This window comes from Anomalospiza imberbis, chromosome 1, assembly GCF_031753505.1.
Source record: "Anomalospiza imberbis isolate Cuckoo-Finch-1a 21T00152 chromosome 1, ASM3175350v1, whole genome shotgun sequence".
NCBI classification, from domain to species: domain Eukaryota; kingdom Metazoa; phylum Chordata; class Aves; order Passeriformes; family Viduidae; genus Anomalospiza; species Anomalospiza imberbis.
In genome coordinates this window covers 50630521-50774699 of record NC_089681.1, presented here as the reverse complement: position 1 = coordinate 50774699, position 144179 = coordinate 50630521, and the positions used below count along the sequence as shown (strand labels likewise).

The 144179-nt window shown below is 38.5% G+C and overlaps 2 protein-coding genes across 2 annotated transcripts; one reads left to right on the top strand and one right to left on the bottom strand.

Annotated features, from left to right (window-relative positions):
• Positions 1 to 12567: 12567 nt before the first annotated feature.
• LRRC30 (leucine rich repeat containing 30) lies at positions 12568 to 16850 on the bottom strand. Its single transcript, XM_068192013.1, has one exon. The coding sequence runs from the start codon at positions 16505 to 16507 to the stop codon at positions 15479 to 15481; it is 1029 nt and encodes a 342-aa protein (XP_068048114.1). The 5' UTR covers positions 16508 to 16850; the 3' UTR covers positions 12568 to 15478.
• Positions 16851 to 41127: 24277 nt separating this feature from the next.
• Positions 41128 to 139694, top strand: LAMA1 (laminin subunit alpha 1). The gene is made up of 63 exons (XM_068192012.1): positions 41128 to 41236; positions 61947 to 62117; positions 62468 to 62580; positions 69624 to 69866; positions 74131 to 74310; positions 77119 to 77208; positions 77647 to 77764; positions 78811 to 78989; positions 80479 to 80584; positions 81112 to 81272; positions 84117 to 84257; positions 85222 to 85395; positions 86974 to 87075; positions 87859 to 88070; positions 89209 to 89320; positions 90229 to 90339; positions 91094 to 91221; positions 91824 to 91910; positions 92159 to 92370; positions 92885 to 92991; positions 93925 to 94105; positions 95372 to 95508; positions 98151 to 98387; positions 99461 to 99604; positions 99951 to 100130; positions 100725 to 100910; positions 101035 to 101162; positions 102202 to 102322; positions 102500 to 102637; positions 103940 to 104061; positions 104897 to 104983; positions 105228 to 105421; positions 106509 to 106651; positions 109568 to 109666; positions 110615 to 110726; positions 110914 to 111076; positions 113389 to 113599; positions 113831 to 113947; positions 114046 to 114209; positions 114828 to 114966; positions 116155 to 116248; positions 117424 to 117540; positions 118962 to 119144; positions 119423 to 119577; positions 121399 to 121542; positions 122779 to 122912; positions 123090 to 123240; positions 123772 to 123896; positions 125163 to 125313; positions 126424 to 126568; positions 127184 to 127325; positions 128455 to 128569; positions 128759 to 128929; positions 129360 to 129511; positions 130000 to 130185; positions 130644 to 130810; positions 131917 to 132025; positions 133088 to 133277; positions 135235 to 135393; positions 136497 to 136650; positions 137245 to 137378; positions 138447 to 138669; positions 139128 to 139694. Exons 1-63 carry the CDS (start codon positions 41146 to 41148, stop codon positions 139286 to 139288), a joined length of 9303 nt encoding a protein of 3100 aa, XP_068048113.1. The 5' UTR covers positions 41128 to 41145; the 3' UTR covers positions 139289 to 139694.
• Positions 139695 to 144179: the final 4485 nt, after the last annotated feature.

Here is a 144179-nt window from a genome sequence, read left to right as displayed (position 1 = left end):
AGCTACAAGCAAAGGTGATGAGGAATCTAGTACTTGCAGTAATCCTTGTGCCCAACAGATCTAGGCTGGGATATGCAGAATTTCACTGTGTCACCCTGCAAGACACTCAGGGCACAAAGGAACCCCTCAACAGGATAATGGACAGCATATTTGTCTCACAATGACAGCAGAGCATGATTATGGTTTACCTCAACAGGAGGTGGGAAGAGCTCCTGCCTTCCACGTTATATCTATAACTTTGGTTATTGAAACAGGATTTAGTGTCTAATTTCAAACCTATGATGTGACCTTGGCACTCAGCAGCCAGTCAATCCTGCTGGCATTTTGCCACCTTCTTTTTGACATAAAGTACTGGGAAGCTGAGGTGCAAAGAAGAGCAATGCCTCAACCACCTGAGGGGATGCTGACATCCAGGATCTCAAGCTAGGCTTGCTTTGATATTGTATCTTCCATAAAGGTCACTTTTATTTCTTTGCTACTCCTACACTCCACAGCAAGAGATAAAAATACGGTATGGGAAATCTCAGCTTGGTGGGAAGGTTTCCTATTACTCAGACAAATATAAACTATGTGCCAGTACCCACACCTCCCACATTCCTCCCATGCTCCAGAGTAGAACAGTACTCTATGCCCAGCTCAAGCACAGAAGCTGTGTGGGTCTCTACCCTCAGACAAGAGTTCTACTTGTTGGATTCAGGGGCACAGCAGTTCTTGCTGGCATCTTTGGTTCAGGACACAGGATCTGAGCTGTGGGGAATGATTCAGACACCCCTCTGTGCCCAGGGCTTCCTAATACCCCTTACAGGACTCTTACCTTCCTGATCTGAAACACCAAACTTTTTTTTTAAGTGGCACCAAATAGAGGGTTTCAGTTTCCATGCAGGTGACCAGGCACCTCAGGATTATACATGTTGGCACCAAGCCTGTGATTTTTAAAAGGGCAGAGTTAAGCATTTTCCAGGACAGACTTAAAGCAGTTGCGATTCCTCTATTTTTTTTTTTTTTTTTTCTTTTAAGAGTTTATCTTCAATAACATTCCAATTGCCTTGATTCTGGTTGATTTTAGTGGACACTTTCAGCAGCTTTCAGGATAGGACTGCATAAAAAAGCCAGCTCATGCATATGCAGTTAGTGGTAAATAAACAAGTATCTCACTAATTAAAACACATCTAGGAAAGTCTAAACTAATTTAACATCTAAATGACAGGTTATAAGGAAGTAAGGAAAACACAGAAGTATTAGCCTTTTAAAAAATTGCTTGGCATAAAAATTTTTAAATGAATGGAGATAAACCTCAAGGCATCTTGCCTGAAAAATCAAACAAACAAAAAAAAATCACTGAGACAAAGTTATGGAAAGAGATAAAAGTCCATGTGTGCTCCAAGTGAAAAGACATGGCAGAAACGTGCTCAGCTTCCCCAAGATACTGTTAATGTCTGAGAAAAAACACTACTGAAATGTAACAAACTAATTAAATTTGGCATACATGGGAACCAATTGGAATAAATTATTATGCAAAAGCAAGGTTTTCCCTACATAAAGCAAATGCTAGGAGTTGTTGTGGTGGCAAATAAGGAGTGGAGTGAAATCAGGGCTGCCTAGGTGATGCTCACACTGAGGGACCCTGGCACAGAAGCATCACACTTGAGTGTGGATAGAACCGATCACAAAAATAATGGGATAAAATCCCATAGAAAGAGAGAGGGTTGGAAGGAAAATTGTACCTGTGACTTCCTACAAAGGGAAAAAGAAACGGATGCAGGACTGCTAAAGCAACAGTGCCATCTGCTGCATACTCCCCTCTGAAAGCCAAATTATTTCAGCTACCTCCTGCTCTGCTGCAGAGATGGCAGCAAATCTGAGAGCCCCCATGTAGCACTGAGCTGAGGAGGGCAAGATGAAATGCAGTCTTCCCTCCGGCCCAGCCTATGTACCTAACTGTGTCTACGGGCCTCCTGAAAAAACATTTCTGGACTATTGTTGCTAGAGACATTCCCTGTTTAATAAATAAATAAATAAATAAATGGTTTTCTTTTTCTCAGTGTAGCAGGACCCTGTGCTCAGGCACTCTTGAAAGATCAGTCCACTCTAAAGCTGTCCATCAGTGAGACAGGCACTGTGCATGTGTAAGCGATCAAACAGCTGCAGTCCAGTCCCTTTCCTATGATGTATTTATGTCACCTTGTAAAAGGGCTTTCTGTTACTTGTGCAAATCTGGTGTCAGTTTCAATCCATGTTTGTATACACAGTCCTTTTCACAGTGTTCATTACATCTCTGAATGCCTTTATACATTATCTTATCTGAAGCAATTAAAACAGAAAAGTCTAATCAATATTATGATTTTTTAATAACGCTTTCCATCATAGCTCTCAAAACTCATTTCTAAATATTGAACCTGACAGAACTCATAAAATACAGGTGTAGCCACTCAATGCACAGTTGTGGTGGATTTAATTCTATAACCCACATATTCATGTTTATGCATCTATTAATTTTAGTCTCTATTCAACACTCTTATTTTTTAAAAGGCTTCTCCAAAAGCATATCTAGGACAGATCAGGAATGTTTTTTTGATTAAATAATTCCCTTACATATGACCTCCTTCTGGATGTTTAACCTATTTCTTAAGGATGTTTTGCAGGAGGGATAGTCTAACATCATTAGCCTAGGAGGTGCTGATTTAACAGGCCCCATTTTAAAAAAATCCCCCATACTAGGATATTTGGCTTCAAAAGTATTTGTAGGCAAAAGGCTGTTCTTGGCATATTCCGGCATCTACTAATTTTCGTCATTAGACCACTCCTCAGGCACCGACTCTTTTTGTACCTTGCTACTAGGTCTGGGCAGTTTATCTGCTGGGGATGTTCAACTTTGGTTTCCTGTTGATTTGCGGACTTTCAAGCTGTCTTCCATGTGTTCTGCTACTGTTCCTAGACTCATTAATGATGCACGGAGGCAAGACTCCTGGAATTAGCCAGTGTGGGATTCTGGGGCAACAGATGCTGTGTGGTAACCCAGAGATGCTTCATATTGCAGACCTGATCTTCACAATTAAGGGTCCAAATTTGAATTTCAGAAAGAGAAAAGTTTGTTATGGACTGTTAGCTATGATGAGACATAAATTCTAGGGACCAAAGTCAGCTCCTACATGGGTTCAAAATGTGAATCCCAGTCTCTAGTGGTAATGAATGAACACATTCCATCACTAAAGTACCTGAATCTCTGCCTTAGCACACATGGGCTGAATCAGGGATGCATTTCTTCTGACTTGGACTCTTTTTTGGCTTCTTGAAAGTTTATATGATTACTTTAGATTGGAATAGATGCAAGATCTGGAGACTTCACATTAATTATTAACCTCGGTATCCGACTCCTATATTTTAAGATCTACAGCTCTGAAAAAGCTAGCAGTAGCTACCTTGGGAGGGTTGAAATTTATTAGAAATCAAACTAATCTATACTGTCTCCTACTCAGGAAATTGAATTCTAGGAGTTTGTGAGAGTCAACTCAGAGTTTACTGAGACTCCTAATTCACATGGATGGGGAACATTTGCATTGAGATAAGAAAAATCTGTTGATCTGTTTCTTGTTGCAAATCAAATTTAGTCATACCGGAATCTAATCTACCATATTTAAACTGGTTAGCTGGACCCTCAAAAAATGGACAGCAGAGACTTTGTTCTTTAAAAATAGATGCAAGATTACCTATTAAAAATAAGAGACACTCATTTTGTGCATAATTAGCCAACAGACAGTTATAATCAAAGAGTAATAACAACTTTTCATTATCTGGTTATAGACCTCTGCTGGCTAAGGTCCAACAGTGGCAATTTTTGAAAGAGATTTTTGTACTCATGAGCTTAATCAAAAACAAGACTCAGCTCTGTATTTGCCTCCACAAAGTCAATGGACTAAACTCATCAAAGTCATAGGGTTAAAATTAGCTCTGTGTGTCTTTGTTAAATTGTTTATAATGCAAATGGTGGCTATTCACAAAAGAAGTAACAGGGAGTCTGTAGATGGGTTTGTTTCTTTGTTACCTCACTGAGCAGCTGGAAGGTGTCTCCATGAAGAAATATAATACATGACTTCTTGTGAGCCTGAAAGGAACTCTATCCTCCTATTGTGTAAACTCTTGGCTGTCCTTTTCCAAGAAGGTGATGGACATCTTTGTGCCAATGCTTATTAACTACAGTTTAAAACATTATTAAAAGCTCACAGATGTAATTTATTCCAGGTAGTACAATAAATCCTAAATAAATAAAATTGTGGTTATTCTATCTGAAGTCAGAAATTTCAGCATTTGCACTGCCTAACACCTGCTGGAAGAAAGAAGAACAGAACTTCAGTGAGGGGTGGCTGTGACAGCTGTGTCTGAGAAGTGAGGAATGGCTGTAACCCCTGCAAGCTGTGGATGACCAGGCCCAGTCTCAGGTGCCTTTGTCACAGCAAATGCCTGCAGGGATCCAGTTTGCCTAGGAACAGCTTTCCTCGGCCGGCAGCCCTCTGCGTGGGATGAAGACATCTGACACTGATGTTAAGTGAACAAAGCCTTTTGAAGCAACTGAATCCCAGTGCCACAGGCATGTTCTGGGGTAAAAGCACATGGAGGGGGAACTCAGACAAGGTTTGAGGAAGGTGTATTAAGCTGTTAGCAATATCTCTATGCCCTGGCTAAACCTGTGTGAGTGCTGCTCCAGCTGCTGCTGTGTTCTGTCAGCAAAATTCTTAGCACAGACAAGGCTGAAGAGGTGATCATTCCTTGATTTTCAGCTTTGCAAACACCTTTGACCAACATCTCAAAGTGTGACAGCCTGAGAGCATATTAATGAGCAGCTTCTTCCCAACGGGAGCTGTAATACCAGCATTTCTTCTCCCCGTGTTGTTTCCTGCTGCTATCATGAGCAGTAACACGGAGGTGCATGAGCAGCTAAAAGGTGACTTCAGCAATGTAGGTACCTAAAACAGCCAGGAGGGCTTGGGCTATGGAAGCGGATATCCTAACCTTGGAATGACAGCTCTCTTTCATCTGAAGATGGGGTTATGAATCCAGCATTTATTTTTGTACCATCAAAAAGAAATGATAACACAATGGACCAGCACTTCTGCTGTTATTCTGCAAGTACAGAAGTACATAAACTGAAAGGCCAGAGGAATTATTTTTTTGCAGTTATCCTTAATTCCTCTGTAGATGCAGAGGTATAATGGGAAGCCAGAAATGGACCGCTACAGTGCCCTATTTAACCTATGGGAATCTTTCAATAGAAGAAGATGTGGGCACACTGTGTCAGAAATTATATACAGTGATAATAATATATTAGACAGGAGATAATGAGCCTTTCAGGGATTCCTAAATGTATTACTTGTTAATTTAGGAGGTACCCTGAGTGCAGCTTATGAGGTGGTACTAATTTAGAAGGTATCATGAGTAACTCTGCTTGCTGGAGGGCTGAAATGTAAATCCCACTGTGCAACAGGGAAAATGAAAATGCTCCTTCCATTAAGTCTGTGATCTGTCCTGCACTTGCCACAGGGAATAGCATAATTTAGAAAGCTGCCTTCTAGGATGTTGAACAATCATGCCTCATCAGTAAGATCTCTAGATTAAAAATGTGAACATTTTTACATTACTAGAGGGATTATTATATTTTGCTTAATATTTAATATATTTGACATCAAACTACCATGTAATGAGTATAATGTATTAATGTCCTTCTAGTCACATTATTTCCCTGCTTTTATGTAATAGAACTCTATCTGCATTTGTTCAATGATACTGTACAGTGGTTTGATTTATATTTTGTAGTGTCAGGCTGAGAAGAGACTTTAAAACTGATTGTCATAGTCAGTTCAGGTCTACCCCCAGGTTTCTATGGATCCTGAAACAGGAGGTTCTCCTTGGAGGCAGAAGAGTTTTTGTGTCCAAGCTTCAAATGTAAAACTGATGTGGCACCGCCTTCCATGGAGCCGATGCACCTTCAGGTACCCAGCAGTAAGCAACAACACTATTTTCTGCCCTGATTGATTCCTTCCAGAACTAGTGAATAGATTTTACTATTGTGCAGTTACTGCACCTTATGCCATAACACACTGTGTACCGTGGTCCATCCCTCTTCGCTGCTACACGCCTACAGCCCACACTGTTCTCAGCAGTGCAGTGGAGCTGACAGGAGCTGTTTCCTTGGTCCTGCTTTGCTGGGGTGGATACCTCATGCAAGGAGACCTCCTCCCAAAAAAAAAAAAAAAAAAAAAAAAAAAAAAAGCACCTAACAGTCATGGCAGGGCAGTTCTGAGCTTCACACCCCACACACACAGAAGCAAGGTCAGTTCAAACCATGCATGCAAATTTGTGCCTCCTTACTGAATCCTGTTGTCTTTCATTTCTTTATTCTACTTTTTTTCCTCCTGTCCTGAATTTTAGGTGAGTACATCTTTCTGAACAGGATAATTGTTACTGCTCTCTGTAATTGTGGCTATGCATTGTTGCTCCAGCTTCAGACTGCAGCTTCCCTTTTATAGGAGTGACACAAAAGAGAGAGATGCAGGCATATTTTTACAGCAGAGAGGGAGAACTAGACATAAATCTCACTGTCTACAGCACATGGTAAAATCTGGGGCTAGGCAACAGAATCTGTTCTTGTTTTATGTGTTTCTAAATCATTCTGTATCAATTTGACAACAGGGGTCCAAAATTCCTTACTTCCGAAGTAACAGGGACAGTGAATTTATGGGAGGCTTCACAGGAAACAGAAGGGGATCTCTGGAGAATGTCAAGAGAGGACAGAACTTTTTGTTTCTTCATGGTGGTGCATAGACTCTTTCCTATGCTTTTAATATTGCAATAGCCCTTCAGGAGCTGGTTAAGATAAATGTCCATCTAGAGTCATATTAGAAACTGAGGATTTAGGAGGTACAGGGACACAGAAAGATGCCACTAAGTGCAAACTACACTCTGCTCTTCAGACTGGTTGCTGGTCCTTGAAGTTTATTCTCCATTTTTTCACTTATTATTTTTGTTTGTCTTTTTCTTTTTTTTTTTTTTTTTTTTTGTTATCCCTCTGTGTGGTTAATGAAGAGAGGCCTCTACTAATGATTAACTTGCTTTGGATGACAAATCCAGAAAAGGAGGGTTGAATTGGCATCAGTCAAGCAGTCAACTTTAATTAAAAATGTTGAAACTCATTAATAAGAAACAAAGATAGAAAACAAACCAAAAAAAAAAAAAGGAGAGTGGGGAGCAATAAGAAAGTCAAAAAAGAATGGACAAATGAAAGGGAAAAGCAACAGAATTAATGGGAAAATGCAGCTAGCTAGTACAGAAGAAGCTGTACATCAGTTCTCCTGACTTCTTACTGCAGTGACGATATGTCTGGCAACATCCTCTAAAGCTGTAATCCTTTTCCCTTTGTTCTCCTTGCATTTATTAATGATCTGATATTTTAAAATATTTCGTTGCTTATATCAAACTGTGGCAAGGCAACGGTGGGGCTTTTCTGCAGTGCATTTGCTGTTGAATATGCACACAAGCCTAAGTCCTCCTCAGAATAGCCAGCTGCTGGTTTGGGGAGTGTACAAGAGAGGAAGGACTGTTGGGACAGTTTGGTGATCATTACCCTGGCAACACTGGCAAGAGAAAAGCGATGCTTGTCTTTATCCAAATCTAAACTGTGCTAAATTGAAGTAAATGTGAAAATTACTTACTGAGAAAAGCTATTAGCTTTATGGAGAAGTCTTGAAATGTCACTGCTTTGCAATGTATTAGATTTGCTAAAGAATATTAAATAGCCTCTGTAATGGACACCTGAAACATCAGGAAGAATTCTGAGTGAATTTCCACATTCTCCCCTAAGGTTGGTGCCTATAACAATTTGGACATGCTGGATGAATTTTCTCACCCATACAGTCCAATATCTGCATGCTAGTCCAAGAAAGATGAAACATCTTAACTGCTGTAAATTCATAACTTTGAGCCAAATGATAGATAAATTAAATCTATGTCTGGCATGAGCTTTGTGAAACTGAAAATTCACCAGTTCTAAGGGCATTCATTTCCCTTCTGTTTTCTAGTCTCTGGGCCATCATTTAGACCAGGGCAATCTATGTTCCTCTGAGTGGTACTAGAAAATGCAGTACCTGAAATCTGTGAGATACTGGCTTTATGATTTTACACAGTATAAGAGGAGGCTCATAGTAAAGACTGTTATATTTGCTTATCCAAATAAAATATGGATATTGACTGGCAGGATTAAAAGACATAGATCTGCTTTTTACAAACAATCACCTACTAAAGTTCTTCTAAGTTAAATAAAGTTTTGAATCAACTATCTCTAGGAGCCGCCCAGAGAATTTAGTGTGAAGATTCCACTCGAGCCTCCTACAAATATTCAAGCCAAAATGGACTCCAGAAGCATCCAGATATATGCATTTTTCTTATGCAAGCAGGCTGTGTAGAATTTAACTTATTTTATGGGATAAAAAACACATTTCAAATTGTTTACTGTGAGAGCTACCAAACTTTTAGTGACAGAAAATGAATGTGTCTTCTTGTATGATTATTGATCAATTAAAAATAGACCAAATGTGAATTCTTCTATATTTTAAATCCCCACAAAGATTGATAAAAATGCCACTGAATTTTGTGATAGCTAATGGTAAAAAACACAGAGGAAAACTGATGTGTAAGTAATTCAAAAGCAACATAGTTAACCATCAAATGTTTTAAGTCCCATTTAGATGCTAAATTATCAGCATTTTATTTGCTGCAGAATATGTTACTTCTCAGTTGGCTCATACCTATTCTTCATATACTACATTGCAAAGCATGGTAACAACCTCCCAAATACCTCCAAACATACACACACACAAAGGCACACACACATGTGCTCAGAGAGATTTCATTTAATAAATTGAACTCAAAGTTAGTCTTTTTATGGCTTCATTTCATGCATTTCATTTATGGCTTCATGTAGGTAGACAGAACACACAAATGCCATTCTTCACAGTGTTGTTTTCAAACTGGAAAGAGAACATAATTGTGCTGAAAGATATAGAGGACCCTTGTGCATAGCAATAGCTGTGGAAAGGCATTATCTTAACCAAGTCACACTTGGTTGAATGAATTTCCCAATTGAAGGTTTTATTCTTCTGTATTCTTCAGCTCTCCTATCAGTGCCATTCACAGGGCACTAGATTACTCTACACCAGAAAGACTTCTCTGTTTACACAAACAATTTAGGAACCAATAATAGCCTGTGTTGTTTCCTGTAGTGAAAGTATGTATACATGCATGGGCCAGTACAGAAACCTATATATACATACAGACACTTTCATTATGTAAAAAAAAAAAAAAAAAAAAAAAGGGCAGAGAACAAGCAAGGAAAGTGAAATGATAATAACCAAGTTTTCTAGGTGGGAGTAATTCTTTACTGTAACAGTTTTGCTGTTACTCACTTGGTAGTTTCTTGTAGCTGATTTTGGAATGCTGTTTCTAAAAAATACAAGAATTCTTTTAAACATGTCCTGCTTACACCTGTTTTGAGGCAGAACATTTTGATAGCTAAGGAGAAAGGATTTTCTGACATCAAAAGCATTTGTCACAGGGCAATGTAGGTGTGTTGCTGTTTCTCTGACACATCTGAGCAAATCTGAATGTTTTACTATGCTGAGAGATGGTGCTTTGTGCCTTCTGCACACATGCTGCAGAGGCAAGGAAGGCCAGGCAAAGGAAGGCATTTGGTACCCTACAGCTTCACTGACCTTACTTCACATGCTTAGATTAGTCTGCAGATGACCTAGAGCTCTCTGTAGCCATCTCTCTGTATCAACCACAGAAACATGTCTGGAGAATAACCACTGCCTTGCCTGATACCTTGAAGGCAAGTGCATATAGCTGGTGTTGTGGGCATGACGCCAGTTTTTGGTATGTTACTCATCCTGTCACCAGTGGTTGTGGAGCCTTTCAGGCTCCTCTGTCCTGCAACCCTTGAACAGAGGGTGAGAGATAAAACCCTCTGTACATTTTGATGCCCACCCACACCTGGCAACGCTACCTTTGCAGGAGGAGAAAAGCAATTCATTGCTTCTGTGAACATGCCAATGATGCAAAGGCTGGAGAGCAGAACGAAAATGAAGCAATACATATTTCCCTCAGAGAGTTGTATGAAAAGATTAATTTTTGGTTTTTAATATCTGGGCAGTATAAATTAAAAGCAGGCTATCCATCAATGAATTTATGGTATCTGAAACTCCTCTGAGCCCTAGGAAAACATATAGCTCTGCCCTTTGGTCTTCTTTTCACTCTGCCTGGGTAAGCTCACTTTATGAGGCAGCATAATTTGCAGTGGCCTTTTCTGAAGCTGTTGATACACTTCCTGCTTTGCTGGAAACAACCTTTTTAGCCATGCATGATGTGACTCCACATACATTGGCATATAGATTTCATGCTTTGTCATTTAAGCCTGCAAAATAATCCCGTGCTGTAGGCGGCTGTACCAGTGCAGGATGCTATTGGTTCTGCTGGGCAGTGCTGAGGGGTGGTTTTTGAAGGCTGGTTGGCTCTTGTTGCACCACAGATAAATGCATGGAATCAGTGAGGGAGGATCATCTTTTATAATTATTATTCTGCCTCTTAGTTGTACAGAGGAATGATCATGCAATTTTATAAAAGGCTTTTCAGACTTACTCCACGTGTATGTATTAAAGCCTACCTCTGCACCAATATATCTAAAGCCTTATTCCAATTTAAACATTTACTGAGTTCTTAAATATGGGTTTTGCCACATATAAAATGGGAAAAGTATATATTCTCATTAATTATAAGCCTTTCTAGAGCCAGAATTTTCCTTCATCTGTAACTATTTCAAGATTTCAACTCCCAAATGTGAGAATGGCAGAAGAACATATGACACAATAATATACATGTTTTCTTAATATTTTATGAATTATTATATATTTTTATTTTAACATAATTATTTTCATGCATGCTAATTAGAACTTTGCCAGGCAGTTCAAAACACTCCTTGAATTACTCAAGAACTGCTGTCTGAAGGCTGTGCAGCAAATGTACCCTTGAAAATTGGTGAGATCAGTTTTCTCTTCCTTCCCTTTCCCGCCTTCCCTCCTTCCTTCTCTCCTTCCTTCCTCCCTCCCTCCTTCTTTCTTTCCATCTCTCATGTGATGAAGACCTTTGAAGCTTTTTTTTTTTATTGTTTAAGGAAATAAGCTGAAGTATCAATGATTTTTCTACTTGAAGAACTTATATGCTGTGTTATGCTTTTTCAAGTAATGTGCTGGCCTAGTGAAGTAAATAACAAGTCCAAATCCCACCAGAGTCAATGTAATATTTTTTAGATTTCTCCTCCTTCACTGATTTAAATTATTAATTGAAAGATCTGGTTTCCTGAAGGTACCTGTAGCATAATAAGAAATTATTTCATTTATGTCCCAAAAAGTTTAAACTGCAGAATGCATATTCTTAGAGTAAAATGACTAGAAACTGTTCTTTGTGTTGACAAAAAACTCCAGGATTTTTATGGAAATGAGAAAAAAGTATGGAGAAAATGTTGTCAAGTTGGCCAAAATAAAAAGTTGGCATATTTTTTATCCAGATAAATAATCACAAACTTTTAAATCTAAATTTCAAGATATTTCAGTTGGACTCTGTTGGAAAACTGTTTTGAAATGCCACTTCAGCCCACATCTTGGAAACTTTCCACATCTTGGAAATTGGTCTTTGTAGGTTCTTGCTGCTTTGCTCATGTAACAGACTGGTGTTTCTGGCCAGCTGACATGCCCCAAGTGGCTGCAGGGACAAGGCAATTTATTTGGGAATTTACCAGTCACAAGTGGCATTAAGAATCTGGCCCATGTGCCAGAGCTGAGTAGCCTTAGACCAGTAGGTACAAGATATTTCAGCCTTAACTTCCAGTCAGGTGTTAGTGCAATACTTCAGAAGAATTTTTTTTTTCCTTTCAGTCAAAGGCTGAATCACTAACTTTGGTTAGGCCAAAAGCTTGAAGCCTTCCAGTTTTCAAAGGCTTTGCTTGTTGACTAGACTTTAAATTTTACACAGAATGCAGCTTTCTTTTCAATTTAAAATAAGAAGAGGTGGAGCCTTTCCACCAGATCTGAACAAATGTACAACCAGTGTGATTGATGACAGCTGAGAAGAAAATTCTATAGCCCTATTGTATATTACATTTATCCCAACCAACTTGACCCCTGACTATATTCTTTCTACTTTGTGCTTGTTTTTTGCCCTTTCTTTTGTCCACCTCGAGTTTTTCTAAGCACCTTGAGAGCTTCTTTGAGTGACAGCCATAGAAAAGCCACTGTGCAAGAAAAGGATCCTCTCCACGAGGTGGATCCCTCATTTTCCAGTCCTTTAGAACACTACCACCACCAAAAATAATAGATGCATCAAAAGATATGCTGCTGTGAGGCTTAGGATGAGAAAACATCAGCACAAGAGTAATATTCTGCACACAGTTCTCTGAAAGGTTATAAAATTGTATCATTTGATCACTTGTATCATTTCACACACACAGAAGTGGTACTGTTGTCATATATGATGAGATATGACTAGAGGCCCTGCAGCCTTTCAGTTCCTTTTTTCCCTGTCATCTGCACAGCTAATATCAGATGACAACGCTGAGATCCACCAATTCTTTTCTAATGCCCTGCTCAAAACTAGAGCCAGCACGTGACATTATGCATTCTATTTCCCTCCTGTGCCCTTGCTTGCTTCTTCTATCATGCTCCCTCTCAGATGCAAATACATATGCCATTATTTGCCTTTCATGCATATTTCTATACAATAACAGTGGTATACAGTCTTTTCTTTTTACAGCAAGAATTCAGAACACTACCCTCATTTGTGAGAGATAATTTTCTGTGTCTCTGAGAAAGGTATTTGCAGGGCCCGTGACTGAGGAATGAAAAAAAAACCTAAAGCAGATCAGTAGAAATTATTTTCTTAATGGTAAAATCTGAATTATACATTAAAGCACCATTTATTCAATCAATTTTATTATTCTGTTTAAAAAGGCAGTCACTTTTATGTGTTTCATATGCTTGCAAAGGTTTATTAGCCTGAGTAAAACGTCATTATTATTCAATTGAATAATTTAATTTTAAATTATTGGTATTGCACTTCATATTATAACTGCTTTTGCAGATGCATTTGATTATGTCCAAATTTGCCTTTTAATCCTCTGTCTGGAGATCATTTTCCTGAATCGTTCAGTGTTTCTCACCCTTGTAGTGGTATCCTAATGAACACACAGAGTCCAGCCTCATATCTTCCATGTAAATTACTGTGCATGCCTCTTCTAGTCAGATCATATCAGAGGCTATCCGGTGTCATATAATCCTGGGTACTGACATGTGGAAAATCTTTTCAGGTGATTAATGCCATAGGCATCTAATTTTCCTGCAAAGCAATATTGCAGTGTTTACGTGCATGCCAGACTTAGGGATATGAAATGGGCATTTAGAAAAGTTAATAATCTGGCCCTAATCCCCTCCAAGAATTATCTGTTGGTATTTCTAAAAATAATTGCAGCTTTATTGCTTGTTGCTAATGGAATCACATATTAATTTATTACATGCATTGTTCATTAAAAACTTGGAATTTTGCGTGGGTGAAATAAATATATGTAAAGCTACACATAAAATACTTTTGCATTTGAAACATGTACTAAGTTATAAAAAAATCACAAAATATTTGTTTTATTGCTTTGTTTTCTTAATGCTTAAGCAAAAATCTCCTTCAAAATTGCTTCATGTTTGCTAGAAACATAAGATTTGTCCTTAACTGCACACTTGGAGACTTTGATTTCTGGGCCTAGCACTTAAATTCTCAATTAAGATAACAAATCATAACAAAACAATCCAACACAATAAAATATCAGGGCAGGCAGACCCAGGGTGGGTCTGTGAGCACCGATTCCTTATTGCTGGCCTTCAATATCACACCGATAATGTCAGTGTGACCAAAGGTGCTGCGTTTACTCACATGTACCTATGAATTACAAAATTGTCTGCTGTTATCAGGCTGCTTCTACCTCTGCTGAGGAGTTTTTCCCTCAGCCAGGCATTGTCCATTAACTTTACTAGAAGCAGGATCAGCCTTTCACAGCTTTTCATAATTTTGAAAAAGTTAAGTTTTAGAAAATAATCAATTCTTGAGATTTGACATAGGAAGCACTTTGAAAATGGCTTTGAATACTCATACTTAGCTCAAGAATTACAATTTCATTCCTCTCTTACACTGCCATTACAAGCATTTATCTCAACTGATTTCAGCAGAGCTGCTTCTGTTTTATACTGGTGTGAGGGAACAAAAAAACCCTGTTGCATAAATTGTTAACAGCTCTTTCATACTGCCTCTTTATTACCAGATAAAACTTTGATGAAGGACATTCACAGAAGATCAATATAAGAAACCACATAAGACCTGACTTTTATACTACTGGCTGATACTGAAAATCCCAGAAATAACTATTTGTTTTTGAAGCTCTTACTTAAGGTGATGCCTGGGTTGATCCTGCTTTTCCTGAAAGAAATATTTCACATTTAGGAGATGTGCTGCCTCCTGAGTAAACTCACTTCATAGCTTAGCTTGAGAGATACGGGAAAGGAGAGCAGTTATACATCTAGCAATGAGCAACTCCATCCTTTGTGTGAGGGAAGAAGCCACAGTCCTTTCTCTGCTTTGTGCAGATGCTGCTCCCAGCTGATGTGAAGCACTGCTGCCATCATCCTAGGAGGATCCATGTGAAGGGCTGCTTGTCTCACCAGGGGAAGTAGGAGCTCTGGGGACGTTTGGGATCTACTTCCAAAGAACTGGCAAATTGCCTCATCACTGGCAATCTCTACCTGTAATTTATACTGGCCAGAGCACAGCTGTGGGGTAAACAGCAAGTGGTAGTGAACTGACCAGTAATATATTGTCTGTGAGCTAATATAGCTCAGGATATATTCACTGCCAAAAGCAAACATTTTCCTTGAGATTCACTTGGACAGCAGTATTTGTTTATGTCGTGGTTTACCTGTGTATAAAGAAGTGAGCAGGAGTAGAAATGCAATTGCAATCACAGAGAGAAAATCTAACTTATATTACTATTTCTTCAGCCTAATAGCTGTCAAATATACATTTCTGCATTTCTGGCAGTCTGCTTTAATTGGTTTCTGTCAAATGAAGAGCAAATATTTTATCTCAACTGTGTTGTACTTTTTTTCTATAAAAACCCCCAAGTACCACAACAGTCAAGGTTAGAGTGGTGGCTATTTTTAGAAAGTTTGCTCTTCCCAAACTTAATCAAGACCATCATACTTTACTTGCTTTCCTCCAACTGTTACTAAAGCCACCCATAGCCTTCAAAATCCGAGCATTATGAAGTGGAAATGCCTGTGCAGGAAAGCTCTCGGATGCAATTGAGTCTTGATGACAGCTTAATGCCAAGCTCAGCGGAAGCTCAGTTGTGCTCCTTTTTGTCCCTGAGGTAGCTGAAGAGGACATCCAGCCCCCCCTCGACGACCTCGGGCAGGGGCCGGGACAAGGGGTTGTGGGCGATGTGGAGGCCTTTGTCCATGGGGTTCCAGGCAATGCGGCGCAGGCGGCGCAGCAGGTACAGGTCATCTGGGAGGGTCTGTATGGCGTTGTAATCAGCGTTCAGCAACTCCAGAGAGCTGATGTAGCACAGGGACCGCGGCAGACTGCGTATGTTGTTATTTTCCACAATAAAGATTTGCAGATTGACCAGATACTGGATACTCTCTGCGATGTTTTCCAGCTTGTTGGACCCTAGGTGCAAGAAGTCTAAGCTTCTCAGGGCAAAAATGCAGAGGGGAATTTGCACAAAGCGATTGTTACTGAGGTTCAGTTTCCTCAAACTTGTCAGGTCGGTGAAGCTCAAAGGCAGTTGTGAGAGGCAGTTGTGTGAAAGGCTCAGAACCTCCAGCTTCCTGCACAAGCTGAGCTCTGCTGGCACTTCTTTCAGGCAATTCATATTGACGAACAAGACCTTCAGGTTCCTCAGCAGCCCAATCTCCTTAGGTAGGCACTTGAGGCAGTTGCCACCCAAGTTCAGCACTACCAGCCTGTCCAACTTCCCCAGTGAAGGAGGAATCACCACCAGCTGGTTGCGTGAAAGGTTCAGCTTCTGCACCTCATGCAGTCCCCACAAGAAGTCAGGCGTGCTGGTCATCCCTTTCATTATGAGGCTTAAGCTGACATAACGCAATCCCCGTTTCAGCAGTGACTTGGGCTCTCTCCCTGCCAGAAGGGCATCCTCCCATGCGGGCAGCTTCGGGCCTTTCCTAAGGAAAACCATACTCCTTCGCTCCTTGTTCTTCGAGTGCTCAGTTCCCATAACACTCTGGTTCACTCCTGAGAGAACTGAGGTTTTATTCCCTTGCGATATGCAAATGCCAACAGAGGATGACAGCCTGCAGGAGGTGGGAAAGTCAAAGCAAGGAGACAGGGAGGAGCCTGTGAAGTGCATCTCAGTCCACCGGAACAGTTTCCATAGCTGCTGAGGGAAAGTTTAACTTTTGGGGGCTTATGCTGATCTTGGTGCACAGTCTGTAATGAAACACTTGCTCCTGACTTGTGAGCAAACCTGTTTAATTCAAACTGAATGCCACAAGACAGCTGTCACTGTCATTTGGCCTGGGCTTTATTGGACAGACATGTATCTTCACTGCAAAAAGGTCACAAGGATGCTGTATATAACTTCACCATGTCAGCTTTCTTGGCTATCTGGTACATACCATGACTGCAGGACAATTAGCAAGAGTGATTTCAAAAAAAAAAAAAAAAAAACAAACAAGCAAGCTAAAGAAGGAAACAAGCAAAGAAGCCATCATTTCAGCTCAGATTTAAAGGATGCTTTCCTAATCACTTTTATTTTGGTTCCTGATCTCTTTGAAGTAGTTACCAGTCTACCAGAAAATTTTGCATGCTGCAAAAACACTGATAAAAACTTTTTATGTCAGTCCTTGTTTTCTGCTAAGTTAAACATAAACAATGTTCACAAAAAGTTCTAGATTTTATATGTCATTTGTGGTGAGGACTGGCCTCTTTCTTTCCAGAAAGGGTGCCAAATTCACTGCAGCAGTGACATTTTGCCCAGTAGTATCTGTGCCCACTTTGATAATTTCTTGCTACTCCCAGCACCAAGTGTGAGCAGTCATACCACACAGTTCTAACCAAATTACTCTGTCCTAAATGTCCTGTGCTACTTTCACATCTATCAACCAGATTTTTGGAGTCTGATTCTTTTCTACTCTAGAAAATGGAGCTTCTTGATGTCCCTTTCCTTGTGAACTTTCAGGTCTTCCTGGGCTATTCTGGGGTACAGGGGGACTAGCAGTCAAATAGCTTGAACTGTAAGTGACATTTAGAGCCAATATAGAGGGGCTGGTGGAAGAGGAAAGGAGCAGCGAGGTATAATAATACCCAACAACAGCTGAAGTGAGCTCTGCTGGTGAAAGGAAATTTTATTGCTATAGGAATATGTATGCACTAAATTTAAACTCAAAGGGACTATAAAAAGGATCTGAAAAAACTTCAGGTATCATCCAGCCTAGGTGAAAATTGCAACAAATAGTGCAAGGCTTTCAGGGCTTTTTCTCTCTGTTGAATCCATAGTGATGAAGATGTGTTGCTGCCTTCTGAGAGATTTGGTGACAAATGTACCCTCCCTTACTATCTTATTTCAGAGATCCTCATCTTAAAACCATGTGTTAGCGCCAATGCTAAAGGATTATGCAGAAAACTGCAGCTGGAAGTTGAAGCGCTCTAGCAACTACTTTGGAGTCAATCCCCACAGCCCCTTCTTGCTGCCAAGCGCCACACAGTCTCCTTTGAGCTTTGGGTCCCTCCCAGAGCTGCATCTGCTTGGGAAGAGAGAGAAGAGAGGGGGCATTCCTGCAGCTGTGTCTGATGAGTGGGGTCCTGCACCAGTCAGGACCACAGCAGGCAGTGCAAGACAGTGGGAGATGAGTGAGCCATGCAATTAAAACCTGTGCTTCAGCAGGGCTGAGTGGCATAAAACCAGTTGGTGCTGAGGCTGAAATATTGCATTCTCTGGAGTGCCTGGGTGAGCCTGAAAAAGGCTGAGGCCAGTTGTATCTGGTTAGAGTGAGTTGGCAGCCTGTGAGTCACTGATCCCTGCCTCACAAGCATTTGCCAGTATTTGTCAGTTTACATACAGATGTTATACTAATTGCCATCGCAGCCGTACTGACTCAGTCTTGTTAACCATCATCCCTACATGCTGCCCAGAGTGCCAGAGATAACCTTGATGCTGCAGGCAGAGGAGATGCTCGGGGGAAGAGGAAACCCAGTGGCATGGGCAAGACTGGGTCTTGCATGATGGGGCCCTAAAATGTGGCACTTCATCCCAGATGGGTGGAGAAGTGAAAGCATGAGCCCCTCATGAGCTCTGCCTTTGGGTTGTCTGCCCAGATGCTGTTAAAAATGCACTTATTATCAGAGAGCATCCATGGATTTGAACATGGCATTTTGCTTCTGCAGTGGTAAATGCAAAGGGAGGAAAAAGGCTTTTTAGAGAGCATTGGTAAAATTAGTCATTTCCCTTCTTTTAGTCTCAGTTCTGAAGTGAGGAATCTGCTGCAGAGAATCTGCCAGAGATCAGCTTTGCTCCCTATGGCTGGGCTCTCACCTGTGACCATGGCCCCATGGTCACTTCAGAACTCTTTCTTCTGATGGTCACTTTTAGTGACAAGTGAAAACAAAACTAAAGGAAGCACAGTCTCCCTGTAGCTGTTGCCTCCCCCCACGGCTGGCCAGATATTTTTGGATGAGAACATTGTCCCCATCTCCAAAACATACTGGAGTTTACTGCCTGGGGACTTGGCAGTGCCAGCTGTGGCTTCTCACCACAGAAATCCTCGTTTCCTAACAGCATGACTCAGCCAAAATGCTCTGTATCCTTCCCTGGCTTTGCATCACACTGTCCATTTGAAACCAGTCCTGTGGTACAGCCCAGCAGTGCCTGGGCTGGGCTGTTTCTGGAAAGCTTCACCGGGGGATCTCTATCAAAGAAAAATGCTTGTTCTGCTTCAGCCTCACAGCATCTCCTGCTGTATCTCCACTGCCTGCCAGACATCAAGCAGCAGCAAAGGGGATTTAAAAAAGAAATTCCACATCTGCAGCTCTCATTGTCCAGTTCCCTTCCTGTCTCTGTGAGTATCATAACCACTGTGTGAAAAAAAAAAAAAAAAAGAAAAAAAAAAAAAAAGAAAAAAAAAAGTCAAACCATTTCCTAGTCTTTGTTCTCCAACAGAAAAACAGGCTATTGAGTATGCTTGCTGTTGTGGAGACGGGAAACTCTGAGGTAACCAAATTAAATTTTTCTTTAAATTGAGATAATAAAACCACAGTGGCCTCATCTGGACATCTCAGGAACTAAAATTCTGTACAAAAATAGTCCCTTGTCTTTTAGTGTCCTGGACTGGCTTTGTTAAAACACTTTTCAGTTTCCTTTCTTCTGTGCTGCCTGCTGTCCTGCCCTGGCCCTTGCTGCGCTGCACTGTGAGGATGGATCCATTCCTTTGGAATGTTCTTAGGCAGCACTGACCTGTGTCCACACAGCCTGGCAGAAAGCAGAAATTAATTTCATGCATGCAGGCTTGGAAGCCTGAATTGGTGGGCTTTATATGACGCAGTATACTTGATAATCACTTAGTAGATTATACAAAAATGTGCTCAAGGAAAAAAAAATAACCCAAAGCTTATTGAAGAACTTTGTAGTCTAACTAATATAATAAACTGCATTATTAACAATGATAAAAAAAATGGTAAGCTGACAAAAATGACAAGCTATATTTTCTGACATTCTTTGACAATGCAAATTATTAGATTCTTTTTTTCTTAAGGAATCAGGATTGTCAGCCCTAAAAAAATCTGAAGATGAGTTCACAAAAGACCTGGAATTTGAAAGTCTATTATCCATGGGATCTTTTATTTGTCTTCAGGTTTTGAGTCTGCAGAACACACTTGGGATACATTTTATAGCTTTTTTTTTCTGCATCCAGGCAGGACTTGCCAGAAAATCAGTTGCATTGGTTTTAAGTAAAACTTGAGATCATCACATAATTATTTTTCCATAGGATTTGAGCTTTTAATGAAATATCTGATAGTATCAGGCTTTTAATGAAACCATAGCTACTTTGACATAATGAGTTTAAATTTTGTTTTGCTCCAAAATTGATCCTGTTATCGTCTTTTAAATTGTTGAGCTTACAGTAGATACCTATAGTTTCATTATCATATATGTATATGTTTATAATTTATTTTGAAACAAGTTTTATGTTCTCTATGGAGTCAAAACCTTACATAGTTCCTCTGTCTCAGTATTTTTACAAATGTATTAATATAAGAAGAAATCCTTCAAAACTTTAAGCATAACAACTCCTAAAATGATGGGAAATTCAACCCACAACTCTTTTGGAAGAAATTTTCATTTCATTCATTATCTCATTCTTAATAAACACCTGTTTAAATGAGGATGCAGAAACTACCTAATACTTCCTGTGACAGGAAGGATGATTTGGCTAAACAGGGTTAACTCATATCAAGTCCAGCAGAAAACAAGCAATGCTGGAGAAATATTCATTGCAAATACAGCTGAAGCTACTGAACCATCTTCTCTTTTGCTATTTCTTTTCCCCAAAATATAGTAAATAAAGGATTTTAAAGGCATCAGTGCCATTCAGACTGTCAGGGAAATCCTCTGGTCTTAGTGCGAAGAAAGCAAATTTTGTAGGTTTTTAACTATGTTCTAGTGGCTTGTTGATCTTGCAGCTATTCTGAAATACTAAGTCAAATTTTAATGGTAATTTGAGATTTATGAGATGTGACACAAGACAGAAACAATTCTTAAGGCAATTTCAGATTTCCTGTTAATTTGTTTTTAATTATGGTGCTGTTAACAGCTTTTAATGACTATCAGTCCCTGGAGCTTTCTTGAAATGTTTCATTAAGGTCCCATGTGGAGTTGCTGGATTGCCTGACCCATGAAGAATTGGACCTGGAGGTGAATGACTGCCTGTGCAGGGGCTCATTTTTCCTTAGACCTCTTGACAGCAGACAAGTTTGAACTAAACCTAGTATGAAATAAAAAGAGAGAGATTAGGGGCTATGTGTGTATGTAGCCTAGAATTGACAGGCTCTTCCTCCTGGTAGTCAGGGACAGCAGCAATTCTTATATGACATGGAATTAGAGGAAGCTTTATTCCTTTTTGGCAAACTTGCCATAGTATTTTGAAATTCCAGCAAATACATGAATGACTGTTTTGGCACCTCCTACTTCTGCCACAATTTCCCTGTGTGTACATAAGCCAAACAGCTGGTCTGTCTTCTATATTACACAGAAGCAACCCATGTTGCTGCACTGTGCCATCATCCATGTTCTCTGGGGCACAGTTTCATCTGCTGCCCATAGCAGTTCTCCCTGGCACCGCCAAAACTTGCTTCCTTTAGGTCCTTGCCCACTCCTCTGCAGGAAAAGGGGTGTGTAGCACATAGATATGCCCTAGGGAACACCATCGCCCTGCAGGAGTACACAGAAGGCTCTGTCCTGCTTTATTTAGCCATCTGCACCCAGCCTCCATGACTCAGCCTTCTCCTTCTCTTCGGGCTGGAGTGATGACAGATTTGACACCAGTTACAAATGTATCTGAAGTCATTACACGGAGGATACCATTGCAATATAGAAAGCATAGGCTGTTCTGATTTTCATCACTACATTTATGAGCAGTCACATCTACATTCATAAATTTCTGTAAAATAGCCTGTACCTGTCTGGTAGCAATATGGATGTTTGCTAAATGCTACCCAAAATCCGTGGCTTTCTGAATAAATTTGGAAATAAAGTTGGAACAGATTGTCCAAACTGGATGAAGTACTCTTACTGTAAATGCTGCCACATGATTTCTGCCACAGGTACTCATTTTCACAGAGCTCTTGAAGACAATTTTCCTACATTTTGGATGCATGATAAGAAAACAACAATTCTTGGAAAGTAGAAGAGAAAGCCTCATGGCCTCCTTGGCTAAATCTAATCAGATATAATAAGAGATGTTTCTTGGCCTGTCTCACAGAAACAGATCATCTAAGTGTCCATCACATGCCTACATGGTTGGCCTTCAGGCAGAACACATTCCTTCCTTCCTTCCTTCCTGCCTTCCTGCCTTCCAGACTTCCTTCTTTCCTCCCTCTCCTCAAGTCCTTCCAGATTTATTTCAGCACCTGGAGCAGATTCTGTCCAGCTGCCTGTGGTGTACAACACCCAAATTTCTGAAGCATCTTGTGCCCAGGGATTATGTGTCACTCTGAAATGAGGGGAATATCCCCACCTCTTGTGAAGCTGTTGCTCAAGATTAGCAGGGTTTTCTTAAACATCTATGTGTGTTGAGAGTCCAAAAATAAGCATGACTCCTTGGGCTGCTGGCAAAACTCCCAGTCCCTCCTCCAAAGACTGTTTTAGTATTCTACATTTAATGGGTCGTTGCAGTTGCCTAGTTTTCAGGAATATAAAAATCCAACTTATGTTCTGGAAACAGAAGGCAGAGATAATTCTGAGGGTCCTGTGAGAAGAGAGGCATTTCCATGGGGTCCTACTTGTGGTACCTATAGTTCAGAGACAGATGGGACTTAAGCAAGACCATTAGTTCAGCATTATCTAGTAAGAGTCTTTAAGATTTTCCCCTGCTCAATCTGCCAACATGCTGATTTTAACAGAATTTTTAAAATCAGCAATTCCATGCAGGCATTATTAATGTCAATGTGCCTCTGTTCTGGCTCCATGAGATTTTGCATGCCACAGTAAAGACCAGGTGACTCAATGTTAGCTATTGTAAAGTTCATTGCTGCTGTACCAATACTCTCACTTTTATTCTAATCATTTAGGTGTATTTGAAAATGTTGGAAAAATCCAGAGGTAAGTTGAAAACTTATTTCAGAAATACAATAAAACACTAAGTGATCCAGGTCTTTGTGCCTGAGTTAGTGTATATACTAAATGCATGCTTCTCCAGCTGAAAGCACAAGCCCTTTTTATCTCGGTCCTCACGAAATGTGGTAAATCAGTACTGTAAATCAATGGGACCCAGTGTGAAGGGGTTTAGGTATTTCCATCCAGAGTCCATTACAATAATGATTGCAAAAAAGAACTTGAGAAATAATTCAATCAAAGCTGTTGTGGAGCCCTAAACCCCAGATCCATGACTCTTGCACAAATTTTACTGATATAAGAAGTAACTCTCCATTTACCTTCATATGCCTGATAAATGATAAAACAGAATCTAATTATAACTCCCTAAAACACATACCAGTGTCTCAGTTTGGGATTTTTCAGAGACATTATCAAAGGAAAGTGCAGACATCCCTCTAGACATTTGAAGACTCTATGCTGACAATTAATAGCCTGGCTTTTAAATTTCCAAGCTCTAACTTAAGGAAACATATCGAATGCTTGGCTCAAAGGGCTTTAGTGAACAAATAAAATTTCTCAAGCAATCAGTAAAGCAATGTTTCTAACTATTATTAGTATGACAGCAATACTTGAAATTCTGTGAAATAATACGGGTCACTCTATGGTCAAACAAAAGCTGGTGAGATCTGAGCCAAGTTGCAGGTAAGGGGAGCTGAGGACATCACACAGAGCACAGCCTGGAGGCAGAAGATATAACTTGGTAGGTGAAAAAAGCACATGAAAAGCAACTTGCATATAAAAACTATCATAAAAATAATAAAACAGAGCAAATCAAAGGGGAAAATATGATCTTCAAGCCCAAGTACAGGCAAAAGGAAAAAGGAAAAGAAAAGCCCACCCATAATAGTCATCTCTCTTATTTTACAACCTCTAATGAGCAACTTCCCAATAGAGAGAATCAAACATGAATCTCTACTGTACCTGAACATCAGAAGAGATTAATTGTGGTGTACAACCACAGGGTTTCAGCACTTATTGGACTGCGAGAAGAGAGGGTATTATAGTTAATGATTCCACCTGAGGTGAAATGACAGCACATTTGGCAGCCATGGAGGTAAGTGGAAGGGGAGCACTGATGCTCTGATGTGTGGCCAGGTCAGCTAACAACAAGGGAAGCATCTTCAAAACGGTGGAAAATGATGTGTGGATTGAAAGGAATGCAAATGTTTTTAAAAATGAAATTAAAATAGGAGGTTGGATTGGGGTGAACAGGGCAAGAAGTTGGAGTATTTTATTTTTAATTATATCTTCCTGGACCAGGGAAGATGACAAGAAATATTTGCAGAGGATTTGAAACAGCAGTCAGCTTGTGCATTGGTCATTAAAATTTTCTACATGCAGAACTCAATAAACTGATTAAAGTAATTCTATGATATGGTTGCCTGTGAAATTGGAGACTAAGCATGGTGACCCATATTGTCTCTTCCTGTATAATGGTCTTAAATCTGACCTCTTCTTCTGCTGTCTTCAACTCTCCTACATGTGCAAAATTCAGGAGCCTTGGTTCACAGGCCACTGCATTCATATTGTCTTTGGTGCTGATCTCCACATTTTCTTCCTCGCTGCATTTCACTTTTAGTTTATTGGGTTTGAACAAATGCAGGCAATTAGAGGAAAATGCAATTATAACAGAGTTGCAGACAGCTGTTTTCCAAGTGACAAGAAATCTTATCTGTAGCCAGAGCAGAATGCAGATATGACCTGGGCTGGTGGGCTCAGAGCAATGTGCTGGCAGATGCTAGCAGAAGGTTACAGGCTATTTCCTTCCCTCTTCCATGGAAATACATTCTTGTTTTCCAAGGCTAATGGTCTTTGCTAAGCCATTTCATAAGTCCAGGCTGAATATACAATGTGTTACAAATGTCTTGATTGAGTCAGTTTGGCAATCCAAAAATTATTGTTTTGAGATGTATTTAACTAGCAGTTTGGAAACCACCAGTGTTCTATGGGTTCAGACAAGTACCATTTCAGGAATATAGATTTTGGCAGCTTCGCTTTAAAAGCCACTAGTGGAATTCAGCAGCAAGGAAAGTGATTCTAATATGATGTTTTTACCTCCCCCTTAAATGATGGTATCATGGTACAGAGGTAATAAATGGTAATATATGGTGGCAAAGGATTGGCTCTAGTCCCCTAGTGATAAGGCAGAGTGAACATTTGTCTGCAGCCACCTGTTCTTGAATTTCTCTAACTGCACTTTTTCACTCTCTCACTCTGGAGCAAACTATGTGCAATCCAAGTGGGAAAGAGCTAAGTGCATTTCCTTGGGTGGAAAGCGATATGGAAATACCAAAATGGAAATACCAAACACTCTCTGCTACCTGACATAAATACTGATCTAAAAATACACCACCTTCCCCCTAAACCCTCACTTTATATCATAAATGAAGCATAAGCAGACCCTAGAAAGATTGAAGCAGAATGTCTACTGAATTTATGATTAATAAGCATGTCAAGTTTTATAACAGCATCCTTATGTGGACACAGCTAATGGCCTTAACATTGCTTCCAGAATCAAAATTGAATGGTTGAGCAGATTTAGCCTCAGGAAGGCCCACAGTGATAAGGGAACCATCAGAGAAAATAGGTGTATGCATTTTTCAACCTGTCAGGTGAAAAGAATCGCAGATGATGATAAGTCAAGGATATGCCCTCTCCTATATGAGTTGTATGAATGTTTGTGCTGAACAAGGCTGCTTCCTAAACAAAAAGGAAAAGGTGAATGTAAGCAGCAGCAAGCTGCAGGATTATCCCTTAAATTACACTCACACAAGAGCAATAATTACTCTGAATCAGCATTTAAACAGGGAGAGTTGGGGTTTGCTGCTCAAAGCTGTTGTAAATTGCTAACCCTGTGAGAAGCGCAGGAAGAAAGAAGCACACAGGTAGGTGTGGCAAAAAAGGGAGCACAGATTTGGATGGAGCAATATACAGATTTGAGAATTATGTAGATCTTTTGGGGGGAGGATTTCACCTTTTGGCTCATATCAAAGCTTCTAGGATACATCTCAGGCCCCCGGGACTGAGCCAGGCTGTGGGTGCTGAGGATTAGGAAACTGTAAGCTGGAGGATAACCTAAGGAGCTGACAATTTGATGTACATTTGACTTCCTTGGAGGCAGGAGGCACTTGTTGCTGAAGACAGGGCTAAAAGGTGTGTGCACCAGCCACGCCTCATACAGAAAGACTGAAATGCCAAAAGAACATTCTTCTGTTTCTAATTAGCAAAACAATGTGTACAAATATGGACACAGGTAAAATGGAAAGCACTGGACATGGTGTTTTGCCATGATATTGATAATTGCTGCTGGATCATCTCTCAATAGAGATGTTATTTGTGTCAACTCAGACTGTATCCTGTAAATCTCATTAACAAATCTTAGCTATTACTATAATGTTTACATGCTTTATTAGTTTTCAAATAAGTGCTTTGAAAGAAAAAAAAGATGCTGTAAAGGTAGAAGTCATAAATTACGGTGAATTCTCCATTAGCAGCAGTATACAGCCATAGCATCCTTGCAGAAGTGGTATCCAGATAACTTATTGAACTATCCAGGCAATCACAGAAAAGCATTTAAGGAGACTGTCATCTTGAGTTGACATGTGCAGCATATAACATCTGCTGCAAAAATGTTAGCTGATTTTGTAAGAGATTCTGTTTCTATGTAGTAAGCACAGTTCTGCACCACTGATTTGTGAGACCATCAGCTGTGATAAAGCAATAGACTCTTTTATTTCATAGCCTGGCACACTTTTTCCCCACTTTGCTCTTATTAGGACAGCCTAGCCAACACCTTCCATGTTTTTACCAGAGACTGGACCAGCAATGTCCAACAGTGCTACAGAAGCAGTTTTTTTCCTAACCACCTTCTGGAACAGCAGTTGTACTTCCTGGTGCCAACAGGTGTCTACATTTCTTACAATACTATATGTATAGCTTGTAGGAAGTATTAAGTTTTTCTATTGCAGCTTTAAAAAAGGAAAAAAAAAAAATAGAATTAGGCAAGACACTACAGCACTAATCCCCAGCCTCCTCTTATGTGCTCTATAATGAATCCTTCTCAAGACAACAGTGAGCACAGTTTCCACTACAGAGCTCAGCTGAGGTGTAAGCTTTGGCATCACCACATTTAAAACAGCTCAGCTCCAGCTCCTGCTCTGTGCTGACCTGAATGCAAGGGTGTCCCCTGATGAAAACTTACTTCCTGAAACATTTAGGCAATTTGGGGTCTTCTAACACAAATGCTGACAGATGAGCTTTGTTTCAGACATTAAAAACACACGTGATATATATCCTTCTATTCTTGGGAGATCCCCATTGACAGGAGATAAGCCCTTCTACAAGACAGGCTGGAAGGATGATCTGGAAAAGTACAAGCCTGTCAGTCTGACCTCGGTGCCAGGGAAAAACACGGAGCAGTACATTTGAGTGGCATCATGTGGCATACACAGGCCAACCAGGGATCAGGCCTATCCAGCATGAGTTTATGAAAGGCAGAACCTGCTTAACTAAACTTTCATCTCTGTATAGGTGGCCACTATTTTAATATGGTATAAAGATATATTATATATTTCCAACATAATTATTAAAATTATATTAACATTAATACTGTGTCCTATGTACGTTTTATATATGTAAAAATATCATTTTTATGCAATCAATTGCATTTAGATAATTGTGACTGTGTGAAGCTATTTTGTATTCTGGGGCATTAACCAGACAAAAATGTTTTCTAAACAACATGTCAAATTCAGAATCAATGTCAGTCAATGCTGTTTATTTTGAAAGTCACACCTGTTAGTTTTTAGATGGAACATGACCCTCTGGCTTTGCATCTTAAAGATTCACACTTATCTCAAAGTCAGAAATGGAGGGGCCTTCTTATAGACTCTTGCAATCACATCTCTGCATCCCTTCCTTATTTCTGAAGCTAGAAGGAGTTCTGTCTAGTGATTATTGGAAAACTGTGCCTGAATAGCTAATTTCCTTTAATATAAACTCTCTATTGGCATTTTAGCAGCAAATAACTGTACAAAATCCATTGGATTTGTTCAGTTATGGCAGGTAAGACATGTGACATAAGACACATCTGTGCAAGTCTCTACATCTTTGTAGATGAACAAAGATTTGCAAGCACTACTGAAGTTATTAAATGTACATCAAATAATTTATTAATGGAAAGCCCATTAGTTCCTGACAGTACCTAGGAAAACAAATAGCTGTATAAATATTTAAGGTATTAATTCAAAGATTTTTAAGGAACATGCAGGGGACAGTGGAGTACAGGAGCCAGGCTTTGTGTAAGGCTTGTGATTGCAAGATTTCTTTGTGAAATTTCTTCTCTCTAAACCACTGAGTATCCTAGTAAAGTGTAAAGGAGCATTGAAATATATCATCACTTATATAAGAACAGGTGCTTCAATATACCAAAATATATGTACAATTTAAGACTGATTGTCTCAACTGATCATGTGATTAAAATATGCCAATATTTTTTGTTTTCAGGAAATACTCAAATTGTGCTTGTATTCAGATTACAAAAAATAAGACTTGAAGCCTCTTATAATTTTGTCTTATTCAAAGAGATTTTGCAACTGAGACCTTTAATATTGCTAGGTGGATTACAGCATTGCCCACCACTGGCTCTGACTGTGTTTCTTGATCTTCTAGATGGATTGGGACTGCCTAAGAAGCATGGCCTCACAACTTTTCTGGAAAAGCTCAAAACCTGGCATCTGCTTACTTTGGTGTTTGTAAAATAGGAGATGCTGCAGAAATAAGATGTTCATCTCTCTGTGGATGAAAAGTGTTCAGCTCTGGCCAGAGGGGGGCACACTGATCAACAAGCAGCATCTGGCCTGCCTTTAAATTCACAGCCTGATTACAGATGCCTCTTTCTCCTCTGCCTCTGGAGGTGAAGATGGCAAAGCCTGGCCAGAGAGAGAGAAGGAAGCACAGACATGCTCTGCCCAGGGCACAGACATGGTCGGGAAGCTGGAAGCTGAGTCAGAGCCATCGGGTCCTGGTTGTGACCTGGAGCTTTTATTTCTGAGGTATTAGTCTTGTTTTAACCATGTAATTCCAGTTTATGTGCCCTTTATGCAGGTCACACTGCCTTTGGTATCAAAGTGGGTGCATTCCCGCATCTGCAGCATTTCTGCAAGAGGAGTTCAGGTGGGGTATCACTACCACTATCCTGTACCTCTATCTCTTCATGGAGTCACTGGCCATTTTGTAACTCTGTGCTGCGAAATCTCATCTATAAAGCAGAAATTTGGTACATTGGCTCTTCAGAGAACAGGGGGAATCATGATAGCAGAAATATTAGTGCTCCAAACCCATTTCCTCACAGTGCCTCAGTCCTGATTCAGAAAGATCGCTTTTAGAGATAGAAGGATAATTCAATCATCATTTAGCTTCTCTTCCTCTGAGACTCCCAGACAGGAATGATTTATTGAAAATTGTCATGATGGCTGTTATGTTTCAGATATTCTTGGAAAGGCTTTGTTACAATGTGTAGCTAATTCACATGGTCACAAAAATTAACTTAATTTTAAAGACAAGTATTTTAAAATACTTATTAGAGGGGAAAAAAGAATTTAAAATGAACAGCTGTTAGCTTCCCTAAATAATATTTTTTTTAGTAACAATTGCCTATGAATTATTTACTGCTAGCAAAATATTTATCTCCAGCAACTTTGGATTTTGTTAGCTTTGCTGCTGCAAAGTTTGGCATGTGGTAATTTTGAATTCCAGGCTCAGTTACTCAAGCTTTTTTTTTTTTTTTTTTTTTTCTTTTTCTTTTTTTTTTTTTTTGTGGTAAAGTTCAAACTGACTTTAATGAGAAATTTACTTCAGGATGGGATGTGGAATTTATTATTTTGTCAGTATTACACCATATTACACAAAATATGTAAATGTTAAACCCATTACCTTGGCAAAGCAAATAAACCCATGAACTTTGAAGGTGTCCTACTTTTCAAATGCAAATAAGCTAGTTCAGTATGGTACCAGGAGGAGCCCAATATTAGAAAATATTAAGGAATAAAAAGCTCCATGAAAGTTCTTTTTCAAAGGTACGAGGGTAATTTAACATTTAGATGAAGCAAAAGATATATACAATGTACTAGAATGTAGTAAAATTCTACAGCCAATAAGCTTCCATTGTACTCACAATAATTTTCAACATTGCACATTAGCTCCAGTATGTACACCCCTCTCCCATCCACACTTTTGCAACTTACTCTGGACTTTACTTCTTGCAGAAATACTATCAGGGGAACAGTGTGCGAAATAAGCCTGCTAGTGTCAATCTTTGGGCACTATATGCACGATGAGGACAATCACACAGCTAATAAGTTACATCAGGCCCTTGAAAAATAAATGCATAAAACTCATGCTTTATGAAATAAGCGAATGTTAAACTGTTTAGGAATATAAAAACTCCCCTACTGACAGCCTGTCTCATAATTTCTTCCATCAGACTGGCTGTTCTGCTTGCCTGAAGCATCCAGAGCAGTCCAGCCTCTTGTTAGGTACCAGCAGCACCAGGATTCTGCCTGCAGCGACAGCAGCAGGGTCTGTGAGACCCTGAACCTGAGGGTGCTGAATTGCTTCGGGAAAGGTGCTGGAAATTAAAAAAAAAAATGCCATTAAAGAGTAAGCTGGTGGGACCGGCTTTGTGCCGACTGATTGCATTGATTTCAATTAGCACATTAAGGTGGGTTTTAGCAGGAACGGAGTTCGAAGTTTTGACTTGCAGTTTTACAGTGCCATCCTGTGGCTGCCTTAAATGTTGCAGAATAACATCAGAAACTTGGAGCTTACTGAAGCTTTCTCTATGTAGCAAGATTTTCACAGGTCTTGACAGTGAAACTACATTAAATTGATTAAGAGTAGTTTCTATTTCTCCTTTTAAATAATTATGTTTTATTACAAGCATTTGCTCCCTCTGTAGTGGGACCGTCCACTACAAGAAAAACATCAAGGCTCTGGAGCAAGTCCAGAGAAGAAAGGGCAACAGAGCTTGTAAAGGGCACAAGCCCAAGCCCAAGTCCTGTGAGGAGCAGCTGAGGGAGCTGGGGTTCTTTAGCCTGGAAGAAAAGGGGGCCTGGGGGAACCTTATCACTCTTTACACCTTCCTGAAAGGAGGCTGTAGTGAGGTAGAGGTCACCCTCATTTCCCAGGTGATGGGACAAGAAGAAACAGGCTGAAGTTGTGCCAAGGGAGGTTTAGTCATCAAGATTTTTTTTTTTTTTTAACATTGAAAGGGTTGTAAAGCATTGGAACAAACTGCCCAGGGAAGTTGTGGAGTCACCATCCCTGAAAGTTTTCAAAAAACATATGGGTATGGCACTTGAGACATGGCTCAATGGTGAACATGGTGCTAGGTTGATGGTTGGACTTGATGATCTTAAAGGTCTTTTCCAACCTTAACAATTACAGGATTCTATGATTCTGAAAAAAAAAAAATATATATATATATATATATATAAATAAATATCCACCCAAACCCATCTTCATTGGGAAGCTCTTAGCCTACATGTTAGTCAGCTGGTTTGGGATTTAAAGTTTGGGGATTTTTTCCTGTAAGGTCTTGCATTTGTGGCTTCAATGCCATGGCAATTAATTCAATCTTACATGTTTGTGTCATCAGCTTACAGAGATCAGAGTACTACTGTGAAGTACTATAATATAAAGTATTCCCCCAAAATCACAGGATAAACTCCATATGCTGACCTATATAACCTATGTTTATTTTATAGTTGGCTTGCATTCAGTCACTCGTTGTCAGAACAGCTTCTAATCTGCTGTAGTTCTTGATAATTTATCAAAAATCCTACAGCAGTAATGTCTAGATTTTCCCATGTTCCTTTGTAACATTTACAAAAGACTCTAATGGAAAAAAAAAGAAAATTAAAAAAAAAAGAAAGAAAAAGAAAATTTGCTTGGTTTCACTGTGCATGAGACTGAGACACCAGTCAGGTTTTTTTTATTTTTTTTTTCTTGCTTTTACACAGGAGGAAAGCTGGGAAAAAAAAAAAAAAGAAAGAGAAAATGGTGGTTTTGTGGGCAGCTCAAGATGAGATAACAAACGTTATCTTCAGGTTGATGGAGCCTCATACCAGAGATTTGAGCATTCCTGGGAGTACCTTTGCTGGAGTCACCTTTGGCTGCAGAGCAGTGGAAGGGAAAGGGCAAAAAGAAGAAAGTTTTTGCAGATGGAATTGCAAAAGAATTTTAATTACCTCTCACAGGACAGTACCTTTGCCTGCTCCCTACAGACCACCAGAAATGTGCAGGGAGGTGTGGCTGCAGCTCTCTGGCTACAGAGAGCAGCACACAACTTTCCCAGGCATTGTCCTGGGGAAGGCTGTGAGAAGATCAGAGAAAAGAATGAGAAACTATTCTTCTCTTCACTTGCTGCGCCTGTTGTTGTGAACATGTGGAATGTGTCATGGAGATTTGTTTACCAAAGGGTGATTTCTTAATTGGCCAATGGTGATGGTGTTTTGGAATCAAGGACCAGCTGGGTCTGTCTGTATTGGACTGTCTGTAGGGGTGATGAGTTTCTTAATAAGTATAGTATAGTATAGTATAGTATAGTATAGTATAGTATAGTATAGTATAGTATAGTATAGTATAGTATAATAAAGCGATTGATCAGCCTTCTGGAATCATAGAGTCAGTGCTAGTCATTACCGCATCGGGGACGCCGTGCTACGATAGGGAGGAATCCAGGAACAGTAAATCCAGCACTGCAGTGTCACTGAAAATCATTGACTAAAGTTTGATAATGTTTTCATTTGTTTAAACACAAGCATTTCTTGATTGAAGTCAAAGACAGCTAGTCAGCTCAGCTTCTAATCTCTTAGCTCATCAAACTGATTGGCTTTGTGTCTTGTTCTCCAAAACAAACTTCTAATTAGCACTGGAATTTACACAGAAAGAGTCACCTTAGTAAATACAGCCTGACGATCCATCCATCATGTGTATAACATTTGCGTAGTCACAGAGACATCCTCTTTTCACTATGCAATTCAGATTCTAAACATTTCCAATACCTCATAAATTTTTAATTATAATTCTTTTTAAAGTGGAGCTGATACCTCACTAGATATTAGAAACTGTTAGACTGCTTCTTCACTGATGAGCCTTTGTTTACCCAGCACAAAAGAGACAGCAAGCACTACTGACAGCCTTGGTAGCATTTAATACAGACTTTGCATTGTGGATAGCTATGTAGGTAGAAAGGGAATCTGAAAATAAGTTCTACTCAGTACAATTTCACTTGACAGGAATTAACCCAAGATTGCCCCATAAACTTTGTCCTTTGCTGTATGTATTTATTTATGAATGATAAGGCATCTGATTTCCCCTGTTTTCGGACAGGGCTATTCTTTCAACACAAAGGCTGATCCCATAACTACCTGTAGTTAGTTAAATATAAGAGTATTTAATTCAAAAATCATGCACTTCAAATAATGCAGAATGGATTTTAAAGACAGAATGTAGGTGTTAACTCTGTTTCCATTCTATATATTAATGGTAATGCTTGAATAGTAGAGGATGACTCTAAATAGCATTATAAAGGTGAAGTACAGAGATTTCCATGTCACAATTTCCCACTTTTATCCACCTGTGAAAATTCAGTTGAAACACATGTAAGGGTGCCCATAAGGTAGCAGCAAAGCATGGTCACCTGCTTTTATAGACAGGAAAAGTTGGTTCTGGCTTTAAAATAATGCTTTCTGAATCGCACATTAGGACACTCCTACTGTTCCTCAAATTAGGAATATGACATAAGTTTTAGAATTATTATTTTTTAAATGGCTTCTGGTTTTAGTCTTAGGAAGGGCTAATTTCTTGTAAATTGGAAGTGATAAATTATTCAGTTTGCTAATAATGGCTTTCCAGATAGGTGTAAGGCACTTTCTTGCAATAGCAGGAATGGCAGTTAAGGTTAAAAAATAGCTCACATTATGCTCACATTTCCTCCCACATTAATAAAGTTAAATTGCCTCTTGAATTGGATTCTAAGGCAAATTTCTATAACAGAAGCTTAAAGCTGACATCAAATTCATGTTTAAGTGTATAAATAAATTACTTAATTTTAAAAGTTGCAGAAGACAAGTGGAGATGTTCATTGTTCCACAAGTTGGACTAAGGTCACATATTTAAGCTCTTGGCCTTCATCCTATGCCTTCTTGAAGTTTTGTTTCTTACATTATCTCCATATAATCTACAAAAAAAGTAATGAATCCTTAACTAATCTCACACCAAGATCTTTTAACACAGATTTTTTTGCATAGGCAGGTGTATTCTTTGAGCAGGAAAAACTCACTACTTCCTAGTAAAAGATCAACCACCAAAACAACACTGGTGTCCTACAGATCTTTTCCCAGCTGCATACCCAACTATGCTTGAAAAGAAATGCAAATTCACTGAAGAAAAGATCAGAGGGTATTATTAACTCCTATTTAATAACTTTTGCAAAATAATAAGGAAGCAAAAATTATCCACAAAATACAACTGCTCTCACAAATTAATTGTGGTTTAAAAGGATGAGCTAAATTATATTTTTTCTATCCACTCAGAACTATCTGAGATGTTAGGAGCATAAATTAAATGCCATTTTTCTTGCATATCTCTGTGAAGGCCAAGCCATATTCTCATTGCTTCCTAATACAAATTTGGAGGTGATGGATTTGGATCCTTCAAGTTCCACAAGTTTTTCCCACAAGATCAGTTGTGAGATGAACAGTAAAATTTTTCATGATGTTAGCTTTCGTTCTTCATGTTAAAGATGTCACTTGTGAAATTTACTGTGGCTGTTCCTTAACCTAAATTGGCTACTGGAGCCTTCAAGTTCTTGCAAAGTTTAATCAAAACCTAAGGAAAAGTCTAATGCCCAGACTGGGAAGAGCATTATGGAAGGTTGTTGCTGATTACCTTTAGTGACAATATTTCGCTCTTGCCTATGGGTTCCATTTTTTCAACAAAAGAAAAATTAACATGAATTCACTGTGACCTTTTGGGGAGGATTGTATTTGCCATAATTCAGCATACCATCCAATCAGTCCTGCTGAGTAATAACCATTTTCCAGCTTGTGACCTGTATTACAGAAAATATGCTGAGTCTTGCCTTCAGCATCATTGATGCCAATGAGTCTATTCAAGCAGGAAAACAGCAGAAACCAATCAACAGAAAACCATCACCACTTACTTTGCAATGTGGAATCAGTGCAGCTCTATTAACCTGTTTCCAAACCATGCCACCCTTTGGAGGTACAGCTTTGGGCTACCTTGTGTCTCTTGCTGCCTTCATCTCATGCTTTGGTAGCCATGAAGAGCCCAGAGTTAAAAGCAGTGTCTCTGTAGTCAAGCATGTGTAATCAGGCATGTATGCCTAGGCGTTTACATCAAATACAGGCATTTGATGTATTTACTGCAATATAATAAAATAGGTCTGTATTTAATTTCAAAACAGAGAGTCTGAGAACTGCGCTGCTTTCATTGGGTCTATCCAATGCTCCATCAAAGCAGGGTTCCCAAGATGAAGATATCTAGGAGTTACAGTCTATATTCCTCTTCGTATTAGTATCTTATTATTAAAGCACTTTTATTATGCTATTGGCTGTTGTGCCTTTTTTATTTAAATTGGGGAAGGACCCTGCACAACCAGGCTGTGATGATGCTTCTGTGCTCTTCTAATTCCTGCCCACATCCCCTTCTTGGCAGGGCCCTTGGGTACCTTCTTCTGGGCAGCCTGACAGGATGTGTCTGGACCCTTTGCCTTTAGCTCCTGGGATAGATTACAGCTGGTAATAGGAGGGCGTGACGGACTGTTCACAGCCCCTGGAAAGCTGGATGGAAGGGTACCACTAATCCTAAGTGCTGTCAGTGTGAGGGATGGGGAGGTGCATGAATGTGGAGCCATATACCAGGCATAGGCGATAGCTCAAGTTTTAAAAAACCTCTGTGTTATGGCAGTTATGGTTCTAAGAAAAGTATGAATTTACAGAATTTTCTGTTTTGTTCTGCTCCCCCTTTGTGGCATCCAGACAGTCCTGGAGCTCCTGCTTTTCTCCAAAGCCAGCCCTGCTATCTGGTGAGCACTTCAGTTCAGGCAACTCCTGAGGTCAGTGAAGCTTGGTACCATGAAGTAGGCACGCCCTTGTGGGACCTTGCTCGTGGGGGCAGCTGATGTGGTGTCTTTTCTGGCTAGGCAGGAGGCACTCAATTTGCTTGTCCATTTTCCACTGGCCTGTGACAGCTTTGTGCAGGCTCCTGGAGGAGCTGTTTCCCAGATTCCTCTGAAACAGCAGTTTTTCTTGAATCCTCATGGAAGTCTTTGTTTTCTCAGAGCCAAGTAACGTGGATTTCAAATTACAGCTTGAAACCACTTTCAGGAATAAAAAGGGCAAAGACTTTTCCTGCTGAAGCAGAGTGTCAGGCTACCAGTTATGGAATACCAGGAGGAACCTGAGAGATGTCTTGGCCTACATCTCTTTACTGGGTTACACTTCCAACCTGTCAAGTTGCTGATGTAGTGTCTCTTTTGAGAGGAAGTTGTGGGCAGGGTGTGCTGTGAAGAGCTTTTTGCTTTGAATTTGCTCCTCTCTTTAGTCTGTCACAGCTCAGATTTATTAACCTCTGGACATCCTTTTCTGAGGGAGGGAGAAAAATACTTGAAGAGTTCTAGGGAACAGCTGAAAAGTTATCTAAGCCAGCTTTTAGTAGTGACTGAACGTTTATATTAGCAGCAGACAAGCAGTTTATTGTATTGTTTTTACCTCCAATTACAAGTGATAATAATTTCCAAAATGCTTTTCCAGAACATTCGGGAGGTGCTTATGAGATAATGAGGCTGAGAGGCAGAAAGGATTGCAAGTGTGTGCAAAAAGCCTGACAAAAATAAGAAACCCTTTGTTGTACAGTACAGCTACAGATAAAAATCTTATTTAGCCATTTGATGTAGCTTCATGTGTGCTTATCTACTGGTTATAACAGTATACCTCCTTCTGGAAACTATGCCAAATTCCCTACCCCAATTCAAACAGCTGTTGCATCAGTGGCTGCTCACAAGTGTAGAAATGTCCCTAAATGCATTGGGAGTGGGATGAATGGTAAGGTGGGATGGTGGGATATGCAAGCTATTAAATGCTATGGATGAGGAAAAGCACAGCACTGCTGACAGCTATGAGTGCCCCCGCTGCCCTCTGGGGTCAGGAGGTGACCTCATGCTCCTGAGGGGCCTGAAGGGAACCTGCCATTAACACAATAGCTCTGCCTTTAGCACAGCAATACAGACAAAAGCTGAAAAAACATAGTTGGTGTTCTCTTGGAGTTTACTTAAGTGCAGGATAGCAGAGTGGTTCTATTCAGACTAGGTATTTGGGTTTTCTCTGTTTTCAACTCTCCCAAACCTCTGCTTTTGCCAACGGCAATGATTTTGTCCATAGTTTATTATCTGTGGACAGTCGGATTAACATATCCACTTTGTGCTACATCATCCTAAATATCAGGATTTTCTATTCCTTTGCAGCTGAAACACTCAGTCTTTAAGACAAATGTAATTAATGAAAATAGGTGAGAGAAAAAACAAGATTTTAAGAAATTCCCTATAACCACATCTATGAGTATTTTTCTGGGTATTTACAGATTTTGTCTTACCTTTCAAATCTGTTTGCTTGGTTTATTTTGTTGTACATTTTAATTAGCAAGACCAGTAAGTGTGAGGCATTTGGATATTACGGTTCCTAAAGTTTGTGCAATCTCTGTCTTTCTTTCAAGTGAAGCTGGAGCAGCAGCAATTTAATTTTTTTAAATATAGATGCTTCCTGTACTATTTGAATGTGTAGTTCTACTAGCAGTATTATGCATATGTGATACAGTAGCATTCAGAGTTTCAGTTTGTATAGATGGTTTTTGGGGAATGTATAAACATGCACAAAAGTTCTCTAAAATGCTCTCATTCTTGCGCACATTTCTTCACTCATTCGTGGTCTTACCTGTACCACGGCATTCCATTTTCTCATTGGGTTGGTTTGTCAAAGACTAAGAAATTTCTAATTTTTTCCTTGCACTCACTCAGGGTACACTTGCTTAAGAAGCTGAGATTCTCATCTATCCTCATAATCGTTCAAAGCTCAGTAGAAACTGATGTTAGGAAAAAATTATATTAATGGTGCCGTACCTTGCAATGAGGACCATTCTGATTGCCTGGTACTTTGTAATACCAGCAATGAACTGGGGGAAAGGAACAATAGAAGACACTGTAATCCTCTTCTCCAAGAACATACATACTGAAGTGAAATTTCAGAAGAAACTTCACTGTTTTCCTAGGATATTATTATAAAGGGCACTGAACAACGGTGATATCCTCCTGCAAACTAAATCGATGGTTATTTTTTTATTTGTATACACATGTTTAGTTAAACTGTAATAATCAAGTCAGATGATAAAGTCCAGAGAGGGATCTCAATTTACATTTCACAGCTCTTGTGTAATATTCTGATGAGGATAAATGCATGTAATAATACACTGGCATTTATCATTGCATGGTTGCAACACAGTACTCTTCAGCTTGCTGTTACTTGAAGAAATGGTTAAACTGATCATAAAGCTGTAAACTGGCATATTTTATGTTGCACAGATGCACCCCCTTTCCGTTTTCTTTGTACTTGGCTTCCAACTGGTACTTATGATCCTGCACAAAGGATTCCTTAACCTGACCTCTATGATTTTAGACCAAACGACATTTTGGCTCTTGAAATTTGTTGACTTTTCTCTTCACAGATGTTTTGCTTTGCTCCTCCTTGCCTGTCCTGAAATTTAAGAAGTTCCTGGTGTGAGCAAAGAAAGGATCTGTTGGAAGGGACAGATGTGGAGTGTTATTTATTTGCAGGATTGAAGGCCTTTGATAAAGTTTTATGGCAGAAATTTTTCATTTTATATCTCCTTGACCCCCAGATATTTCTCTTTGTCTATGTTTGGAATATAAACATTGCTATACTTCCTCAAGTATAACTCTGAGTTACATTATAAGAAATTGCTTTTATGTAAAATATGTAACTCGCTATTATTTTCCTGAGTTTCCTGACTTCCCTGACTTCCTTGATCAATCAAAAAATTGATCCAGCCAACCAAGTTGAAGTCCAAACTCTGCAAAGAGCTGCCCACAATTTGAAGAATTGCTTCTTAACTCGGCCCATGCAATTCACAAATATTTTTGTATTTTGAAATATGGTTTTTAATCCAATACCATGGAGAGGAGCACAAGGTTTTCCTAAAAAATAAACAGCATTTTTTAAACAAGATTACTTTTTTTTCCTTAAAAAAGAGGGAATTCGCATTTGAGAGATGGTGTCTGTTGACTCAAATTCCTCTACCTTAACCAATTTTTGGCAAAGAGGTCTCTTCCTGGGAAAGTGTTCCCTGCTGCACCTTCCTTGAAATATTCATTAAGGAGTATTGTAGATATAAGCTCTGTGAACTGACAAACTTTAAAGCAGTAAAGCCTAATGGAGATGAACTTTCCTGAAGCACTGAATAAATGTGTCTATTTTGAGAAATCTCTACAACCTTTTGCTATGTTTTATGCTAGTTTCATAAGGTAGCTGATTATCAAAAAGCTGCAAAGATTTCCTATGGGACAAAAAGTAATCAGCCTCACCGTTTACTAGCAGCTGAGAACTCATTTAATTTACAAACATGGCTGATTTGTTGTGGTTATGTGGAAAAGGAGCTGGAAAACTATCAGCATGGGAACAAAGTTTCAAAGGTGGGGATGACAAATTTATAAGGAAAGACTTAACATATATTTATTTATTTATTTATTTATTTGCACGTGAAAAATATCAGCCATATGGAAATGTTCTATGTTGAATTAGCTTCGCGGTGCTCTCTCCCTTCCAACATTTTTACCTTTCTATTTCGCACACTCACCTTTCCCTTCCTCCTCTTCTTGCAGAAATTCCTCAGCTGGATAACTACGGCTTTCCAGAACTTTTTTTGGCACGGGGCTCGGGCTCGTCGCACCCTGCGCATCACCGCAAGATGCGGTCGGGACCGCAAGTGCTTCGGGGCCGGATTTGCGGGGCCGGACACGCGCGGTGCGGGGCGCGAGATCCTCGAGCGTGTGAGCGTGTGAGGAGGGGACGGTGTGTGTGCGAGGAGGGGACAGTGTGCGTGCGAGGAGGGGACGGTGTGTGTGCGAGGAGGGGACAGTGTGTGTGCGAGGAGGGGACAGTGTGTGTGCGAGGAGGGGACGGTGTGTGTGCGAGGAGGGGACAGTGTGTGTGCGAGGAGGGGACGGTGTGTGTGCGAGGAGCGGGGACGGTGTGTGTGCGAGGAGGGGACGGTGTGTGTGCGAGGAGGGGACGGTGTGTGTGCGAGGAGCGGGGACAGTGTGTGTGCGAGGAGGGGACGGTGTGGGTGCGAGGAGGGGACAGTGTGTGTGCGAGGAGGGGACGGTGTGTGTGCGAGGAGGGGACAGTGTGTGTGCGAGGAGGGGACGGTGTGTGTGCGAGGAGCGGGGACTGTGTGTGTGCGAGGAGCGGGGACAGTGTGTGTGCGAGGAGGGGACGGTGTGTGTGCGAGGAGGGGACGGTGTGTGTGCGAGGAGGGGACGGTGTGTGTGCGAGGAGCGGGGACTGTGTGTGTGCGAGGAGGGGACAGTGTGTGTGCGAGGAGGGGACGGTGTGTGTGCGAGGAGCGGGGACTGTGTGTGTGCGAGGAGGGGACGGTGTGTGTGCGAGGAGCGGGGACTGTGTGTGTGCGAGGAGGGGACGGTGTGTGTGCGAGGAGGGGACGGTGTGGGTGCGAGGAGCGGGGACAGTGTGTGTGCGAGGAGGGGACGGTGTGTGTGCGAGGAGGGGACGGTGTGTGTGCGAGGAGCGGGGACAGTGTGTGTGCGAGGAGCGGGGACTGTGTGTGTGCGAGGAGCGGGGACTGTGTGTGTGAAAAGCGCGTGTGTGAGGAGGGGTGTGTGTGAAGGGGGGCTGTGTGAGCGAGTCCCCGGTGGTGCGGGGCGGGGCGGGCCGGGGGCGGCGGGGGAGCACATATAAGGCGGGCTCTGCGGGGCGAGCAGCGTCCCTCCAGCGGCGGCATCAGCGATGGGCAGCGGCGGGCGGCGGCTGCTGCTGCTGCTGGCACTGCTGGCGGCGACTTCGCTGCTGTGGGTGCCGGGGCAGGGCCAGCCCCGAGGTGAGCGCAGAAGGGGGGTGCGCGGGTGAGCAGCACAATGCAACGCAGGGCAGTGCCTGCGAGGCTGGTCTGCAGCCGCCCGCCGCGTCCCGTGGCAGCCTTTGGCCCCCGCGGGGCTGGGGCAGCCTCGGCAGTGTCCCCGTCCCCGCCGGGCACGGCCGCTGCGGAGGCCGTGTAGGGCTGCGAAGGCAGCCCGCTGTGGGAGGCGGGCTGGGGTCCGGCGGTGCCGACCGCAAGCTTCCCAACAGCCTCCCCCATCTCTTTTATCTCTGTTCTCTTCCCCCATCTCCACGTTTTGCAGCCGCCCTCCCCCACTTTCCTGAAGTCCTTTCTCCTCCCTCGGCGGCGGGGGCCAGTCCGCCCGGCAGCCTCCGGGGCCGCCCACTCCCTTTGTGGGAGACGCTGTGGAGCGGCAGAGACCCGGGGGAGGAGGGGGCGACCCCGCTGCTCCCCGCTCCTGGGCCGGGGGAAGGGCTGCGGCGGCCCAGAGAGCCCCCGGCGGAGCCTCTGCCCCGGCGGGAGATGGGGTCAGAGCTGGGCACGGGCTGCAGTCCTGGGGTTCCCTCTCTGGGGAAGGGAGAGGAGGAGCCCCGAGGGATGCTGCACGCCGACGGTAATATAAATCAGATTAAGCTCTGTTTTAAGGAGCGAGTCCCAAACCACTTTCCGGGCACGAGGCAGAGGTAGCATGAAGAAGTAATGGAGATGATTTACGAAAGTTTTCTCTATTTTTTTGCACGTGGGCTGGCCGGCGCGTTGTGGCCGGGACACGGGAACGCTCCTCGCCGAGTTCTTACCCTGCGAATGAGTTCATCACACGCATCCTCTTTGTTCGAGGTGCTGTACCTTGGGTCGTCCTGTTGAGACCCAAGTTGCTGAGCACATCGGCTCACTCTGTTGCGAGGTTAACAGTGATTGACTCTGCGGTGTGCTGGGTCGTGATGGGAAGCGCTGGTAGACACCGAATGCTCTCACCTTGGGCTTGGGTCAGCTGCTGCTGGGATCCACCGCAGAATTTCTGCCAACCCCTACTCCCTGCACAAGAATCCCCAGTCCCACTAGGTCTCTATTAAAAAAAAAAAAAAAAAAATTGAATGGAAAATGGTTGGAAGGCATATGTTTTGCAGATGCATGACTTGATGGCGAAGTATGGTGTTTGAGATGGATATAGGGTAGGAGATTAACATCTGGATGTTTACAGGCTGCAGTAAAACCCAGTGTTTATTAATATAATTATGTGTACAAAATATATCCTCTAGGTAAAAAGCCCAAGTAAATTTCAGAGGCCATATGTCTCAGCTTGGAAATAATTATGCTTTACTTGGGTTCTGAAAATTCGGTTATAGAAATAAATGAAATGCCAGACAAAGTGATATAAATTTTGCTTTTTAGGTTTTTTTTTGAGGTACCATCTTACATCAAATAACCTTAATTCAATACTATTTCCTATTTGAATATATATGATAACATGCAGTATGAAGGGTAGGAATTTTCCTGCAGCTTGTCATGTATAGGTGACAAGAGTGAGTACCACTTTTGGTTTTTTCATTGACATTTGCAGTGATCTCACTGCAGTAATGTGTAGCTTTTATATAGCAGCCCACGGCTGCTAGAGGCATCTGGATAAAATACTTGCTTTTTATGTCAGTGATTGAATCTACAAATATATTTCATCGCTTCTAAGCCACCCCTCCTGGGAATATTAAGTTCATAATTACGTTTTTCTAGTTGAAAGATCAGGTCGAGTGACCATTCCTCCTATTAGATTAAGTTGATAGAATTTTTTTTCTCAGCGTGGGAGCACAGATCATCCGAGAAAGCTGTGCGTTTCAACCCCCCTGGTGGTGAACTGCCTTACAAAAGCCACAATTCAAGATAACTGATCCTAAAACAATGTGAAGAATGCGATGCAGATTAGAATAGCAATGCTGTTTTTACAGAAAGTAAACAACTTTAGCTCAGAATTGTAAGCATCTTGTTGAGGCAAAAATACATTTTGAAGTGAGGATGGAAAGGTTTCTCAGAGCAGTTGTCAAGAGAAGTTTGGGGAAAAGGCATCTTGGCATCGCGGTGGAGAGTGCTGTGGTAGAACTCAAAAGTATTTCTTGTTTTTCTGTTCAGTTTTGCTTTTGTCCTGTCAGCAAATGAAGAAACTGGGGGGTACCACAGCTGCGAGGGTCTGTCAGAAAGTGCTGAAGTCCATTCTAAGAAAAAGAAACACATGGTACTGAAGTCACTGCACTGAACAGCTTTGAGAGTTAATGATTGATTCTTACAGCCTAAAGATTAATATCTACATAGCTATAAAATTTAATTGGAATTTTAATTACAGGTGTTTTGTTAAAGTCTTCCTATCATGGTGAAAAGTTTGGTTTGCATTTTCTGTTGAGTCTTTTGTATTCACTAATGGAGTAACTCTTCATGAAACATGTAACTGTGTCTAGGTACAGAGGAATTATTTTACGTCAGAAGCAAAAAAGCATTTCAGAGGCTTGTTGTAGCAGCTTTGCTCTGTTGGTACACATTCTTTGTTAAACTGGAGTTAAGTGATACATGTCTTCAAAGGAAAGGAAAGGAAAATCAGTTAATGATTTTGAACACTATTTCTTGTATTTCATAAATTTGACTCTGCCACTGTCAGGTCATTTTTTCTGTAATAAAAAAAAAAAATCTTGCTACTGTAAACCTGTTGTGATGTTAACTTGGAAGGCTATAGTAGTAGACTAAGTATTTCCTCAACTGCATCTTGGTTTGTTTATGTAAGCTGGTGTGCTGAAGTAGCCTGCTCTGTTCCTGTCTGGGGTTTTGGATAAGTGCTGGTGCTCAGGGAACTGAATGGCCACAGGAAGGTGCTCCATCTGGGCAGAGATGAACACAGGTATTTCATATACCTGTCACCCATTGGGTTTCAGTCCAGCTTTGCTTCAAGGATCTGGTTTAGCAAGTTTTCTTAGGCTATGGCTAATATACAAATTATGACATTATGGTCAGCAACCACATTTTTTTTTGCTGAAACACAAGTGATATAAATTATATTGTTAGAGCACATTCCCAGGCAGTGGAAAATTTATGTTAATCTCCTTAGTTTGAGGTGGTTTGAACCCACATATCCAATCTCTTAATACAGTGCTGTATTACCAAGTTGCTGTGACAGGTAATGCAGAGGAGTGTGTGAAATCTCTCCAGACCTCTCTTTGAAATGGAGCTACTGTACAGCCAAGATGGCAAGTTTCCCTTTCAGAAGGAAAAAAAAGCTGATGCTTTCAGTATCATTACAGTGCTCAAAATGTAAAGAGAAGTAAGTGCAGGCTAGCCTCTCTTTTATTTATTTGCCACAAACAACAATTAGGTATTTGACTTAAGGAGAAACTCTTTTATTGTACCAGTGTCTGCTGGGGTTTGTTTGCTTGTTGTTTTAGTTTTTAGTTGTTTTTTACTGGGTTACTCAAGCCTGGCACCACTCATGGGGTGGTTGTGAATCCCACTTAGTGAAGAAGGGCTCTTTGGTGTTTGATTCAGGGCGATGAGTTCCACCTCAAGAAGTGATGTACTTTAATTGTAGGAGTTACAGCATTTGACAGAAGTCTGGGTTGTTGTAGGTTTGGCTGTTAATCTGTGAGCCTAGGTAGGTGGCTCTCACACTCTCAGCTGTCTCACCACAACCTCGTGCATTCAAAGCTGTTCTGTGCAGTGAAATAGTTTCCTCTAACGCTTTTAAAATAGAGAGACAGACTTCAAGAATGTAGTCAGAGGAAAATTTTCTGGAGTTTCAAGATGACTTGGATGTTGTATTCACAATTGCTTTCTGTATGAGATGAAATAAGTCTCTTAAGTGCTTCACCATACTGCATCTTGGGTTCATGTATGCTAGTGGCTTGAATAGGCCTCGTTGCCATCAGTCTTAAATAACAGTTTTTTCCCAACATCTGCAACAGATTTAAGTGTTATAGAAAATGTGAAGGTTTCTATCCCCTGCAAAGTTTGCCTTTACTTCTAAATATTTTCCTTTAACATTTCTGCTATGTTTCCACTGATGTGACTATTGTTTCCTGATAAGAGAACACTAAAAGAAACTTCAAGTTCCTTGAGGCTTGTGGAAGACTTAAAAGCAGTGCTGTTTGCAGCTTGCAGTGTAAGGCAGGAGACCAGTGAGCTAAAAATATTACAGGAGTTTGAGGCAGAATCACTTAACATTGTAGTAAGGTAAAAACATAATTTTTGGCAAGATTGGGTAGAGTGGTGTACTTGGCTTAAGTTTCCACTTTTTCCTCAGGGTTGGAAATCTCAGTTACAGTGAACCTGTACATCCCTTGTGTTTTCAGGTGGGCTAAGTAGCAGGGCCCCAAGATACTTATTAGCTGTCCACACTCAAATTTATTTAAGTTCTTAGATTGTGTGAGAAATTTCATGTCCACCCACAAATTAATACAAGATCAAGGTGGAGCAACATCAATAACGAACCCAGAGAAATGAGCCCCTGCCAGGGCTCTCCTCTGACAGCCACTGATGTGTCATGGGGCCAGCTCTTTAGAGCTTACAGGATGTTGGTGGTGACAGTCTACAAGGGTATGGGACTCATCCTGGCATATCAGGGAAGAACACCTTGGGATTGCACAGGACATATTTTTGGATGAATGGAGGAAGGGCCAAAGATGCAGGGATCAAAGTGGTTTAGCAAAGAGTGACTGTGTAGTGATCCATAGTGTGTGTGTGCAGGGCAGTTTGTGGCTCAGTGGCAGGGGTGGAGCTGTGAGCCTCAGGGGTTCACATGCCAGATAGCAGCAGTGGGGAGACCTTGGGTGTGGGGGAGCACAATTAACTGGATCCAGTGAGTCTCCAACTTTGAGTATTTAAGAAATCCACATTGTAGATAGGCATTGAAGAAATCCATCTCTGTTTATGAATCCATGTTTTCCCCTGGAGCAGGGAACAGGATGAAACCATTGGTGGTGGTTGCATTTGTGTGTTTCCGTCTTGGTGAATCTGTGTGGCTGGCCGTATGTATTTGCATATATCCATATATCCATTGCATTATGTGGGTAGCTCTGTATGTGCCTGTTGGGAATACTTGCTCAGCTTTACTAGTGGCTGGGCCTAGGAACATGGAGCTGCAGCAGCCACATCTCTCTTGGCCTTGGTACACCCCAGCAAAACTCTGTGGAAGAGCAGATGTAATGCCAGAGCTCTTGGATTTTATTTCCTCTGAATCCATTTGACTCTCAAAGCTTTAATGTAGTGGACTTTATTTGATATAGCACTCTAAAAAGGTCAATTTTAGATGACCTGTTGATGATGTTGCCTCAAACAGACACCACATTGCATGTCTTCAGGAGTGCTGATTTTGTGGATACAATTGTCTTAAAGTTACAAGGTTCCCTAAGTTCATGATAAGCAGCACAAATATATTTTGAAACTTTTATTAAATATAAATGAGGTTTGGTCTTATTAAAAGGTATATGTAGTGTAAAAAAGTAATTGATCTCAGCTAGGGACAAATTTTGCGGATTGAGACCTGACTTGTGGTTGGGGAGAAGAAGAAAGAACTGATAAGTGTCATTTTTTCTGGTAGTCTGCAAGGAACATCATGGACATTCTATGGGGAAAATGTGCTTGGTGTTGATTAAAGCCCTACATTTAAAATCTGCTTTGTTGTTTTTTGCCTGATTTAATTTGCAAGAAATCACCAACAAGCCACGGAGTACATAGGTATGTGACAGAGAAAAATCCCATGAAAGCATTCTAAGTTAGATTGAAGATTAAGATAAAAAAAGTATTTGTCTGTCGTAAATATTTTCTCCATTCCCTGAGGGCTTAGAAAATGCATCTCTAGAAGTTTAGAAGTTTAGGGCTATCAGTGTATGTTGATTACTTGTTGGTATTTGCATCAGTCTCACAAAAGATCATCAGGTGGGGTTTGTTGCCTTCCCCTACTTTTTTTTTTTTAATTTTTTTTTGTTTTTGTTTTTCCTGTCCTGCAGACATCCCTTCCTGACCAAATAGAGAAACCGTGTTGCAAAAGCTTTGCAAGACAAGATTGGTTAGGTCAGCTTGCAGGAATTGTGATATTTTTAGTTGGTGTAAACCTCAGGAGCACATCACTCAAACTTTTTTAGTTATGCTTTTAGGTACTCAAGTGATATCTTAGAGCCTATGAGCTTGCAGATATGGGTACAGCTCTCTGTCTTTGAGTCCAGTGCTTCACTTGCTTGTATGTCAGAGCAGAAATAAGGTTAGGTATATCTGTGCTTATTGTTTCTTAGTTACTTTTGCTATTTAAGGACTTCAGTGGTTTCTCAATCATTCAGTGCTTTTTTTAGAGGCTGGAAAAATGCTTTTTCCCTGAAAATAATTATTTTCTACATATTTTTGAGTATTAAAAGCTATGCACAACAATTTTACAGGAAAACTGGAAGACTTTTGTAATTACAGTAGATATAAATAACAGTTGGAAAATATGAAAACATAAAATTGTAAGACTAGAAACTAACTTTCAGTATTTTAATAGCAAATATTATAGGTGCACATAATTTAAATTTCTCTTTCTGATGTGAAACAGCAGTTACAATTCCTGAGAAGTGCCGGGCAAAACATAGAGATAGAATGCTTTGGTTTTACCTGAAAACCTGTTTGTTTTCTTTTTTCTTCTTTTAAGTATCTTTTGAAAATCGCGACTGTTCTAGTGGCCGTGTGAGCTCAGAGAGACCATTGGAAGGGGGGTGGATTCATGGCAGGCATTTTCACCCGCTGCCCTTTCTACAAGTTCAACTTGTGGCAGGCTTGGTAAAACAGCAGCTAATGTGGGTCGATGGGCTGACACAGTTGGGTTTTTTCTTGTAATTTCTGGACTTTTCCCACCAGGCCAAGGCCGAGAAGATCCCACTGCCGCTTTGTGTAGGCGGAGTAGATGTCAGCCTTCAGCAATAAATTCCTTCTGTTTTGTCATCTTCAACTTGTTAGCTTTTGCTTTTTATTCTTTTTTTTAACTGTCATTTGATACTGTAACAGCTCTGTCAGAGATATTCCCTAACCAATTCTTTTAGATTAAAGATCAGATTTGAAAGCTGTTTTGCAAGCATTATATAATTCCTTTCTGTGAGCTCATTTATTGCACTGCGGGACTCAGCCCCCATCTTGATTCCCGCATGAAAATAAAGCTTAAAAAGCTGATTAAGAAATGGTCTTCCCCAAGTGGAAACTTTGTTTTTCTCCTTGGCTCTGCCTGCATTTTTATTGCTGCTTGCTCAAAAATGACCTTGAAAATGGGCTGATGTCCACTACCTTCTTCACTGTATTTCCATAAATTTTTTTTGCTGAAAGTCTGAGATGACAGTGCAGAACCTGTGCAGGTAATTCAAAACAACTTCTCTAGTCTTGATTTGATTCTTTGATTTTTTTTTTTCTTGTGGGCCTGATGAAGCAAGAAGTTTTTAATAGAAAATCCTAACTCTGCGAATCAGTAGGGTAGGTCTCACTGAGTAGAAAAATGTTGGAATTCAGTCATTGAGCATAAATGCGAATTGGAGCTGTCATTGATAGCAACTTAGATTAGTATTGATTGTTTTTATCATATTTTTTGAAAGCAAGACTGGAATTTTGTCTTCTGTCACAAACCCCAAAGATGTGTATGAAGAAATGTTTATGTGGGAAGGAGAGGAAAAAAGCCTAGTAGCAACTGAGATGTCCAGTGCAATTTGATTGTGGCTGGGTGCAGCCTTGCCAGGGAGCACTAGAGAAGGGATCCAAGTTATCCCTCATTTTTTTTGTGGATGCTGGCAGAGTGAGCTTTGTAGGAAGCACACAAGGTGTTGGGCAGGCTGGGTGCCTGGGAGGGATGGCAGCCTGGGGAGCCTGACTGCGCCTCTGATGTTCCCTACCCAGGCAGAGCTGCTGCCAGGCTGGATGGTGCCCAGCCAGGCTTCACTGACTCCTGATCCATCTAGGAGTATCTAGACCGTGAGTAAATCAGGGAGAGTCTAGCACCAGCAGTAGGCTTGTACTTTAAAAACCAGTTAACTGTATTCCACCTTCCCTCTTTCTGGATGTTTCTTCAAAGCAGTGGGAAATTCAGTTCCTGAAAGTGCTTCACTTACTGATAAAACTATGGAAGAGAGTCCACTGCTTTTTCTTGTCTGGTTTTAATTCAAATACATGAATAGCTAATGTGTGTTAGTTATTCTGCATGCCACACCATTCATATATTTTGCTTTCCTTTCCTTTGCTGTGCTGTCTGTTGTGCATATCTTGCCACTGCTTAAGGACAGGAAGGCAGAAAAGGCTTGTAGCAGTGTGCCAATGCCTCTGATGATTAGGCTGTTCCTACTTTATTGGCTGAGAAGGGCTAGATAACAGAAGTTTGACGTGAAGGTTCTTTGAATTGTCAAGATCTGTGGATACCCTGTGGTTTAAATTAGGGTTGTGAAATATATGCTGTTGAAATTTCTAGGATTCCTTTTATTTACTTTAGCTTGTAGTCTCTGAAATGTGTGCTCAATGTCTTTTACTAGAAAATACCCTTCAAAATATGCTGAACAGATTAAAAATTTGATGGCAAAATGAAGGATTAAATCTATTTCACTAGCTTGGGGAGAGTTGCTGTGCTTTACATTACATCTACTCACAGTTCTTTATTCCTTCAGTAGCTGCTAACTAATGCATTAATTTTGTGTGTGTCTTTTAATTGCCAAAGTAGTTCAATTCACTCTTATGTGATATCTCTTGCAGCATAAAGAAAAAGGTTTGATAGAGAAAAAGCAAGTCTGCTACATGTCTTTCTTTTTTTTTTTACTATAACTAGGTTATTTAGATATTACCAATAAATCTCACTATGACTTGATTAGGATTTTAGGAACCAAGCATTTTTTTGCTAATGCAAAAATGTGAGCTTGATACTGAAATTGTCTTTAGACATAAACATGAATTTTAAACTGAAAGTTTCAGGAATTAAGTAATTAAGTCCTTTCCAGACCTATCCCAATTTATCTTCCTTGAAGTTGGTTTACAGTGTGTCTGCCAATGTTCTCCAGAGCAAGTCCATCAATGCTAAAGGCATGCAGCAAATGCAGAGTCTGTCCTTGGATGGCCACTCTTTACTTGGGAGTGGTCACATTGGGAACAGCTTAGTTTTGTGCATATTTGATAGTATTGCAATGGGGATATTTCTAATTGATGAAATGATTCTTCAAAGTACAGTGCAGGTTTTCAGTGGCACGGAGGAGGCAACCCTTGGCAGGCAATGAGAAAGAGATGTATGTGATGTGGTGGGGAACTTCCAGATGAATTGAGTATCTTTCCATAGTGATGAGCAGTAGGATGTGACCTAAAGGCAGTGGTGAAGGAATAAGTACAAAACACAGCTGCTGGTGGACAGCTGTGTTCAGTGGGTATCTTGGTGTGGGTCAGAGGTTGCCATGCTGATGTTTAGCTCCAGTGATGTGTCAGGTTGCTCAGAGACTACTGTGGGTACTTGGTGGAAAGATCTGCTTGTTGCTGTACTGCCATGGCTGATAGTGGTAATAGACACATCCAAGTTTGGGTGTTTCTGGTAGGCTGAGAATCCTGCAGGAGTAATAGGGAAAGAGGGTCAGAAGAGGATTATTGGTGGTACAGTGGCAGGGAAGAGACAGGACATCTGCTCCAAGGACGAAAACCCTTTTTGTATACCAAAGAATATCTACAGATGATACAATCTCTCTAAAATGTGAGCAGCCCTCCTTATCTTTTCTGTTCTTAAGGACAATGGGAAATTAGCTGCCCACTCTGCAGCTCTACCCATGTTGCTGCATTTCCCACAGTCATCAGCAAAAAATGTTTGGGGTGTTTCAGGCAGGATCCAACTGTGCCTCACTATTATTTTAGTATCACTGTAACATTGCTGAATTTTAAATTAAACTACTTGAACTATCAGTCTGTTAAAATTTTCCTTAAAAATTGTGCTTTGGGCTGAAATGCATCATTCTTGTTTTCAGGCCAAAGGCAAAATACTTTCAGAACACTTGATTAAAATTCCATGCGAGTGGCTGAGTTCTTGAGTATTAATGGCAGTACAGAAGACAACTTTTTAAAATATTATTTTCTTTTTCCCCCTTGTTTTTTGGGTACTTAAAATTACACTTTTTTGGGACTTTAACCTGTGTGACACAAATGTTTTTGAATTTCATGGAGGCATTTACTGTAAAATAATGAAATAAGAATTTGCACGTGGTGAGAGTTTGAAACATAAAAAATGTGCAACAATTGACTCCGTATTAATTTTTTTAAATAGTTGCTGTTTGTGCCCTGTAGATTTGTTAATTTGTGTGCGTGGAGACCAGCAGATGCAAGACCAAACAAAGCATGGTGATTTGCCGTTTTACTTTGTTGCCTAGAGTAAAATGCCTAGGGAAAAAAAAGTAGCAGGATATATTTTACTTTTTGCAAAGAGCAGAAAGCTACCTCTATATCATGTTGAGCAGTGGGTTACTACTGAAACAAACAAAAAACAAACAAACAAACCCCCCCCAAAAAAAACCAAAACAAAAAAACAACAACAAAAAAGAACCCAAAAAAACCCCAATAGGTTTTTTCCCAATTAACCTTGAAAATTAGAGATTGCTAAATCTTGTCAGTAGAGATCAGTGAATGACTAAGCTTTGCATGTCTTTGGGGTTACACAGTTGCAAATCCTTTCAGGTCCATTCAAGCTGGAGGAAATGTGCTTCCTTCTACCCAGGAAGATCTGGCAGTGATACAGGGCTGCATATGCCCTGATAATGGCTTTGTGCCTGATGGAATGAAAACATTTTTCTTCCTGTGTCTGAAAACAGGAGAGCTGGTAGTTCTGAGGTGCCTCTTAAACTTGAAATAGCTTTGATTAATTAATGAAAAAATTTGACTAAATTTAAATAGAAATTTAGTTTCATCTAACACAGCTGAAATTTCTAATTTTAGGGAAGTGACAAATCTTTTTTTAAATTAGGAAAATGAAATAAATTTTGGTTTTATGTACAGCTAGTTAATAACAAGCTTTCACTAAGTGAAAAATCCATTTCAGAGTTACTTTGTAATGGACCTACTTCATTTATGATCACAAGGTGATGCCAACTGACTCAAGGACATTTCTAACTGTTTTAACCTTCTTAATGTTTACACAGAGCAAAAAGTAGTAGCATTTTGTTTGGTTGTGATACTGAGTCACAGTACTGAAGTGAGTGGGACCTCTAAACCTTTAAAATTCTTCTCAAGCTCAGGTGTCCCAGAATTTGCAATTGATAAATGGAAATTTAGAATCAGAAGAAGGCTAATATATACTTGGGTCATAACTTCCTTTTTATTTTAATGAATGATTTGGTGTGCAAACTGAGGTTGCACATTTATGCATGCAAATTTAATTAGGATTAAACCCAAGAGGATTTTCATTTACAAGACAGTGGCTTCAGGTTGAAAACTGGTGATAGAAAAGAAGTTCAGGGGGAGATATTATTTGAGGAATCATATTAAGGGGGTGTGAGGGAAGTCTACTATGGGTCCTACATCAGTAAGAACAAAAATGTTTAGTTTTGTTGATATTGGGGCACATCATAAGTGACAAGTGACTGAGGTCCCTAGTCTTTGACATGCCAGTCACACTGCCAGTACTTCTGTTATGTTGCTCTAAGCTAATATTATGTTTTAGGCAGCATATAAGCAAAACTGACAAGACACTGAAGTCTTTAATAGCTGTGGCTTGTATTTACTTCAAGTTTGAGCAAAGGTTGTTCCCAACTGATGACTTCAGAAAAAAAGTTAGTGTACTGGTAGAAGAAAGAACAACCCCCAAACCAACAAGCACAATGATGCAGACTCCTTAACGTGTGGAAAAAGCTTTGGATGAACAAGAAAGAACTAATTTCATGGTCTGGCAGGTTTGTTGTTCCTTGGCAGCCTGCCCATTTGTCAGCTTGTAGCTCTTTTGCTTTGGTGTAAATGCTGTGACAATTTCTGGGCAGATTCTTTAACTGGCCAACAGCATAACAAAAATCAATACTTGCAAGACATGACTTGACAGAAGAAATATTGATTGTAATTTGGAAATGCATGATAGAATACTCAAAATTACTTACCTTTCATATCAAGTTGTACTGTCTGATGCTGAAGAGTAGCATGAAATCTAGTTTTCTTGTATTCCACTACCCCTTAGTTTGTTCTGATTGAAATAAGCAGTAAGTTACTGTCAAAATTGAAGGTATTAGAAATACCTGTGATGTAATTTTTTATTTTTCCCCAGGAAATTATTTTTTTCCTCAAATCTCTGAAATCTGTGAAAGGACCAAGCCATAATATCAGAAACCACATTCATGGCTGGGATGTAAGCTATGAAACCTATTGAATTTACCAGTATTTTTATGCTCACGCTGTCAAAGATGATGTGCATTCCTTTGGGAAACAAAGTAGCACATTTGTAGGAATGTCTGATTGGGGCTGAAAACTTGAGCTTCTTCAGTTTCAAGCATCTGCACCCTGACCATGTCTTTTCAGCCTTATCCTCTCCTTAGTTTTCCAATCATTTTGTATATAGCATACTTCATACACTTTGAAATTTAAAAATTTTTTAGAGCTTAGGATTTCTGCCCTCCTTTGGAAAAGAAAGCACTTTTTTTTTTTTTTTTTTACCTTGTTCAAATTCTGTTACATTGGGCCCATCAGCCTGGCTATATGCTGGTATTTGGGAATTTTAAGGAAGACATGCAAGTTATGCCAGACACTTGCTCCTTAACCTTCACAAACTATATTGAGGAAACTAGTTGTGGGAGAAAAATGCAGCTGGTGCTCATTCTTGAATGAGCAAACTTTTGCTTGCTTTGTTTCCAGTCTGAGTTTGATGGAATTTAATTAATTTGTGGTGTTATAACTTTATTAACTTTATTAATTTGCAGCGTTGTAATTATTTTCAATGCATCTCTGAGCACAGAATACTAATTAGCACATCATCTAGCCTAAGGGAGACCACAGTAGGTAAAATGCTTTTGCTGTGGTACCCTGTCTGCATTATGGCCCTCATTAATAATGCTGAGTGCACATAAGCAACTGCAGAAAAAAATATTTGGCAGAGAAGACTTTGCTATTTAGAAGAAGGGGCAAGATTTCATCCTCTGTAGCTTGTTTGTGCTCTAACAGCTTGGGGAGTTCAAACAAAATGTTTTTTGTTACATTGACTAGTGTAATGAACTTGTTTTGTTGTCCTTTTTTTCTGGCACACTAGATGAATTGCTTAGGTGTGATTTGTAAAAGCTTGAGTGGGTCAGAGCTGTAAAATAATCAGCAGACTGTTCTGAAAGCAAGTGGATGAGTGTTCAGCAAATGGCTGCAAAGTAATCTGTTTTACAGATAACCTGAACTCATCCCAGGGTCTGATGTGGAGTATATTTTTTTTTTGTAAGTGACCAGGCTCTGCGGTACAACAGACCAGGATCTTTTACTTACCTTGGTGTGCAATGCAAACAGAACACCAGTATCTAAAAAAAACAAAACTTATTCTCATGTGTGTTAACAAAACTATCAAGAATTTAAGACATTATTGTACTCCAGTTGGTGCTGATGAGGTCTGAGGATCCACACTGTTGGAAAAATGCAAACTGCCAAGAATTCAGAAGGATAAGAAGTTTAGAAAATGGACTGTAGAAAGATTGAGAGGGTTGTTTACATAGTCTGGAAAAGGGTGTGTGATAACAGCTCAGATAAACAAAAGCTGTAATCAAGATCATGAAGATGAATGCAGCAAAGAGACCTGAAAATTTGTAACTTTTAAAGTGATAAAACGTCAGAATAGACTTGTCAAGGATGTTGAGGAATATCCTCATTGGAAGCTCTTAAGAACAGACAAACTTACCATGTTCATACATTAAAAACTGATGCAATTAAGTAAATGCAATCTTCACTACCTAGTATTTCTGTGATTGATACACTAGTCAGCTTTGCTCTACAGTATGAGAAGAAATAGAGAATGGGTTTTAAGAAAAGATAATGTTCTTTCATGGTAGAAGTTTCTATAAATCTGAAGTAGTTTTATCTAAATATTACAAATTAAAGTTTGCAGATGTTCTAAAATACCCTCAACATACTGCATAGTTAAATCCTGTAAACTTGATGTTTTGCTAGCAGAAATTCTCCTCTATGGTGAGCTACAGAAAAAGGCGTGATCTGTTTTCACAATTTCTGACTAGTGGCTTGCTACCTAAGCTTATTGTGTAAGTTGTGGTGAAACTTTCAGCTTTTCAAGTGGATTAATGCTGCAGCTAACACATTTTGAGCAATGTCTCCACAAAGTGGATTATAAGGCAGGTTGAGTGTTAAACCCACATTTCTTGCTGGCTGTAAGAACAGAGATTTAGTACCTTAATTCCTGTAGTTAGAAGTTATCAATTTCAGCCCATTTATTTTAGGGAAACCAGCCTAGATATTTGATGTGATTACAGGGTAGGATTCTGCTGAAAGTGTAAAGAGAAGGTTAAACTAGAGTATCTTGTTGGTAAAATATAATGAGGGTAAGTCTATCGAGCAGGCTAGGAATCTGAACCCAAGCCTGATAGTTCCAGGAATTTTATTTAGTAAACTCATTTAATCCAAAACTTGAATAAGACAGAACAACTAAATTAAATCCATGCTTGAAAACAGTCTGAAAATGTTGTAAAGAATGTGACCTCAACTTCTGTATACAATGCTATTACATATTTTATACATTTTAATGCTGTGACATTTTATTAAATTTTGTCTATTCTGTTCTCCTGAAGTGCATCAAAATATTCTGAATAACTGTGTACTCTGTAAATGTTTTCAGTGAAGGGAGAATCCACTGCTTGTGAGCAAGCTTCAGCATTGCCATCTTGTTATGAGCTGCTGATTGCCTTGCCTCTACATTTTTAAAAAACGCTAACTTGCAAATGAAATTAGACTCCTTAAAGTATTTCTGTGTTCTGAAAAATGACACAATAAAAGCTCATTGTTAATGAACACATCAGCTCTTTATGTTTTTTAAGTCAGATCTACTTTGTTCACTTGCAAATTACTGCTTTATTACACTCAGCACAAAAGAAGGCAAAAAACTTAGAGGGAAATCAGGCTGTTGGCATCACTGAATGTCTCGATGTTGCTCACTGAAGTCTGGTTTAGAGTCTTCATTATATACACTGATGACCAATCCAGGAAACTTTCTGAACTCAGTCCTTGGCTTGCTTCATATAATCCTTTCTGTTCATTTCCCATCCCATTAGTTTGTCTTCAAAAAAAAAAAAAAAAAAAAAAAAAAACCAAAAAAAAAACCACACACAAAAAAACCACAAATACCTCCCTAATTTTCCCTAAGCTTTCTAGAAATATCAGACAGATCCGTGAATCTGGATTCAGGAAGAAGCTGTCTTAAACGTGACATTTCTGTAAGAGTTTTGCCATCCTTACAATGTTGATCTGGATACCAAAATATATTATCTTTATTGTGCTTGTGGAATATATTTGGTGGCGTAGTGAAGCTCATGTAGACTAGAACTCTCATGTGCATCCTTCTGTTTGTGCAACAGTTTATAAAAGAAATTATTTTAATCAGTTATGCCTCTGTGAGGAAGATTTTTATTCTTGGGGCTGTCAGAAATTATATTAATCAGTTATGCCTGTGTGAGGAAGATTTTTATTCTTGGGGCTGTCTCCCTTCACGTTCCATCTGTAAAAAGTAGTTTTACTCTGTCTGTCACATTGTGAGGATTCATACAGTTTAACATGGTCAAAAACACAGATCATGCATGTGTTTTGCCAAAACACACAAATCCACTTGTCTTCTACCCAAAAAACAGTGATTAAATACTATTAATTTTCTGATTGAACATAATAATTAATCAGAAAATGCAATTGGGGTTTTGTTCAGATCTAGCTGTACAAAATGCAGCCAAGGGTCCTACATTAAGAAAACTTAAAGAGAAGGGAAAAAAGTATGTCTAAAAAGCCTTTGATAGATGGCACACAAATGCATATGATTTTCATATTTGCATTTAGTGATGGATATGTGCTGTGGGCTGAGCATGGAGAGTAAGTCTAATGTTAGACTGCACTGATGCTGCTCTGTCCTCTGGACAGGATATCTGAGCTGGACAAAATGCTCAGTAAGTCCAGATATGTCAGACTCATTGCACAGCAATATGGAATGATTATAATTGCTGTGATCTGCCTGTGTGCAATAAATCAGGTGTATTCAGAATGAAGCAACAAATATGCATTGACTGCAGTTAGAGTTACCAGAATCCTGCAAATGTCCCAAATTCTTGAAATGCTTCTTGTTGAGAACTTCAGGGTACTTGGTAGTCTATATATGTAACTAAGTTAAAGCCTACAAACCCACAAAGAATTAACTTGAGTCCCCAGGAAAGATGATGATATTTACATCAGCAACAAGGAACTTGTGAGGACTTCTGTATAATCTGGTTTGAAGTCGAATAATTCCCAAAGAAATGTAGGCTGTATGCTCAACCACTAACTTTACAATAGAAGGATAGCTGTCCTGGCTGGAGATGTCTTTTAAGCAATCCATGATGACCTGCATGAATTATCAGTACTTTGAATCTGCCTCAATAAGCTGCATGCTCCACCTGTCCCTGGTAATTTGGAGAATCAGAGTCAATAGGTATATTGAAGCACATAAAATAAAAATTGCCTCATCCACCTTAAAGCTTTTTGCCTTTTTACGTGGCATACTCCATGCTGACCAGCTGTTCATCATTTGAAAATGTTACAACTGGCTTCATTATGAACAAGCCTTTTTCCTGAGTTTTGCTGGGACACTGATGCTATGTCCTTCACCATAAGGTCTGCTTGTTAAGCTGCACATAAAGCAAATCCATCTAACCTCGTAATTACTTCTTGTCATTTCCTGATGGATTGAACAATGTAGAGTGTGGATGTAACAAATTCTGCGCTATTCACATTGCAGGTCACCTTACTAGGAATGTAATTCCCTCCACTTCCTCTGAGCTTGGGGTGTTTTGTCTCTCTAGGAAAGCTCTGAATGACGTATTCTGAGAGTACCCACTCAGATTTTCAGTTCTGCCTTACTGAGTTTTAGTCACGCATGTGGCTAAAACCAAGTCCTTACAAATGAGAGCAACTTGTTTGAACTTTAATGAAAACATTGTGCTTAGCTTTTGTGCTGAGCTGTAGTGAACCAATTGTTATTCTTTCTCAAGGTCAAATTAACATCTATACACTTAATTTTCTGGCACTGGGGTGTGTGCAAATCTCTGGTTTGAGGCAAATGAGCATCTGGGTAGGGGGAAAATAATGAAAGAGTTCACCTTACCATGAAAAGGGCTGGCCAGCAGTTAGAAGTAAATGAGCTTAGTTTAAAAATTCTTCCAGCTTTTCTCAGGACCACCATAGTCTCTTGCAAAATGCTAAGCAGTAATTCCTATGGTTTTGCATGGAGCACTTGCCTTCTTTTCTAGTGGGAATAATATAATAAATCCAATTTAATCTATCATTTGTGCTGTACTTTAGATAGAAAACCATGGAAGTTAAATGGATGAAGAGTCTAGAGGGTAAGTCCTATGAGGAGGGACTTAGGGGCTGGGGTTGTTTAGCCTGGAGGAAAGAAGGCTCAGGAGAGGCTTTATCACTCCCTGAAACTACCTGAAAAGGAGGGTGTAGCCAGGCAAGAGTCAGCCTATTCTCCCAGGCAAGAAGTAACAGGATGAAAGGACACAGCCTTAAGCTGTGCCTGGGGAGATTCAGGTTTGACCTGAGGATAAGAATTTCTTCATGGGAATAGTTGTTAGACATTGGAAATGGACTGCTCAGGGAAGTGGTGGAGTCACCGTCCCTGGAGGTATTCAAGAAATGACTCAGTGTGGCACTTGGTGCCATGGTCTTGTTGACGATGTGGTAATCAGAGGTTGGACTTCATGATCTCAGAGGTCCTTTCCTAAGTGCTTAATGATGCTGTGATGGCCTTAAAAATGCAGATAGCATTCACTAAAGTTTCAGTTTAATGAAATATGTTATCTTCTGATGGAGTTTTATGTCAGTTATGGCCACTTGCATTTCACACAAAGATATGATGACAGTCACCTGTTTATGTGTAAATGGCTCATTTAAATGACTGATTCTGTGGTTGCTCATCTTTATCATACCTACTGCTTCCTACAAGGCATAAAAATATCTTAGCAGATGTTTGGTTTTCTGATTTTTTTTGGGGGGGAGGGGGGTGGAGAAGTAAGGGAGAAGGGAGGTTGGTAGAGCAGAATCTAAGAGCTTTTGAACTCATAACTCTGAGTACCTGGCTCTCCTTACTAAAATAATAAAGAGGAACAGTGTTCTTTGAAGATGTAACTCGTTTATTTGAAATTTGCCTTTTTTCAATTTAATTTGTTCCAAATGCTTATTTTTTCCTAATAAATCATCTCCAGCACTATCCTTGATCTTGCCTGAAATCAGTGGCTGCACCTCTGCAGTTTGCCTTAAAATTTAATTGTGGTAAAGAGATTCAGAGGTGAACATAGTCAACTAGGATTTGAAGAGATGCAGTACCTTGCAGGACAAAGCTAACAACCTCTTGCTTTTTATTTGGATCCTGGGGCAAAACTCCAGTGCAACTCACTTGGATTGAAGTGCTCTTTTTTTTTATGTCTGTGGGACCCAGAAAACTCATCATAAGATAGCATTGCTAGTCCTTTGCCACAAGTCTGTTGACTGAAGGTTGTTGGAGGCAAATTATTTCACTGTAGCAAATGGAAAGAAATGACAGGGCTACTGTGTGAGTGACGGTAATGGGTGACCTGGGAAGTAATGGATAGTTCATGAAGACAGGCTGGTAGATCCCTGCATGAACAGTAATTATTACTGAATAAGAAAGATTTTATATAATTGGAGAACAGTGTTAAAAATGGTACCCTCTTCCACTACTGAGTCTTCTTGTTGAGTAGGAAAACAGAGGCAGCATTTCTTCTTTGGCTCCAGCCTTACATCCGGAGATGTACACACATAGTGCACAAGGTGAGAGAAGCCTGTGCAGAAAATATATTACTGGCAGAAGAGCCTCACTGGAGTAGTCATTAGGATGTCTTCAGCATCCTCATCTGCATCAGATTTAGGTGTAATGAGAACAAGGCATCTAACCTAGTCTGGATTTACCATAAATGAAGTCAGGATTAAAAAAAAAAAAAAAAGCTCTATCTCCCTCCTATTATATTTCAAGTGTAGCACAATTGAAAACACACAGTTTGTTATTCATACGGTGGTGCAGAGGGTGAGGATTTAGCCAAATTTTCAATAGCTGAAGGCAAGTGTTAAATAACACTGAAACTTTTCTCCAGGATTTCTAGGGTAATACAATTACTGGCCAAAGATACTTGAAAGAGATATTGAATGTAGCCTTGTTAAATCACAGAATTGTTAGGGTTGGAAGGGACTTCTGGAGGTCATTTGGTCCAATGACACTGCCAAGGCGGGGTCACCCTGAACAGTACACAGGGACGTGTTCAGGTGGGCTTTGAATGTCTCCAGAGAGAGACTCCATAACCCCTCTGGGCAGCCACTCCACTGCACTGCCACCTTTGGTGTGAAGAAGTTCCTCCTTATGTTGAGGTGAAACTTCTTTCTTAGTTTGTGGCCATCACTCCTTGTCCTGTTGCTGAAGAGTGCTGAAAAGAGCCTGGAACCTTCCTCTTGGCACCCACATTTGAGATATTTATATGTATAAACAGCTAAGGAAAGCAAAACTTGAATATTGCAGTCTCTTTTGATGTAAATTGTGGATAATGAAGTAAAAGAATTCATACAGTTTTGCTAGTGGAATAGGAATATATTTCTACAAATATGGCTTGATTTTTATTTTTTTCAGATTTCCTTTTAACAGAAGACAAATGATTGTAATACTTTACTATTGCAACACAAGCAATTCTTGAGGCATTTTTAATGTGCCATACCTACCAATGTTCTAGCTTTGATTTTAGCCCACTGGGTTGAATCTCTAAAGACAGGACTTCTCTTTCCAAAATTGCTTCTTTTTCAGAGTTACTTATGAGTGGAAATGGAGTATCTCTGTTACACCATAACCATGCAAGAAATAAAAGCTTTTTAGCTCATGAAGGACAGCTAGAAGCTAATTGAGAAACTGTGCTTAACTTCTATCACATACAGTATTCTAGAAATTTTATCAGTAGCCTTCAAACCAAAGTAAAACTTTACTCCTTTTAGAAAAAGTGAAGGATTCCTGGTCAGGTAGCTGTAATCTTGAAACTTAGTCTGTTGCTACATTATTCCAGTGCACAAGAGCAAAACTGTTTGAAAGTACACTGAAGTGTTTGTATAAAGATTAATAAGTGGCAAGCAAAATATCCCTTAGACTTTACAAGGACTGCAGAAGAGGCCTGTAGCAAAGGTCTAAAGTTCAATCCTTAAATCTTTCAAGTCTGGAGTGTCCTGTTCAGGCCAGCGGTGTTGCTGCTGCAAAAATCTTGTGTAAAATGCCGATTTCCGCACCAGCTGAGTGTGTGCTCTATAATCCCTCTTTGATTCTGGCAGTGGGCCAGTTGTCCCCCAGGTTTTGATCAATTCACTATGCAAGGGAAGATTTAGTAACTGGGAGAGTTGGTTTGCAAACTCTTGTGTTCCTCAGCATAAAGCATCCAAATGTGGAGTGAAATAACAGGGATACTGCTGTCAGGGTGCCAACTTTGCATGCCTTATGATGTGGCTGATAAACATTATTTCTTTCAAGGCCTGTTTCCTGCCATTTTGAACCTGGCCAGCAATGCTCACATCTCCACCAATGCTACCTGCGGGGAGAAGGGACCGGAGATGTTCTGCAAATTGGTGGAGCACGTCCCCGGACGGCCCCTGCGCAACGCCCAGTGCCGCGTCTGTGACAGTCACAGTGCCAATCCCAAAGGCAAGCTTCACATGTTTTGGATTTTGTTTGTTTCATGACTTTGTGTCTTTTTTTAACCCTTCCCCTTAAATACAGAGTGTACTGCAGTCAAATATGTTTTGGTTTTAGTCTCTGTACTATGTGAGTGAAATTACCTTGGAGCAAAAGGCTGACAAAGCGTGAGCACCGTATATCACCACTGAGCACTGCAAGATCCAGTGACAACCATTTTGTCTGAGGGCAGATTTCAGCTTTTACTTCTTTATGACGGGGAGAGATTGTTCTTTGTGTGAAAGAACAAATGTGCTGGGTCAGAAAAGTTCAGTGAGATTTATATTCAAGAGATGTTTAATTTTTTTGCTTTGAAACAGAGCAGCACCCAATTTCCAGTGCAATCGATGGTACCAATAACTGGTGGCAGAGTCCTAGCATTCAGAATGGAAGGCAATACCACTGGGTCACCATCACTTTGGATTTAAGGCAGGTGAGTAACATTTATGTGAGTGTAATTCAATGGATGTAGGATACAAGCCAATATAAATTGATTGCAGCTCTTCTGTGTTTAGATAAAACAAAAAAGTTTTTAGTAAAAACTCTCATCCATGTTCTGTCTTGGTAACCAATTCCATCTGTACCAATTCCTTTGTCGTGGTAACTTCTAGACAAAGAAGATTTGTGTAACCTTCTGTCTTTTCCTCATGCTTCTGTTTTCCCCCCAGCAGTCCTATGATATTGTTTTCCTCCACCTTTTATTTTTTAAAAGTTACTTGAAGTCTGTGTTTTCAAGGACCTATTTTTAAACATGAGTGTTTTCGGGGTATTGGCCAAAGCACACATTTTATATGTGAGGATGCTTCTGGCTGATTCTGAACATCATCTTGTTGAAAGGAGCACTGGAAAAAAATGTTCTAAACTATATCTTCTAGGAACTTTTGCTGTCTGCTGTTCTGCAGAGCTGGGGTTTGAATTTCTGAAACAGTGATTTGTGACCCTGGGGCACCCAGAACTGTCTGGGCAAAAGTTGGTGGTCTCTGTTTTGGCCACTCGGCATGGCCAAACTTGGAGGGATTTGTCATTCTTAGACAGGAGCATGCTAAACTGTACAGGACATTTGCTAATTTGTAAGTTTGTCTGCTAGATATACAAGAATCAGAAGTCTCCTACCCTGCTCCAAGAATAGACAAAATAATTGGTGAAGAAATATATTTTTCTTGGTTTTTTTTGTTGTTTTGCTTTGAACATATCTATATGCTGGCCTACCTAAGTTGTTTGAAAAATCATAGCTCAACAATTCCTTATTAATATGGGGATGCCTCCAAACTCTGGAAGAAGCAGCTTTAAGAAATGCAGCTTAAGAAATGCATACTTGAGGTGTAGAATTGGTAAGAAGTTTTCGCAGGATCTCAACACCCTGCTTAAAAGTTATTTTCAAGATTAAAACAGAGGGTTTAACTTTGATGTTTGCAAACAAAGCATAGATTCAGCAGGTGCCTAGTTTACTCTTTAATTAGAAAGCAGAACTGTTAGGATAATGATCACAGGGTGCCTTTTGTCAGTGACAGAAGGTTGGATAGGCTGTTCATGTTGTTTGAAGAGTTAACTTTATGTTTGGTTTGTAAATGGACAAACAGGAAGGAAAAATGAAGGAGGGGATGCCTTAGTTTTTATCCTCCTGGAACAATTTCACTTTGGAAACAGACCAGCTGTGCTGCCCTCTGAATAATTTATTCTTCAGTCTTAGTGGTGTTGATGTTTTAACAAATACATATCTTTCCTTTTCTGACCCATGCTCAGTTTCACTAATTTGATTTGATAAGTTTCCCCTAAGGGGCCTTTCTTGTGTGTTTTCCCTAGAGAGTTTGAGGGAGAAGGCATCTAGGGCTATGCAAACTGAATGTAAATTACTGCTATGTGAGAAAGGATTTGGTTAATAGAGATTGCTTGAAGTCAGTGAGTTATTAGAGCTGACTTGGTGTGCTTACTTTAAACCAGTCAGCACAAGTAAAGAAAACACAAAAGATATGCATATGAAGGACCTTAGTGGTTTTAGTAATTGTTTACTTCATACATTTGTTTCAGAATTACTTAAAATAGGACCTGTAAAAATATTTCTGAAAGTCAGTACCGGTGTTCAGCACAACTTCATCATTGGTGTTTTTTTTTTTTTTTTTTTTTTTGTGGTTTTTTTTTTTTTGTGTGTTTTTGTTTTTTGGTTTTTTTTACATTTCAAGCGTTGTGCATTAAATCTGTCAAGTACCATACTAAAGTAAACAAGTCAGTCCTTCAACTTTCTTTGCTGGAGTATAGAATATATTCATACTTTTTGCTGATGTTAAAAATCTGGTCATTATGGGTGGTCTTTTTTAGCAATTATTAGAAGTTCTAGGACTAAGAGGAATTGACTGTTTCTTGGTATTATTATCAATGTACAGAGATATTAGAGATATAATCCAAGCAGTTGGTTTGGTAAGTGCTGAAACATACTCTTGGCTGGCAAATATGGGGAAGATTCCCATAGCTGGTGAACACTGACTCCACTCCAAATTTCCTAGGTGAACCTCTATGACTATTCATCTTTTGGCTTCAAGTTGAAGGGAATAGAGGATATTCTTTTGGCTAATATTCTACCTTGCTCTTAGTCTATTTAGTCTAAACCCAGCTGTACTACAGAGTAGTTTGATGGGCTGTCAGTAAGAAAAGAGGGCTAGCTAATAAAACCAGCACTGATATTGCTGTTTTTATCTTTCTCCTTTGCAGAATCTGTGCTATTTGTAGCTAATAACCAGTACTGATATTGCTGTTTTTATCTTTTTCCTTTGCAGAATCTGTGCTATTTGTAGCTAATAGAGTATTTTATAAGGATAGTGAGTGCTTATATAATGATTTTCTAGCTCATATACATCATAACTAGGTACATTTATTCTAGTGTGCATTTCAGTCTTCCCAGGATCCACATGTATGATAATCTTTCCTTACCACACCCTATACCACTGCCTCCTCCTCCCCCTTTCCATTAAATGTATGGGAATGATCCAGAACTGGGGAAAGAGCAGTGTAACAATGAGGTGTAGGATTGATGTACAAGACACTAAGATTTGATTTATGACCTTGTGCTTCCTACACTGGTAGTTCTACAGAAACAAAATACACAGCAGCGGTTTTTTATAAAAACAGCATTTTTTGTCTGAGTTTGACTCCTCTGGGCAGTTACACTGTGAAATTACAATTCTAATAAATCTTGGCTATAATATATTTTACTGGTGTGATTGAGCCAGCTGTAAAATATTACACTATGACACCATTAAACAAAGACTACTTACCTCAGTTTTATTGCCATGCTTTGGACTTCTAAAGGTATTTAAATGTACTCTGTGTCCTCGGTGTAGCAGAAAGGCAGATGTTTGTATATCAAAATGTTCTCAAATTGCAAAACAAGACTAGTTCTTCTTGGAAGACCCTTAATATTAAGTTGAGTTGAGAAAAAAACTCCATTTCTGATTAAGTCATAGCTTATGAATATTCTATGAGTACTGGATTACCGCTCAGAGGCTGATGTAGGAGTAATTTGTAGTTTCTGCTATTACAGAGTTAAAAAGAATGTAAATATTATAATATGATTTTTCCAGAGCTTTCATCTTGAAATCAATTGGCAAGAACAGGTTTCTGTAAAGATACATGATTTGCTGATGTCAAAAATGGTATACTGTTGATTTTACAGGACTAATGCTGATTTATTGTATGTGGCAAGCTTCCTTAAAAGCTTTTTTGGCTTTGTAAAACTGATTATTCAGGGTGTTCATCTGTACATTCTTACAATAAAATTTACCTTCAATTCCAAATACATGTTTGCATATAATTAAAATCTTGAGGAAAAGATAATTAATGAGACTAGAAGTTCTGCTGGATTTTGTGTATTTTGCACTTTTAACGTCACAGAATCATCAGAGAAAAATGTTGCAAACAATTGCTAGGCTTCATTGTCTAAGAGGATGAAGCTGTCTTTAGCTCTTAAAAAGATATTTCTGTAAAAAATATAAGCTGATACACATTCCTTCATCTAGTCTCCTATTCTGAGAGTATTCAAGAATGATGCATTTAGTGTTGCTGGATCAGCATTCCGGGAAACAAGGTTTTTAGAAAGTCTAATTAAAGCAGAAATTTCTTGTTTTGTTGGCATTGCAGCTACGAGAAAGGTTTTTTAGTAGAAGTTTATTTGGCCGATCTTAAAAATCAGAATTGAAATACCTGTAAAATGGCACTTTTAATATATGGCTTGGGAATTGCTAACTTGCTTTGACTTGCCCTTTTTACCCTTGTAGTTCAATAAGGAAATTAGTTCTGAGAAAGTTATACAGTCAAATAAAAGAATGCTAATCATTACCTCTTGCTCAGGTTTATCACGTGGCTGGTTGGTGGGCACTGAATGAATGTGGAAAGTGATAAAAAAACTGCCTTTGATCTTTAAACTTGAAGAACTTATAAAAGTCAAATTCTTTAAAAGAGTGCTCAAAGGAAAATCAGTTTTCATTACATGGACTTCTTGACCTATTATGGGTTGCAGAGTCTGTAGGATAGAAGGTCTGAAAAACCCCTACCTACATATATTCCTTAAAACGTCTTCATCTGTGAGCACTGTGGACACCTTGGTCCCTTCCTCCAGCTTCATTCCCTTGCTGGGAAACATAATCCCTTAGAATAAAGCTCCTCCTGGTAGGTTGTCTTGTGACTTCTCCAGTCTGAGAACATTTATGCAAAATCCTTTATTTATTTATTTAACCTATATTATTTCAGGGGCTTACAAATTTTCCTGAAGTTGTTGATATTCATTATCCTGTAAATTTACCTGTGAAGTAAAATGAGATACCCGTGAGCTATGTGTATAAATGGAAGAGTTGAGAGGAGATTTAATTAGTTGAATTGTGCATTGAATTTGTGCAGTTGCTGTGAAAATGTTAATATTTAACTGGCTTTTCCCTCCACTGCCCCCTCACCAAGGAACTTGATATTTAAAATAAGTTTAACTTGCATAATCTTGTGAATACCTTTTACTGCAGCAGTTACTTTGTGATGAAGGATAGCTCATTGTTACTAGTTGGAACTGGATTTAAAACTAGCCACATCAGCTGCAGACTATAATGGGTCTTGAAAAATCTCAAAGTAATCAAAAGTGGATCATTTGTTGTTCAGCCAACTGTGTAATAAGTAGGGAAGCAGTTTAGTTGATGACAGCAAGTAGAGTGGGAAAAAAAATAAATAAAGGACATATGAGAGTTTTTGAGGGAGATTTTTACCAGGGTATTTGAAAAAGGTTTGGGTTCCAGATTTGCATCTTTTATGCATTTGAGAAGGATTACTGACTTCAAAGGAACTTGGAAGTACATAGCTGTTTCTAAGCCCAGTCGATAAAACTTCTCTAGTTTTAATAGTTTTGTGATGTTCTCATTTGTGATGGAGAAAATACCCATACAAGCAACTCCTGTTACATACTGAAATGGAGCACATGAAATGGGTTACTGAAATGATGATACACCACATTCTGCTTGGTCATAACTGAGTGCAAAACTCAATACCACTAACTGAATCAATGAAATCCGGGTTATGTGTAGGGAATATAATTGTTTGGCTTGAAGTCTGCCCAAATGGTGTATGTTGTGCCTTTAAAGCCATGTATTTTTGCTTTTATTTTTCAGTTGGAGATTGTTGGCATGATGTAGGTTTTATTTAAAAGGCTCTCTTCTCTTCATTGAAGCTGGATTATAATTCTTGATTTTCATTTAACTTTGATCAAATTTTAAGACCATGTGAAACAACAAAAGATTCACAAAACCCAGAGGAATTTTATTTCTAAGACTGGTTGAAGAGTGACCTGACTTCTCCTTTTGCCTGCAACTGCTTGCATTGCTGAAAGGTCACAGTAAAATCCTCATTTTCTGTAAATTTTCATATTTATTGGAACAACTAGAAATGTCCTGTTTGTATCTGACTGGTGTTTAACAGGATAAAACTGGAGTGCCTGTAAAGAAAGTCAAACCAAATGAATATTGCAGTTTAAGTTATGTCTGACTTTAATAAAAAAATAAGATTGTTTTACTTTTTAAAAGATATATGTAATGAATCATTTGAAGACAAATATCACCATTTTTTTTCCTTCTTGTGTGTGCAAGATCTTCTAATCAAAGCTTTGTTCACTTAAATAATATTTTGTTTCAAAAGTAGTTTCCTGAATTGCATACACAATGCAGTTACTATTTATTTATGTGAGTTTATTTTCCCATTTGGCAAAATCAAAACCTGATTTCATGTGGCAAGTATTGTTCTTGCTCTGTCTTTAATCTGTATTGCAACAAAAAAAGTCCTAAAAATTTAAATTTATAATGTATGAAAAAACTGATTGCAGCCAGATTGGACCTCAACACAGTATTAATACCGCATATGCAGGCAGGAATTATGATGATAATAGCAGCCAACCAGGCTGTCTGCTCAAGTGGAAATACATTTCTCTGAGATGGCTGAATAATACAGAGCTTTTCTTTCATCTAGACCTGGCTTGTTACTCCAGTGTATATGAAACATTAAACTCCTACACAGAAGTCTTATGAGTTTGCAAACGCAGCCTTTTCGATTGAGGTGATGTAGCAGGTACTGGATAAGGGAGAACATGGTGGCTTTGCAGTAAGTGCTCTTTAGTGTTCATGTCTCTTGCTGCAGTGAGTTGGGGGCCAGCGCAGGTTATCTGGCTGTATGACAAAGTAATTTAAAAGGTAATATGAACTTAATTACTGCCCTGCCTACTCACAGCAGTGCTGAACAGTCCTGTTGTGTGCATGGGGATTTCACTTTGGGTTGTTAGAAAAATAGTCAAGATAGCTGCATAGTTCACATACATCTCAATGTTACTTAAGAATATTAGCTATGTTATCGTGCTTATTTTTGTCATGTTCAGCTTATTTGTTTTTGTGTATTTTTAGCAGTGTCTGCAAGTAGTCTTCTGCTGAAATAACTTCAACAAAGGATGAAATTGTAATGCAAAGAGGTTTTTAACATAGAGTGTAAAAAGTTTATCAGAAATGTTCTTACAGAGAAGATTACATTCCCTGCTATGTTGTAAACCAAAAAGGTTTTTTTGGCTACATTTATAAAAAAAATCTACAAAACCAAACAACCAAGCACAAAAAAAACAAACAAGAAAACCCAACCAAACCCCAGTTTTTTGAAGTCCTCAGTGGTTCAGAAAAGCTAAGCATTTCCCACAGATTGTTATACCCAACTAATCCTGAAATGTGCAGTATAGATATAGATTTCAGCTGTTACATCAGCATAAACTGATGCCCTGGACACAATTAGATAGACCTCTTGTCAAATATTTGTGAAAAAAATTTATCCATAGTTACTTTACCAAATTTTACCCTCTGCCCAGGCAAATTGTATACTGCTTTTAAAATTTAAATTTCCTACCCAGTTGGCTTCTGGTGGTGTTTCACAGTACAATGAAGTGTTAAAATTTTCTTCTTGTGTTTTTTTTTTCAGGTCTTTCAAGTTGCATATGTCATCATCAAAGCTGCTAATGCTCCACGACCTGGAAACTGGATTTTGGAACGCTCCATAGATGGCACGGAGTTCAGACCATGGCAGTACTATGCAATTAGTGATACCGAATGTTTAACTCGTTACAATATTACACCAAGAATTGGGCCGCCAACTTATAAGAGAGATGATGAAGTGATCTGCACCTCCTATTATTCCAGACTAGTTCCCCTGGAACACGGAGAGGTATCTTTGTTTTTGTAGTTGCAGTTTGTGATTAGGGACATGGAGTGATAGGAATTTGAAAACATTTGAATTGCAGTTACAGAGTTTATCACCCTCAGCACTACCAGGTCATCTGATATTCTTCTTAATTAGCATTATCTTTACATCGTGTAGTATAGCAAAATTCTAAATCTTGGGATGAAATGTGGTTTTTGTTCTATGTGTTCCCATTACTAAACTTTTTGTTCTCTCTTATTGTATAATTTGATGGTTGCAGTTAGCTGTGAATTATTAGTTCCTTTATTCTGAAAAACTATAACAGAGGCTCTGTGTTCTGCCAGTTTTTTTCATTTAGTAGAGAAAACTCCTGTGTTAGGAACACCTGGTTGTGTGAGATAAAGAAGCTAGCACTGTTGATGTGCTCGGCACAGCTGGAACTCCTAAACAAGCCTTGGCATTGTTTCAAGGATGTAGCATAATTAAAAGGGCTACGAGTTGTGCAGTCTTGCTGTTGATTGTTCTTTCTTTTAACAAACTCTATTCATGGTACTTGTGTAATTTATTACGGAGAGACAACCACACAATGAAATGATACATTAAAACCAGTGGTTATTCCATCATGAAGGCTATAATGTATGACTGTGATAATAAGAGTGGCGTTATCCCATGGAGAGTGCTAGTAACTCCTAGCTTCACAGAAATCAATATGTTTTTATTTCTTGGTTAAAAAATAGATATAACAGTATGTAGCCATTCATGTAAAATTAAAACTAACAGCAAAAAAAACCCCACTGAAATTCAGTAACGTAGTCTCACTTACCTTAATAAAATGTTTATTGCAATGTTGTGACCATGTGATCAATATATAGTCAACATAAAGCCAACAGACCAGATGGAACAAAGAAATCTAAGCCTGTCTCTCCACACAATTAACCAGAAAACCCTTACTGACTGTGTAGGAGGTTGACTGCATAGGAACAGTGCTGCTTGTAATGCACATTTAGTAGGCCAGACAACTCCAGCTCCAGGGATGCCAGAAATTCAATTTAGTGACATTTTTTTCTCATTCTTTTTTTTTTCTGATGGTACACATAATTAATTGGGCTACACTATCAAAACACTTTTTTTTTCTGAGTGTGGTGATGGAAAAACATAACACAAAAAAATGACAGAATGAAATTTCTGTCTATAATGGAGAATCTCAGAATCTTTTAGGTTGGAAAAGACTTTTAAGGTCATTGAGTCCAACTATTAGTCCTACTACTAAGGACTAAGGTCACTGAATCCATTGAGTCCTACTATATGAGTTCAGCACTGCCAACTTCACTCCTAGACCATGTTCTTAAAGTGGTAGATCTATATGTGTCTTTCCAGGGATGGTGAATCCATCATTTCCCTGGGCAGCCTTCTCCAATGCTTGACAATCCTTTCTATGCAAAAAACTTTCCTAGTTTCCCATCTAAAACTCCCTTGCACAATTTGATGCTGTTTCCTCTTGTTCTATCACATGATGCCTGGGAGAAGAAGTCGACCCCCATCTGGCTACAGCCTCCTGTCAAGTTAGGGAATTTTAAGATCACCCCTGAGCCTCCTTTGCTCCAGGCTAAACACCTCCAGATCCCTCAGCTGCTCCCCACAGAACTTGTGCTCCAGACCCTTCACCAACTCTGCTGTCCTTCTCTGGACATGCTCCAGCACCTCAATGTCCTTCCTGGATTGAGGGGCCCAGAAGTGAACACAGGATTTGAGGTGCAGCCTCAGTGGGGGAGTAGAGAGGGACAATTATTGCTCTGGTCCTGCTGGCCACACTGCTGCTGACACAGGCCAGGATACCATCGGCCTTCTTGGCTACCTTGGCACAGCTGCCACAGGTTCAGCTGCTGTCAACCAGCACCCCCAGGACCTTTTCTGCTGGGCAGCTTTCCAGCTGTGCCCCAGCCTGTAGCACTGCCTGGGGCTGTTGCGACCCAAGGGCAGGACTCAGCACTTGACCTTGTTGAACTTCATCCAACTGGCCTCAGCCCAGGAATCCAGCTAGTCCAGATCCCTCTGGGGAGCCTTCCTGACCTCCAGCAGGATCAACACACATGCATAAAATCTGTCATGCAAAGGACAGGCTGCTCCTCTGTAACTGGATTGTCTGTCAGACTGGAATATTGCCTGCACGGAATATCTCACAACCTGCATTAGTGAATCCTGGAATTCTATTGAAAATGTATGTATTTAGGGCTTTGGAATTTGTTCTGGCCAATCTGTTGCACTTAAGAATGTCCCAGCAAACCAGCTGATCTCTGTAAATGTCTGCCTTGTATCCAGCATTTACTAGCATCCCAGTTTTCTGCCATCAGCTTGGAGGGTCTTGATGTGAAATAACTGTTAGGGTAAAGAGACCACATATCTAAATATGGATGTCAGTGGTAACATTTTTTTGCCAAATCTGATATTTTACCAGTATAAGTATAAGCTTATGTAAGAAATATATTAGCCAAATTTAGCAGTGTGCAAGGAGAATCATAGTATTTCTTCTTTAGTATCTTAGTCAGTATCCTTTCTGTTTCTCCCTTTTTCTGCTTGTTAAGATTCCTCTACAGTCTCTATAAAGATTTAAGTGTATTGTTACAGAATTTCTACTCGTAGAATTTCTAGACAGTAGAATTTCTACTGTTTAAGCTTTTAACTTGAGAGTAAAAATGTCATAATTTACATTTCATCACTTGAAGGCACTACTTTTGATTAGCGAGAGTATATATTAGGCAGGAAAGACCATGTAAAATGAAGTGCCATATGACACATGGGAGGTAAGGCCAATTGATTGTGACAGGCATTTCTGGATCTTTAAATCTCTGGTGTCTAAGTGATGAAAAGCAAACATAGTGTTAGAAATTCCAGTGCTAAGGTTGGGTCCTGCTCTCTTTGCTGAGGAAATCAAAGGATTGCAGCAAGCCCAGCAAATTCTATGTTTGTACTGAAAGGTAGATGAGAGTAGGATGTGGTGCCCCATGCTGAAGTTGTGTTCATCTACAGTTGAGTATTTTTTTCAGTAAAAGGTGTGCAGTGATATTTGAATAACTGCAACAATTCTGCCTTGTAATTCCCAGCAGAAAACATGACTTCTGAATGAATATGTCACAACCAATTTGCCTAAAGATAACAAACTGAGATGTGGTGGGCATGTTCAGTCTTCAGTTGCATGAAACATAGGTATGAAGAGGAAAAATCTCTTCTGCATGTCTGTGACAGGATCCAAGAAGAGTTCTGAATTTGCAAAAAGGAAAAACATGGTTTAGATATTAGAAGCATTTCTAACATTAAAGCCAGAAAGGCCTGGAATACATTGCCTTGGAAGGTTTTAAAGTCAGCACAACACTGGTCTTTGAAAACGAGTTGGTCAAACATCTAAAAAAATTCGAATAAATCCTGGTTTAGCAGAATAATTCTCTGTATTTCTATAAGAGCTGAATAGATCAGGAGGTGCTAATTTGCAGGATGAGACCTGGGAAACATTTTGGTTTTCATAGTTGTTATTCTACAGTTGAAAAATTGATGTGCTAGAGAAAAGTAGAAATCTTTGAACACGCTATGTTAGAATATTAAGAAGGAATGGTGCTAATCAATAAATGTCAAAATTATAATTTTGGGAATGTGACCTCCATTACAAGTTTGTTTAGATGTTTTTTTAAATAACACAGTTATAGGTAAGAAAAGTGTAGGTTAAATAAGAGGTTTTGTGATGGCAGCCCCTTGCTTTCAGTTGTCATCTGTGTGGGCTTCCCACTGCATTCTCTTATCACTGAGTACTTGCTGATTGTGCAGCCCTGTCACTGCTAGGTGTAGGACCCCAGACTAAAAATATGGACCACACTGTGCTTTGTAATAAGATCTTTCTATTTGCAGAGGAGAAATCTGTAAGGACAAAATTGAGCTTATAGCCAGAGTTACATATTCTATCTCAGCAAGGGAGAGGAAGGAAGACTGCACGACCCAGGGACTCACCCTGATACTGTACCTTGGTTTTTCTCCTTATTTTATCTCTACAAAAGTCCTGGAGACTTGGGACTATGATGAGCTGATAATGGTGGTTTCAGAACAGTGTGACTCAGGCAGCAGTAATTTTACCTGCAGATAAACAATGGGGAAATAAAAAGAACTCCAGGTAGTTTAAAGCGTCACCATCCTAAGTTGTTGGGAAACAAGATAAATTCTGTGGTTTTGATTCTCAGACTAATGCTTGTTGTGGTAAATGAATTACAATTATGTTTGTGACTAAGTCAGCCTTTCTTTCCAGATTCACACGTCACTGATCAATGGTAGGCCTAGTGCTGATGATCCTTCACAGAAGCTGTTGGAATTTACTTCTGCACGATACATTCGCCTGCGACTGCAGCGTATCAGGACTCTGAATGCTGACCTCATGACTCTCAGCCATAATGATCCTAAGGAACTAGACCCCATTGTCACCAGAAGGGTAAGCTGATTATTCATAAATATATTCCATATAGCTTGATGGGCGAGTCTGTTCTGACCTATTTGAGAAGGAGCAGTACTTAATCCTTGTCATTCAGAGAGACTCTGATCGGTTGTTAAATAATTCTTGCCTTGCCTTTGACGCTATCAGCAACAATATCTTGTCAAAAACAGCTTTTAGAAAAAGCTTTTCAAGATGGTTTTTATTTGTTTTATTTTTATTTGTTTGTGTAGCTGATGTGTGCTAGGAGCAGTGTTTATAATGCTTTATCATCAAAATACAAAATATGGTTTGGCTGATGGAGATGTCCCTTGAGGTTGCTCTTGATGCCACTGCAATACTTTTTGTGGTGTATCATGGATTTCAGGACCCAGTGCTGTGGTTCATAAACATGATTATTCGAAAACGTTGCTATTGTGAATTTTCATGTCTTATAAGAGTTTTCTTCATTTTATAAAGGCTGTTATAATCAATTGCTTTAGAGCTCATAAATTAATGTAAAATGTTTGTATAGAATTCCAAGAGCATTAACTGATTTCCAGATTTGATACTGAAACTGTGGAAACTGAGCTCCAAGCACTTAGGCTGACTTCTTCAGGTTCTCAAATAAATTTAACTTTGTAAGTTTCAACAGTTTTTCTGCTGAAAAAGGATTTCTGCTTTGTATCTTGCCATTTTGGCCATCTTAATTTGCCCACGACTCATAGGTTAACACTTCAGAGGCTTCAAGTTTTTCTATGAAAGTAGGCTTTCTGATGAGGACAGGAGAACATGAGAAGTGTTTCCTCCACCCCTTCCTTTGTAGCTCTTTTTCCTGAAAAACCTTTGCAGGCAACTCCTCCTTGTGCAGCAACAGGATTCTTGCAGTTTGTGGCATCTCTGAGAGAGGCAATCCTTGTGCTGTCTGGATAGCTGAGTACAGAAGGGAGGAAGGAACTTGGATTTGGTCAGGGATTGGTGGGTGCTTTCAAGATGTCCATTCAACTGCAGCATTTTAAAGTGTAAAATCTGCATGGTTTGCATTTTCTGTCAATGGGAATTGCTACCATGGAGACTGCAAGAGCAGAGTATTGGACAACTGCTCCAGCTGTGCCTTACTGGCAATAGGGTAACGCACAGCCTGAGAGGTGAGATGTTCCCATAGAGCAGGCTGGTTGATATTTAAATCTATTGATAGTATTGGCATATCAAGACATACGCCCCAAAAAGAAAAGTTTGACATGGAAGAATACAAACATACAGCTGGGAAACAAGAATTTGGAGGACAAGCATTGCCACTGGTTTTGTAACATACACAGTTGTGCAATCAAGGCCTTAGTACTTCTCCACCTAGCACTGCTTAGTGCAGTTTTACATGAAGAACTACACGTGTTGTCCAGGTTTCCCAAATCCTGATGTCTCACCTTGAGTCTTACTTCACTGTGCAACCAGCTGCAACAAAACCACTTCCAGCTTTTTGGATGCTGTTTTTATTGGCTTTGAAGACTTTGTTATGGTTGTTGATACCAATTATCTTTCATTTCCTGTATGTAGTCTTGAAAAATGCCAATTCAGATTCTGAGTGTTCAACAGCACCTTTATTTCTGTGTTCTTTTTATTTATTTCTGTCTGTAGCATTTGATTATCACTGGTCTCTCATTCAACTCCAAGCTGCACACAGCTGCTTGAGCCATACACTGGCAGAAAATAAGACGAAGGAGATATAGCAGGGAATGCAGTGAGAAATTAAATTCTGTTTCTGTCCTCTCCCTTTCTCAGCCTGAACATCCTTCTTTGTAGTTTAGGACTGACTGCTTATGATAAGTCCCTGAGTGATTTTTGTAGTTCAAGCCCATAACATTAAAAATCCTCCCAAAATAGTGAGCATAAGAAATTTAAGACCATAAAAAAAAAAGTATGAAATCAGAGAACATAGTTTGCTCCAACTCCAAGAGCCTTCAAAGAAATAACAGTCCAGGAGTCAGCATGTCTGACCACCCAGGGCTACCTCTCTTCCTGAACCAGCTGACATTAGGGTTGCTAGGTCTGAGAGCATTGAACTCTTCCCTTAGAAGTATCCTCAAAAATTTTCTTTTTCATTCCCCTGTAGTACATACTTCCCAGGATATCAACAGGCCAACAATGTTGATACTGCAGCTGTAACTGAACCCAGATGGTCATTTCCTGCCTCCTCTTTGCCTTGAAAATTAAATCCTTTCCTTATGTATGTTGTTTCTGCTCACCACCTGGCAATATTAATGGATAGCATTCTGCTGTATCCACAATTTTTAAGCTAAGAGTTTGGATAGAATATTTCACTGGCCACACAGTAGTAGCAAAAGCTGGTCTGGAAATGAGTGTGCAAAGTGATTTTAAGGAAGTGAGAGTTCCCATTTTAAGGAAGCATACTCTTAGTCCCCAGACTGACTATAAAATATGGCAAATTTTTATGCTTTATGGCTTCTTGTAAAGAGAAAAAAAAAATTAATTTTTTTTTTTTTTTTTTTTTTTTTTTTTTTTTTTTTTTTTTGCAAGTACATTTCGGTTGAGGTCACATTTGCTGGTCTTTCTCAAAGCTGAGGAATTTTACATGCTTACTTAAAAGTTAAAAGTCAGTTAGTGTTTCATACCGATAGGGAAAAACATGGGGAAAATAAAAACCGCAAAAGTAGAAGGTTTCCCCAAATGGCAGATACTTTCAAGTATTTCTTTTATTTACACGGAGCAGTTGAATGCTGGTTATTTTGCAGAGTAGGGCAGGGAAATGTAAATACATGTAAATGTTTTTTATTCATACATTTCTCACGTTTGTTTTGGTTTTTTTTGTAGTACTACTATTCAATAAAGGACATCTCTGTTGGTGGCATGTGTATTTGTTATGGCCACGCTCGAAGTTGCCCATTGGATGAAATCACAAAGGTATTCTTTAATCTTATTATTTTTGTAAAACAACTTTTCCAATTAAAATAATAATTTAAAAAAAATCTTAAGGAGAATGAGAAAGAGGAAGATAAATCTTATGATGCATACAAATTATTTGCTATATGTTTTTTTTCAGAGCAAGCATATCTGGGTTTTGTAGTATAACTTTCTTGAAGTTAACTTTTCTTCTTTGGCATTGAATTTAAACAATTCAAGGGGCACAAGACATAGTCTGTCTTGCAGCACAGGATATTTGCCCCTCCTGTTCTGGAAAGGCTATTTCCTAGTAGTTGATGTACCATGGTAGAGCAGTTCAATGCCATTTGTGGGTCATGCCATTTTTTGGAGTAAGATTGATACTGAGCATACTTTTGGCAAAATTGATTAGATTTTCCATTAAAAAATATTTCAAGAAAGTGGATTTTTTATTCTTAGAAATTGCAGTGCCAGTGTGAACACAACACATGTGGAGAGAGCTGTAACAAGTGCTGTCCAGGCTACCACCAAAAACCATGGAGACCAGGAACCCTTTCTGCTGGGAACAAATGTGAGAGTAAGTATGCACAGGCATTTAGGTAGTTTCATGAAGTCTGACTATTCTCTTACTTGAGGTTGCTTTCATACAGATCTGTACTAATTCACCAGAAAAAGCCACAAACTATTAACTGTCTTCATGGGATTGTTCAGAGGTTGAGAACCTACTTCTAGTCATAAATGTTTAGATGATTTTCCATAATCTGTTCAGTGTGACTCCTTGGCTAGTGGAGTTGTCATGTAGTATAGCTTCCAGAATCTCTTTTTCAAAGGAACTTGGGATTTATTGTACTCCTGTAGAAACTAGCAGATTTGCATCAATCATTTTGTTAGCTACTTGAAATGCAAGTTTCATCAATTGATCATAAATTTTGTCAGATGAAGAACTTTGTTCTGATAGCAAATATTTTGAAAGAAACTCCTTATTGGCCAATTCCACTTCAGATTGTCTGATAGATTGACTTAGGCTGTGCCAGTGTGGCTGAATGTGTTGGTGCATTTTCTCACTTGGCATTACTAATGTATAGCACAAGCTGCAGACGGTTAAGAACCTATTGGATACAATTTAAAGTTCTGGATAGAGAAGAAGTATTTTTAGTTGAATTCTTTGCATAAGTCATAATATCACTCTTTAAACTAAATAAAATTTATACTTAAGTACTTTGTTGACTTCTCAGATTTTGTCTATAAAACAAATAAGACAAGAATTAGGCAAGTTTTCATCTGTAAGGCAGAGGACAGAAGAAGGAACAGTTATTGCTAATTGCACACATCACTGTCGACAACAGTCCTGACAAGATTGTCGTAGTAGGATATACAGAATACTTCTAAAAACAGTGCTGTTAAAATGATAATAGTGGTTTTGGAATTTGCTTACTTGATAAGAAATATAGTGTATTATATCTGGTGAAGCACATGGCATGGTTAAAGGGAAAAAGTACACTTTTGAGGTCAATTCATAGGCTCCTCTACTTACATTTTCAACTTTGAAAAATGTCAGTATTATAGGAAATGTTACACAGTGTGAATAAGAAAAAATTTGATTTCTTTTCCATTCCTTCTCAGAATGTAACTGTCATAACAAAGCAGAAGATTGTTATTACAACCAGACTATTGCAGATCAGAAAAGGAGCATGGATATTCATGGCCAGTTTATAGGAGGTGGTGTGTGTTTAAACTGTACTCAACATACTACTGGGATCAACTGTGAAACGTGTGCTGATGGATATTTTAGACCACACAAAGTAAGATTTGGAAAATACCATTCTAATGTTTTGGTGAATTATAACATGGTATCATGCCTATTTCAGCTGATTGTGATTAATCTATTGTTTTTTTTTTAGTTATAGAATAGCTAAGAACTATAGAGGGTTTTTTTTTCGTAAATGACTTAAAGCCAAAACTTTCAGAAAGAACCAAAATGGTTGTCCAGTTGTGTAGGAGGACAAGTCAAGATGCTGGAGAAGGAAATTATAAGTGAAGATGACACTTGATATCCTAGTGTGCAAATATACATGTTCTGATAGGAAATCATGTACGCAGGAAATCTTCTGTGGGTAAAGCTCTAAAAAGGTCCAAAGTACTAAAGTTTCACTGTCTTCAAAAGTGCAAAAATTGTGTAACATCCTGTTTCAGCCCATTTCAATCAGCATTAAAAAGGACCTGGCTCGAAGATCAGAATCTTTGGCTCCTGAGATGTTGCAACAAATGCTCTTCTTGATATGATTGTTGCAGAACTTGAGCTCTCTGAGTGTAGTTTCCAGTGTCACTCTTTGGAAAAAGGGGCACAAACTGTACAAGACATTTGTTAAGATGCGTCTGACAGAGTTAACCATATGAACTTACATAACTAACATTACGTGTAACTGCAGTGTTGGAGGTCTCCGTATAATGAGACATTCTGAACTAAGTTTCTACTCCACATGGTCTTGCTTTAGTAGGTTCGTGCATATTTTGAAAAACCTATACTTTAAAAATCTGGCATAAATTGGTGCAGAGGGCAAGGTTGCATCCATAGGAGTATGGATAGACAGCAGGTACAGCTCATCCAAAGAAATAAATTGGAGTCAGAGATTGTCTCAGAGCTGCTGTAAGAAGCATGAAGAAAGATCTTTGATCAACTCATAGCCATTAAATGTGAGGTCATTACTGATTTGCTTTACAGGTAAAGCATTCAAAGGACAATTTTCCCTGGGAAAAAAAAATAGAATCTTGCCATATGATATGCACTGCCTTATATTTCAAAGATTTAGAGATCATGAAGTCAGAATGAATCTTTATTAATAGATAAGCTGTCCTTCCATTGAACACAGAGCCAAGGATTTCTTTAATTTCCCTCCTCTTTGAACCAGAATGTCTTTGCAAAAAGCATCCACTCTTGTTTTAAACATTTCCATATCTTTTGGCAAACCTTCACAGTGGTTAATTGCTGTTACTTAAAAAAAAAATGTCTATTTATGCTGAATGTGTCAGACTTCAGCTTCCAGCCATTAACAGTTACTATATCTTTGTGCTATTGAAGATCAACTTCTGTTGCCACATTTAAGCTTTTTCTAGACTGTAATCCCCTGATCCTTCTGCTTGCTAAAGTTAGACTAGTCCCTTTATTGCCCCACATTATCTTTTTCCAGTTTTATTCATTTTAGCTTTGGTGATTGAAGACAGGAAACAGATGTAACTTTACCGTTCCCAGTTAATAATTTGAGAATTTGCCAGTAAACTTTTATTTTATAGGTTTCTCCCTATGAGGACCACCCCTGCTATCCCTGTGACTGCGACCCATTTGGGTCTCTGAGTTCTGTCTGTGTGAAAGATGAGCACCATTCTGACTCTCAGCGTGGTAAGGAAACAGCAAGTGCCTTTTCCCTAAAATTCAAGTCTGGCTGGAGGTCATTGGGGTTGAGGGAACACTAGCTACCTTTGAATGGCTGGCTTTTAGGTACCACTTTGGGAAGGTGAGGCTGAGGCATAATGTAATTTCATGATTTTAAGGTATGTCAGGTCCCTGAACGTGTTCTCCTGTGGGGATTGTGGGCTCCTACTGTGTAAAACAATGTGAGGTGTTGAGATCTAACACTGTTGTTTGTGAATGCTGTTACAGCTGAATTCATTTTGCTGCAATTCATTCATTTTGCTGCAATTCATTCATTTTGCTGCAATTCATTCATTTTGCTGCAATTTCTGGACATTTGATTCTTTAAATGTGAAAAATAGATAGTGAGACTGACATTGTGCCAAGTATCTTTGGAATATGACATGAGGTGTAATAAAAAAGGAATGCTAAATTTTTTGTACCCTCTGAGACATCTTGAATCCAGCCTATTGCCTGGTCTGATTTTTTTTTTTTCTCTACTTTTGCTGTTTAAGGGACTTGGCCAGGCCAGTGTCAGTGCAGGGAAGGTTATGCAGGAGAAAAATGTGATAGTTGTGCATTCGGGTATCGGGGCTACCCAAACTGCCTGCGTTGTAACTGCAGCCTGGTTGGTAGCATCAATGAAGATCCATGCACAGAACCTTGTCTTTGCAAAGTGAGTACTAAACTTCCACTTTTGTTCAACATGGAATTTGTGGTTTATTTACTTCTTTTTAATACTAAAATTACTTAATTTGCTGGGGACATAATTTCCTTTGTAAGATGTAACCTGGTGTACACCTGAAAGCCTAGAACTCAAAACTACTAATTATTTTCTGTACTGAAAAATATGGTATTTTATGTTGAGTAGTTCTGTATGTTACTAATACAACATTTTCTATAACAATGGGCCAGATCGACATTAAAATGAAATAAAGCCTGTACATGTGTGAGGCAGCCATAGAGAGTGAGTATGCCTAGCTGGGTTGGATTTTAGGAATGAATTGATATTTCTCTTCAAAGCCACCGATTGCTTGCAAACAAATGTTGTGTTTAAAACATCTGCTTTGTGTAAAGAAACAGCAGGCATTTGGAAAGAACTATTGGAACACTTGCACTAGACATATGTATGAAATATGGTTTAATTATTCAATTACAAAATATAAACCATAAAAATGTTTAAAAAGAGAGCAGTTTTGCAGCATTTTATTTTTTGGTAAATATCCAAACCTCTCAAAATTTCTTGCAGCTGTAGATTCCACTGAATTTTATTTAAAAACTGAGCCAACATTTAAAGAAGTTACTTAATTTTCTGTCCCAAATGTTAGCGTCGTTTATGTATTTGTTGCCAAATATGATAGTGAACAGGAGCCAAAGATAACATGGTTTGTTTGACAATTCTTCAGAAAATTTAGTCCTTTTGAACAATTTATCTGATCCAAAAAATCAAACCTATGTAAATAAGAAGACTCTGGAAAAACAAAATGGCTCCAATCACCAATTTAAATATGAAAAAGCAGATAAGTGCCTGATTTTGAGCTAGGGTAACACTTTATCAGCCAATGCAGCTAACTAGTGAAAATTTTGGTATAAACTGGACTAGAAACTGCCCCTTTTCAGTGCTGCTGTGGGCATGAGCCTGGCATACAGAATTTTTAGGCCTGATCACAAAGACTGTCAGTAGCCAGCAGACCACCTATGGAGATGAAAGGAGAAAAGCTGTGCGCTCCAAATATCAAATGAAGGAGACAGGATTTCTAAGCCTTTGCAGACTCTAATCTTTTTTTATATAGTGCATTTTCTGATATTTGATCTTTCCTGAAACACAGCTCTTGAGGTCTCGTCATTGGGTGAGATTTTTCTTTTTCATTAAGAAATAAATAATTTATATCTAATAATGTTAGATAGTGAAATGTGTGATCCAAATCCATTCTGAAGACTGAGAAATAAAAGAGCATACAAATACTATTTCTGTAAAAATCCAAGATTTTAAGTTCTCATTATCTCAGGGGACACTTTGCCTGAGATTTTTCCCAAGTTTGCGTATGAACAAATAGAAGCAGCCATCCTCAGCCTTTGAATCAGAACTGGAGATCATAAATTATTAGTATGCTTTGCAAACACAGGTTGTACTTTGCTTACAAAATTGTGTAATCTGTCTGTGTAATGAGGTTTTATGTAATCTTGACATGCCAAACACTGTTCAGAAGGAAAGACAGTTGGAAGTCTCAGATTTCTCTCTGGTAAGCTTGAAATATGCTCCACAGGACAAGATCTGATATAAGTCTGCAGTCTGGAGTGATTCTTGTGACTGAAGTGAAGGTACCCTGGTAACTGCTTCTGAAAGCAGATTTTAGTCCACAGGCTTTGTGTTTCACATGGCAGTGCAGAGCTTGTATAGGCCTCTTCAAAGCAGTAAGATGCCTTGCAGTCTTAGTGACCTAACCACATGTATCAGGGAACTTTGTGAGGTGTTCTGTAAAGTTCTTTTTGCCTTTGTAGTGGAGTTTTCCCATAAATGAAACCCAAGGCTGAGACTGGAGAGTGGTGTGTGTTCAGGTCTTGTACTGATACGAAGTCAGGACACTATACGAATTTTGTCCCTGGAAGTAGGAAATGTTCTGTATCTTAGTGTGTGGAAATGCCCATGGAGATCTGCTATTTACACAGCTTTGTGGGTAATTATCAAATATTTTCTCTGCTGGTTTGTTTGTCAGCAGCAATTGTTTAAACTTTTTTTTTAAGAAATAGCCACGTTTTTCCTGCACAAATTTTATGAGGAAAAAAAAATATTGGTACACAATTTTGGTTTTTTTATTCCCTGTAAATGCTGCATTGTAAAAGGTGTGTAGCTGTATGCTCTGAGCTACCTAATTTGCATGGCAGAATACCAATGAAAGGAGCTAAGGGATTGGAGCATCTCTACTTCTGGAGCAGGAGTTTCTGGACCTTAGCCCCAGAGCATATTGGGTGGAAGAGCTGCCACCCAGCATAGTGTGGTGCTCTTCCAGGAAGAGGTAGCAGCAGTAGTGGGTATCACAGCATAAATATTAAGAGATGCTGAGAAGCTATTGTCTTGAAGCTGACTGTGGTGGTTCCTAGAGCCTGACCTTAAAGGTGAACTTTCTGGATTCTATCTGGTGATACATCTGAAAGGTAATCCATCTGGATTCAGAAAACATGAGATCTTTTCTCCAGAGCAATCTACAAAGTCAAGCTACAAGAGAAGTAGACTGGCAAGCTGGCAGAAGCTTTTCAAACCCTGCCTGTGTGTTGAAATTTTACTACAATAGAACCCTTGCTGGGGCTTGTTTAGATTTTGATGAACTGGCAAATTCTGATGAATTTTTCCAATCAGTTTCAGTTTTAAGCTCTGAGTCTTATTCAATAATCCTGCTGTGCTGAAATGTGTTTTCTTTTACAGCCTTCTGAATGCTGTTATGCCTAAATCCCACCTAATCCATGGTATTTGTTACCATAATAGTGCTGATGTGAACCAAATGTTATATGCCTTTGACAGGAAAATGTAGAAGGTGAAAACTGTGATCTCTGCAAACCAGGATTCTACAATTTGCAAGAAAGAAATCCGCAGGGCTGCACAGAGTGTTTTTGCTTTGGTGTTTCTGATGTCTGTGACAGTCTTACATGGCCCATCAGTCAGGTATTTAAATGTTATGTCCATGACCTAATATTCTTTCTTCAGACAGCTGCAAAATGTACTATATTTCTCTTTGACATGTGCCCAAGTTAACTTCAGATTCTAGTATGTGTCTCCTTACAAAGAAATGGATTTTCTGTATTATTGGGCAGCTCTGAGGTAGTCAGCAAGTCATCCCAGTGCAGGCTTTGGCCCTGCTGGCTTGCAGTAATATCAGAAGTATTGGGTAATGAAGGCTGCAATAATTCATTGGACAAATTATATTTTTTTCTGACTGTTAAGGTTTTTTTTCCATGCTGAAGAGATAACCCCAAACCTGTTTCCTTGCTCTCGTACCTAATGGACAAGGCTATTGGACCTCTGGCAATATGGCCAATACTGTTTCTTAGTAAACAGTCTTTATAAAAATCACTGTTTTCTGATTAGAGAGTTCTTAAGTTATGGGGCTTTGGGGCCACTCTTTTCCTACCAAATTCCTTATGTATCTTTGCAGAGATAGCTACACTTTGGTCTCCTGTTTGTGTGCGACAAAAAGGAGGACAACATATCAAATTGACTGAAACTCTAAGATGATTGAATAAAACTCTTTCTGTGCAAAGAACAAAGTTCTCTCATCTAAGTCCCTCCTCTGGGGCTGTAGTTTTTGCTTTCCTCTAGCTCAGCACTATCTATAAGTGGGGACAATTAGCCTTGAAGCCTTTGAAATTCTGCATTTCTGTCTCAGGGAGCTGCGTAGGTATAATGTTAATATTGTCGGAAGGATGAAAATCACACTCATATTTTTGTTCCTGTCAAATAGAGAGGTGGAGACCATCCTAGTCTGAAGTGGCATATTTGCATATGTTGGTATCAGACTTGACTAATGGAAGTGTTCTAGATCCATCAGTTTGAGTGAATATCTAGGAAGAGGTGAATGCTTTCTCAGTGACACAACTGCTGACTGCCATTAATGTTATTACTCTTGTAGATTTCAGACATGACTGGATGGCTCGTTACTGATCTGTACAAAGCAAGGAGTGTGCAGCCTCAGCGAAGCCAATTTGATGGACCCCATCAAATAAGTATTAACAACACTGAGGCTGTAAAAGTACTGAAAAATACTTATTACTGGTCAGCACCCGAGGCATATCTAGGAAATAAAGTAAGTACTCAGCTAAGAAGCCAAAACTCCTTCACAGGTTCTCTGTCTTAACCATAACCTGTTGCTCTAAATATATAGTTTCTCTAATTAAAGCATAAATACGCATAAAGCTCAGTATTACCACACTTCTCACTGTACCTCTCTGCTTTTTAAATCAGAATGTCCCTGTGCAGATATTCCCAGTGCCCTCTTTTTGCACTTTGAGTTCATCCATGTCTCCACTTCCTTCCCTGCCTATCCTTGACACAATATAATCTCTCTTGACTGTTACTGACTTATATGCTCACATTTCCCATGCACTTGATTCTTGGCCCAAAACTTACACCTTTAGTGCCTTGTCTAATAACAGTAGATGGAACCATCAAAATCTCTTGCCTGCTTCTTAGCCATCTTCGGTTTCCAAACAACTAGTCTTTAATTTTTTCCCTGTTTACTTGCTAAAACCCTGGGTGTACTAGTTTTTGCAGCAGAATCACAGAATAGCTGAGGTTGGAAGGGACCTCTGGGGGTCATCTTGCCCAGTCTCTGTCCTCAAGCAGGGACACCTAGAGCAGTTAACCAGTACCATGATCAGAGAGCTGCTTCTGAGTATGTCCAAGGATGGAGACTCCACAACCTTTCTGAGAAACCTGTGCCACTGTGTAGGTACCCTCACAATAAGTGTTTCCTGATGTTCAGCAGGAACCTCCTGTATTTCAGGTTGTGGTCATTACCTCTTTTCCTGGCACAGGGCACCATTGAAAAAAGCCCAGCTCCATCCTCTTTGCACCTTCTCTTAAGGTGTTTGTATATACTGATAAGATCTCTCTGAGCCTTTTGTAGGTGGGACAGTCTTGCTACTCTTGGTCTTTCCTCATATGAAAGATGCTTCAGGCTCTTAATCATTTTAGTGGCCCTTTGCTGGACTCTTTCCAGTATATCCACCTCTCTCTTTTACTGGGAGGCCCAGAACTGGAGTCAAAACTCCAGCTGTGGCCTCACCAGTGGTGAGCAGAGGAGAACCTTGTAGCCTTACCTGTATTTCAGTCCACTCTCTCTGCCCATGCAGCTGTGTTTATTATTGGTATAGTCACACAGTAAATGAAAACAAGTGTAAGAAGTGTATCATTAGGGAGCAGATTTTTTACAGGGCAACAATGATTCAAATTCTGATTTCTTATTCATTTAATATAGGTCTAATTGTTGGTTAACTTACTTTGTAGCAGTCAGCAGCAGGTGAGGGGCTAAGGACCCTGAAGGGTGGTATATGGAATGTGAAAAACTCCTACATGCTGTGCCCCTTGGCTAGGATGATAGTGTACACCTCAGCTGTCTGTTCAGAGTCCTGTTAGTGTTTCAATGAATGAGGGCACTTATCTGAATCACCTGTAGAGCCTTGAGCTAGCTCTCACCACCTGCACAGCAGCAAGCCAGCTCTTGTCCCTGTGCCGACACTCATGGCATGTTACACTTTTTCTGTGAAGTGGTATTTGTAATCCTACAGTGTCTTATAATTTGGACACTGTAGTGGCCCATGTAATTTCTTTGTGTTGGCTGGAGGTTATTGTGTTGTTAAGGCTTTGCTTTTTGTTGTTTCAGCTCACAGCTTTTAGTGGAGACTTGAAGTATACAGTATCTTATGACATTCCAATGGAGAGCGTGGACAGTGATATAGTGTCTAGTGTGGATGTCATCATTCAGGTGGGTTTTTTTTCAGCTTGTTACTATTCAGACATTATTAAGAATCTATGAAGGGGTTAAAAATAAAATAATATTTCTATAGTAGTAGTTTTAAGTCCCTTAAAAGTCACTATCAAAATTTTATTATTTATTACTCATTAATAATAAATGAAATTTATAACTATTTTATTTGTAAATAAAATAATTACAAAATTATTACTTATTTCTCTGATTTTCTAATCCATTTGTCTGAAATCGTAGGTATACAATACTAGTTTTAAATGCTAAATACTTAGAATTTAATCTGTGTGTATATGGGTGAGTTGCTTATTACCAAATGTACAAAGCTGTATTTACAAAATAAACTGGACAGACTTATGCTTATGAAACAGGTGAGTGTTCTTGCTGATTGCTTAGTTTTCTAGATTTATGTTGCATTAAAAAGTAAGGCTCTATACTGAATCCAGGCATCTCCAAAAACATAATTTTTTCATATGTGCTAGCAATAGAACAGAGGAGAAAGGAGATTCTGTTTTGTAGAGGTATTCAATTTTTGCAATTCAGTTTATTCTTTTATAAAAGATTTATGAAGTCTGTGAATCGAGAGAGAATGGGATTGTGGTCTTGGAGCCACAGAAAATGTTGACCTTTTACTTACTTTTTCTTAATGTAAAGAATTTAATTTGACTCCCTCTTCTCTGTGTTACATGGATGTGTATTTGACACTAAATGTTATTGCTTAATAAAATGTACATGCAAATATGGAAAATGTTTTCTCTTTTTTCTCTTGTCCTTCAATTTCAGGGTAACAGGCAGATTCTGAGTACAAGAGCAGCGGGCTTGTCATTACAGCCATATGAGGAGTATTCTAATTCAGTGAGACTTGTGTCAGAGAATTTCATAGATTTTAATACAAAAAAGGCAATAGACCGGGAAATGTTGATGACTGTTCTGGCAAATGTGACCCATCTTCTGATCAGGGCCAACTACAACATTGCCAAAAAGGCTGTGTACAGGTAAGAGAGATAAAATATTCAAGTTAATCTATATACTTCTCTTATTTTTCTGCATATGGATCATGGTTCTTAGTGGCAGTATTCCTGAAGTTTTATGTTAATAGTTTCTAGAAAAAAATGTTGTTTATTGAATTTTCCTAAGACCAGTCTTTGTCCCCAAAACACGGTCGTATGGAGTGTGTGGTAAGGGACATTTGATTTTAAAGATATCTGACAGCAGAGATGTTGTCTTCTGCTTAAAGTAATAGTGCATAAAAGCCTTATTACAATGGCTACTGTTTTTAGGGGAAAATGCCTCCAGAACTCTCTACAGTATGCTTATTTGGGTATGTGGCAAGTTAATCCATTACTGACTGTTGAAAACCTGTCAATAAAGACATTGATTGTAATTTCTTTTGATGTTTGTTTGTGGATGTTATTGAGACTCATCTCTAAGGGACTCCTTAATAGGAAAATTAGACTGCAGTGGGTTAGCTGATCATTCCATAGTCTCAAAGCAACACTGGCAGTATCTGTCTCAGACCTTACAGATCTTTGTTTCATCTCTTCCCCAAGATACAGGAATAAAGTTGTATTGCTCTCAAGGGAAGCAGCTTCATCATTTACTTAATTTCTTTGCACTCACTGACATAATTTCTTCCTCATTCCCTAATTAGAGCTAATAACACTAAAGTTATGGATTCAAATTCCATATGGGCCATTTATTTAAGAGCTGGGCTCGATGATCTCTTTCAACTCAAAATAGTCTGTGAATATTTTGTCATTTGTTAGCATTTCCTGTCAATAAAACAGGAATTGATACCAAATTTGCTTTGTGCACCCACACCACTCTGGTAAAATTAATGTTCATTTAGGGATAGTGTGTTTGTCTTTATGGAATGTTTGTAAAGATTTCTTACAAAAATGTTACCTGTGGCTGAGGAGGTTGTCTCTTCCAGTAACAATAATGATAACAGGAGACATCTGCAAATGCTGTGATAAGAGTGTGATCACAGACTTCTTAAAGATTTATGCCTGTTCCTCAGTTGTCCCTGCCAGGAAGCAGTGCTCACTGGTGTTAGTTCCCCAGAAGCAAACTGTCCTGCTGAAGATAAGTCTGGGGAAACAAATGATGTGATGTTTTCCTGCTTAACCCTAGGCTGGACTCTGTGACCCTGGATACTGCAAGTGCAAATGTTATAGATCTTTCTTCAGCACCAGATGTGGAATTCTGTGAATGTCCTCAGGGTTACACAGGATTATCCTGTGAGGTAAACACTTACAGTGTTTTGTGTATGCAAAATTATCTCCTATTGTAAAGGATCTAGGTTTAAAGGCGGGCTGCCTTTAATTAAACTGCCATTAAATTGTGTGTTCTGTGGTGAATTGCTGCCTGCTATACTTTATGCAATCCTGAAGGTATTTTCTCTCAGATACTCTAAATGGGATTTTAAACTTATTTCTTGAATTCTTTTTCATGGCACTAGAATACAATGATGTGCTTCAGAATATCAGTGTTTCAGAGGGAGCAGCTGTTAAAGCTATGTGAAGCTATTTTGAGTTTACTTTACTCATTAATAGCACCTTTTGTGGAGCTGGATCATGTCCAGTTTATTCCTATTATGTGCCATTAAGTTTATGGAGGCAATGAGGAACCTTAGCAGGGAGGAATGGTAGCTTTTGGAAGAGCCCACAAGGGTGAAATGCATTGTGCAAGGTGGTGTCTTGTGTATCTGTAAATAGAAGATTTAGAGAGGCACAGTCCTACTGCAGAATAGCAGGAAATATTTTGACAAATAATTTCAGTATGAAAATACTGAAATTGTGCTATAGCATTGTTAATGGTTCTGCAGAGGTGGTATAATACCTTTTCTGTTGTCCCTTAATAATGAATTTCACATATTAAACGGCACAAAAGTTAACTTTCATGCCTCCAGGGAACAAAGGGATGAATCAAAGTTTTATGAAGTTAATTCTTATCCCCTTTATCCAGTGCAAGTAAAAAACAACCACTTGAAAAGAGCTACAGTGACATCAATAGGGTTGAAAGAGTATTCAGTTGCCACAGTGTGAATGGGTTGGATGGTGGGTGGTCAGATGCACACTCTTTGAAAAAGTTTTGATGTGTATTTTCAACACACATAATGCTACTGCTTTTTCTCCCTTCATTTCTTTTCAGTCCTGTCTCCCTGGGTACTACCGTGTGGATGGAATACTCTTTGGAGGTATTTGCCAACCCTGCAAGTGCAATGGGCATGCAACTGAGTGTGACATTCACGGTGTTTGCTTTGTAAGTCATCTTTCAAAGTGTTCTGCGTTTCAAGCATCTATTTAGGAGTTAAGAGAGCATTTTGACTGTGGGAGACAAGTTTACAGTGTGCCTAATTTCAAGCTATGGGTACCAAGTGTTTATTTTTGTTTTTCATTGTTTAGTTCAGAGTATGTTTCAAGACTGCATTATTGTGCTTTCCAATAAACAATTTGTTTCAGTTTATCATTTCAAGTGAGGAATAGTCAGAACTAATATAAAAATGCCATCATATACTGGCTGATAAGAATCTTTATTTTGCTTGCTGCAGGTTCCTGAAAAGAACAAATTGAAGCAGTGAATATCTGTTTTCAGATATACATGCATCTTCCATGACTAATACCAGTGGAAATTGCACATTATCTTGTGAAGAAAAATTTAGCTCTCAGATCTCTTTTGAAAATTAAAGATTACTGGAATAAAATGGCTAAACACCAGTAAAAACTATATAAGTTTGTTACTGCAAGTGTGTGCAATATGTGAAATGCATTTAAGTATGTGTATAAGTTACGTGCCTGGTTTCATAAAATATATTCTAAAATGCAGGAAAAAACCATCAGGATTGTCATAACTCACTAAAAATCAAACACTTATTTTCAGGGTTCTAGGCAGTTCTTCATAGCTTGAAGAATGGCTTCCTTGGATGTCATGCTGCATGCAGACTGCTGTAGGAATCCCTCAGGGGCCAAAAAACCATCAAACGAAAATATAAAAAGATTTTTTCCATGTCTTACAGGCTTGTCAACACAACACAACAGGACCTTTCTGTGATCAGTGCTTACCTGGCTTCTATGGAAATCCATCCCAAGGAACATCTGAGGACTGCCAGCCCTGTGCATGTCCTCTGAGTTCTGCTGCAAACAAGTAAGCTTCTTATGCAAGACTGTCTTTTGCTTCTTCAGCAAAACCAGAAAGTGAGAAAAAGAAAAATATCATGAAATCCGAAGGAGAGAGAAAAGGATTTTTTTTTCTTCATCTTTTTTTGCTTATATCTCATAGAAACATTGTTTTTCGAGGTAGACAAATATATAGACTAGGCTAAGACAGGCTGAGTGAGCTGGTATGATTTTGCATGGTGGATGAAAGTAATAATTCAACCTGTCCTTGAACTTTGCACTGAAACCATGGTTATCTTCCTTGTTTTTTAAGAAAACAGATGAAGGACAGAAGTGTTGTATCTGAAAAAAAGGAACTCAGGACAGCAATTTTACTGCTTTACTAGAATGAAAGCCAAGTTTTTAGAAAGTTTTAAAATCTTGCTTTTAAAGTAAAAAAAAACCCAAGAGTTTTAAAAAATTATATGTTTATTTTTTTGACACATTATAATGTTAAAAGCATTGATAAACTAGGAAAAATTGCAATTGTGTGTTTATACAGCTAGGTGCAAGGAAGGGTGGATATTGAATGTTTGCAAAAGTCTTGTGATTCTGTGCATTGATACCAACTGCCTTAAATATTCTTAATAGTTTCAGTCCCACTTGCCAGCTGAGTGAAGAAGGTGGAATTGTCTGTGACGAATGTCTTCCAGGCTATACTGGCTCTCAGTGTGAAAAGTATGTACACTAATTTTGGGTGAAACATCTATATCACTGCCATCACTAGGTGTTCATCATCTTATCTTCCTTGTATTGTTCATAGCACATGCACAGAACATTCCTAATAACATTTTCCTTCTTATTTTGTCTTTCATTGAAATACAGACACACTTTTGTTTAAAATTTAATAGGAAAACTCCCTTCAGTGAGGAGAGTGTATGACATGACCACACTCCAGCTGATCAAGCTTTTAAACTCTAATGCAGGTGTGCTAATGGTTACTATGGGAATCCTCTTATGGCTGGACAGTCGTGTGCTCCTTGTGAATGCAATGGCAATGTAAACCCTCAAGAAGAGGGCCACTGTGATCCCTTCACAGGACAGTGCCTGAAATGTCTGGGGAACACAGCAGGTCACCACTGTGAAAAGTGTGCTGATGGGTATTATGGGGATGCAGTAATTGACAAAAACTGTCGTGGTAAGTTGCTATTTTCATTACTCTCAGCATTTAAAGAACACAAAAATGTAGTGTTCACGTGCAAGATGGTTGGGGACGTGTGCATCTTTGATGAAAGAGTTAACCTTCAAGTTGTGTGTTGGCAAGTGCAGGTTGAAAACTCCGGGGTTGGGTTAGGCTGAGGGATGGGAATGTCTTATGTTAGGGTTTTATACTTGGTATCCCTGGAACTTACTGGTTTGCTTAACACTGTCCCTCCAGTGACATGCTGGACACATTTCTTTCTTCTGAATGTCACATATAGGGCTGGAATAAAAAAAAAAACTTTTCAAATACAGCTATTCAGAGGTGTTTTGTTTTGGTTTTTTTAAGTTTTAGTCCAAATGCACAGGCATTTCTGTGGTATATTAGCATCTGTGGGATATAAACAGATGAAACACATCATATACCAGATTTTGAATTCTCTATAATAATGAATGCCTATAGATGCACATGAATAATTTTTTAATTTGATTTCTTTTTGTCTGAATACAAGCCTGTGCCTGCCACGTGAATGGCTCCCTTTCAAGTACTTGTCAACATGAGACAGGTGTCTGCTCCTGCAAATCAAATGTAATTGGAGAAAAATGTGATAAATGCTTGGTAAGCAGATATATTGCCTATTGCTGATTTATAGATTTTCTTGTCTTCCTCTTTATCTATAGATTTTGATTTGAGCAGACACAGAGAATAGCAACAAATAGGTTTGAGGGAGAGGGGCCTGTAGAGTGGAGACCAAAGTTTGTCTGCAGAGGTTTTTGTGTCTGAAAATTGGTCTGCATGTGCTCCTTTCAGATGTGAAGCTATGTAATTGACTCAGCACTCTCTTGCATAGGGCTGTTCAGGCTGGTGCTGTGCAGTCAAAAACCAAACCAAACACTGTTAACAAACCTGAAGGGATCTCAGAGCTGTGCTTCTGTGAAATGGAGTCTGAGTAGGGAATATCTGAAGAAATGCGGTTGGTGATAATACATACATCATGGTTGAGCACCAGCTGAAAGGCAGGCCTGCTATAAAACAAGCAGATATTCACTGGTGATATAAACCAGCAGTTTCCAGTCTATGCTAAGTGTAGAACTACATCAGAGACCAGAGCAGGATATCTGTGCCCTGTTACTGCCTTTTGTGCCAGCCCAGCTGAATGAATGTACATGTACACAGGGTCACTGACCTGCCCTCTTCTAGGCTTTCATTCATAGTCATAGGTGTCTGTGCTTGATCAGCACAGCCCAGCCTCACCTCATGCAAGTCTTTAAATTAGAATAACAGCAGACTTCAAAACATAGTGTCTTGCTTGTGAGATTAGAGGGCCACGAGAGCATTTCAGGGTTGAGTTTTTCACCCAAGTGCATATGGATTTATAGCTGGCAACAGTGAAGACATTAGGCCAGGGAGTCTTTCCACAGCAGTCACGCAGTGCTGGCTAAGATTCATGCAGGCCGGACTTCATGGGGAGTAAACAAGAGAAAACAAGAGTGTATATTGTAGTGTTTTCAAAATTTATGGAACAGCACAAATCTATTTCTTCTCCAACAGAACGGGTATTATGGGCTGCTTACTGGGCTTGGCTGTGTTCCCTGCAACTGCAGTCAGTTTGGCTCGGTGTCCGAGGACTGCAATCATCAGGGGCAGTGTCACTGTGTGCCAGGAGTGGCTGGAGAGAAGTGTGATCGTTGTGCTCATGGCTTTTACGCGTTCCAGGATGGTGGCTGCACACGTAAGCTCTAATCCATGATCCTTCCAGAGTGTGTCTGGAATTCCTTTCAGCACTATATTGTATGTTGAACTCTGGCAAAGGTCAGTTGTTTTGATGACAATGCAGAAGAATCTGTAGGAAGGTCTACTAATACTTTGATTAAGCTAGGGAACAAAATGTTTCTTTGCTTACTGTGTGGCTCCTTGTAAAAGGTGGTGACTATGAAATAACTCATAAAGGGTGCGTGAGAGAAATATTGCATCCTCAATGGCTCCTTTGTCTCTTTATTACAAAACCCTTCAGTCCTTCAAAGAGAATGAAAGCTTTTTTTCTGCAGTTGGGAAAGTGAAGATCTACTCCTAAAGATTTTTACTTTATTTTTTTTTCATTTAGCTCTTAAATATGTGTTTCGTACTTTGATAAAAAGTCATTGAGTCTATTTTCCCATCATCACCTGTCTTTGTGCCATTTTTAGTCATGATAAGGAAGAAATTGTTCATCTAAAAGGAGAATATGCCATCAAAACCTAATTTTTCATGTTAATAAGATGCCCTTTTCAATACAGTATAGCTAAAGGAATGCCTGCCTTTTCTCCAGCCAGACAAAACCACTTTTTTCATGTCTCAAACAGTACATTAAAATGAAATATGCAGTGAGATTGTGATAAGATTGTTTTGAAATGAATATACTTTGTCTATAATAAGAATCAAAGATCCCTTGGGTTCCTTTAACCATTTCATTATTGGAAATTACTTAAATGTTACCAAAAAGATTAAGAAGATCACTTCCCTGAAATTCTGCTTTTTAACTGGAATAGTGTTTTGTTTCTTAAATAGCCAAGTGCATCCTGCAGTAGTTAGTTACTATAACAATAATTATCTATCCCTATTATTCAATAAGCAATTCATGAGGTTATTCATTTCACCTGCTTGAGAACATTAGCTTATCTCCTGATGAGTTTTATGTTGTCTATTATAGAAAGGTGTACAAATGTACTCTACTCCAAAAGTAATTTTATTTGGTCTTGTTGATCCCCCTGTGGAAGTGCAGCACTGCTTTTTGAAGCATCAAATAGGCTAAGTCAATAAGCAATAATGGGCTTCCAGTAAAAAGATGAAATGTCACTTTTGTCATGATTTGTTTCTTAGTGATTAGGGTTGACAAGAAGTTTCTAGTGGAACAGACAAATGTACTGCATAAGAAAAGTAAGATAATTGGTGGTCTTGGAGTTTATTCTCTGTAGTAAAGTGTGGATAAAGTTACCATTTGGTTCTGTTTCTCTCGCAGCCTGTGACTGTGCCCATACTCAGAACAACTGTAATGCTGATTCTGGCCAATGCATTTGTCCCCCTCACACTCAGGGACAAAAGTGTGAACTCTGTGAAGAAAATTACTGGGGACTCTCTCCTAAACTTGGTTGCAAGGTATGGTAGGCTGGGTGAAAAGCCGTGGCTGTTAAAAGCAGTTTGCCTTATAGAAACGTCAGAATTGGACTCTTTTTTTGAGAACCATGATCTTTATTCTGTCTCAGTGTTATGCAACACATGCTCACATTAAAACAAAAAACAGCAAAACAGCAGATGGCACAATGTATATCGAGAAACCTTCTAAGAGAGCTGTCTTTGAAAATGCTATCAGAGTGCTTATTCTGGATAGGTGCATAGTTCACATGGAAATTGTGAGGTGTGTATTCTAACATTTAGGTGTTTAAATAGTGGTACTAAACCAGATTTATAGCAGCAAGGGGCAACTGGGAACATATTTTCTGTGCAAATCAATAAGTGATAATGTTACAGATTTAAGAACATTGGAAGTGTCTTGAAAGTTACTGAAGTAATTTTTCCTGAAAATTTATAATTTGAATTATATAATGTAGTTAATGTTTCATGGGTGGAATAATGGTAGCTCCCATTATCTCAGCTTAATGCTTATGATTTAGCAATAAAATGCAAAGTCAGTGCAAATCCAAGGAATAGCAACCATTTATGCCTTTAGGTTCATGCAGTAAATTCCTGTCAGATATGGCATTGGTCCAAACTATTTTATAAATGTTGAGATTTTAAAAAGCCTCAATCACATGAATGTAATGGGTAACTTCAGTGGAGAAACCACAAATACAATCAACTTGACAAGGTCTGTCATTACATGCAGTGAGTATTTAAGTGTCAGCCAAATTTGTACCCTTTTTCTCTCTTTATTTTTTAGAGTAAGGATGATAAATTATTCCCAATAAGTCTTCAGAGTTAACCATCTTAGTGATTTATAGTAACATAGTTGGCAACTGGTCTTTAAACGACGGCGTTGTTAGCTGTCAGCTTACTGTCATTCTTACCTAATGTACTGCAAATACAATGTGCTGGTCTCTGTGCATTTCCTTTGAGGTGTTAGTTTCATAGGCTGATTCCACAGCACTTGCCAATGATCAGGTGCAATTAAACGCAGTCATATGCTGTTGCTCACTTTTTCTAGATTATTTATCATTCCTTTTTGTTGCAGCATCACAGTAATGAATGTGAAATACTCTAAAGTATTTTAGATCCCTTCTTGATACAACAAACAGTAAAGTGATCCCCAGATAATAGTCCCAGCAGAGGGATGTTCCCTATGCTGAATAGTCAGATGTGGTAGTTTAAGATCAGGAGCAATGTCTTCTGGCAAACCCAGGAGAGGCTCTTGGTGTACTCTCTACATGGATGAAATGGGGGAGATGCTGAGAAGCCCAGACTGTCTGGTTTTGCAACACAGAATGCCCAGACTGTCTGGTTTTGCATAAGTGATTACTTTATCTGGCACTGTTTCGAGATGTTTTCTTGATATTTAGTATCCATTTCTGGGTGCAGTATTGTAGCAGACCTGTAGTCTTGTTTAGATTACAATCCTTTCCATGTCTACTGGCATCACAGTGCACTGTATCTTAGAGTCTTTATTTATCTTTACCACAAGTAGCTAGGGATTGAATACATGTAAAATATTACTATCTTAGAGCTTGATTTTCAGAGCTGTGGGCCTTTACTGATACCTGAGAGCCAAAGCTGTCAACCTGTGTGACCATAAAGTGTATAAAACTAGGCATTATAGTACCCGGTGCTAGAGTAAAAACTGCTTAATACAAAGAGTGCTGTGGATAACCAGCAAAATTGTGAAGAATGCTAAAGGATACACAGTAATTCTTCTAGAACTTGTGGGTCTTGACATGCAGGTCTTGGCAAGATAAAGGCTTTTTCATCTCAAAGAGAGCTGATGAGGAAAATAACTCAGGGAAAATGCTCACAGTAGATGATGATAGATGGAATGTACTTTTTGCCTGTTCAGTTAGAAATAACCACAGACCAGAATTGGGCTTGTGAAGTAACAACAGATAAGAAATTAAGAATGAAGGCTAATCCAGACTGCTTCAAAAAAGAATGACAAATAAAGGGCACCCACTTTGCATGTTTGTAATAGCAGATTCATATTACTGATTGCATAATGAAGGATGCACTGCCAGGAAACAGTTTTCCTTTGGTACTGAGCTGCATTTCATGCTGAGCTTCCCACTTTTGGGATGCAATGAGATTCTTGGTTCCTCATCAAATAGTAAAAGTAGCTTGAGCAAGATGCAAAAGCTATTAATGCTTCTTGAAATCTTAAGAGAATGTTAGTTTTAAGATTTTCCTTTCTGTCATATTTATAAAATGATGATACAGATTTCTTTCATTCAGCATTTATACAACATTATTTAATTTACTTTCTGTACTCAATTATTAGTACTGTAAATTAAGTATTTTGGATATATTTTTGTTTTCTGGAACGGATTCCTTCAACTGCTTTGGTTTCCTACCCATATTTGGGAGCCAACAAAGCTTCTAATTTTTGCCATCCACTCTTTACTGGAAATGCAGTTCTTTGCTAAAAATCAAATCAAACAACCTCATTTCTGTGTGGAATTTCTTCCATTTTATTATTGTACAGTATTTGTTGACAAACATTGGGTTTTAAGGGTAATTTTAAAATTTACTGTACTGTTTCCATTGTAATTTTTTTTTAAACATCTACTAATTATGAACCTTTCTTCTCTTCCACTAAGGCTTGCAACTGTAGTGGCACTGGTTCAGCCAATCTCCAGTGTGATGTGCTGACAGGTCAATGCCAGTGCAGAATTGAATTTGGAGGGCGAGACTGTTCCAGGTGTGCCTTGGGCTACAGGGACTACCCAGACTGTGTAGCCTGCGACTGTGATTTGAGTGGAACCAAGGCAGAGACGTGTAACGACACTGAAGGAGTTTGTGGTTGTGAAGAAGAAACTGGCATCTGTACCTGCAAGGTACTGAATTATTCAGCCCTAGACACTGAGTGCATTAAAGTCAATGAAGATACAAGGCTGAAAAGACTTCAAAAGGCAATCTGCATCATTTATGAGTACACCTAGATCATTGCTAAAGGATTTCCTGTGACAGATCTTGCTATTAGTCAGGAAAAATTGAAAACCAGTGAAGTTTTCTGTTCGTACACATTTGGTTTTCTTAGGTTTGGGAACAACACATTAGTTCAGATGATACAGCCTGCTTTTTTGAAAATTCAAATCATAATGATAGGAAGAAACCAATAAATACTAAATGGAGAATCTCAGTGTTTTTTGAAATACATTTCTGTTGCAAGTTCAAATCAATTTCCTATGCTGGAATCAAAGAGGGTGCTTAAGAATAACTCACATACATTGCTAATAGTGAAGTCTGATATTCTTGTATATAGGAAAGGAAACATTAAAAACACAGATAGTATGGATTTCTCTGAAAAGATGGGAATAATTGCTTGAAAAACTGAGTGATAGAAAACTTACTTCAAGGCAAAAAATCTGTGCCTTCATAGGTGTCTGTCCAATCACTGGTTAAAGGTACCAGTGGGCATTGACTGTAGTTTTCGGTGTTTCTTGAGGTTCCCCTTACCAATTGGGAACTGAGTGCAAAAATAGACACTTGGGAATAGGTCTCTTGATTCCTATTCATACTGAGCAGTTTAGAGCTCATTTTCCAGATGTGGTTTGGCAGGAAATTCTGTCTTGAGTTGAAATACATAGCTGCTAATTTTTGATAGACAGTGAAATATATGAGCTTAACTTAAATGTTCTGTGGTTGTTTGTGGGGAGTTTTGTGTGTGTGTTTTTTGGTTTTTTATTTGTTTTTTTTTTTTTTTTTTTTTAAGAAAGAAAGCAAAACAGCATTGGAAAACAATGAAAAAAGTAATGTACTGCACTGTAAAAGAGATTGTATACAATAACTGATATTCTGCTATGTAGTTTATGTAGCAACTAGTTTTTATTCAAAAAAATAATCATCTTTCATTTATATAGTGAAGTATTATGACTGTACTATTACGTTTTTTTAAAATATCCTCCAGGAAAATGTTTTTGGTCTACAATGCAGTGAATGTAAACCTGGAACTTTTGGTCTGTCTGCTAACAATGCACTAGGATGTTCTCCATGCTTCTGTTTTGGAATGTCCACATCTTGTTCAGAACTAGAAGACCATGTGAGAATTCCTGTAAGTAAAGCAATATAATCACACAGAGAAAATTTGCTGTTATCCTCATGTTAGGTACCACACTGGTGTGCACATTTAATGGATCAGGCTGAGTGTCCTGACTGGCTTATGAAGCCAGTGGCATAGGTCAGAACAGAAAAGAAAGCAAATGGTAAATGTTCATACTCTTATTTCTGGAAACTTGCATTTCACTCTTCACTTCTTAAAAAAGTAAATATCAAATGTGTTTTCCAGTTTTTTGGATTGGGCATTTATTACTCTAAGATGGACTATTAGCTGTTTCAAAGCAGCTAAAATTGTTAACAGGATATTTTGTTGAATGAATCTTTTGCTCTTTGTGTTGCAGATAACATTAACTCCAGATCAGGCTATTCTGCATGTAGTAGCTCAAAGTAACCTGACTGGAACAGTGGAAGGAGTATTTTCACAATTTCCTGATGTTTTATTGGATGCTGCCATAGTCAGAAAATACTTAAATACAGAAACATTTTACTGGAAGTTGCCAGAGCAGTTTCAGGGAGACCAGGTAAGAACATTAAATAATTGGAATTCTTTGTAGATAACCTTGTTGTCTGATAGACACTCCTTTACTCTAGAATAGTAACTTTATCTTCATAACATATTTCTGTGTTAGTTCTATTCTTGTAGTTCATAATATTGTAACTATTTAGTGATAGAACCTACATATAGCAAGCACAAACAATATACATACATTACCCTTTCCTAAGAAGATTTTTCTTGACTCTGTAAATTGGTAACACCCATATATAATTACTTCACAGTTTCTATGGGGGAGGAAACAATGATATATTTGGTTTCATTTTAGAAACCGAAAAAAAATTTCAACGTTGATACTAGAATCAGTATATAGATCATGGAATCTCTATTGCTTAGGAATTGAATGAAAATTGAGTGCATACCTTGAAAGGGTCTAGATAAAGAAACTGAAACTGCTTTTTAGAAATATGTATTTAACCTTGGTGGAAAAGCCACTGAGTTGTTTTATTGCCAATTCTTCAATAGTCTGGCAGTTTCCCAGTCTACAGATGATGTTAAGATATTTTCAACTAGTAGCACGAACCTTAGAATAAATAATAGTAATACTTTTTAATCCAAACAGCTCATGGCCTATGGAGGGAAGCTGAGATATACTGTTGCCTTTTATGCTTTGGATGGCTTTGGAACCTCAAATTTTGAGCCACAGATTCTAATGAAAGGAGGTCACACCAGCAAGTTGGTCATCTATGTAGACATCCCTTCTCCAGAAAATGGAGTAAGGACTGACAAGGAAGTAGAAATGAAGGAGGTAAGCCAAAACACAGGCAGGAACACAGCATTACCTTGAAGTAAACATGAATGTTCCTGGTTTTAATAATAAATAAATAATAAAAATAAATAAATAAAAATAATAATGTGTTACATTTCCCTAGGATTCTTGGAAGTATTTTAACTCTGTGTCTGATGAGCCTGTCTTACGTTCTGACTTCATGTCTGTGCTCAGCAATGTTGAATATATCCTTATCAAGGCAGCTTATGGCCAAGGATTACAGCAAAGCAGGTAAAGCAACCTCTGATTGCATTTATTTATTTTATTGCATTTACTGTAATTTAATTTACAAATAGCCCCAACTGAGCTATACAGTAAAGACTTACCTCAGAGAAATTTGCAATTTCCTATTTATGACTTTTGCTCTTCCTCTGACAAGAAAACATTTAGGACTTTTAATTGCAGCAGAATCCCTCTTGTATTCTTTTTTGTGAAACACTAAATGACTCTGCTGCTTACTGTGATATCAAAACACACAAAGGACCAGAGGCTGGTGCAGTGTTCTGCAGGACTGATGATATAGTTAAATATTTTATATTTTCTAAAATAATCCTTTGCCATCTAATTTTTATGGATATTGATTTATTTCTTTTTTCAGTTGAAGCACATGGTCCCCTAAGTTCTTGGGTTTGTATCAATCTAGGTGTCTCCTGTAGCTTGAAACACTCTGGGCAGTGGTAATAAGATCATCTTACCTCAGAATAGTAGCATTTTATTACTATTTTGTCCAGAACTGTTACTAATGAGAGGGAGGGAATGGGTTATCATCATTCCATCTGTCATTCCATCCATCGTTCCATCCATCTGGAAACAAACAAGACAAGCAAAGATGCATCCAATGAAAACCCAATGTCTGTACATCTTCACACCTCTGAAGAAGTTCGATTTCCCCCTCCAGATTTTGGGCTATTTTAGATTCATATGCCCTCAATTATCTTTTTGTTAGCTCTGTCCAAAATTGTGGCACGAGACAAATGTAGTTGTCCAATATTTCTGAGGAAGAATTGCATGCTCTTGAATGGTGGGTTTGGGAAGTCTTCCAGACTGAGAGGGATCAACATTTATTACTTTTAATAATTTCTGATGTGTTTGGTTGTAGATTCTTAAATCCCATAAATAAGTAAAAAATGTTCAGTTTTTTGATATGTTTGCATGGGAAATTATGGAAGATTATGTATTGTAGCCCTGACCTTGAAACATGAAAATGTTTTTAGATCTTGTTTTCGTGCTTCTTTAGATGTTCACACTCTCTTCTGCATATATCTTGTAGAATTGCAAATATCTCAATGGAAATTGCAGTCAAGTTTGAAGAAATGCATCTAGGCAGACCTCTAGCACATCTTGTAGAGCAATGTAGGTGTCCTGCTGGTTACACTGGGTTGTCCTGCCAGGTACTGAACCCTTGAATCCTTTTTGTGTGTCTAATTGTGTGAAATTAAAAAAAAAATACTTTAATGGCTTTAAAAATTGTTATTGCTGTTGATAGCTGTGATAATTTCTTTAAAATTTTACTTTTTTATTTATTTTTAAATTTTTAAATACAATTTTTACTATCCCCTTACAACTAGAGCTGTGCTCCAGGATACTACAGGGGAAGGCATACAGAACTCAGTGTAAGAGAGCCTCACACTCTGATAGCACCTTGTGTGCCATGCCAGTGCAACAACCACAGTGAAAGCTGTGATCCTGACACTGGGAAGTGCTTGGTATGTACATCTTATACATTCTTCTATTGATTTCACCAGAGGGAAATGGCAGTAAGCTGTCCAAGGAGTTTTTAGGAGAAGTATATGGCTGTACTACTTGGATAAAATGTGATTTTTTTCCCTGTACAACTCTGAAAAATGGCAAATCTGAATAGCTTCCCGTATGGTCCATTCAGTAAAATTAGCAAGATTTTGGGCACTGACATACTCAAAATCATTAATTATTTTAGTTTTAATTTTACTTTTAATATTACTTCTATATTGGTTGAATTTATCTGTTTTTCTGTGAGACTTTTTGGGCTTCTGTACAAGGTCTGCTTAGGCACACAAAAAAAAGAAATAAAGGATGCAGTAAGCCATACTGCACTGCAGACTTAAAGGTAAATTCTTTCTCAGGAAGAGAATCCTCTGGGCAGCTTTTAATGAGGCTTTTTTTTAATGCCCAGAGACTACAGTATTGTGGGGATATGCCTCAGCTAAGTTGATTTGCTCACTTTTCTCATTTTTCCCAAAGGTTGCAAAGAGAGGTCACATATGACTAGCACATTTCCTCTCTCTTGTGGTCTGACAGACTATGGACAGCAAATTCTCAGCTAACAAAATAAGGCATATTAAGTCAATTGCCTGGCATTGCTTAGTATTTTTTTCTAATTTTTTTTACCCCAGTTGCTTTATTTTTCCAGTGGTGACTGGGTTGGTTCAAAGTCAATGTCTGCTGAATTCATTCTTGAAGTTAGTTTTTAAGTGAGTTTCCTTACTCCTTCAGACTTTTCTAAGTCATTCTTTTGCTTTCAGGTTTTACAAAAGTATGTATCTCATGAGTAAGAGCTAAGGTTCTCACTTTTACAAGGCTAAGATGCATAGGTCTTTCACAGAGGTGAATATTCATCATTCTTCCTCTTAGCTTCTTGTTGAGGGTTAGCAAGTCATCTGTGTCTTGGGATTACTACTCAGACATTTCCAGCTGAGTGTACGCAAGAGAGTTGGTTTTGTCTGACTTCTGCTCCCATAAAATAGGAGGTTGCGTTGCTACTGTTTACCTCATCAACCAACCTAAAATGCACACTAGGAGGTATATGATTTTTTTTTTTTAGGATTTTTTGCTTGTTTCTTTTACTTGGACATAAGAAAAAATATGCTGCATTCTGTTTGCATAAGGTTTTTTTCACTTAGAGAATGATGACCAGAGGGTAGTGACATGTAGAGATCATTGTTGGAAACTGTACACATGTATTGATAAAGTAGATAAAGTTACTCCTGTCGTTTGCTGTTGTTTTAAACCATCTGAATTTTGTGTCTCAGAACTGCAGCGATAACACAGTTGGTGATTACTGCAGTGCTTGTGCCCCAGGCTACTATGGGAAAGTAACTGGATCTGCCAATGACTGCTCTCCTTGTGCCTGTCCTAGAGCCAACCCTGTCAGGTAACCAGAACTTACTAAATCCACTGTACATTTTACTATTCCCATTTCTTGTGTTGTTCGTCCATCCTCCTGTTCCTTCTGCTCCTCCTACACTATGACAGTAGGGGCTGGTTATTGTTGTGTTCTTAATTTTTTGGCATTTGAATGCTGCCTATTTTTATTTAGTAAATGGAGCTTGCATTCTAAGCTGTACTAGTAACACTATGAAATTTTAAAATAAAAAGATTAGGTGATAGATTAGTCATTTTTGTTCTCTAAGACTAGAACAGACACACAGACTGTTTTATAGCTAAGTTGCTGTGACATTGTTTAGTATCAAATGTGAGTCTCTTTCTTCATTCAGAGAACAGTACTTTTGTATTTACAAAGATTCAGGCCATCCCCTCTCAATGCAGGAGCTTTTCATGAGGTCAGTCCAAGGGGAAGAACAAATACTCTTTTGTCTGAAATTTATACACATGCTTGTTTGGTAGAGGAACAGTTAACTTTGTATTTTGAAAAACAAAATGCTGGGTTCTTTTCAGAAGCTTGAGTGTATCTGGTGTTTCCTTTTGTATAATTGAGTCAGAATGAGAGTCTAGCAATTCTGGTGTCTTCATGCAAGTCTCAGTTAAATACATGCATTAGCCATATCATACACCATCAATTTTACATTGCCTTACCTTTTCAAAGGAAGGCCATAATGTGCTCTAGCATGTTCTTCAGTAATGGAGCTGCATTGGGAAAGCAAATTTAACTTACTTAAAGTACAAATTCCAGAGAAATGAAATCAGATTAAACAGATTAAACTGTTGCTTACAGTATGATAGCAGGTATTTGTTTATCCTTCCCCTAGTTTTAGTCCCACTTGTGTCCTGAAAGGTGTTCAGGATTACCACTGTGATGCCTGTCTCCCAGGATATGAAGGACAGTACTGTGAAAGGTGAGTTACACATGATGTTCCAATTTATTCCCAACTCCCCAGAACAGTTTGGTTAATATGAGCCATATGTCTACTCAGATTATTCAGTGTTCATAAATAAGTGTATAAATGAGCGCTCTAGGACTTGGAGTGACTTGCTAGCTACTGTTGAAGTATTAATAAAAACCCCAAGCTATCAGTAAATGTAACATCTGACGTCATGATGGATATCCCATGATGTTCAGTGCGCCATTCCTCCCTGTAGGTGCTCCCCTGGCTACTATGGTGACCCTCAGCTCCCTGGTGGCAGCTGCCGCCTGTGCCAGTGCAATCCGGGCGGTTCTGTTCACGGGGATTGCGATGGTGCCACTGGGCAGTGCCTCTGCAAGCCGGGCGTGACGGGACAGCTCTGCGAGGAGTGTGAGCCGAGGCACCTTCTGCTGCAAGACGAGTGTGTGTGTAGGTGCTTTTTAAATTGGTTACTTTCCCAAGGGGCTGTGGTCCGCTCCAGTGGTATTTATGTGCACATGGGTATTCCCTGGATGGGTTTATGATGTCAGGCCCTGTTCTTTCTGTGAAGGAAAGAAACCCTAACAACCTAATATTTCTGTAAAACAGAGTGGTCTGGAGAAGGTATTCTCTGGAGGTCTCATCCAACCTCAACCATTCTGTGAACACAGAGGAAATTACAGTAGGGATCATAACATCAGCCAAGCAATTAATTAATCCTTAAACTGGCTTATTTAGTGTTACAAACAAGTTTAAGGAAAGATGATTTTAAGACTTTTGCTGACTGTATAATACAGATATATTATATCATATATATTATATGATGAATATATATATATGATGAATATATAATATATGAATATATTATATATTCAATTGAATCAATTCAATTGATTTGAATTCAAGATTCAAAACCTTGAATTCCTATGTCATTGACCCTTTGGATGTGAGGCTTCTGTAATAATACTTTTGGAATTATACCAGGTTTACAGGCATTCTCTGCCAATAAGTAGTCATATTCCCCCTATAATTTCTCTTGTAATTTTTTATGAGAGTGTGAGTAGCAGAAAGGCACATCTAGTACAGCAATCTACTTCTATAATGAATCAGGATTTAGAACTATGGTTTTATTTTGTATAAATAAAAAAAATATGAGAAATAAATGGAATTACGGGACTGTAGGCTTGAATTTCCTGTCTGCCATACCTGTTTGACTGAGTGGCTTCAACATGGATTTATTGCAAAATAGCTAAATAGGCTCAATAAGCTTATAATACAGCAAGCAGCTCAATAGTTAGCAGGACCAATAGGGCTCTAATGTGTACTAACCTAAGGAGAATGTGTTTGGAATAAGTTCACTCTTGGGCAAGAAGGGAAAGGCAAGACTACAAATCTGTACATTCAGAGTTATTATACTTTATCACTCTTAACTCAAAAGATGAAGGTACATACATACTGTCTAAATCAAAAGTGCAGTTTTTTTTTTTTTTGTCTTCATTTTAATATTAATACTGCTTCCTTAATTTTTTTTATTTAGCTTGTGATGACAATTGCACAGGAGTTTTGTTAAAGAGTTTGGACAATCTCAATGAGGCCATGCTTTCGGTGAACCTCACTGGTATTGACCATGTGCCCTACAGGATATTGTCTGAATTGGAGAATGCAACACAACATCTGAAGGTAAATGAACACATAAACAGCAGAAATATTCAGTCACACTTTTAAAGCAAAACTTACAGCCACCCACAGGTGCTGGTAATTTGACAGAAGGCCTCCTGAAGTTCATAGCTTGAGTATGTGTGAGTGATACCAGATTAAGACCATTATGTTTGCTGTGGAAATATAGCTTATTTGGCTGCCTGTATAAGTTTCTTTTCATCTGTTGCACTGGCATTTAAATAAATGGATTAATATATTTTTCAATCACTAACTGGATTTCTGAATGTGCTGTATGTATGTGCTTCACCTAGATTATGTCCATTCTTAAATCCGGCTAGCAAGGGGATTAACTTTCAGTGGTGAAATAGAAAGAGCAGGCCAGGTCTTCTCCCCTTTTGGTCCCTTTGCTAAAGAGTTGCCATGGCATAGATTTAGAGGGTGTTTCCCTAGACTTCCCTGGGTCCTTCCCTGGAGTGGCAGGCTGCTTTTCCATTAGCAAGGGTGCTTGGGGCGCAGGAGTTTGCTTTCTTTTTGGCTGTGTGGCAGTCCAAGTGCTTTACTCTATCCTTCATCTCAGGACACTAAAGTCAGGTTGGACACTTTCAGACTGCTTGATGCTAACTTCCCTTCAGCTCCTCCCCCCCTTAAACAAAGCATGAAATACCACTTTTTGTGATTGTAGGTCATTTATTGTTGCTGAGAAATAGGTTCATGTGGCCTCTGCACAAAAACAGAGATAAACAGGAACCTCCCTGCTTCATGACTACTAAAAATAAGCACATCTATTGGTAAGAGTCTTCTCAGCAATAGTCAAAAACAAAGTCAGAAACAAAGCCATCTTCTTTGTATTTCACCATATCACAAGAAAATCAAAATAATGTGAGTCTTTTTGTGCCACCAAATCCAGCAAATTAAAATTTTGATTTATATTTTTTGTATTTACGATACAAGGCAGAATAAGTTCGAATCAGTGTCCTTCAAAATGTTAATAATTACAATAATTGATGGCAAACTTGATTAAATTCCATGTTTATGCTTCAGCAGAGGTACTCATAATTTAATTTTAGTTGCTAACCTTTTAGTTTGAAAGCTTCAGTTTTGCTTCCCTTCCTTTATGTCCTAAGGTATAAATGTATTGAACTATTGTAATACTTCAAGGATACAATTCACTTGCTTTCTATAATTAGTTTGTGTTTGTTTGCTCCTGCACCATCATCTTTTACTTGGAAACGTTATTCATATGCAGCTTTTATTGAGCACTTTATTGCAAAGAAAAGTCAAATCTTATGTGAAAATAAGGGCAGTTTAACTTTCTACTCATTTCTTAAGTAAGTTTAACTTTAACTATAGTAAGTTTGTACTAAGTTCATCTTAACTACTTAAGTAATCTTCTACATTCTCCTTACTTTTTAAGTTTTAGTATATACTTTTTTTCTATATTAAAATTAAATCAAAGCCAGATCCCACTTTCTTGGAAGCGGGATGCTTAAAGTGATATAAAACTTCTTGTGACTCATGTAATTTTGTTTTTGTTGGGCCATGGTGTTTTTAAACAACTTAATTGTGGGGGTAAGTTGATAGTCTTAAAATTTTTCTCTGTTTGGAAGCAGGTATTCCCCTTTTTCTTGACATTTAAAGATTGCCTTGCCTTTTGCCTTGTAGCAAAGAAACTGTGGCTGGAGGCCAGAAATTCCCCAAGGTTATTTCTGTGAATTACAAATCTTCCCTGAAGAGCCGTCCCCTCACTGTGTTGCCTCTGCCTCATGCTGGTAGCTCAGGAACACGAGTACTTCCTCTTTTCTGTACCTTTCAGTGGGTCATTTGGTAATGACAATGTTATCAAATCAGATTATCCACTCCTCATTGCTTCTGCACCTCCAGTCCATTGGAAGACTTCAGTAGTTCTGTTTTTCTAGTTAAAGTCTTCTGCTTTACTCCTCCTGATTATACCTAAACTTGGTTGCTCTCCTGTCCTGCTTTTTTGAACTAGGCTTTTAAAGAAACCTACTGGGCTTTAAGGCTCAAGAGATTTAGCATTTGCTTTCACTTGTTTTTCATGCTGAGGAAAAGACTTTGAAGTTTCTATTTGACACAAGGGTGTTGGATACTCTTGTGTATTACTTTTTAAAAAATTTGGATTTTACTTTCATGTGTGTGTTTATATATACTATATATAATATAATAAAAATATATTATTATAATATATCATTACTATGATATATTATAATAATATATATAATGATATTTATGATTATTGGCTCTGAAACATCTGAAATCTAAAAATAAACTTTCATAGACTTGCTCTCTCTGTAAGAGATGTCCCTAAGTTTCTTTGCATCTTTAGAGAAGTGGTATTCTCTTACAGGTCTTGACTGTATCAAATGTGATAGACTTGGGTACAATGATCTATTTATTGCTGTATGGAGCAGGTTTGAGGTGACCCTGAGGGAAAAGACAGCCTATTATTCTTTCTCATTGACAAAGGGACCCACAGGACTGCTGATCTCCAGGGTCATCCTTATAGATACACACTAGTGCAGCTGTTCTGACAGGACCAGCCGCTGAAATTATAGCAGCTACGGTACTGGATGAAATATTTAATTTGAAGGGCCTTGAAACTCCTCAAAGTAGTTTATTTGGGCAGTTCAGACTGTGGTGAAATTGAGAATCAGGAATGCAGAACTGCTGCTTCCTTCCTTTTTACTCAATTAACAATAACACATGGCTGGATTCTTGCTTATTTAAAGAAATGGTACACTGTGTTGCATGAACTTTATGTATGTCATCAATTTACGTCATCTTGTGTGCTTTGAAAATCAGTCCTTTCTAACATATAAATAATCTAAATAGTGTGCATAGTTATTTTCTTCCCAACTTTTCTGGATCCACAACAAAGTCTTCAATTTACAATGAGCTGTCACTTCTCATTTCTCATAGAGGTCTATAGTTCCTAGAGAAGACCCAACTTACTCGTTAGATACAGCAAAAGAAAATCTTCTGAATTTATCAGGAGGAATTGATTACTTGCATGAAGAGGTAGGTGCTGGTTTCTTTATTCTTAGCCTATCTGGAGAAATCATTCAAGATTTCTTAGCGTAATAGCGGAATGCTAGAGATTTGTTCAGAAATTAATTAAAATCTATAGAGTTCAGTGAAGGAATTCAGTCCATGCTGTAGTCTTCCTGAAAAAGGCGAGTTAATTGCTTTGTGGAAATCTTCTGCAAATGACAGTGGTTTATGATATTGTACAGGAGGTTTACATGGTTTCTGTTAAGTTTTTTAGTACTGTGTTCATTTAATATCCTGAAACTGGAGAGAGTGAGTTACTTTCTTCTCATTGGTTTTCATATGTGGAGCTAATTAAAAGTCATGTCATAGTTGAATGTTCACCAAAAAGTCCTTGATACCTGCAGAATTGTGTTTAAAATTAACTCAGGAGAAAAAAAAATAGACAACAAATCTGTATTCTTTATCCAGTCTTAACAGGAGAATAATTGTAGGTAGGAAATAGACCATAGTACTTCAGCCATTGGATCTCATTTGCTGACCAAATGTTCTTATAATTTTCTGGCCATGTATAGAGAATCTAACCAGGTGCTTCCACTGAGTGTTGTTATTGTGTTGCATTAATATTGATGTATCCAGAACAGTAATTTTCTTAACAAACATTAGTTGTATCTGAAAAAATTATATAATATTTACTTCATTAAAGAAATAGCTTTGCTAATTATGAGCTTACCGATTATGGAAATAATTGATACGTCTGATCTGAGAGTCTGGAACTTTAAACACAATTAAGGCATCTGCCAGGATGGAAGCATCATAGATTTGTAAAGCAGTTAGATTTACCTTACCAAAAAGCATTGTTTCCTTAAACTAAAAAGTTCTCAATATTAAGAAAATAAACATAAAAACCAGACAAGGGACAAGAATTAATCAGTGTTTTAGGAGAACTGTAAAATATCATCTCTGATTTCATTCTAGACAACTAGATTTTTGAAAAAAGCTCAGCAACTTGATACAATGACTCAGAAAACCAGGAATAAAAGTCAAGAACTGACTGGCTTTATTGACACAGTGCATTCAACCATCAAAGGTATCCTGTTTATAAGATATTTCCATTTCTTTACAAAATTTAGTAAGGGTATGTCCTTTGCAACTCTTAAAGTCCTATTTACATGGAAAATGCCTCAGGAAAATGCATGCAGTTTGCACAGGGGATTCAAATATGTTCTTTTTTTTTTTTTTAATGGTATGACTAAATGGTTTACTCTCCTACTCAGTACTTGCTGAAGTTGCTTTGTCACTAAATGAAACACTGGGCCTGGATCTGCCACTGTCAAATGCTACATCTCAGAGCCTGCAGGATGATATTTCTGCCCTTTTGGATGCATTGCGCAAGAAGGATTTTGTTCAACAGCACTATAATGCTACCACAGTCCTAAAGTAAGCCTATTATACCAAAAACTTTATTTCACATATGTCTCTGCCATACAACACTGCTTTTTTGAAGAGGTAACCAGAGAAACATTTTGTCATAATAAATGGCAGTGTGATAGTTAGCCCAGATGGAGCTATATGAACTTTGTTTTGGAGTTACATGATTTGGTGATACTTGGCCATCCCAAGTGATACTTTATCAATAATAAAGTCTTTTAGAAGTCTGTAAAATCAATAGTAAAGCCTGTTAACTTGGATGTGATACAAAATTCCCTTGCAGTAAGTCAAAAGACTCACTGATTTCAGATTCTTTCAGATCTGACCCTAAAACACATCTGTGTTGGTTTTGGCTGAAAACTGTCTCAGTCAATTGGAAGCCCAGGACTTTTCAGGCCTGCTGAAGGATGTGACAATTGATTGCCACTGGAATATGTAACACAAAGATCTGCAAATAAAACCAAGGCATTTTTAAAGCATTCTCAGCCATTGCTTAGGATTGGATTCTGTTGTCTTGATTTGTCCCCAGTTGAAGGCTATTTTGAAATGGCTTTTATAGTCATTATAAGTGCTTATTGCCAGACTTGGCAAGATAAAAAAATTACTGTTCCAAAAGTCAGCAAAATTTTGTTCCACTTTCAGAAATACTAAGCAATGCCATATCACACCAAAACCTGTAGAAATGCTAGCACTGGCTTCAAGGACAAGGATTTATACCGGAGTAGAATATTTCTGAAAATTTGAACTTTTTTATAAAGTGCTTTTGATTAAGTAGGATAGAGTGTCTGTGTTGGTACCATGTCTCATTTTGTTCAGCAGACTCTCCTGCTGAATATAGAACTGTAAAGAAACTATATAGACATGAAAATGGACCAGAAATGTACCAATTATTCTTATCAGTAACTTCAAATATTTCTCCAAATGGGTTGTTCCATAGTAACAGAATGTTCTGACTTTCAGCATCAACAGCTTTTGAGCTGTTATAGGTGTTTGCAAATTAACTTTTTCAATCATAGTCTCTGTTGAAATTTCTGAAATCTCTCTGATAAGGGCCCTTTGACAGATCGAACAAGAGAGCTAATAAGTTCTATAAGGTTGTTTGCTCTGCAGAATTTCTTAAGCAATGCAGCTGTAAATTCAAAAATTATTTAAATAAGCAGCTTGCTAGTCTGTATTTTTGGGAGTAGATGTTGACACATGGACTCACAGTGGACTGAGTTTGTGATAATGTACTTTAGGCAGCATTTGTATCGGAGGTCTCCACACATTTGCCGTGAAAGGAAAAGGTCCCAGACGATTTGGAATATAACCTTTTGACTTTATGCTGAAGCCATTATTGAATTCTAAAATATTTTAGATGTTGTAACTTTTTTAAGGCTGTGGCTTCTGATTGAAGGGACTCTGAATTTTTAGTTTTAGGACATACATGCAAATGCACATCTGCTGTTGAGTAAGAAAGATGGAATGCATTTTGCTGTATATAACTGTGAAATCAACTAGGTTTCTTTCGCTTTGGCTAAACATCTATGTTATATGCAGTCAGATTAACAAGGACAAACATTTATGTAAAAATACCATTACAGAAGTTGCAATGTTCAGCATATGTGCTGAAATGAAGAGAAACAGAGGAACAGATTTTCAGGATAATTTTCATTTCTGTTCCTTTGGTTCTGGAAAGTGTTCAGATGAAGATGCAAATTTTCCAAAATAGAACAGTTGAAGCAATAACAACTGACAAATTTGGGAGAATTTAATATTTGCCCAATAATCTCTGTTGCTGATTAAAAATATAAGTGCAGAGATTGTTCATATCAGTGTTCATTTCAATGAGGCTATTTTTATTTGATATTTAAACTTTTCTGGACTCTTGCATATATGTCTTTCAGTTCTGGTTACTTGTTTCTTTCCAGTGCCAATCCTCGTAAATGATGTTTTGATCCTACATTCAAAATATGAATCACTACAATTAGGATATAGAGTACTTCCAGAGGAACGTTTCACAGAGATTTTGATGTGGGCGGGTATGTCCCAAATCAAGTCCAAACAAATGTGATTCATACTCACCCCTTTCCCCTCTAGTCATTGTATGCAAAGGTTATGAACTGCATTAGTGTCCTCTCCCCTGGCAGTCATCATTTTGTGTGGTAAGATGAATAACTAAACTACCATGTGTATGTGTGCTATTCTAGAAAAAAATGTCAGACTTTAGTAGGAAGATGCATAGAAATTTATTTCACATGACACCATTTTCTCCTTAAGAAATCCATACCTAAGTTCTCCCTTTGCTGTTTCTTTAAGTTCTGATTCCTCTCCTTTTTCAGAGCTGCAGAAAAGTTGTTGACCCAGGTTCAGAAAGAGTATCTCAAACCCCAGCAGGAACTTGCTGAACTAAAATCGAATGCAAGCCAATTCTTATCAAAGCAGAACAGCAGACTGCAGGATGCCCAGGACCTGGTGAACGAGGCGCTCACGAACATCAATGAGACCCATCGCTTGTTTCCTCTCATCTCCAGCAACCTGGCAGAGTTAAATGTAAGACTGGACAGTCAGTGTTGCTGCATAAGAAATATCGAGTATGTGATTATGTTTAAAAGCTGATATTTTATCTTTTTAAACATTTTTAAATGTTTTAATATATATGATACTTTAAAAATTTAAAGGAAACCAGACCCCTGTTTGAAAATCACAATATTATATGTTATGTGAACTCATCAGTATAGCTGGCTTTTCAGCCTATTATAAAACACTTGATTTATGCTATAGGACAAAAAGCTAAAAATAAAGGAAGGTGAAGAAATCTCGACCATGCTCATTAAAGAAGGGATGGTCCTACTGAACGATGCTGCTGCTCTTGCCCAAGATGTAGAGAACTCTACATTTGTAAGTCCTCAAGTTTTAACATCGTCTTAGAGACTCTCAAGTTTATTTTGCTAGTGAAACAAAAACCAAAAAAAAAAAGGGAAACTTTTTTTTTGCAGAACATGGAAGTCCACCAGGATGGGTTGGTCCTGTGGAGCACCAAACTGCGACATCATGTGGATGAGCTGGTGATGCAGATGTCTGTGAGAGGAGTGCTTGACTTGGTATACAGAGCTGAGGAACATGCCACCCAGTTCCAAAGACTTGCAGATGCACTAGCGAGGTGATCAACTCAAAAATTACAAAATTATGAGATTTACATTAGTGTCAGATTTAACATAAATGGGTAGAGGCTTAACTCACCAAACTAATTCCCTACACATGTTTTGAAAACTGAAAATTTTGCTTGGAGTAACATTAAGCAATTATTGACCTCACCACAGCCAGATAAATTCAATAAAGCAAAATTTAATATAGATTAGATTTCAGATGCTTATGATTTCCTCCTAGATCCTGTATCTGTACTTAATTTTTGCGTTTCAAATAGGGGCTTGTTTCTGTTCTGTTTAGGCAATATGATTTGTTTGTTCTAAGGGTCTTTATAAATTGAAAAAATTAACATAAACAAAAGGGAACAAAATAGGAGAAAAAAAAGAGATGGAATGGAACAAAACTGACCAGCAACTAACAAAATAGAAAAAAGCCCCATAATTGAAAACCTTTTGTCTTCTCCTTTCAGTTCAAAATAATGAATTGAAAGCCCCTATGCAACATTGGGCAAGGTGTGCTCGTTTTTTTCCAGAGTGCATCATGTATTCTGGAGAGATGTGCATGTTGTAATTGAAGACATGGAAATTAGTGCTTGACTGAAAACAGAATTGCTTGTTAATTGTCTATTCAGTGACCTTTCTAGAGTGAGAAATTTGACCCTGAACACAACTGCTGCTATCTACACTCACCCCAGTGTTCAAAGTGTGATTGAAAGAACAGAGAGTTTGGCAGATGATGCATCTAGAGCTGTGAATGGCCCCTTGGATTTAGTAAGTATCAAAATGAGTATTTTAATTTATGTCTGCCCCTTTCTCATTTAGGAATATTTGTTCTAGTTGTTTCTGCACCTGCTGAAAACTTGAGTCATCTTGATGGAGGCATGTCCTTGATGGCAGCCTGTCCTACCAGCTAGTATGTACTGTATCCTGAACCCCTACTCCAAGGCAGTAATGACACCACATTTCAAGTTCTGTTTAACTTGCTTTTCTCTCTGCCACAGTACCATTTGCCCTTTGTTTTGTTTGCTTTTTGATGTCTAATGCATGTTTAGCTGGACTGAACTTGATTCTATGAGGGTTTATGTCAAGCATCTGACATTTATTCCAGTATAACTTAAATTCCCAAACCTCTAGTGCTCCTTTCCACCTTTGGAATTATTTAATGATCTTCTTATTTGACCTATCCCTCTTCCATTTTTATCTGGATATTCCTAACCACAGCTACTTTGCTTAGTAGAGGACATTTCATAACAAATGTATGTTTGTGTCTCATCTACCATTCCTCTGCCTGCAAAGATTATCAGATTGTTACTGAAACAGTAGGCTAGAAAGACCAGACCAGTTCCCAATCTGATCTTAACAGTTTCCTATAATTTTATTTCCCCTTCACGTCGCTTTGTCATGCACATTATACCTGCACAAGCAATTGTGTGAGAATGCATTTACATGACAGTGATTAAAATAGTTGACATTGTTGTATGAGCTTGTATGTTTTTATATAGCACTCTGTCTTAATAAGGCTGTCTACAGCATGAATCCTTCAAAGTGTTTTTTCAGGTTTTTTCAGTTGGAGAAAGGTAAAAGAATGATTCTAAATCTGTGATTTTGAAATATCTCACTTTAAATTTCTCAGTGCTGGAAATTTTGAATTAGGTCTGGAATTCGAATTTCAAAAAGACAACACTAAATCACTAGCAGTATTAAAAGTAACATTTTGTAGGTTTTGTTTCACAGTTGTCTTTTTTTAAATTATTAAACACAAAGACATTCAATGTCACATTCTTGAATAAAAGATAACAACTTGTATTTTTTAATGGATGATTAAAAAGGTAATTAATAGAATATTTTATAAATAACAAAAATGTTCAATAACTTTATGTAAGTGTCTGCAAATACTTAAATGTTTTCAGTTGAATTTCTGTTTTTCATATGTGGTAATTTAATGTCTGTGTTTTTTAGCCAGAGAAGTCTTTTAGTCTTCTCGGAAAAGAAACTCTACTGCTTAGCTCCAAATTTCAGAATGAAGCTAAAAGTCAGAAGAAAAAAAGTGATGGTCAGTTCTATAGAATTCATATTTCTGCCTCTATTTATTTTCCCCATTTTCTGTTTTGTGCTTTTTTGTGTAGTTTATTTTTTTTAATGAGCCTAAATATATATATATATATATATATATATATATATATATGACTATATACATATTATCATGCAATTAAGAATAATGTTTTATGGATTCTCATAGTATTTTCATTTTTTGGGTAAGAATAAAATTTTTCTCTGTAAATCTTTAAAAATTTGCCCTTCACTGCACCCTATTTACCTATAAGGATTGCTTGCAATGGCTGTTTTTCCAAACTTTATGAATTAAAGCATTAGAGATTGTGTACTAGACAAAAAAGAAAGCATAATTATTGAAAATTCCATTCATTTGTTTTTATTTAATAAATCATGGATGACACAGGTATGTAAGATGACATGTTTAAATCTTAATATTTTTTCTTTGTTCCTGCTGGACAGATGAAATACAAAAAAAGAAGCTGAATTTCTTTGTCTACATAAACTGAAAAAATACTTTTTTTTTTTTTTTTTTTTTTTTATTACTCCAAAGATACTAGCAAGGCATTGAAGTCTTACACCATGAAAATTCAAGAGCATTTTGGACAAAGGCTTTGTGTAGGGGCAGAAGCAAACCCTAAGTTCAATTTTTGACAAAATTGGACAGAAAGGGAATGTTTCACAGAGATAAACTGTAAATGTAAAATAGTGTTGTCTTGCAATACCAGTGGTTTATAAATATCTGTAAATTTTATGTAATTCAGATGGACAGAATGACCTTTTTTTGTTCTTTCTAGTCTACATATTTTATTTTCTAATGAGAGGATTCTGCAAACAGATCACAAGTATATAGAAAAAAGCCACTTCTTTGGCTCCTGTTAGATAACATAAAATGTAAAAATTATTAGAATTCACAATTATGGAATAATTTTCATTTATAGCCTTTTCCTCACTGTTTGTAGCCATTCAGTCTCATGGAATTGGCCAAAAAAGGGGAGTTTTGAACAGAGTAGTGCCAATAGGAGCTATCTATTTATACTTCATTCATTTTGCATTCCTGTTTGTAAAATGCTCTTTCTGTTGAAAAAAAAAGCTCCATTGATGAGATAAATGAATACTTTGGTTTTGTGTGGGTTGTATGGTATTTGTTTATGCATATGTTATTTCTTTCAACAGGACTTCTATTTGGATTGAATGGGTTGAACAAAAAGGTAGAAAAGATTCAGGAAAGTACTAATAAAATTGGCAACCAACTTAATGATTCTCTGTTGACACTCAGAACATTGCCTAGCAGTAAGTGAAATTTATATTGACATTCTCCTTATTACAGAACTCTCTGGTACAATTGTAATAAAACCCTGTTCATTATCTGATTGCAGAGACCTAGCAATAAACTATATTGGAGACTTCATTTAGCCTCCTAAATATTTTACATTCTTTTCAGTAAACCCATTAAACATAATTGGGTTATAATACAAGGTCTGTAGTCTGATTCACATTTCACATTGCTGTAAATCAGGAGGGGCTCTGATAGAAATATAATTGCACTGATATGTAAGGAGAGTGAAGTTACAGAATATTTTATCCCACATGCAGAGAAATTTACATATGGAAGTCTTAGATTTCACTTTCTTTTCTGGCTTCTTTCAAAATTGTTTATACTAATCTGTGAATTTTACAGCCTGCATGTAACTGTTTTCTTGTTGTAAATGTGGACTTCATTTAATTGATTAAAATCTATTTTCTGTCCTTTTCTAAAATGAAATAATTCCTTTTTTCAATCATTATTTTGAATAAAGGCAAGACATAAAGTTCACGGAAACTAATAGAGAAAACTACTTTGAAGTTGTTAATAAGAGGGTTCAAAATACTTTGTCAAACTTAATAATGTGTTTTAACTTAGAAAAACACTGATAAAGACCTCTTGCTAGGGTTGTTTGATTCTACTGTGAATCTGGATTAGAATGCTCAATTCAAAGCCTTAAAATACCCATTTTGTAATTCAGAGACCTAACTCAGGCTAAAGGGTAATAGTAGTGATGATACACTGGATATGAACTGCAGGATGCTATCTAACATTAAACTACACCTTGAAAATCAAGTCATTAAAATCACAGGAGCATTTTCCTTGACTCACAGCTTAACGTTGTTTGATTTCAGCTTTGTTGTTACATTTCTTGAAGTTGTCTCTTTTTTTTCCTCTGGTCAGGGATTGATGGTGGCATTGCTCTCTGTGTAGAGAGTGGTGAAGGAGGATCCTTGGAGCTTTAAGTCAGGCTTTTTTTGCCAGCTGCCATCTGTTCTCACTCTTGTGGGCAGAGGGTATAAGGGGCAGGCTGAGACTGGGGGTGGTACGCTCAGTATACAGGTGATTGCAGCCAAAACCAGAGGGTGTAACAGACCTTCTGCCTCACCATCTTTGCACAGGATTCAAATCTTCAGTCTCAGACTAAAGTTTCTCTGGGTGCCAACAGTCATTTAGGAAATTTAAACACTACAAGCCTGATGCATTCATACAAACTTCCTGATGAGATAGGCAGAATCAAGTTCCCCAAAGAAAAAAGAATACAATTCTTACTATGACAGGAATGTAACTGATGGCATTCCTAGTATTTTGGCAATGTTTGTAGCTGCTGTTACAAAGCCAGGCATTTGTTAGTCACAAGTATGTATAAAAGTTTTGAATGTTTTTTAACCTTGGAACTGTGTTACAGATACCAGGAAATACATGCTGGAAGTGAAAGAGCTGGCTGTGTCTGCAAACACCAGCGCTGTGGTGGATTTAAGTCACTTTGGGGAGTTCAGTCAAAAGCTAATGAATACATCTTATACATTGTCCCAAGTTAATGACACTTTGAGGAAAACAAGTGTACTCATAACTGATTCATCAAAAGCTGGTAAGTTTGCTCTGTGGCAATGTTACTGCTTGTAGAAGCAGTATTAATATTCAGTTTTAACAGGCATTAAATAAGAGTCTGATGGACTGAGAGTTTATTCCTAAGTCTGTAAAAATAGGCTAGCTTTTTTAAAAAAGTCCTCTAGAGGATTCACATGGAATGTATATCCCTTACTGATGTTCAAAGTTGCTGAAACCAAAATGATCACAAGCTGGCTACCTTGGCTAAGTATTTTAGCAATTTCACCCTGCCTCAACATTTCTTTTATGTTTCCATAGCATTCACAGCTGAAAAACAAGTTAAAGAAGTTGAAGCACAAGCAAGTCTTTTATTGGATAGACTCAAACCTTTGAAAATGCTAGAGGAGAACCTGAACAGAAACCTGTCTGAAATTAAAGAACTTATCAGCCAGGCCCGCAAGCAGGCAGCATCTGTAAGTTCTATCATCCCAGACTGAAATGAATTTTCACTTTTAGCAGGGAGGTTGTTTGAGATAAGGAGTCTAAAATTTACTTTCAAGGTACCTGGTTGTTGTTGCAGAGTCTCAGTGAAGTCCAAAGAGCACTGACTGATGCTAAAATCATACTGGCAACATTTTAAGATTTTAGCATCAAGGTTCTTATTGCATTTGTGAGTTTTTCAGAACAGCCAGCTAGTAATTTATCTGCTATTTTCTTCTGTTTCCTATAAAATTAATGAAACATAGTATGCCAGAGAGTAGTCATGAGTGATTTTGATAAGAAGGAGACAAATTAGAGGATGGTACATCTTTTCTCTTTAGTACGAGATGTTAATTTTTGAGGTTATTTAGAGATTGATGTGGGGTGCTCCATATAACATCAAGTACCATTTTGTCAAGAGTGTTGATTCTATGAATAAATTTGCCATCTATGGCCTGTCATGTCCATATGTTCTTTGCAAGAAGCAGCTGAGTATCCAGAGTACTTTAAGACAGTGTATTTGTTTTCAAATCTCTTCTACCTTAAAGACAACAAAAGTGAATCAACTGCACTATGGATCTCATTAAACTGTGAGAGAAATATGAAAATTACTTTGCAATTAGTAATTTTTGGTATGCCTTTGACATACTTGTGGATATGCTATTGTAAGGTTTAGGGATGTTTTTTTTTTTTTAAAGAAGGCACTCAGTTCTTTCTGCAAATCTTCTTAATTATATGGTTATTGCTTCTCTGTCACAGTCTACTGAAGCTTAATGAATCCACTGTAAAAAAAAGAGAATGGTATTTTCTGAGGTGTCATAAGCCACAAAGTTCCTGGCAAGGTGAAACAAAGTGTTAGCGAAGTCCTTTTTTCCAATTTGGGGGAATTTGTTCTGTTTGTGGGTTCCAATTTGGGGGAATTTGTTCTGTTGGTGGGGGCGGGTGGGGTGGGGGATGGGGGTTAAGGGTTTTGGTTAGGATTTTTTGAGGGGTTTGGGTTTTTTGTTAGTTTGTATTTTTGTTTAGTCTTTTTTGTTTGTTGGTTTGCTTGTAATTTTTTGCTACACAAGAGAAATTTTATGTATTTGTGTCCAGATGCATGCATGCACGCACGCATGCTATATGCATTTAGCAGTTACAGGTATATTCCATGAAGTTAAAGGAATTAAGGCTTTTTTCTTGCTAAGATGGATTTTCTGTCATTAAGCTACCAAGCTGCTGGAAGTTTGGCTGCATTTAGCTTGGATCAATTTTTCATCAGTTTACTAAACAGTGGTCTTGGGGATATGACAACAGGAATATTATTTATTTAATCTTTAAAAATTTGAACTTGCCATATATTCACAAATGTAGTTTTTAATATTGTGTAAACTGTTATAAATTTGAAATAACCAGAATTGTTGCAGTCGCCTTCTTAATGTGTTTAAAAGAAAAAAAAATCTCTTCATATAGATTAGAAATGGTTTCCTTTATTTTAAAACATTTTGAATTTCAATATCTTTATTTTCTGATACTATGACATGGCTTTTTGCAGCTACATGATCTTCTGACCCAAGACTTATTTTCTGAGGCATTTGAAAAGTTTGTTTACTGATTCAAACCTCCCAATTAAGTCAGTGTATTAAGACAGATTTCATACTTTTCTGTTGTGAATCTCTTGCAAAAATCTAACCGAGGTAGCAATACTTAGATTGCTTGGAAGGAGCTCAGCAAAAGGTTTGCATTTGCTGGTCAGAAGCTAAGTACGTACTCCACAAATGAGTGCTGTGTACACTGAGACTTGCTTAGATGCTGTCTTCTTCTTTTCCCCCCAGATTAAAGTTGCAGTATCAGCAGACAGAGATTGCATTCGTGCCTATCAACCCCAAATTTCATCTACAAATTACAACACCTTAACACTCAATGTGAAAACTGCTGAACCAGATAACCTCCTTTTCTACTTGGGTAGCAATGGAAAGGTAAGTTTCTGGTGTACATTTACTGAAGGTGATGGTACTCAAAAGTTTTAAATTACTTTTGGAAGTTTTAAATATGCTTTTTCTTACTTGATTTCAAACTAAGTAACCAAGTGATGCCCCTTGCAGATGGATGTGTTCACTAGGGGTAGAAATATTTTTGTGCCTTAGATGATTCCAGAGATTTTCAAAGTTAGACAAAAAAAAGCACCAGAATCCTCAGCCATTGCCTATTGGCCCTGTGCTGAAAGTCCCCCTTCCTTTTCCTGTGTTGTGTATTAACCACATGGAGTATAACACCCCCTGCGATACTTTCATATAGCATGCTGGAGTGTGTCAAATGATTTCACAGAATCACAGAATGACTAGGTTGGAAGAGACCTTCAAGATCATCAAGTCCAACCCATGCCCTGAACACCTTAACTAAACCATGGCACCAAGTGCCATAGCCAGTCTTTTTTTTAACAAATCCAGGGATGGTGACTCCACCATCTCCCCAGGCAGGCCATTCTAATATTTTATCACTCTTTCTGTGAAAAACCTTTTCTTGATATCCAACCTATATTTCCCCTGTCACAGCTTGAGTCTGTGTCCTCTTGTTCTGACATTTGTTGCCTGGAGAAAGTGACCAGCCCCCACCTGACTACAACCACCTTTCAGGAAGTTGTAGAGGGCGATAAGGTCACCTCTGAATCTCCTTTTCTCCAGGCCAAACAACCCCAGCTTCCTCAGTTGTTCGTCATTGTCACCAGCCTTGTTGCTTTTCTCTGGACACGCTCAAATGTCTCAACATCCTTCCTTTGCTTTGTAACATGGCTAAGCATCTTGAAGCTGGCTCTCATGAGCACGGAGCATCCACCCACTTGAAAGGGAGTCTGATGGCTCACTGTCACATTGCTCTCCTCTTCATTCCCTCTGCAATCCCAAGAAATGCACAGCTGTTAGTTCCTTGTGGCACACTATCATGGGATAGTACTTTATCACAGACTGCTGCTTGCAGTAGAACACATTCGGCTACTTGCATATAACCTGAACACATTCAGGTTACACATTCAGCTACTTGCATATAACCTGAGGGAGTTTTGTCTCATTAGAAGTGAGTGAAAAGCCTGATTTTGCCAAATGTCAACTCCTGTAATATGGGATGTAGGGATGTGAATCTGGAAAGACTTTCTCCATGTTACTGGTGAAAATACACACTTGATACCATGAATTAGAATAGGCTCTGCTGTTTTTCAGCCAGACTTCCTGGCAGTGGAGATGCGACGTGGTAAGGTAGCTCTTCTTTGGGATTTGGGCTCTGGATCAGCAAGAGTGGAATACCCTGATTTACAAATCGACAACAACAAATGGCACAGAATACATGCCACCAGGTAATTAAAATGAGAACGTCATAAGTGTTGTACACAAAGCATTCACTGTTTGAACGATGTCCACTCGTTTTCAGTGATGTGATTTTTCTTGTTGTTAGAAAGAGAAGCCAACAGTATGTATGTGTTGATTAGGCCTGGTGATTTCTATGACTATTTATTAGTATTTGTATTTGGCAGGTTTGGAAAAACAGGTACACTCAGCATAGAGGAAATGAACTCCAATCAGAAGCCTTCACCTAAATCTGGAACCTCTCTGGGGACAGCCAGCATATTGGATGTTAACAAGTCAACCCTAATGTTTATTGGAGGACTTGGAGGGCAAATCAAGGTTAAATTCTGAGATCAGCATTCTGTTAATTGCTTTGAACATATTTGAGAAATACTTTTGCATTAGAAATAATTGTAGAAATAATTGCTTGATTTGGTTACTTCATCAAGAAATGCCAGGTACTCTGAGCATAAAGCAGAGATGCTGTAAAGGTCTTCCTGTATCCTGAAGTTAATTTTCCCTGGAATTTTTTTGCATAAAGTTTAACGAAGGCAGTCTGTGTGTGCATGTACTATGTATAGACATTATCAAATGGTTTTGTTTGCTTATTCCATGGCAATTGTTTTTCATACCATGAGGAGTGTGTAAGTAGGTCAAGGGCATAGTTATTTTACTTTTTTGATGCACTGATCTATTATTATTTCAATTTATTATAATTGTTAATAGTTACACTAAAACATGTTGTTCTCTTATTATGATTTATCTCTAACAAAGTTAAAGTTCAAGGAAAACAACCAAGTAAAATTTTGCTGTATAGTTTTCAGAGTACTTAACATTAATTATATTAATGAAATATTTATTTTCATATAGAAATCACCTGCTGTTAAGGTGACCCATTTTAAAGGGTGCCTAGGAGAAGCATCCCTGAATGGCAAATCTGTTGGTCTTTGGAACTACATAGAAAGAGAGGGCAAGTGCCATGGCTGTTTTGGAAGGTATTTCGGCTCACTTTTTTTTTTACTTTTTTAGAGTAATTTACATTTGTAATATTATATTTTTGTGTTAACTAAGCATATGGAGCTCAAATTGCAGTGTTTCACTGATCATTAACTTACAGTTCTGAGCACATTAATCTCAATATGTCAGTGGTATCAAATAACTTCTTTGTATGGAATTTCAATTTTTGAATCACTTTCTCAGAGGAGTTTTATTGTCGCTCTCTATTTTGTGCATGGGAAGTAGGGACTACCAGTGAACCAAAATACTGTGGAATCTTTGCTTTTCAGTAGTTTTCTGTAAGACAGATTTATTCTTTCCTAGGGCAAAAAACAGTTTAAAGCAGTCTTATAAAAAAAATCGATAGCAAAACTGTATCCACGGAGCTTGGTGCCTTTTGCAGACTACTATTTTTATGTTTAAGGAATAAAAAAGAAATATGCTTGTCCATATTCCCTTTGCAGAATATTTCATGCAGAAACAGCAGAGGGTGCTGCTTGATTGTATGAGATATTTTTTACAAGTCTTGTACTGCAGGGAAAGGGGCTAATAGATCATGTATTGTAAGTGCAATTATGAAAAGTATTTTGAGAACAGGATGACATGTTTTAATTTAGAGGGTATATGCTGTAACAATTATTTTTTCCCTTAATCAAATCACTGGGTTTGGCTTTCATTTTTGTATATAAGGGAAGAACACTTATCTTGTGTGCATCCTTCCCCATGGCTAAATCGTGTGTTGTGAAGTTGCATAATGAAAGTGGCCGTTGGCTGGAATCCTTCAGTTACTCATTACATCGAGATTCAAGTGTTTCCCCACACTTTATGAATTACTGCCTGGAGGCTGCACTGACTGAGCAGTGCCTGAGGGGAGCCAGCCAGAAAGATGGATAGATTTATTTACAGGGGCATGGAGTGACAGGACAAGGGGTAATGGATTCCAACTGAAAGAGAGTAGGTTCAGATTAGATGTTAGGAGGAAAGTCTTTACTGTGAGGGTGGTGAGATGGTGGATGAGGTTGCCCAGAGAAATTGTGTATGTCCCATTCCTGGAAGTGTTCAAGGCCAGGTTGGATGGGGCTCTGACCAACCTGATCTAGTGGAAGGTGTCCCTCTTGTGGCAGGGGGTGGAATGGGATGGGCTTTAAGGTCTCTCTCAACTCGACCTATTCTATGACCTAACTTTTCTTATATTTTACATAAAAATTACTGGGAAAAAACAAATGTTCAGTTAACATTTTTATGCTGGTTTTCTGCTTCTGTAGCCCACAGGATGAGGACACTTCTTTCCATTTTGATGGCAGTGGATACTCGGTTGTGGAGAAGGCACTCCGCTCAACAGTGACTCAGATATTAATATCTTTCAGTACCTTTTCACCAAATGGGCTTCTTCTCTACCTTGCTTCAAATGGCACTGTAAGAAAATGGATCTGATTCCTTAACTGTCATTCAGCTTACATATATTAGAGCATATTGCTATTTTTTGTAGTTTTGTGCCTTCACTTGTGATTGGCATCATAAGCTAAAGGATTAAAGACAAGAACCATAGAGGACAACTCATTAGAGCAAATATCCACCTAAACTTAGGGCAAAATTAAACAATGAAAATAATTCTTCACAATTTATTTAGATTTTAGAATAAAATTATTTTAGACTAAGATTAATGATTACTTAACTAAATTATAGAAAAGGAAACAGTAAGGATAACAAGAAAGTTTTTTTTCATTTGGAGGAACCTTTTCAGAATGTAAAAATATTTTGGAATTGAATTTGCAGAAGGACAATATAATAATGAAAAAACCATATTGAATTAAATCCATAAGATATGAATTCAGTACACTGAAACAAATTAAATAAAACTCCTGCAAAAGCAATATAACCTAGACCCATCACCAGACCTTCATATTCATGCATGCAGTTTACCGCATACTTAGATGGTGGTTTTCTGTTTCTGAAGGAAGGAAAAGCTTTCTTTGGGTACAGATTCTTTCAGAGTCACTGCATTATTCATTTGCTGTATGTACTCACTGCCTGAATACATTGCACAATAATATCTGATTTAAGCTTCAGAGTTCAGAGGGGGAGCCTTCAATGCAATTCAGAAAGTTTTTTTTACTCTGGGAAGACAGTCTTTGCTTCCTGCAGAAAGAACATCGTAGTGTTTGATCATTATGCTGTCAAAACAAATTACTTTCAATTTCATCCAAAAACAGGAAAATGTGACTTTGTTATTTAACCATTCTTCTGCTGCATATTCAAACCTCACAATACATTTAAGTAAGGGTAATAAAAAAAAATACATCCTTGTGAGGTACTTGTAACTTAATTTTCCTAAATAAAGTGAAGATGAGCATCTTGGGCCTATCAAATAGTACAGGGTACAGGTACAAGAGTTACTAAATCTTTTCCACACAGTAGGCCAAACATGCCAGGCATGCATTCTTTAGGAAGATTTTTATTTCCAGGAATGTAATGTTTGTTTGTAATCTGTTTATGTTTTGGCATTTTTTTTTTCCATCCTCTCAGAGAGACTTCTTGTCACTTGAGCTTGTTGATGGCAAAGTGAGGGTGACCGTTGATCTTGGTTCAGGACCCCTTGCTCTCACAACGGAAAATCGTTACAACAACGGAACATGGTATAAAATCTCATTCAATCGGAATAAGAAGCAAGGTAGGCTACAGATTGAAAAGACTGCATGTCTGCACATTTACAAATACAAATATCTAAGACAGCTGCAGAGAACATCACTGCAACCAAATTTGATCACTTCCAAAGCAGTGTCTTTAGCAGCCACACCTATGGTACTTTGCTTTTAGAAGGACTACAGTGTAAATCTTGTATTTGGTTTAACACATCTCACATAGAGCAGGTAGTGTAGAAACTGCTGAACAAAAGCATACCAACAGTCTTTAAAGACTGAAGGATTTTTGTCTGAGTCTGTAGATGAGGGATTACGTTTTCTCTTCTGCATTTTAATATTACTTAATACAACTGTTTTGTTGCAGCCTGTGTTTTGGCAATAACACATATGTGCTAATAGTTATAACATATTCTCATATGTATCTATTTTCCTGTAGACTTCTCCAGATTTGGTTTTGGCAGAGAGGAATGAATGAGATTAACAAAATAGCTGGAAGTACAATAAATTGCTTATTCTAGAAATAAGAAGATTGTCCATACATGTCCGAGTCAATGAATACATTTTCCTTTATTATGGATGAGATTGCCAGAAGGGAAGAATGTGTATTCATGTCCTTCTCCAGACCTTTACTCTTTTCTTTGCAGGAATTCTGGCAGTCATGGATGCATATAACCTTAATTATAAAGAAACCAAGCAAGGAGAATCTCCTGGGGTTGCCTCAGACCTGAACCGCTCTGATAAGGACCCAATCTTCATTGGTGGGCTGCCAAGATCGAGGACTGTGAGGTAAAGTGTCTCACTTTTTGCACCTCTGCTATGACTTTTGTAAAGTGAGGGGAAAACTTTTACACACCCTTATCTCCTCTGAAATTAGAGAAAAACAGTGAATTCTGAAGTTTAGTTTCCGGCCATGTATAGCACATCTGTCCTTTGACTTCAAACTCTGATATGGTGCTTTCCACTGGTAGGTCTGATGTTGTAGTTCAGATCAGAAATAGTTTTGTTTTCTTCCTCCAAGGGTGATTTCCACCACAGCAGCTGCCACAGTCCCCCCCCTCTGCTCTTTGGGGTAAGCATCCAGCTCTGCTGTCTGCAATGATGCTCCTTTGATCTCTACCTGTGGGAGCATTGTGTTTTCCAGATGGCATTTATGGGCAAAACTGCACTTAAGGATAAAAGTTGTGCTTCAGAATTCCTTTAATTCAGTAACTTGGAACAGAGGAAAACCAGCTGTGAACAGATCAACAGGAAACATTGCAAATACATATTTTTTAGCATGTCTCTAGCTTATGGGGTTTTTTTGTATTGCACATATGTACTGAACTTGCAAAGTCACATTTCTTCCGCTGGCTTCACTGTGAAAGGATAAATATGGCAAGAGAAAATCTAATTAAACTTTCTGCATGGTCTTGACAATAACGTAAATTTGAGTACATTATTGGTCTCTGCACAGTTATTACAGAGTGCAGACTTGTTAATCTTAGCTGGCATTCCAGCCTTTAAGGGATTATGGCAGGATAATCTTAGATTTCTCAGCCTTAAACCGGGAACCAAACCAGGCATCCTCCAGACTTGAAAACTGAAAAGCTACATGGTAGTCAGCAGCAGTTACCCTTTTACACAATCCATTTTCTTTCAGCTGAAGATTCACCTTAAAGTTTTGGGAAATTACCTGACCTGACAGCACAGCATTACACACTTGTATGTTTTAATTTGGCACAACATTATTTTGACTCTTTTTAAGACCAGATTTAGTATCTGAGAGTAAAACTTGAACTCTTTTCACTTACACCAGACCGACTGCATCCTTTAAAACAGATCTCTCTTTTTTTTCTTATTGAAGAGAAGTTAATCTTTTCTCACAGGAGATTCCAAGTACTTCTCCTTGGAAAGAAAGCCTTGTTTTGTGTTTCAGGAAAGGTCTTAATAGTAGAATGTATGTGGGATGCATCAAGAATCTGGAAATATCTCGTTCCACCTTTGACTTGCTTAGAAATTCATATGGAGTAAGAAAAGGCTGTGTATTGGAGGTAGGAGACTTTAAAGTTTTGTGATCTGATCTTTATTTTAATAGCATAGTAAATATTTGTGTTTACAGTGAGTTGAAATAGATTTATCTTTAAAAATTCTAAAATAATTTAATCTATATTTGATTTTTTTTCTTACCTGACACTATGTAAGGATAAATTTAGTAATTCTTTCTGTTCTTCATAAAACAGCCTATTCACAGTGTAAGCATCATGAACAATGGATATATTGAGTTGGTACCTAAATCCTTAAGCCCAGAGTCAGAATTGATGGCAACTTTTGCTACAAAGAACAGCAGTGGCATCATCCTTGTTGGACTCAGCAGGGGACTGGAAAAGCGACAACGAAGACAAGCACACATGGCAAGTACCAAAAACAAAGACGTTTTGAGGATTATTTTTGCCATTTTTATTTTGTAAAATCACGTCAGGTTGCTATATATATTGTGTATCTGATGGACAGTTGGAGCTTCTGTTATCCAAAGAGATATCTTACTAGTTCCTGCTCTAAGAGAAGGAGGGTGTGGGTGTGGGTGTGAGTGTATAAAAAAACCTCCTGCACTTTACCTAGAGTAAGTTTGACCAGAGAAATGTTCAGCTTTTGTGTTTGCTGTTAGAAGGCCTTGCACTTTGAGAGGTACCAATACAATTCCTACGAGTCTTTGAGTTTCATTAAAAAGTTTGCAACAAGTTTGGAAGTAATTTTTTCCCATGTATGTTCTATTTAAACACTAAATGAGTGTCTTGAAACTTGAGCTACAGTTAAAAATTAATCCTCTGATTAAATCTACAGCCCTTCTTTTCCATCATGCTGATTGATGGTCATCTTGCAGTGCATGTTAATGCTGGAGATAGAGCAAGTACTAGGAAAGTAGTGCTTCAGTCTGCTAATGGAACATACAGTGATGGACAGGAACACTCTCTCATCCTAATTCGGAATAAGAGGTACATGTGACTGCAAAGAGTACTACCTGTTAATTATTGCATGTTGTTGTCAGTTTACTGCACTCTGGGGAATTGCCTTTGCTAGCTTATTAGGTGGGATAATCAGGGCTGTGTTTTTCTGCTGTCAATACAGATGTTCTGATTTACATGGTAATTGTATACAGCATACAGCCACTGATATTGGTGTAGCTAAAAGCTCTCAAAATCTCTAGAACAGTTTGGGGCACTTGAGTACAAACATGCTAAATAGTATTGGAGAAAAGATACACAGCTATCAAAATAATTTAGAAAGATATTTGACAAAACTTTACATCTTAAAAATCATCAAAAGAAGGGCTTCCAGTTTTAAGACATTGAAAATATTATGAAAGTGATGGAACCTTTATTTATTAGAAGAGGATGTTTTTGAGGCTGATAGGAATGCTTTTCATCTGAAAATTACTCTTTTAAGACCTTGTTGAATGTTTTCCCTACTTTATCTTTTTCAGGATCATAACTGTACAGTTGGATGAAAGTAAACCTGCAGAATTGAGGCTTGGTTCAGCAGCAGAAAATAGCCCCATTAATATTTCCAACTTCTACGCTGGTGGCATTCCAGCAGGAGAGGGTATCTTAGGGCTAAAATTGGCTGGCTCCTTTCATGGCTGTATCAGCAACCTTATTTTTAACAAGGAGTAAGTCAGAAGGGTAACTGCCTTGTTTTGGAAAACCGTGTATAGTCATATTAAATGTAGTTTGTGATCTCTTCCATGACACTTCCGTTTGCCTGGTTTTTGACATAAGATATGCATGATACTCATGATCTGGGTATTTTAACAGCCAGAAAATGGATATTACCAGGTGTATTTCTAAATAGTATTAAAAATGTCTTTAATGTTTGTGGAGATGCTGCACAAAGCACAGCTTTCTCTACTATAATTTCATCATCAGTGACAGACAGAATGGTTTTCCAGAAATGTTGCAGATTTATATTGTTCTATGGACAGATTATTTGCCGCTTCTCAATCTGTTTGTCATAGATGCCACTTCTTTCCTTTTCTCCTGATACTACTGAAAGACCTTGTAAAATACTCTCCTTTTGCTTTGGAAATAAGCAGAAATGCACCTCTTAATTTTTTTTTTTTTAATACAGGCTTTTATATTTTACCACTTCCATGAAGTATGAGCATGTGGATATGGACAGCTGCTTTCTGTCAGAGAAGCCTAAAACAGCTGTACAGCCATCAAACATTGTGATTCAACCTGAACTTCAGGCTTTACCAGTTCCCCTGAGACCTCTCACAGACACAAAAAAAGTACGTATTGCAGCAAAACTCAGTTACCACCTCTTTTGTCCTTTCTTTGTGGAGAATTGTCAAATTATAGACTGTGTATATTTGCTTCCTCTGCAGTATGGAATGGTTCAGTGGATGTTGATTTGAAATTATTGTTTCCTCTAGAAAAAACTGATACTAAGCTTTGCAGCAGCCTGTTGGCCATTTGGAATGGAAAAGTAGTTAGGTTTATCACTCTTTGGGCAGCAAGAACAACAACAAGAACAAAAGATTAAAAAAAGTGGAATGATAATCTCCCAACAGAATGACTTGACAGTAACTGTTATCTTTAGTGTATTTGTGCCAAAGGGACTCGGTGCAGATTTGCATTAGCTGTGCAGTTTTGCATTCACATTTTCCTGGTCACACACATGCAGTCTCTGCTCTGTGTCAGAGAGGAGGCATAAACCACTTGAGAGACACACAGTGTCTGAATGCAGCTTGCATGGCACCTGTTTCCTCTCATACAGTCCCTGTTCCCAAGAGAGAAGCCAGCATTACTTCTCTCCTCTTGCAGCTTCACATCTTTATAAGGAAGGGTTTCCAAAGTATCGTGAAACCATTTTCCTGTAGCATCAGAAAGCAAGATTTTATACATACAACTTAGGACTATAAAAAGTAATAAGTTATCCTTTTTAGAGCTAAAGTGTAGCTTTGGCTCATACTCTTGTTACTCAGCTCTCCATACCCCAAATCATAACAAAAATGTGTGTCCTCATAAAATGGGAAAATATTTCTACCAAACCTATAAGATTTTCACACTGAAATTGTACCTTCCAGCATTTGTTATCAAAAGGGCTATCAAGACAAAAAGTGAATTGAATATGTCTCAAACTACAAACATTTCTCAGTAGAAAAGGTCAGTGCTGTCAATGAGACAGGTTAATCATTAGAACCAGTTCTTTTTGAGCCTGAAGATAGGTTGGAATTATTATGAGTTTAGTCAATTTATGTTTTACTGTGTATTTTGTGGTTATCTTGTGGCTTAGTTTTGCTTCCTACAAAGCTCTATGCAGGCCCATTGTGGCTCAACAGTTGCTGGGCAGCACCTGACACTATCCTACTTAATAAATTCCTTTCATTAACAGGCAGTTTGTGCAAAAGATGAGCTGCCTGATCATGTTCAAGGTGCCCATCAGTTTGGACTTGCCAAAGGCAGCCACTTGACCCTACTCTTCAATCAGTCTGCTGTCAGGAAGAAGTGAGTATATCCCGAATTACACATGCACACACGGTGTTATGTTGTATTGAGCTGCAAGAAGTGCAGTGATGGTTTTCATGATTGATCACTGCATTGCCAGCTTTGAACATGGTCCTCACTTCAGGTTTCTGTGGGCTCCTCATGGAAGAAGTGTCATATCCCAGGTTAATGATCATGAGTTTAGTAACTCATGGTCAGAATTCTGCACTTTTTTTCCTCTCAGACTTAAGTCTCACACTACCTTCTGTAAGTACTTTGATTTCTTTTTTCCACATACAGAGCTCACATCTGGTCCCTATTCCTTTGATGCAGATGACATCTCACCCTCTCCTCCCTATTTTCTGCAAGTCTGCCTTCCATGTTTGAAGGTGCACTTGAAGGAGAAAAGACTACTGAGAAGAATCATTTTGTTGAAACCTAACATTTGATAGCTTCTCTTTTACTTGTTTGAGAGGCTCCCAACGAGGTCCCCATCACACAGCCTGCAAGTCACTTGTATTTGCTTCTTTCAGCTCAGGACATCTCTGCAGGCATTCAGAAAAGAGTAGTTTTTCCCTATAGCCCTTCTGTTATAGCTTCTGAGCAAAGGACATTGCAGAGGATTGATGCCATGTAGTCTGAACCTGGTGTCTCCATAATAATTGGCTCATTCATCTCCTCTACCTTTTAAGCCTCTCTCTGTTCTCAGTCTGCCCATAATATCCCAGAAAGCCTGGCTAATAGTAATGGATGCCATAAAGTTATCCTGGAATAGGTTCCTTTCTTGGGGCAATAAGCAAGCCTGCAGTCACAAACAGCTGATCTTGTCCCTCTTAAAGGTCATCTCACTCTTTGACAAGCACTTTTTTCTTCTTCTGACAGGCACAGCACTGATTTCCATTATGAAATACATTATAAGTCATGCTTTCTTAAAATCAACCCAAATTCTACTTTTCTGGACTTTGTAATAATAAATCTCTTTTCATAACAATAAATTGGTTCAGGCTGTTCTCTGTGTCCAGAAAAGCTTTTCATCACTGCAGAAGAAATACCTTTAAGTAACACTGAATTTTTATTGTCTAGACTTTCCGTCCAGCTGAATCTCAGAACCTTTGCCTCCAGTGGCCTGATTTACTACATGGCTCACCAAAACCAAGTTGATTATGCAGCCCTACAGCTTTATGGGGGACAGCTCCATTTCTCATTTGATTTAGGCAAAGGCAAAGCAGTAGCTCTTCACCCTGCTCTTGTCAGTGATGGAAAATGGCATACGGTAGGTGGCTGTCAATCTTGTTCTCCATTTTCTCTTCCCTGGAGGTACTGGCATGGATTTTGCTTGCCTTTAATGTGTAATTTCTGTGTTGCAAAAGCACACTTGTTCTAACCCAATCGTGAAGTCATTCAGAAAACTTTTATTTGATAATTATTTCCTTTTAAAATTGTCATTAATTCTACATCAAATCCATCTTCCAACTACTGTCAAGTATCTCAAACTATTTAGGAATTAAATAGTTCACCAACTGTGTAGAGATGATCATCTTCAACAGAGAAGGACCTAACAGAGAGATGTAAAAAATCTGACCTTTTCCACAGAGAGCTTTCAATGCATGATGTCACCACAGACCTGCACATCAGTGTGTGACAGTGTGACAGAGATTTGTGGGTGCAACGTTTCTCTTTTCTCCCACTTATCACTTATTGCCTGAACATGTCACAGCAGCTAGTGACAACAGGGAAGCACTGTCTTTCCTTTCCTTGGTCGAGGCAACATGAGAAAGGGGGACATTTGAAATGAATGGAGGACTTGAGTTAAGGAGAAATTATGTCTACAGCTTGGAGGTGTCACACAGCACTCAGGGCCTTTTACACAAAGATTGAGTCAGTCTCTATTGGCCCAATTCCTCCAAGCAACCCACCTGCTACTGGCTCTGGCTTTCTGTGTGAAAAGTGACTGTGATGTTTGCAGGAGTTTTAGAAGTAACTGAGGATATCACTTTTCCTAAAGGCAGGTGTGGATGACAATATTCATTCTGCTAAGCTTCCCCTCCCTGATCCGTATGTGAAGCCTTCACTCTAAGAAGTGGCTTCTGTGGGACAAAGTGATTGATGACACAAAGCTGCCAGCTTTCCTAGGTGACTTGGGAATCAACAGAGTCCTTTTTGCTTTTTATAAATAATCAGCAGAAGAAAAAAAAAAAAAAAAAACAGGAAAAATAACATGAAGAAAAGAAATGTGAACTTCTGTCAGAGATATCACAGTTAAGCTCTGCTGCCTTCCCTGAAAGGAAGAATGCTCCAGGACTTACAGCTTCATGTTTAAAAATTACACATACTCACATAAAACTCCAAATGACACTATCCACATTTTAAGAGCTGAACAGATTGCATCCAAGAGCTTACATATCTTTACTATCCAGGACACAAAACAGGAGCTTCAGCCTTCTTCAGAGATTAAGGCTGTCACACCTCTTCCCAGGTGGGGGTGATTATTGCAGTCCATCTGCAATCAAAGCAAACTAATATGCATTGCTACTGAAAGAAGCACCACTTATTTTCATTCTCTGCCCTCTGCTCATACCACCCTGCTTTACCCATTTATCCCTTTACCAGTCCAAATGTTCATGAAGCTTCATGTTGAACCTAGTCATGATTCTTGAGTGGGGCTAAAAGTAAATAGAGAAGAATAAATGGCTAGCTAACTTCCCTTAGCCACATGTGAGTAATTGTTTTAGGGCAAGGCAGGCATAAGGACAAAAGTGAACAAGATGGACATAACTGGAATGCTTTTTGGTCCTAACAAACATAGTACTGCCTATCTTAAAAATGACAGCATAGGAATGTGCACTTCAGAGAGCTGAGATGTCTCAGCTGTTGGGCAGCACAATAATTGCAGGAGGCCAGCACAGAATGCCTTTCTCCAAACTCAGTGACCTGCCCATATCCTAAGGCAATAAACTGGTGATTTAAAGAAATAATAAAACACTGAAAACCTTAGGCAGGGCATTATGAAATCATTGTGAGCCCTTGGGGAGGCAAGAAAGCTGTTTAACTGCTCACTTGTATTCAGAAATGGTCTTAGCCTCAGGAAGAATTTCAAGAGGTTGCCTCACAACAGAATGTCAAAGCAATTGAACCACTAAACAATTGTCTTGCTTATTTCTATGGCAAATGATAGCTAGGTAACAAATTTAGCTTACTCATTTATGTTTGCATGCTTCCCTTTTTTCCAGGTAAAGACGGAATACGTTAAAAGAAAAGGCACAATCATTGTGGATGGACAGGAACTGGTAGCAGTCAACGCTTTGGGAGATGGTAGCACCTTGGACGTGGAAGGGAAGCTCTATGTGGGAGGACTCCCCTTAGACTACGTACCAAAGAATCTTGGGAATGTAAGAAGGTTTGGGGTGGGGGGGATGCCTCTGGCATTTTGCAAGGCTAGAATGAGAATAGTGCAGCAAACTCATCTAAATCAGCGTCCTGTCTCTGACAGGCTAAGAAGAAGTACTTAGGGAAAGAAGCAACAAGGAAAGTAATGACCCTATACCAGATAAATCTTTCTAGCTTTCTATGGCTTAATGAGTCCAGCTACAGCTTATATCCTTGTGTGTTAGTAATAGCCCTTAACAGAACTTTTTTTTTTCATTCTGTTTCTCTGTTAAAAATGAATAAAGAATGTAAATTCCTGTCTTTCACAGCATAAGGTAAAAACATGACCTACAATCTCAGACATTTTGGTACATGACTCCTATTGCATTCAAACAGAATTTAGGCACCTTAAATATCTCTGAAAGACTGGGTTTAACCGTCTTTAGATTAAAGCATATTTTTAATACATGCTTTTAGAGGGTAGGTTTTGTCACCTTCCTCCTTGTGCAGCTCATTATATTAATGGGGATTCCGGTGATATGATAATGTTTCTCATAGAGTTGTAGAATGTCCTGATTTGGAAGGGATCCTCAAGGATCATCAAAGTCCTACTCCTGGCCCTGCACAGGACACCCCAAGAGTCACACATATGTGCCTGAGAGCATTGTCCAGATGCTTCTTGAACTGTCAGGCTGGTGCTGTGAACACTTCCCTGAGGAACCTGTTCCAATGCCCAACCACCTTCTGGAGTGATTCAGATGAATCATTTTGATGAAGAGAACTTGCAAAATGTCCTAAATTTTTTTTGATTACTCATTAATTTGATGCAGCATGTTTGGAATGTTTTTACTGTTGGGTGTATCCCTGCTCACAGTCAAGAAAATACAATTCTTCCTGTATGTTATAGACAGTGTATACTGTGCTTCTAAACTATTTGATTTTGACTCATAAGACATTATGTGCCTTGTATAATTACATGTAATGCTAGAAATTTATTTACGTAAATATTTAGAGTCTGCTGTGTTTTGTTCAGATAATATTTTATCTACAAGAAGATCAGGTGAATCCCTAAGAGAGCTTTGCAGCAGTTTATACTAAACTGTCTCTTATGTCTCCATATGCTTAGGTTAGCCACAGTATTCCCGCCTGCATTGGTAGCATGACAATTAATGGCAAACAACTGGACAATGAGAGTCCTGTCTCTGTCTTTGCTGTGAATAAATGCTATGAAACAGTTCAGGATGGTACTTTCTTCGATGGAAGTGGCTTTGCTGCTCTTGGTAAGTGTCATTAAATGAAAACAGTGCCTTACTGAATTAATGTTAATGAAAACATACTCCTTTCAGGTCTTACTAGAACTGTGTGTAATTAACTAACTCCTCATACAGTGAGTGCATGCCCTGCATATGGATTTCTAACTGAGTCCTTCATTCATCCAAAAGTGGTCATTTCTGCAAAGGGCTATCTTGCACAAATAAAAGAGATAATGATTTTAGCACTGGGAAAGAAATTAACTACATCTTTATTAGCTAAGAATATCCATGCTCATGATGTTAAGGTCTGATAAAGAATATGAAGACAAAAGACTTGTGAAGTAACACGAAGGATTACAATTGTGCTCTTTACTGTTTCCTGTAGATGAGATAGAATGGATTAAATCTGAATTAATGGAAAAAAACTTATTTGGGAATTTATCTTTTCCAGTAAAAAATGGGAATTATGACTTTGGAAAACTTATTTTCTAGAGGTTTTGCAAGGTCACATGCCAGCAGCATAATTAACAAGTCTTTTAGACCTTTTAGTGGTAATGTATATATTTTACTCTGTACTGTGGGTTGCAAGTCTTTTGCAAGAAGCTTCTAACTTATTTTCAGTCAGAGAAGGCTACAAAGTGCGGTCTGATGTGAACATCACCCTGGAGTTCCGCACAACAGTGGTGCACGGCGTTCTTCTCGGCGTCAGCAGCGCCAAGGTTGATGCGATTGGGCTGGAAATTGTTCATGGCAAGGTAGGCTGCCCTGTGCAGGCACACTGATTTCACAGGGTTTGTTGGAAACTGGGAGGCTAGAACCCTTGGAATGCATGAAATGTGCACCAGTGAAGTGTGATGGAGGCAACTTTCCACAGAACAAATATGCGACAGACTTTGTCTCAAGGTTTCTCATTGCCATTGTATGATAAAATGTGTGATTAGCAGAAGTCACTGGAACTTTCTGGATTTTTAATTAGTGTAATTTATGTTAGTGTGCAGCCACTCTGACCTCCTGTACTATATACCTTGTATTTTAGACTAAATATATATCTTTTTTATTGCTTAATACATTTTCTGCCATAAAGCTATCCTTGTCCTTGAGAAAAATATTGCATATACAATGCACACTGTTTTGTAACCTCTTCTTCAATATTCATGAGCAATTAACTCATTCTCTACTTCTACTGGCCATTATGATCCATAAACCTTTTAACAATCAATATACGTAGTTCTCCAGTCATGTCTTGCATAAAAAATATACACTTGACTGCTCTTAAGTATTTCTTTTTGCAGAAATAGCTCATTTTTTATTCAAAGCTTCCTAGCTGGAGATAGTGTTAAATATCAGTGTTTCTGTGGGACATACTTTCCCAGTTAGTACTTACATATTAATCCTCACCGCAGAGTTGAGGAAATGTCTGCTGCTTTGAAAAATAAATACATGAAAAAAATCAATGCATTTATTGGCAGTAACAAGTGCTTTCAGGCCATTCTTCTTTCTCTTCAGTTATATACAGTGATTCTTCTTTCAGATCTGAAGTCTCGGGTTCTGTGAAAAATGTCTTGATTTGTATTTGTAAGAAACATTGACATCGCTAGTGAAGTGTATCAATGGACCATTGCATAGGTAGACCTTATTGTTTTAAATTTTAAAAAACACTTTAGTAAGAATCTACTCTACCCATCAAAGTAAACATTAACCATGCATATTGCCAAACATTTAAAATGGAAATCCCTGCACCAGTGTGATTGTGTTTTTATCTAGGCAGATTAGTTCATGTATTCTTACTTTATATCTTCATTGGCATCTGGCTGCTTGTACAGGTTTTATTCCATGTCAACAATGGAGCTGGCAGAATAACAGCTACATACGAACCAAGAGGCACAAATAGCTTGTGTGATGGGAAATGGCACAAGCTTCAAGCAAACAAAAGCAAACATCACATTTCGCTGATAATTGATGGGAATTTGGTTCACACCGATAATCCCTACATCCAGTCAACATCTGCAGATACGAACAATCCCATTTATGTTGGAGGTTATCCTGGTAGGTACAATAATATTTCCCTTCCCTTCTATCCCTCCTGTGCTCACTCTCACAAGAGTGACTCCTGACATGTGCTCCCTTTTGGTTTGCCATGGGAATTGTGACTGTGTACAGCTCAGCTGCTGCTTCATATTCTGCTAGTTTCTATTTTAACTTCAAAAACAGCCATGCAGAGGGGCTTTCTCCTCTGTTTTTCCTTCTCATCTTCCATTGTCCCCTGCAAGAACTATTTCTGCAAACTCTGCCAAGTTTTTGCTGTGCATGGCTTGTGCTTGAGAAGAGCAGTAACTGTCCATGTTGGGATGTCACAGTTCATACATACATGAATGGAACTTGATGCTCCTCAGATGTTGGTTTTATCTCTCATTTCAGAGAGGGAAAATTTTAATAGCCTGGATCTTTGTATTTTTTTAAGTTTGGTGGAAATAGATGTTATATATTTCATGTTTGTTTTTCAGCTGATGTCAAGCAAAACTGCCTCACAAGCAAGAGCTCATTCCGCGGCTGTTTGAGGAACCTTGTTTTGACCAAGGGCCAACATACAGAATTGTTTGACTTTAGCAGAGCTTTTGACCTGCGTGGAGTGTTTCCTCATTCCTGCCCTGGGGCTGAGCACTGAACTGTAGCAAAGCCTGTCTGGATTGGGAGAGGGTTTGTTGTTATTTTTTTGTTGTTGATCTGTTATTTTGCATTCTCATTTTGTAATGAAAAGAAGGACTGATAAGAACCTGCATCTATTTGATTTTTCTGGTTGTTTTCCAACTCAGGTCATTTATTTTTTTTTAATCAGAAGCTCCATGTCAGCATTTTAACTAAATGGTTTTAAACAACAAATACCTCTACAATAATTTTAATGGCATTAATTGAGTATTTTTCTTTTGGGAATTTTTATTAATCAGTGTTTACAGTATGTTTTCTTTAGACTACTTGACAGTATTTCATTTTATTGTGTGTTGGCGGTTTTGTAAGAAGGCAATAATTTTGGACCACATAATAAAACTACAATAAACTGCATTATTTCATGTGGCTCAGTTGTCCATGTATTTTAGTTAGAAGAAAAAAGAGCTGGAAGGCTGAGAAGTTACAAGTATGCCCACTACAGGGGGGTTGGAACTAGATAATCTTTAAGGCTTCTTCAGGGCCATTATATGGCTCCGATTATATGGCATGTAAGTGGATGTAGTCCAGCAGAGGGAGCAGGAGACTGACTAAAGGCATAATTTTGAAGGTCTCAGATTCAGTTTAATGAATAGAATTTTCTTAGTTACACTCCATAGGGTAGCTCCAGCTCTTTTTCCTCGTGCCTTACTATCCAGTGCTTCCGACACTCATTATAGATACATTGGCTAGATGGATTATGTTCCTGTTTATGCTTTCATGGACTCAGCTTCAGGACAAGCAGCATCTCTATGGCACACAGATGCCTGTGATGTGTTGCTGAAGAAACAATTTGGGTCTTATTTGGGAAAAACTATGTATTTTGGTAGTGCAAACTGTTGTATCATTCTCTGGAAAACAGTATTTCTTATGGACACTGGGAGGCAGTTTTGAGGCCAGCCTGCAGTTTTATCTTTGTCTTTTCTTACCATGCCTGCCTCTGTTTCTAAAATGAGTCTTCCAGTAGCTGTTCTCGAGACAGGTTTGGGGGACATGTACTCAATCTCAATCAAGTAAGGACATCCATTCATCAACTGGCCAGATTACTGAGCAGTGACGAATGTGTCCCATACTTTAATATGCATCTATAATAAATATAGTTCTTTGCAAATTACTTCCATCTCCTTTTTTTTTTTCTCTTTGAACTAGCAGTACTTCTGTTTATTCCTTACTATTTTATTTGGCTTTTACTACGCATTTGTACAATTTGTTCTAATGTTAGTTTTTCTCTATGTATTTCGTACTAGTTTAAAAAATCCTGTCTGAAATGAAACTCCAAAGCAGTTTGCCATTGCTTTCAATGAGGCAGGATTCCAAGGTGAGTGTTTTGTACATTGCATAGAGGTAATCCAAGGGAATAGCTCCTGGAGCAAAGAGCTCCTCCACTTCAGCAAGGGTGGCAGAATGTGGTCCTCTGTTCAGGTGGTGCTCAGGTGCCTCAGTGACAGCTGTTCAGGTGCTGTAACAACACAGTTGCTTTTAAAAGTTTTTAAATTGCTTTTCTGCCCCTTGCTTTATCCAAAATACACGTGTTTGGATTTGAAGAGCTGGTTTTGTTGTATTATTTTTATTTTTGACATGGATACAATACAGTGGACACACTGTTGTACAAATACACTTACATGTTGGCGTACTTCAACAAAACACATAACATAATGAGGATTGTGAGGGAAATGTACATACAAACACTTCACTTTGATTAGTGGCATTGTATTATTTTTCAGAGAAGACACACATTAATAGAAACCCATTGAAAAACAAAAATGAAACACAGTGTGTTTGCATTCATTGTCTATTAACCCCAACATCTGATCTCACAAGGTTCGTATTACAAGCATAATTTAAGCAACATGTTTTAGATAAAATTTCATCCATATGCCGAAATACGTATTTTACTTTTTTTGAAATTTCAAATCTTGCCTCATACAAACAGAAATACTTTGTCAAAAAGTAGTAAATGTCTAAGCCAAAATATTTTTCCTGGAAAATGCAGAGTGAGGTAGTTAATATTATACATGGACACAGACACATTTGCACACACGCAGACTTTCTAATGACATTCACTGCATATATAGGTTAAAGCATTCCAGTCTGTTTTGCAACATCTGCTTTTTACAATACTCTCTATGTGTTGATATGCAAAATGCTGTCCTTGTAGAACCATGGAGTATATAAATGCTTGAGGCATCTTTGGAATTTCAGCAAATTTCTCTCTGCTTGCTACCACTTTCTTACTAATAGCTTTCTGCATATGTAACTTTTGTTAGGTGACAATCCTCTTGCAGCTTAGTTTTGACTTCAGATTCTGTTAGAAGAAACAAAATTCCTCATGCCTCCAACCAGTATCTTGAAATATAAGACCTGAAGCTGAGACCTCATATTTCAAAATGCCATTGAGCTTGTTCCATTTGTCTGCTGCACATTAAATCAAGTTAGTGTACCGAAACAATACAAAACAACTTAATGTGGAACAGTATTAACCACTACACATGGGTCATTCGGGGCATTTGTATCAAAAGAGAATTACGACATTCTGTTTCAGACACAGAAGGTATTTGGCCACTCCATGTATAATCCAGTTCATCTGCTAATATGCATGTCTTATAAAGTTATAGGTCCTTTCAGCATAAAACAAGAGCTCACAGGGTGTTACATCATATTTGACTTTCTTAAGTTGTGAAGTGGTAAATGTGGTACAAACCCCCCTTGTATTCTATACAGAATGCAGGGAGATCTATTTCAGAAATAACATTGATGAGGTCCAGAACATGCTGAGCAAGTTGCAGCATGAACACAGGGCTGCTCTGTCCTTTCCATTGCACAGCCATTGAGAGCACAGAGTGAAGTGAGTGAGCAAGATGGAGGAGGTCAATGCATTTGTCTGAAAGTACTGTAGGAAGTTAGCTCATTTGCTATGACACTTCAAATTACTTTCTTAATGTTTAGGCTTTCTGTATAGCCACAGAATGCCTTTTAGTTTGCTATAGATACAACGATGCTTAGCATTTATCTGATTCTCTTTATATTCAGAGCACTTTCCACATAAAAAGCCTTTGCTGAGTTTGTTCTTCCCAGATGGATGTTCATTACTCCTGATCTGCTCAGGGAATTGTTTGGCTACATCTGAGAGTAGAATTTAACTCAATTAATTCTCATGTTGCCTTTACATGGAAAGTACTAGTCCTGCTTTACAGCTGACATTCAAGGGCAGCATAAGCAGAAAGAGCTGTCCATTGCCACAGAGGGAACTAAAGGGTATCAGGAGCAAAGCAAAAAGACAAAACGTTTATGCTTAGTCCTGTAAACAAGCCACAGACCTACTATCTCTTGTATACTTAAAATAAATAGTTGTCAAAATAAGGAGTGTATTTTATAATACAATTGTCCTGTTTTTTTCCTGGCTGCAACTGTCTCCTTTAGTGTTAAGAAGAAAAAGGAAAAACAAAAGAAAACAAAAAAAACCCAAAACCAAGAATAACAACAAAAAAACCAAAATAAAAAAAAACCCAAACAAAGAAAAAAACAAAACAAAAACCCGCCAAAACAACTAGAAAGTTAAAAATGTCACTGTTTTAAAGCAAATGTTGCTCATTTTTTTATCAAGAAGATAAGAAAGAACACAGGATCTGCCCTCTGTAGACATTATTGTTGCTGGTAAAGTTACTGATTCTATGTTGACTTCTTTCACTGACCACTAACAATGTAAGTCAACTACTGGAGAACACGATTAACTTGACACATTTTAGAGGGTCTGCTTCTGGTTCAGATCCTCATTGCACAGCTTCAGCAGAGCATCACAAGTTACAGGCTTTTTCCGCAGGACAGCAGACTTTATTCACCTCCGGTTCACCTGGAGGACTTGGTTCAGAGTGCTTCTAAGTTGCTATGTAATAAACAGGGCTTCTGCCTCACCCCTGTGTCCAGATCAGGAACAAAAATCATTGCTCAGGCTGGGGATGGTTTCATTGTGCAACATCATCGTCTAATGATGGGGACATTGAAGCACAGTTGAAGACATTGGTTACCACTTATTGCATATGACACAGACAAAAATAAACTTGCTCTTTTCCAGAGATTTGTGATTTCCTTACTCAACAAACCTCTTTTAGTCCAGCACAGCCCAAAGTGAGATGACTGAACACCACCTGCTCTTGTGACTAGCTCCAATGTGACATCCTATCTGACATTCCCAATTCAGTGGCAGCTCACTCTTCTCTTGTCAGCCTGTGTGTTTGCTTAGACATCATGCCAGCTGCAATTTGCTATGTATTTGTAAAACCCCCAGCACAAATGGGCCTAGATTGGCTATGGTTTTAAAGACCTAATGTGTAAATTATTAAATCCCTTTTCTCTTTGGAAGCCCTGTTTCTTCATGCTGTATTATACAAGACCTGAACAAAGATCTCTCTTGTTGATGCAGCTGAAGAGTATAAAAATTGCTTACATATTAAAGCTAAAATAAACAAAATGAAAAGAATTAGGTTACAAATTAGAAACTATAATGTTTAACAAAAAAGGTGATGACTCTAAGTGGCACCATTAACACATCTCATACTCTGGCATTACACAGATTTAATTCTGAGAGTATCAAGTAAAAGGCAGAGCTAGGGGCATATGCCCCTCCTCACCTAGCCTTTGTCTCCTGAAACTTGTGTGACATGGGAAGGGAGGGGAGAGGGTTTGTGGCATTACAATTGCACACAGCTGAGGGATCCAGACAGATGACTTTGGAAGACTGGTAGTGAGATATACAGTGGTACGTACACTGAGCAGTACAGCTGGCTGTAGATCCTCCTCCTGCCTCCCTCCCCCAGCATCAGGTACTCATGAGGAGTGACTGAGAGACACAAGCA

Coding starts and splice junctions, on each gene's coding strand:
- LRRC30 (XM_068192013.1), bottom strand. CDS start 16,507: ATGCACTTCACAGGCTCCTCCCTGTCTCCTTGCTTTGACTTTCCCACC.
- LAMA1 (XM_068192012.1), top strand. CDS start 41,146: ATGGGCAGCGGCGGGCGGCGGCTGCTGCTGCTGCTGGCACTGCTGGCG. Junction 74,311..77,118: donor ACCCCATTGTCACCAGAAGG/GTAAGCTGATTA, acceptor TTTTTTTTGTAG/TACTACTATTCAATAAAGGA. Junction 130,186..130,643: donor AACCTTATTTTTAACAAGGA/GTAAGTCAGAAG, acceptor TTTTTAATACAG/GCTTTTATATTTTACCACTT.